Here is a 144,179-nt window from a genome sequence, read left to right as displayed (position 1 = left end):
CAAAGCAGCGCTTCCGCTGGCGTTGCAAGCGCCTGCGTTGCCGAAGGCCGCCTGTCGTGGCTCTGAGACGCATGTGCTGTCTATTTGTACTACTGCTAGAGATGTGATGTTTAACAGCTCTTTTCGTTACGGCATTAGGCAATGAAAGAACACACATTACCTAAATATCAACACGCGCACTTGTTTACATACATACATACATACATACATACATGCATGCATACATGCATGCATGCATGCGTGCATGCATGCATGCATGCAAACATACATACATACATACATGCATGCATGCATACATACATACATACATACATACATACATACATACATACATACATACATACATGCATGCATACATGCATGCATACATGCATGCATACATACATGCATGCATACATGAATACATACATACATACATACATACATACATCGTGCATGCATAATACATACATACATCATGCATGCATAATACATGCATAATACATGGATGCATGCACACATGCATAACACATACATACATGGCTGCATATACACACACACGTAAAAGTACAAAGCATTTAGAAAGAACATCAAATGCCAAGTTATGTTGTAGTATACCTGGGCAATGCGTTCATACATCCTTTATACTCAAGCGGCAGCGCAAATGATGCTATGGTAGCGCACGACAACCCTAGGTTAGCGATCAAACGATTGCACTATATAGTCGGCTTTTTGTCGAGGACGCGATGGTGCGCTGCCTAATCCTTACAAGACACGAATTCCACGTGCGTGAATGCATTTTTCGGATGTGCGTGTAGCTAGAACTGTACAACTCAACTTGGCATACGTGATAGAAGTAGCTGCTTTAGGATATTTTTGGCGCATATAGTAAATCGATAACTTTATAACGGAGCCGCCATCACTCCGCATGCACTAAACCAGGTTCCCAGTTGTAATCCCGTACCATGACAAATTTTTCTTCAACTGCGAGTGTTTCTTTCTCAGAAACCCGTATCTTTTTCCTTTGTAACTTCGTGATACGATTCGGGTGATCGACAATCTTATTTTATCCTTTTCTTCCCCGCAGTTTCCTTCACGTTGCGAGTTTCCGCAGAATCGATTTGCCGTATTCAGTGTCCCAGTGTCTCTGGTTGTCAAATAATTCGCGCTCGCTCTGCGTACTCCTAGCCTCTTTGGTTAGCTCAGATGGTAGAGCTATACCACCACGGAAAGATGTTGGACCCGGTTTGCGAAACCGGACCACGACAAAGGTTTCTTGAACTGCGAGGCTTCTTTTTTTTTTTTCTTAGAGTTGCCTTTGTGGCTTCGTGCTACCATTCGGGTGGACAGTGATTCTTTTGTCCCCTTTTATGCAAGAAAATCTGCTACGGTAGGCGAAGCGATGCGTCAACTATACGGCCGCAGTGCGCTTCGCGAGCGGCTCCTCCCGGATCACTTGTCGTATCGCTCGTTTAGATAATTGTCTGAGGAACCGGCGGTTTGGACACTCGACTATAGTTCTCCGAGTGCTTCCCCTAGAGTCAGTGGTCGGCATCTGCAATACAGGGTGAACACGGGTCAGTTGTAACATGCACTTCATTTCGTTTAATCTAGCCCTTATGATCGAAAGAGCATTACATACTGATAGAGCTACAAGAGGGCACTGCAGAGGATGCACCGACGGCACAGAAGATCTACGTTAGGGATAAACGAATTTCGTTGAATTACGACGCATTTACTGGGAGAAAGAAAGAAACGCAGTGAAATAGTTCTACATCACCGCACTAGCACTTCGTACAGATGGTCAACCAGCGAAGCTGAAATGTGCGGGCCCGGTGTTTATCGCTGTGTTAATCACGACGGTTAATTAAACGACAGCTTGGTAGGCTGCCGGGTCCTAGGTACGCAGTTGCTGCTTCCGCTCGGCTGCAGGAGCCTGTTCTTGTGCCGGGGCTGCAGCATGGGCACCTGCGTAGACGAACTCGTTCCCCGTTCTGCTCGCGGCGTTGCTGATCGAAAGATGCCTGCTCCTCAGGAGTACGCATGACGCGTGACCCTACTCATTTCGAAGCCGGATAGAAACTGCAGCGCACGCGCTCAGCTGCGACGGAGAGCAACGACGTCCCTACTGGCGCAGCTAATCCAACGCCGCCTATATAACACAAGGCCTGTTTATTCCGATCCATGATGTCATGCTACCTGGGCCGATTGACATAGAATCTAATGGGGATGCTCCCGAGTAGGCAACAGGGATTTTGACGTCACCGCTTTCAGCACGCCAGCCTTGTCGATGGAAATTTCGGGCTAGGTAGCGTGACGTCACGGATCGTAGTAAACAGGCCCTTCGCTATCAAGGTGGTGTTGGCAAATCGCGCGCCTCTGCTTCTCTCTCTTTCGTTTTCGCGCATTCGCATGGGGCTGCGCCGGAGGAGTTTTCGGCGTACAGGCGGCCGATAGACAGACGGACTGACGGACGGAATGGCAGACGGACGGATGGGCGGACGAATCGGCTAGCTATATACAGCTTCGCTGTAAAAGAATGCGGAATAACCGGAAGGGTAGTAGGGCAATGGTAACATTTCCTCCTAAAAGGTAACTTACAGCAAGTTTTTTCCCAATGATTCCCAATTGAAGAGACACGCATTATGTTTGGCTGGAAGGGCTTGACTATTGCCTTCGGTAGCCCCTGAAGACACTAAATGTAGCTGAATGGGTGCCTTTTTGGAGCGTGTGGGCGTTGCATTCTTGTTGGAACAGATATTTTAACTAACCATGTTAAGGTAGAAGGCGTTACTGTTACGGATGCAGCAATCTTTGTCTCAAATTGCGCGTTTCCTTTTGAACAGACGCACTGTTATGTTCGTAACTATGTTACGGTATATGGGTGACAACAATCGTTGCAACTCACGACGCCATCATTATTTAGCGATGACAATGATGACGACGGTTTGTCTTACTTGTGAATTTTCAGCGCCTATAGATCTCGAGGTTCGCGGCGTTAATTGTTTTTATGTCTTCGTGCCTTGAAGTCTTGCAACGTTTATGGCGGGCGAGCTGTTCCCGTTGCTTTAGCGCCACCATGTCAGTGCGCTGTGTACAGTGCGGTTTATCGCACCTGAAAAACAGCAAAATTTACCGAGACCGCGGTTAATCGTTTAGTTAAAGCGTCGCGGTGATTACGCTTTTTTTCCTCGTGACAGCACCTTCGAAAAGCGATTACGAACATCTCCACATTTTTTTAGCTTCTTTTTTTTGGGGCGAGGCTTAACTTCTCCAAAGCGATGCCTCCCTACGTTCTCGGCGTTAGATAAATGCAATCGTTATTACCCTCATCTTTCTCTTTTGGAATTTATGAACTTTCATAGGAAAGCATGGAAAACAAGGGGTAAAAAAGAAGGGGAGGGGGGAAGGGTTGCGTTTAAAAAGAACTCGAACAGTCCCATTAACGTCGATTGCTGCTTATCGGGTCCATTGAGGTGAATGCGAGACAATGCTTTGTTAAATGCTGAAAGAAGTTGGAAGACGGGTCTCTCTTTGTCTTTTTAATGGCTAAGTTCGAGCGGAGATTACACAAGCGAAGGTACGTGCTTGCCTGGAGGATGGCATTCAAGGAACTCTCCCTTGCCGTAGGCTTTTCGTGGAACTTTTGCTTTCCTTTAATGGCATACTTTCTTTACATGGGCTTATGTCTTTTCTTTTTTTCATAAGGGAGGGAGAGGAGGTGACGCGGTAATATACAAATAAATATAAACACGTAATCTGTAGTATGCATTTTTGCCGCGAGAAGGGACCGGAAAACCGTACAGAACATCGATCACTACAGAACAACTCACGAAGCTCCTTTCCTTTCTTAATAGTGGGTTGTCCAGAGCCGGAGATGATGAGAGGGCGGCAGAAGTTCGGTTAAAGCAAACACGCCGTGCAAACACTCGCAGGCACACAATCACGCACGCGCGCACTTGCAACTCACCGGTGCAGCAGTAATGGACACAAACAAAGAACAAGCAAATCTCTAGCAAAACAATAGCGTTACAAACACACCCTGCAGCGTTGGCAGACACCACCATGCAAGCAAAAACCAGAGAGCAGAAGTAGCAGGCGATAGTTTAATGCAGACTACATAGCTGGAAGGAAGCAGACGAAAATAAAGGAGATATAGAACCAAGCAAGCAGACGATAGTTTCATAGCTTCCGTAGCACAGGGCGCTCATTATTTCCACGTTGACCATGTACGCCTTTGGCGTTCAGGGTTGACTTCCTGGAGCAGCGGCTAGGTGCTTGTCTTGCTCTTGTCTCTGCTTTCTCTGTCTCCTTCTTGGGCTTGTTATGGACCGCAGATGACGCTTGCCCCCCTCCCCCTTCTAGACGCCCTCCTGCCCTCGCTTGCTCCAGGGCGCACGTATTCTGGGTACGAAGCGATGGCAAGGCTTATTTCCGCTAACGCAGCCGGCACCGTGCCATATCTTTCTCTGCTTCTTACGCTGGCCGAGTGTCAACGGAAGAAGGGTCCGTTTGTCAAAGCGTGCTTATACTGCGCTATTAGGACCGAGTAGCGAGATGGCTTCTTTTCCGACCAGCATTTTCATTCTTCTACGAAGAGCTCTGTACCCTCAAGCAAACAGAGGCATGCCAAAACGAGCGCTGTAACAAACACAAAAAGAACGCACTTGCACGCGCTGAGGCAAAGACTCGCCCAACACAAAATAAAACACGTAGGCAAACGTACTTACAAGCAAACGCACATACACGCAAACACACATACAGTTAAGGAAGCACATATACGTTAACGCTAGCGCTAGTAAAAAGCGCGCGTACAAGCAAATACACGTGTATAAAAGCAAATAGGCATGCACGGAAACCCGCGTAGAAATACACACAGAATCAAACACATAGTACATGCAGACGTACAATCAAACGCACATACAATTAAGCAAACGCATATATATGGAAGCAAGCACGTATAGAACACGTGTATAGAAACAAACACGCACGCTCGGAAACACTCTTACGAATAGACACATGTCGAAGCAAACACACATTCAAGCAACTAAAAAGACACGCGGACATATATAAATACAAGCCAACGCACAAACGAGCACATGCGCGCAAACGTGCGCACACGCGGAAACACATACAGGCGCACATATAAACACGCATGCACGCACGCACAGAGACGCACACGACTATCAGTCTTGACACGGCTGGAGTGCAGGAAACGCAACGCAGTCACGGCGCCAACATGGCGTCACGCATACTGCGTATCCTTCCGCACGTGGTTTTGTTCGGCTGCGCACATCTTGGATAAGACCAATATCCCTCTCTGAGGACTCTGAGGAACACGCTCCGTGTCTTGCTGTGCGAGACCGACTTATTGTCGTGGAACGTCGCATGTGTGGGAATCAGTCGCGGAAGCTGGATCCCGCCACCACTGGGGCGAACACAATGGAAGCTTTGTCCCCATCGCGTGTTCTGCACTTATACGACAATCGCTTCCGATCGGTGGATGTACACTTAGGCGTGCACGCATACAGTATAGGGAGATACTTCTGCGTTTTAACGTAGTTGTGATGATTTGCGTTCTCAGTTCAAAGCGCGTTCACAGTCTTCGTTATTCGTGAGAGGTCTATAGGAAACTAGGGAACTTGCCTTAAGAACGAGTAGATATGTAATTGACGCCCGTATCAGTCACATTTTTTGGGGGCGTCGGATCAGACCGCCACAACACGAAATTACACTTCCCCATCAACAAAGTCTGCCGCTTATAGAAAATAAGTATGGCGTACACAAAGAAATGTGTGCTCAAAATGTCGAAAACAAAAATTATTTGATTACGAGAAACAGTCGTTCACGGCGATTAATTTCCTGCCGGTTTTCCCTGAGAACACTTTCAACCGAAGATAATGTTCAGAGTAGAATGCGAAGCTTCAATGTGAGAGCAAGATCAAGAAGATAACCACCTAAACATAACACTAAAGACAAGACCCCTTCTCGAAACGTTCGTTCAACAGACGGCCCTTGTTCGAATACTACTGCTGATTTAAAGTTTTTATCTTCCGTACTTCTGTCTGGTTCATATTTCATTAAGGTATTTGCTTTTTCGAAGGGGGCATATTCCTGTGATTTCCTGAGTATGAGCAATGCTTCCGCAGACTAACATGTGAGTAACATGCTGCTATGCCTCAGTCGTGGACCGTATTTCTTCTGAAGCCTTGCTGTCTATATCAAATGGCCGAAATAAGTGAAAAAGAACGGAAATTTAGGCAAGTTGCTGTGGAATAAATTTTAGAAAAAAGGGCTCCATCAGAGGAGAAACGTATACCAACAAACATGAGCGCTACTTTTATCTGTTAACGGAGCATTTAATGGAGAAAATTGTGCATATTTAGCCAAAAAGTCGTAACCAATGCGGCGACGCTATAACACAAAAAAATGGGATATATAAAGTGTGCAGAATCTATGACAACTAATCACGGGTGATTGTAGCTTTTTCACGTCGCTTGTCTGTCGGCGTTTCGTTCTAAAGATTAGTGGTTTAAGAGGTAGCTTTAGCTCGGGTGCTCCTATCTAAGTACACGTAAAAGGAGAATTCGTTTTTTTCGGCAACCACTGCCCCAAATTTGACGAGGTTTGTTGCATTTAAAAGAAAAACTTCGAATCTAGTGATTGTTGGTATCGAATTTTTGAGTTACGTCGTCGATATTGTAATAAAAATTGGCAAAATTGAAAATTTTAAGAAAACAAAACTATCAAGTCTGTAACTCAACAACGAAAAATGATATAATCCTGTGACTTTCATCTAATCGTACATCTAAAGCGGACAAAATTGATGCGTTACACATGAAGATAAAAAGAACTTGTAATATGGAAATACAGCTTTTGCAGAACTCTTGTAAGCAACGTAACAAATTCACGTAAGATGTAAAATGACATATGGTATTTGTCCGCTTTGAATGATCTAATGGATACCGCTTACATAACCACGATATCTGTGCTTGATGCAAGAGCTATCAATTTGTAAACTTCGTGCTTTTATTTTTTTAAACGGCCGACTATTAGAAAATCTTAACAAAATTTAAGCCCTAAATCGAAATTCGGCTTCCAACAGTCACTAGATTTTAGCCTTTTCTTTGAAATGCAATAAATTTCATTAAAATCGGTCAAGGTGTTATCTCAGAAAACGTTTTTGCGTTTTACATGTATTTGAATAGGCCGCGTTGGAGTTGGGCTCCAGCTAAAGCTTCCTCTTAAGTCGTTTCATCTGACAGAAGGCTTGTAATCAGTTATCCGGCGTGAAGACGAATCCTTTGTTTGACGCTTACTCCGTTTTCTTTATTCACCGTCACCATAGAGAAATGCCGTCACCGTCATCGTCATCATCATCACCATCAGCAGGAGCAGCTTATGTTTATGTCTGCTGCAGGACAAGGACCTCTGCCTGCGATCTCCAATTACCCACCTCTTGAATTGGCTGATTACAATTTATGCAAGCAAATTTTCTCTTTTCACCACAGCACCTAACTTTCTGTCGTCCTCGACTGCGCTTTCTGTCGTCCTCGACTGCCTTCCATTGGCACCTAATCTGGGACTCTAATGGTCCACCGGTTATCTTCCCTGCGCATTACCTGGCCTGCCGAGCTGCATTTCTTGCTCTTAAGGTCAACAAGAATATTGACTATCCCCGTTTGCTCGCAGATCCATATCGCAAACTTCCTGTCGCCTAATCTTACGCCTAGTATTTTGCGTTCCATGTCTCGTAGCGCGGCCCTTAGCTTGTTCTTAAAATTTTCTGTCAGCCTACAAGTTTCTGCCAAGATAAACGTCCTTTTGCACAGATTCCAGGGGCTGTCTGTGATCATGAATTCTTGTTTCCTTGCCAGGCTAATGAACATAATCGTTATCCTCTGCATACTGATCTTCAGCCCCACTCTTACACTTTCTCGGTTAAGGTCCGATATCCTTTTTTTGAATTCATCCCCATTGTTTCTGAACATGACAATGTCATTTAGAAACGGACGGTTGTGGAGACATTCGCCGTTAATCCTCCCTCCTTAGCCTTCCCTGTCTAATAGCTTGAATTATTCTCCTAAGCATATATAGAATACCGTCTCTTAGCCAGACCCCTTCCTTGATAGTTATTTTTTCACTTTTTTGTGCAGATTTAAGCTAGCCTTAGTTTCTTTGTAAATATTTGCCAAGATATCCAGATATCCTCCCTGTACTTCTTGATGGAGTAATGCCTCCATGATTGCTGGTATCTCTACAGAATGAAACGCAATTTCGTAATTAATGAAACTCCAATACAGACGTTACTTGTATTGCGCAAATTTCTCAGATTATTTGACGGATTACATGGACGTGACTCAATGTAGGAAATTCCGTCCTGAAGCCAGCATGTTCTCTTGGTTGAGTGAAGTCAAGTATTGTCATGACTTTTCTGAAAATTACCTGTGTGAATACTTTATAAAATGCTGAGAGCAAGCTCCTAGTGGGCCTACATTTCTTCAATTCTTAAATAGCTCCCTTTTTACGGATTGGTATACCTATTCAAATACATGTTAAATGCAGAAATGCTCTCAATCAATATCTAATGGACTAATTTCAATGAAAATTGCTGCATTTGGTAGGGAAATATTGATTTTAGCAACTCTAGGAAGCAAGATTCGCGATTAGGACCTTACAGTTTTTAAAAGAACTGCCAAAAAACGAATGGTAAGTTTGATTATGAACACTTCGGAATCTCAATCTGAAGCCCACAGTAGCATTCTTTACTCGCTGAAGCGAAGTTCTTCGTTGGGGATAGCACAGCCAACCAATTACTAAATAATTGCTATGCTAGTCGTTCTTGCCTGAAATTAAATTTCATTCAAGATTATTTTTACCTTAGTTTGCTGGCACGATGACAAATACCGAACATAGTTCTGTCTTGTCGGCAAATTGCACAACACGGAACTGAAATTAAGGGAACCAACGACAGGGGCATTTGGCGCTGTTTGCCATAGAACAGTTCATTGTTTTTCTGTAAATGTACCTACCTTGGCACTAAATGAAGTTGAAGAATTATTTTTTCATTTATATTGGTGTTACGGCTCCGGCTGCTTCGTTATGCTCTCATGCATTCTTGCGCAGGCGTGCGTCTACTGGGCCGGTCTAAAGTAAACTATTGCAATAACTTTTTTATATAGTGAGCTCTTAGGTGCCGGTTCCTGCGGCGAGGATCAGTGTCGGTTTCCGCGTCCCTCGTAAACGAGCCAACGCGCAAAGCGAAGGATGAAAGAGCGAACGTGGAGCGCAGAGGGGGATGAAAGACAGCGATAACGAAGAGAGCGCGAGGAGGAAAGCCGAGGAGGAGGTTATGGCGAAAGCGTGAGAAGAAAAGCGTAGTGCCGCGCATGACGGGCTCGGCAGCGACGATGGCTACGAGATGGAGCCAGAGTAGCGCGCGTCATCCGTTGACCGATGACGCCACCGACACCATATATGGAAACAAAGTGCTGCGTGAGTGGAGGTCTGTCTGCGGCGGCTGGTGCGAATCGCGCACGCCCGTCACCCGCGAACTACCTCTCGTAATCTCCCGATTAACGAGGCAGTCGCGCCCACTTCGCTCTGTTTGCAACGTGTCGCACGAGACGGACTGTCCGCACCAGCCAGTATATCGCGAAGTGAAAACAAGTATAGAGCTGCGCAGAAATTTCGCATTAGGGAGCATCGTAATCGTCTGTGATTCGTTTTATCCCCAATCCACCAAAAGCCCTCTTTGAAGAACCAAATGGCTCGGGCCTCGCCCACGTGGACGTGATCCTGGCCCATGTGGGAGGGGTCCGAGCAATTTTGACCTATCACAGGGGGCTCAAGGCTGATTTGGAAAAAAAAACTGGTTTGTAATTGGTTTACATTATAGAAGCCCTGGGCTTCGCGTTTCCTTCGCAAATACATCAAAGCACTTTGGTTTCCGTTTCTACGCCATCGTTTTCAATGAGCCAGTGGTCATAATTTCGTTTTACTCTTTCTTATTCGCCCGATCGTGACAAGCGAACTATCCGGCAAGTTCATACACCAGCGTTTCTATATTCCTGCTTGCGAAACCAGCCCCAGAAAATCACAATGCGGCGCATAACTCAGTTCGCAATCAGTTGCGAAGCCCGAAAGCGTCCAGGGAGGTCAGTCGGTAAGGATTGCAACCGACGGCTCGCAGCTGTCGTTTGGCTTCACCACACAGCCCTGTAAGCCTAGGTCCTCATCAAAATGGGATTTCTCTCGTAAAACAAAACATTAATAATTAAGCCGTTTTAATTAGACTCTCTACGTGGTTCGGTCGCTCGCCTGCGCTTCAATTTCGGTGTCAGCATTGAGCGCTGCCAATGGGAAAGAGAGGAAGGAGTCATTAGGGAAAGGCCGGGTGGTTGACCAGGCTGAACCCAGTAAGCTATCCTGCACTCGGCAAGGGGAGAAAGCGGACTGAAAGAGGAGAAAGAAGAGAAAAGTTCACAAGGAAATTCCACCCGAAGCAAGGCACCTAATCTAAATGAGAGTACATTTTGTTTAATGAAAGCGCCGTGCAGCTGTAACGTTATTGGCTCCCGTCGTATAGTAAATACCATTATTGTATAGTTAATCTTCAGTGATGACCTGTAATGCATCGTTATGCCACAAAATTTAAAGAAACAACGTCTGTCACCACAGAGTATCGGACTCACAAGAATCAATGTCACAATTTTTGATACACTTTACGTCAATAAGGCAACATACAACAAAAAAGCAAGCGCAAGAAAAGTTCATGAGCCATTCCACTCTGAAGGTGGATGACCAGCCAAGCTGCTTAGCCCACGACACTGAGGTGACTCAGATCACTGAACAAAGGTACTAACATATTTATTCTCCTAATCTGTGGTCATCGTGGCAATATAGGTACGCACATACGCTCGTGTATCACCTCTCTCAATAATTGTGTCTTTCGCGTAAGGCAATAAATGGCTCGTACCTCCTTAAGCAATCGCTCACACTCCCGTAAACGCGGCCTCCTTATTACGACGACAGAAGTGAAATTCCCCGTTGGAATGATGAGCGGCAACGGAGCCATCTGTGGAAGATGACGCTCGATCCATTGCTGATGATGATATTTTTTGCATAACGGAGCCCTCTGTGGAACAAGACGACGCTCGAGCCATTGCTGATGATGATAGCTTTAGCATAACGGAGCCATCTGTGGAACAAGACGCTCGAGCTATTGCTGATGATTATAGTTTTTGCATAACGGAGCCATCTGTGGAACAAGACGCTCGAGCTATTGCTGATGATGATATTTTTTGCATAACGGAGCCCTCTGTGGAACAAGACGCTCGAGCTATTGCTGATGATGATAGTTTTTGCATAACGGAGCCATCTGTGGAACAAGACGCTCGAGCTATTGCTGATGATGATAGTTTTTGCATAACGGAGCCCTCTATGGAACAAGATGACGCTCGAGTCATTGCTGATGATGATAGTTTTTGTATAACGGAGCCAGCTGTGGAAGAAGACGACGCTCGAGCCATTGCTGATGATGATAGTTTTTGCATAACGGAGCCATCTGTGGAAGAAGACGATGACGAATATGCGAGCAGCGGCACTAGCTCGTTTGCGTGGTTGGTGCCGAGAATTTTTCAAGTCCTTTTTGAAAAAGTTGTAGAAAACATTTTTTTTTCAGACATCTCTTCATACCCTTGTGCCTGGGACCTCTCTGGTTCCCACGTGTGAGAAGGGTAGTTAAAAGGCACGTTACAGGGCCCCGAGCCCACAGGGATATCTGCGCTGAGCTTGGACCCTTTGTGCACAGTCACCAGGATCGACCCACATGAATTTGCCAACATCTCGGTCACATTCTTTTTTTTCAGATCCTAGCGATAGACATCTTCGCTGTAATGGTGACAGTCGCATAGTAAAATGCACCCTATCACACTAATAAATTTACAAAAGGGGTGTTCGAATGGAGTATGCATTCTCGAACACGATTCGAATACGAATATTAAAAAAACTACGTTTAATCCAATAGAACATTAGATTTTTTTTTCATCTTTAGGCATGAAATACAAAGATTAGACACCCATAGTCTGTTCAACAAATAAATAAGAAATAATTATTATAACTGATGTACACATTATTTGGTCCATGTGTGTAAAACCATTACAAGATAAATGTCTGGGGATCTGAGAAGCCTATAAATGATAAACTACAGTTTCTAGTTATCTCTGGCGCTACTACAACGCCAGCTATGAAAGAAAGTAGCAGCTCATGACCAGGTGTGCATAGACAGTGTTGCGTTTCTTGAAGATGGAAAGTGTGATACTAGACCGCCACGCGCTGTTTCAATGAGACGGGTGTAACAATAAATCAACACAGAGTTTTATGTAGGCTGCCTAAAAGCCAGTCATTCTTATTGAATTCCAATCGACTATGTTAGTGAGCAGCCGTTGTCTGGCCCGTGAGTCCGTTTATCCCGCCACTGTGACGTAACCGCTTCTTACAAGCAGCAGCATCATTCGGAATAGACTTGACTTGCATGTAGTTCTCGGTCCCTTGAGGCTCGAATAAGTGTCATTTGTTATCCCTTACATGTATTGTAAAGAAACAAATGTTCGACAACTTTGAGCAAGGGAATTCTCCAATCGAAGGCCAATCCAGTAGCAGAAAAGCAGGCATTATTGAATACATTTTTGAAGTTTTTTTTTTAATATTCGCGCACCCCGAAATTACAAGCTCATTTACAAAAGTTGCCCATTATCTTTTTAACCGTACATTGTCTTATAGCGAGGCTTGTGAACTTCTCCGCCTGAGGGAATGTACTTTCTTGCACACCCTCGTACAATGTGAAAAGGGAGCACCGGCTTTGGTTCCAAAGGCGGTAATTTTCCTATTGTGTGCTCGTAATGAGGAAACGTTCCAGGAACAGAATTCTTCAACAGAAGAAGAAGATAAGAAATAGCAGTGGGTAAGGTTCTATCTTTTTGATCGTTTGCAGAAACAGCGGTTCAAGCACCGACCATGTGTCAATTTTCATATTGGACGAAGCTGTGCAATCGCTACCTGTGAGTAATTTTTTCCCTTCTCTTCTTTTATCTTGTAGCCTGATCATGCGCAGACAATAAAATTTGATGCTGGCTGTAGCTGATATTTTCCATGAAGTTTTCTTGTGAACAATTTCTCTATTCTGAATAAATGAGCATATGTAATATATGTAAGACCTTCCTCCAGAGGGTCCTTAAGGGTATCTTGAATAAATAAATAAATAAATAAATAAATAAATAAATAAATACTAGTTCAACGCCCATATCGTCTATCTCACTGCGGTCCTGAAGCCGACGCTCTTTCTGGGGAATAACCGCATTTAACACTATAAATGTAACCCTGTAGAAACACATACGTTAGCAAAAGTGCAGCCACTGGGCAGCATATGTAAGAGCGCTGTGGATTTCAAAAGATCGCAAAGAGAAACTTTACTCAAGACTTATTTGCAATGATGTTCTTCGCCGCGTGTATAGCGTTCTGTTTCGTTTCGTTCTTAGTGTAGCGACTCCTTACATATCATGACAAGTTACTTCATGTATGTTGTATCAGAACGTATATTAGTTACGATAACGACAGTCATGTGTGCTGAGGCTGCGCGTTTGCGTGGTACCAATAGGAAGAGCTCTTGGACTCTGAATATACTCGTGATACCTTACCCACCATGGTATAACGCAGTGGGCATAGAGTAGTGCTGCTGATCTCGAGATTGAGATGTTCGATTCCCACTTTTCTTTGGAACGTCCAAGCCCACGAATCTATAAATTATTTATGTGACGTGGAAATCATCCGCCAATGTCTTTTATTTTGGCTTTGTTCCTTTTTTTTACTTTGTTAGACGCAACTGGGCTTCATTGTTTCTATTCATGCGATAGCCGCGGTCCTTCTGTGACCTATTTTTCAAACATCTTATCACTTATTAAACAAAGACTTAGTGCACGCCCACTTGAGTAGCAGAGAAGCCCTCTTGCATATCAAACAGGGCAGTGAAAACTCGCTTCATTTTTTATTAGCTAAACGCATAGGCAAAAAAGTTCATGTCAGTTATGTCCCCCTAAGTGGCTTATTTATAATGCGCGCACCAGCGCGTTCAAAATAAATTGAGCCCTTTGTGCTTCAATAAAATGCGACGGTCCTGCCTGTCCCAGTCGTACGTATATAGTTTAAATAATAACGTGCAAATAATATGAAACACTGAGCAGCGTCGGAAAGCACGAGCGGAACCACGCGTTTTTATTCCGGTTTCGAGTGACCGCCTTTGAAGGCGGTCTATTACAGCATGCCAATCAGCAGAACTGTGGTCCCTGGAGACGAGGCATTTCGGTATGCATTGCATGTAGAATAGGACAGGGCGGAAAGATAATGAAAGATGGCTTAGAATAAGACATGTGCCAAACTCCCAACTAATTATTTATTTATCGCCACCGACATGTGCTTGAGTACGTACGCACATGTGCACACACACACATACGCACACGCACACGCACACACACATTCGTTCATACATAAAGGCAATATATACGTGCTTACTTACACACTCATGTATGCAAAACGTGCACAATACAACTTTGTGCTCTGAACAAAGGTAGGCGCGCTTGCCTAAACGTATATTTGCTTTGTAAAGTCCGCTTTAAAGAACACATTTATTTCCACGTTTCTGCCCGGGGAGCGGCCTTTGTAAAGAGTATCAAGAATGGTTTTAGAGGCGCATGACAGTTCTCTTAATACAATTCAGGTCGATCGCGACAGCAACGTTGCGCAATACCCACTACTATAGAACTCTTTTTCGCGATATATATTGTAAATGAAAAAGAAAATTGGCATCCCTCTATGTTGCAGCACGAAGTTACGCGCTACAAGACGGGATGATGTCCCTTTTTTCCGCTTATGAACGTGCCTCCGCCTCCCGGGCTTGTGCAGAAATGAAGCTAAACTCACAAAGCTTTTCTTCCGTGATTGCTATTTGTGACTGGCTTGCAGATTTCACTAATGATGTGTCCAGCATCACAAGTGGCTGAAATTTTCTCGTTGGAACAATCTTAGCATAAGATGTTCTTTCCGGCCCAAAGTTTGCCAGGGGCTTGCGAATAACGATTCGAATATTGTCCTATTTGATTCAGTCCCCGAATAGAATAGGGACAATTCTATTTGGTCCTCCAATCGAAGAATCACTATTCGAGAACTGAAATGTCTTTTTAATCGTTTATTCGGCGGCTATAAACGCCCACGAACAAAATTAATGCAAGAATGTGCTAACTTTACCGCATCCACAGCCGACAGAATGCACTAGAGCACACTTCGTTCCTCAGATGGGCAGTCATTTTGGACTGAACACAATCACTCACAATCAAATGTTGTTTAGACATGGCATTCGGCAGAGGTTACAGTTTAGTAGTATACGTAGATATGGCAGCAGAGTGCATGTGTTTCTGATCTCGTCGTGGAGTTCTGCAGAGATAAGAATTGTATGCCAACAAGGCAGCCTTTCTAAGGTTTATATAATAAATCATGACCGCGTAATCTCTGAAGAGCCCCAAAGTAGGCAACAAACCAAACTGCTTTGTTGCTCTGAATGCTCCCTTTGGTTCTTTTTGAAGATGGTTCTGTATTGTGTAATGAAATTATAGAAATTTTCTAATTTTGATAACAGCAAGATGCTAAAAGTTTATTTTTATTTATTTATTTATTCGATTCGGTGTGGGCTTTGGGCTAAAATAAAACTACAATTCGTACACTATATTAGTGCACAATTACGTATCTCTCATAGAATCGAGGATGTAATCGCGGAAGGACACCAGTACACTTCACATCGGCGATGATGCTTAGTGTTACGAAACAGAAGGCGAATCGAGTTCAGTGCTACAAAACTGAATCGAAGTAACAATACATTATGCAATACTTCAACTGACATCCAACTAATTCTTGCTGGCTATTCACCGAAGCAGGGAAAATTGGCCACCGACGCAGGTAAAAACGTCAGGTCGTACTTATTAACGTTCGCAAACTGCAACTGTTCCTCTTTGCTTACGAGTGCTAAAATCAATTCTTTTCTTTTTTCTCCGCCGCGAGGCCAAAGCCTGCCCATACAACCGTTCAAAAATGTTCGACGCTCGCTCAACACACAAAAAACAAAGCGAGACAACCGAGATAAGCACAGCAATAAAAGGGAAACGTATATATCTCCCGGTTGAAATCAATTTCGACTGGCCGTGCGGTAATAAGGGCGGCCTGCCCCCTCGGACTCGGACGTACCGGATATTAAAAGCCATTTAGGACCGCACATTCGTCGGCGACACAGGAAGTGGTTGCAAGTGCCCGCCGGCGAAACGAGCTAGGCTATCAATGATTCTCCCCAAATTTATGTTGTTTTTTGCCTGTTCTCATGTTATGTGCCATTGCCGAGTTGCTCCCGGTATAATTTACGGCGCGATTTCATCGTACGTGCAGCGATCACGGAAGGGTCCTCTATGGAAATACGCTCCCATTATGAGACGAGAGCTGCACGCAGGCTCGACGTTTCATTGCGATCGAAGACAATGCGCGCGACGTCGGCGCGCATGCGCCATTCCCAGAATGCAGCCCAATCGCATTCGCTATTACATGTCTGCGTACTTATTTCAAAACTCTCATTGCTGGCGTGTGATGAGCGTTATTTTTCTTGCGTACGTCATCGGAAAATAAGCGCGTTTCTTGACTGTCGGCACGCTATACCCGGTCTTTCTGCGAGGACTTTAAACAACCTTTGAGAAACACACGTGGAAGAGAGCACCATTGTAATCCTTGAGTTGTCTTACTCGAACAGGCTGACATTATTTGAACGACAATCTCAAGGTAATAATGAATAAAAAACGACTACTCCCTGAATAAATTTTTTAGCTAATTGTTACGCCACATACCATAGCCAGCGGGATCCACTTGAACGAATTCTCACGGTGACACCGGTTTCGAGATGGTAATTCCCGAACTTCGCGAAGAAATACATGGGCGATCGAGTGACCTTTGTGCTTCAATAATTACAACGGTGTTTTCTTTAAAAGAAATCAGTGAAACGGCAGAGCATACACTCTAAAAACGGTTGCACCCTTTGGGGTGTATATTTGCCACGGAACAACGATCATCATCTGTCTTGCTTGCGTTTCATTTCTTGAAAACGCTGCGGTGGTTACTTTCCTGTCGAGAATGTTATGTCATGCTGATAACGCGCAGGCCGTTCGTTACTGGGAAGTACCGAGCTCGCAGCGTTAAAGAAAGGATATTCGGGCAAGACATATGACGATTATTGTTCCGTGGCAAATATACTCCCCAAAGCGTGCAGCTGTATTTAGAGTGTATTTCTAGCGCAAGTTTTATAGGGCGAATCTCGAAAATGGTGTCACCCGCAGAACTCTTTTCAGGTGGATATTCCTTGCAGTCTCACCGGCTACAATTCTCCGATTGCAATTTGAACAATAGACTTGGTAATTAGTTAGAGACCTCATTAGTGAATTTTTAATAATTAGACGAGTGCGCATTTTTGTTTCTGCAGCAGGTAATGTCCTACTCTTCTAGTGGAGCTCCCCAAAGGCTATAATTGTTCTATCTGCCACATGTGTTTATGCAAAATTGTTTGAAAGCTTCGCAGAAGCACCTGGTATATAAGAGAAATCTTAGAAACAGAACGACATCCATTCTTAGTGGTGTAATAGGTCTCGAAATACTGTGAAGTAAGACCAAGACTGGAAAGGGCGCCACTCGCAATTAAGTTTATTCAGAGCAGGCACTCACGCTCTTCTTTGTTCTGCTCTAGATTCACGATATTTCGCATGCCATTACACTCCGTAGTGAGTATGAACTATCTAGCCCAACAGAAAGTAATGACGTTAATTCTCGCTAAGTATGCCCATTGATGCAGAGCTAGATAGCGTAGTTGATACACACTGCTCTAAGCGTCCACTTCGGCTCGAGTAAGTCTCTTCACTGCGTGCTTCGGTTGCACAAATCAACTATAAACTAACGATGATTTGACTGCTCCGAGTTCCACATTTTTATCACGTGTCAAGATGCGTAGCTACCGTCATGCAGAAACTTATTTGGTAAAGAGGGACCATTCGAGCCGCTTCGCGGCGCGGCTAGTCGCAGTCCTACCGGTGGCAAGGTGGCGCAAAAATGTCCGCCTCCTTCCCCACTTCGAGGGTAGCCCTCTTTCCAACTATCTACGTAATCATTATCGCCATTCTCTGTCGCAAGCCATCCATATCCTTATTTAGCCGCCGGACTTCAGTCCATGAGTTGTTCCCGCTCCCGCTATGCCGTCTGTGACAACGCCACTCACACTGACGCAGTTTATATTTAAGGTAAGTTTTATTGCGTTGCTTAAACGCAAAAATTCTTATGCCATTTCGTTATGCCATTCGCGCTGTGCGCGAGGAACGGAGTGTCTGTGTTCCTGAGCGATCGTTTTGTTCGCGCATAGAACATTCTATAGGTGTCGGCACGCTTTGTACTTTGAATACTGATTACGCGTTCGGTTTAGGGATCCGTCAACTGCGAAGCAGCGTTATTCATTACTTGCGATGCCTAAATCTGTAAAATTTGCTCAGAGCAGGTATACTTTCTAGAACGGAGTTTGTAATCTTTGCTCAGTGGCTATGGGGTTGGGCTGATGAGCACGAGGTTGCGGGATCGAATCCCGGCCATGGCAGCCGCATTTCTATGGGGACCAAATGCGGAAACGCCCGTTTACTTAGGTTTAGGTGCACGTCTAAGAACCCCAGGTGGTCGAAATTTCTGGAGTCCTCCATTACGGCGTGCCTCATAATCAGAAAGTGGCTTTGGCACGTGAAACCCCATAATTTTAATTTAGAGTTTGCGATGTGCTGTTCCCTTGCTTTGTAACCTCACATGCGCACTTTTTTTTTTGAAGCACGGTCTTGTGCAATCAGCATTGTTGATAAAAGCTGGTTTCTCTTAGTGCACGTGGCGCATGCAGCTGCCGCGGTTGCATGAATCCCATTCTGACATCACGTGCTCGGCGCTTGTTAAAATGTTGATGCTGTTGTTTCCGTGCTTGCTAAGACGACAAAGATGTAGCACTGACCAGCTAAATCAATGTTTTTTGTGGGTCGCTGCTTTTACGGAAGCACGGCAACAGTCATGAACCTACACCAATTTTTTTGCTCTTTGTTTTGTCCAACAATCAGCACAAGAATACGCCTGATCTTGTTTAGCGGATGTCTCCAGGTAGGTGCAGAATATCCGGAAAATTAAAATGGTAATATCTGTACCACAGATCCTTCAACTACAAGGTTGAAATGCAATTAAAATACGTGGCTGCATGTTTAAGGGCGCATTTTCGTAATGTGTTACTCGTTGCCCAAGATTAACCATAATGAGTAAGGACGTATTGACGTGGCAATAATTTTGCATAGCTACAGCAAGGGCTTCTGCTTTGGCTGTAGCAATTCGGGTGTTTTAGAATATGCCAGAAGCAGAACAATTCCGGTTAGAATACATTCATGTTAAGATAAATTCCGACATTCTTCTTTGTTTCGGCCTTAGCGCGCCTGACAAAGCGGATCATTTCAAATTTCGTGACATACCGAAGTACGTTATCAAACGTCTACAAGCGAAGGTGTCGAAGTTGAGGAATGCAATCTCAACACTGCGGACGAAGGAGTACAATACGTCAGCACAATTTCATGTACAACGCGGGACGCGAAAGAATGTAAATGTTATTCGGTACAATCACCACATCCGATTGTGTCCCATCTGAGAAAACGAGAAGAAAGGGGGTTGACCGAGGGGCCCGATTTTTATTAGTCATATCATAAGAAGCCAACAAACACTGACACCAAGGACAACATAGGGGAAATTACTTGGGTGACGATGAGCAAAACGTGAACAAACAAGGTGAAAGCAGGAGCCAGCGTTTCGACAAGTGGACTTGTCTTCTTCAAGGCCACGTGTGCTTTCCTCGCCACAGAATATATAGGTGGGCTTCATCTAAAGGGGAGAGGGTGTAAGGCGGGAGGGTGCGGCAACGAGGGAAGGTGTGTTAGCGTGTCGAATTGAGAGTAAAGGAATGCTGTGCAAAAGGCCAAAGCCAGGGTCACCCCCCCCCCCCCCCCCGGTCTGTCAATGCACGCGTGTTAGCCGGCGTGTCAAAGGCGTCTTACACGCCGGCTAGCAAACGCTGTAAGAAAAAAGACAAAAAAAGCACAACCTATGTTGTCCTTGGTGTCAGTGTTTGTTGGCTTCTTACCGTCTGAGAAAAGCAACACAACAACGCTCAGAAATGACAGCAAGAACAGCTCACACCAATAGTTTTCCCCTACTATGCTTGAACTGTCCAGCTTTGCCTGAATAAGTACCTTGAATAGCTTGGCGTGCATATTTAAAAAAATGTTGGTTTTCATGAGTTTAGTGCATATGGGAAGGCAGCACGCAGAAATTAAGTAAAACATCAGAGAGCTTTACACTAGGAAATGTAGGTGAAATGACGTCGTATATATAAGTCCACTACGTTAACCTAGAAGCGAAAGGTTAACTATCGAAACCAAAACAAGAGCAAAGATTATTGAACCTCCTACGACCTCGGAAAACATGATCAACAGTGTGTCCAGTCACTGCGGGTCGTGGTGGCAGCGCGACACCTTGGCCGGAAGGTCCCCAACAGACCCTCTCGAGAAGCCTCCAGAGCCGCCTTCTCCCTTCCCCTCAGCTGCTATCCCGCTACTGTGGCACCTCACCTACACGCTCCCTATATCTGCGGCGACCTCCTCGCCACACTCTCCCGCATTCTTTTTGGCCGCGCTGCTGATCCTCCTCTGCGGTGACAGCCCGCCATCTCAACCTCGGAGGACTGGGAGGTCATGCTATCATCTACGGACCCGGCATCGCAGCTTCCTGCGGTGGCTCCGGCTGCCGACGTCATGAACAAAAGGAACATGACCGCCTCGAAGTAGCGTGGAACCGCGTGGTGGTGCAGGGACCCGGGGTGACCCAAACTCACTTGATATCACTGAAGTCTGTCTGTCTGTCTGTCTGTCTGTCTGTCTGTCTGTCTGTCTGTCTGTCTGTCTGTCTGTCTGTCTGTCTGTCTGTCTGTCTGTCTGTCTGTCTGTCTGTCTGTCTGTCTGTCTGTCTGTCTGTCTGTCTGTCTGTCTGTCTGTCTGTCTGTCTGTCTGTCTGTCTGTCTGTCTGTCTGTCTGTCTGTCTGTCTGTCTGTCTGTCTGTCTGTCTGTCTGTCTGTCTGTCTGTCTGTCTGTCTGTCTGTCTGTCTGTCTGTCTGTCTGTCTGTCTGTCTGTCTGTCTGTCTGTCTGTCTGTCTGTCTGTCTGTCTGTCTGTCTGTCTGTCTGTCTGTCTGTCTGTCTGTCTGTCTGTCTGTCTGTCTGTCTGTCTGTCTGTCTGTCTGTCTGTCTGTCTGTCTGTCTGTCTGTCTGTCTGTCTGTCTGTCTGTCTGTCTGTCTGTCTGTCTGTCTGTCTGTCTGTCTGTCTGTCTGTCTGTCTGTCTGTCTGTCTGTCTGTCTGTCTGTCTGTCTGTCTGTCTGTCTGTCTGTCTGTCTGTCTGTCTGTCTGTCTGTCTGTCTGTCTGTCTGTCTGTCTGTCTGTCTGTCTGTCTGTCTGTCTGTCTGTCTGTCTGTCTGTCTGTCTGTCTGTCTGTCTGTCTGTCTGTCTGTCTGTCTGTCTGTCTGTCTGTCTGTCTGTCTGTCTGTCTGTCTGTCTGTCTGTCTGTCTGTCTGTCTGTCTGTCTGTCTGTCTGTCTGTCTGTCTGTCTGTCTGTCTGTCTGTCTGTCTGTCTGTCTGTCTGTCTGTCTGTCTGTCTGTCTGTCTGTCTGTCTGTCTGTCTGTCTGTCTGTCTGTCTGTCTGTCTGTCTGTCTGTCTGTCTGTCTGTCTGTCTGTCTGTCTGTCTGTCTGTCTGTCTGTCTGTCTGTCTGTCTGTCTGTCTGTCTGTCTGTCTGTCTGTCTGTCTGTCTGTCTGTCTGTCTGTCTGTCTGTCTGTCTGTCTGTCTGTCTGTCTGTCTGTCTGTCTGTCTGTCTGTCTGTCTGTCTGTCTGTCTGTCTGTCTGTCTGTCTGTCTGTCTGTCTGTCTGTCTGTCTGTCTGTCTGTCTGTCTGTCTGTCTGTCTGTCTGTCTGTCTGTCTGTCTGTCTGTCTGTCTGTCTGTCTGTCTGTCTGTCTGTCTGTCTGTCTGTCTGTCTGTCTGTCTGTCTGTCTGTCTGTCTGTCTGTCTGTCTGTCTGTCTGTCTGTCTGTCTGTCTGTCTGTCTGTCTGTCTGTCTGTCTGTCTGTCTGTCTGTCTGTCTGTCTGTCTGTCTGTCTGTCTGTCTGTCTGTCTGTCTGTCTGTCTGTCTGTCTGTCTGCAGTGAATGCGTTTGGAAAGCGCGTCACATTAACCCGCCAGGCAGGATTTGATTGAGACGACTAAGTCGACTTTAGCAGTGCATGTAAACGCGATCGCATCGCATTGCGAATGGGATTTACTGCGGATCTGCTGCGCCCGCCGAGCTCCCACGCGGTGTGGTGCCGGAAGCGTCTCGAAGCGCTGCTTTGCTTCCATTGTGCGACACCATGGAGGAAGGAAAAAGATAGGAGGGAGCATACCGCAACGCGATTGAAGCCATACCTGTCGGCCCAACACAGCACCACACGTCAAATTGCGCGGTTGGTTTAGTGTTCCCGCGCTGCAGGCAGAGCCACCGCAAGGCAGCTGAAGAAGAGCGCACCGAATGATAACTACAGGTCTAGCTACTGGGAACCAAACACCTCAGCAAATCTCCATTCTCGCTCCGTGATCTCGACGCATGAGGTCACGCGCTGGGCCACCACTGCTGCTTCACGGAGCGTTCGCTTGCAAGGCTAGCTGCGTAACGAAATGTTCCTACCTATATGCTTCCTTCTTTTCCGTGCGACACCTTATGCTACTACCACTGCACAAGCCATGATGCGCAACATGTTAAAGCTGGCGCACTGCATTACCCGTGATGCGATACGGTAGCATTCATGTCAACGAGCCTGCTTAGAAAAAGTTTGTCAACCTGAAACGATACGAACACTGTACATCTGAGACCCCGAAAAGCCACCATGCTTGCTCTGGTTAGTCGGGAAGCGTTGTCTGTATATCCAAAAAGTATTATGAGAAACTGCAGCACAAATATCTGTCGAGAAAAGTATTTTATCTTGCTTCATTTTCTATAAGCAAACATTTCCCAGTCTAGAAAAATATTCCTGAAATTATGTTGTTACAACCTTTGCCGTTAATTGATAGCGAGAAATGTTTTCGAGGTTTAGAGGTTGGCATTCCTTTTTATGAAGAAAGAAAGAAATGTGTACGATACACCGACGGTGATCCTCAACCTAAACAAATTTCCACACGCTTCTATAAGGGTATTCGTGTTTATAAGCGAATCACTGAATAAATGAATGATCCAGCTTAACTACTACAACGCCGATTAATTGTCGCTAAGACTGCATACTCGATGATCTATAAGGAACATATGAGTACAAAAAATTATATATATATATATATATATATATATATATATATATATATATATATATATATATATAATCATAAGAAACCAACAAACAACGACACCAAGGACAACACAGTCTAAATTACTTCTACTGACTGATTGAAATATCGAAATTATACATTAATGAAATTGAACGTTCATGATAAAACAACTTGCCGCAGGTGGGGAACGGTCCCACATACCTTCGCATTACCCGTGCGATGCTCTACCAATTGAGCTACCGCGGAGCCATCTTCCCATCCACTTTCTGGGATATTTAGGTGTTACTACAACTAACTCTCTATATCGATAACTCACTATTTCCATTCATTTATAATTTCTTTAATTCAATTAGTACACTCAATTGCCCCCCCTGTCTTGTCCTTTTTGTCTTTGTTTGTCGGCTTCTTATGCTATGACTATGTATATATATATATATATATATATATATATATATATATATATATATATATAGGAGGGAGGGTCGGTGCAGTTGAAGAATGAGTCGCCAACCACAAAACCTGTTTACAGCTGCCCTTCACCTCTGAAAGAGGGCCGAGCTGAGTGAGTCTGCTCTGCTGACGTAAATGCTGGGATAACAAGAAAACAAAAGCTTGTTGTTTCTGATAATGTAATAACTTTGGCTCAGCAGTCATATCACGCAGGTTCACTCATAAAGTTTTCCCTGGATGTTTAAGATTAATCCTGAAACCGTTGTCACAAAGGCTGATCTGTACGAGCGAGAGAGAGAGAGAGAGAGAAAGAAAACTGTTCCTTTAAACTCCCAAAGCCGTTTGACATCAGGGAAATAAGCGAGCCTAACGTTGTTGTATGCAACTGCGAGTGGACCACAGCTGGCTCAGCGGCCTCTCAGAGCAAGGAAGGGCAACTTGCTGGAGCTTGTTTGTAATTCTTAGGTTTTAACGAAGGACGTTTGAAACTACTTTGTGGTCACCGAGTGTGGGCTCCCCAAAACGCGCGCCGCCACGCCAGCTGTGCGCGCTTGCGCTCTGCATCGGCGTCTTTGTTGCAATCTCCCACTAGCGACTATACGGACCGTCGGTCGCCAGCGACCGACCGATCACGGAAACGGGTGAAAGAGCCAAGGAAAGCCATTAGCTTGAAAATATACGCCGTGCCCCGCCACTTAGAGACGCCGTACGGCCCGAGCTTGCAGTGGGGTTTACGCGCCTGGAAGAACAAACAGTGGGCGAACCTACGGTGGCGGAACGACCAAATTAAGGAACTTTAGGCAAACCCAGCGATAGGCGCTATAATTCTTCGCGTGGTCCCAGGTGTACGTAGCCACGAAAGGCGTGCTGGAGTCGGGAGCGTAATTTACCGCGAGCCGTAAAGACGGGAGGAGGAAGAATACGAGCGCTGCTAGCTACAGGCGGACCTATCGCCTTGCATAGGCGCACCCATAGCCGCCAATTCCTCTGCCCGAACGCCGCTTGGTAAATATACTAAGACGTATGAGTTCTCCGGGAAAGCATCGGGCAGCTTTGGTCAGCCACTGAGGGCTATACCTTCGAACTCACTGCGTCGTGCTTGTTTCAAGTATAAGTATGAGGGATTAGCGAACAGTAATGTTTAAAACCGAATATAATACGAATAGAACTCTGCCACATGTGAATTGAATCGAAGATCGAATGTTATTCCTATAGTTTTCTAATGATGATCCGGACTGAGCGACCGACTGATATCTCCAGTGGATTTTCTCTCTTTTTTTTAAGTCTTTCCGTCCCCCTTTCCCTTTCCCCAGTGTAGGGTAGCCAACCGGGCTCAGTCCTGGTTAACCTCCCTACCTTTCATTTATCATTTTCTCTCTCTCTTTCTGATGATGAAGAGCTGTCTTTGCCAATATTATAAAACAGTCTTCACATTTTGGTATTATTACCGCTACAATTTTTTTTCAAGTGCGCGTTATTGCGTACCCTTGCTCATTAAAAGAGCAGATGGAGCATTAAAAAAGCCTTTCCCTTCACATAAGCAGATCTATTAGGAGAGTACGAATGTTCGCGGTTCGGCCGATAAAATTTGGCGTCCTGAATGACGTAACCTGCTCTAGTACTTCTTATATTCTGGCCGTACTGTGGTCGCGCGCATGAAATTTGTCATTCTGTTGCTCAAATTTCATGTTTGAGTTAAGAGTTTAGAATTCTCGAAATACTTGAAAACCTTTTGAAGAATATTTGTACCCGCGACTACATCATACTTGGTTCGAATATTGAATCGCATAGGGCAGTATTCGACTCCTCATTCCAAAGTTTCAAATATCCACAACCTCTAGTAATTGATTGCATAAGCGCAAGCACATCCTCTTGCGTTCGGTTACCAGGTCGTTGCTCAATAAAGTACTTCCAATCTAGCGGGAACGCTGCAGATTAGATGACAGTCGGTCAAACGCGAGCGCAATGGTAAGGCGAAGCAAAACTGTGTAAGCACTGGCAGCCTGGCTGTGGTTGTCGACGATGTATCTGCCTCGACGAACGCCTGCTTGGCTTGACAGACAGTCGCACGTCCTTGCCGCGACCTCTTATGGTGGCATGGAACTCCTTTGGACCTCAGTTGACAAGTGTCAATGGCAAGAAACTCGAGGCTACCGATTGAACCATATCGGAAGCACCATAGTTACTCGCTTAGCACGCTCATATGGGATTTTGCGCTGCTGTCACGATTGGTTGACTACGAGTGATTGCACGGTAGAACAACTGCAAGATTTCATTACCCTTTCATATCCTTCAGCAGTCCTTTATCATCTTTCTCTTGAGGATCAATTCAATGTCACCTGCTCACTACTTCGTGCTCGGTAAAATTGCTGCTTTGGGCAGTTTTTTTTTTTCTTTTCTTAAAGTTTAATTTGCTTGCAATGTTATAATAGTGTTCTCACCCTTTGTGTTGTATATCTATCAGTGGATCTTATTCCTCCTAATTGAGCCGCAAGATTTGCACTCTGGTGAAAATTAAGCATTAATTATTAATTTCAATGATTGATCATTACATAATAATTAGATATTTAAGGCATAGTGAAGTTTTGAAACGGTAATTATACTTCGCAAATCGCAATACTTATCGGCAGTTGCTTCTTCTCTGTTCCTAAATAAAGTCAGTGTACGTTTGCTTTACCTTGAGTGTGTTACGTGCAGTTTATTGTAAAATATTGAAATAAAACGGAATTTACCTACCTCGCTAACTCAAACAGGTTAGATTCAAAAGTAGTGTAGTATATGCATTTTCATAAAGAAAACGCTTTTAATGCAACTGGCATTGCGTGATGCATCCTAACGTCTGCATTTACTCACCACGTTGACAATGTTTAAATCCATATCACGTACTACAATGCTCTCCTGGCCCTTTGCGATTACCGTATTTGGGTCCAGCAAGCAGTCTTTCGAACACGTCCAAAAGTGGAACATTCAAAGCGGTTCTGGACTTGGAGGAATATTTTTGGCGTTCTTAGTCCTGAAGAGACAGCATGTTTCTCGTGTATCGCCATATGGTTGTACATTAGGCGTATGGAAGAATGCATTGTTCTGACGCACAGGAACTCGAGTAGCAGTTGCTGAAGCCCGAGTACTTACGATATTACCCCAGGAATACCGGAATACGTGACCCAGACTTTGACGCAAGTGGCCAGAGCATGAAATACACAGGCGCCTTATCGATGGCAAGGAATCTACGACTTCGGCGCATTGAATTCACTCTTGGATTACCGATTCCTGTGAGAAGTATCGCGCCCTCTTAAGACGAACGCGTCATTGGCAATTGAGTAAGCTTAAGTGCCAGTTTTCTTCAAGTTCATCAGAAAGAATGGCTGATATCAAGTACTAGGAAGATAAGTGTTTCTACGCGTGTACAAATAATGTGCGGATTTTCACATGTAACAGCTGCAGTCGATAGTGACATACAAACTTGAGGTTATACTTATTCCTTCAGTTGGATAATCATCTGACTGAAAAGAATTACCCGGGTCCCGTGCATTGGAAGCACGTCGAATATCCTCTGGTAGTCAAAATTAGTCCGAAGTCCTCCACTACGGCGTGCCTCATAATCAAATCGTGATTTTGGCATGTCGAAACCGAGAATTAAATTCACTGAGATAAACTGCTCAGGAAATTGTATGTTCGGCTTCTGGATTTTGGGTTCATGTGATCAAATTTCTCTGTCTTTTTGTATCAAGATTGCCAACAACATTGTCGTTCCTGTTCGGCAGTATTATAACACCCAAAGGCACTCATTCAAACTGTGCGGGCCTAAACCCGGAACCGGGACTGTTTCTTTACTCAGCGACGTATGTGAGCCTCTCCCGAAGATAGCGTAGTCTAAAAAGAAAGAAAGTAAAGTATTCCTCCAGAGTAGAAATTTGGCGTTGCCCTTCATGTTATACAGTGTGACTGATGCTTTTTTGGGTGTCACGTGTCACCTGCCACTGCTCGCTGACCTTGTGCAGCTGCACTGGTTGAGCCAAAGGGTCATCTGTCAAAGTGACAAAGTGCCAAAGAGCCAAAGTGTCAAAGTGTCAAATGACGGCAAAGCATCGCACTTCAAGAACGTTTATTTGAAACTCAAAACAGTCACCTTTTCATTCAACTTATCCATGTTGTGATCTTATCCAGAGGATATTCCTAAAAAAAAAACCAATACTATTAACGCATTTCAAAACAAAATTCATAAGTTTTACAGGCTTGCACTGACTTTAGAGGCAGGTGCATTTTCTCCGGGTTTGCAGCGTGACGTTGGTTTGAAAGGCGGCAACAAAAAATAAGATTGACCAGGATGGAAATTTGGGCTAATGAGCTGTACATTGTGGATTGTAAATATGTTCTAAAGACAAGTACGAGTGGATGACGTAAGGTATACATAGCAGCTGTGTCTGTCTGACGTATTCCATTGGCCCATGTCTTTTATGCTGCCTTATGCATTCCATAGTTGAGAAGCCACCACTGAAACTGGGTGCATGTTTCTCTTTTTGTGTGCGTGTGTTTAATGCCTATCGCCATCTCACAGAGATTTCTCGAGATCACGTGACGTCCTTGTTATCTGTAGATAGTTGTGCCTAAAAGCGCTGTAATATCACTTGATTTATTTTTTTATCGACTTCAAGTTCGTTGAGATTGGCATGTGCGTAGATTTGGTGCTCGACTGGCTACACTTCTGGCAGTCAAGGTTTTCATCAGGCGTCACGAGTGGTTAGAAGTACTGACAAAGATTGCACATCAAGGCAGGAATGCAAAAAAGATATTCCATTGTAATATTTCTCTAGAAAGAAAGCATCCATTTATTATAACCGCATGCTAAAAGCTGTCTGTGCTGGTTACTCGAAAAGAATCCTTTGCAGTTATGCGACAGCGCTCTGAAAATTGAGCCCAGAATGGCAACCTGACTGGAGGCGATTGTCCTACCAATTGGGCTTAAGAGCAAAGTACCGGTAACAGAGCTGGAGCTGATTAAACTTCAACACTAAGCGCCGCGAGCAGAAACCTTAGATTAGTTGCAACTATAGACCGCCTATAACTAGGGCCAAAGATAAAAAATGCTATATATGTGATTGCAAGTAGCACTAAAATAAGGAGGATGACGAATTACCGTTTGGTGAGCGATACTCGTGTATCAATTTTTTTTTTACAGTAAATAACGCGGGATGGTTGAATTAAGTTAAAAGCGACTTAGGTTCTTCCCATAACCCATGTATTGCTTAAATTAAAATCATGAGCCACCGAGTAAATCAGCTTGTAGATTGCGCTGAAATACCAAGCATTACAAAAATTAAAAAAGTAGCGGCCTTAACAAGTGAGGCACAATCTCAATCTTGGTATTAGTTGTCGACTTTCTTATATCCAAGAACAAACGCTTTCCTCCACCGACAGCGCGCAAACATAGCTTATATTGCAGCACAGCTCTCTTTGAACTGTTGTAGCTTGCGCATCAAGCAGAGATTGATTTCGCTCAGTGGGGTCAACGATGTAACGGCAAATATCGTTTAGTTAAAGACCTACCAGTCTTTGAGTCGTTTCGAGGTGAAACAGGATTTGGGCAAGTGGATGGTCGCGAGGCAGTGCAAAATGCCACTGCGCATGGCTCCAGTGACTTTAACTTCGTCAGCTCTCAAGCTACCTCATCTTCACAGATCTTCCTTCTAATCCACCACGGAAGTGGCGACCGCGGCATATACAGTCGAACCTCGCTATAACGAATTCGCACCGGACACCAAAATAACTTCGTTATAGTCATTGTTCGTTATGAGCGCACTTCTGCGAGGCGTTTATATTGACGAGAAATGTTTAGATTTGGTTCTCTATATCCGACATTCACTATTGCGTGTATTTTATACACGCTGATATCGGCGAGTATGATTACAGCCTTGCTTTGCTATGTCGAACAATCAGTTCTATCCATGCGCACGATATGCAGGTTCGACTGCAGCCTCACCGGAAATGAGGGAAAGCTGGGAGAGGGAAAGGTAGGAGGGGTGATGGAGGGAGGAAAGTCAGCAACACGATTTCCCTCCATTCCCCCACAAAACGCACTGGTCGAACCGCGCATTGTCCAGCGAGTGACCATTGTCCATTCCTCCCCGGCTTCATGGAATCCATTCGGCGTCGCTGAAGGCAAATCCATGGCAGTCCCATTTTCTGCGGCGGAGTTTCCTCAGGTGAAGCACAACGCGCCGCCATTTTCGATTGCTGCGCAGCAGGGCAATGTCTTTAGGCGACTTCAGTAACGGTCATTCACAGGCCAGCTTGCTGTCGAAGCTGGACAGGGCGATCGCGAACGCCTGCAGAGCGCACAGTGGGTAGCAGTAGTCCATACTGAAGCACTCTTCGGTCACTCTGCCAAACTGCATCACGATGTAGTCGGCTGCGAAAGACAGAAGGAATGCGATAGATGAGTTTCTGAACAATCCGATCCTCCACTCTTGTCCGAATCGCAGAAGCTCGTGAAAGGAAGCGCTATGTGAGTTTTGAAACGAGAAATGTGTTTGGTTGAACTGGATCACAGAAGTGCGCATTAAACGATGGTTCCTACGTATGATTGACATGCCACTTTATTGGAAAGCAAACACGCAACAAGGCATGATTTATGTGGATAAGTCACCAAAAATCACTTAAAGCAGAAATTTAAAACTTGTTGCCTACAACTGTTATTTTCGTTTTTTTTTTTTGCACGCAGTACCAGGTCCATGTTTCGAGGAGAATTTTTGTGGTATCCAACAATATAGGGTTCGCAATTTTTACAATTTACTACGGGAGGATACTATAGAAAGTATTCCCTGCCTCCCTAGATGATTCATCCACACGATATGTAGACCTGCAAACTTCACTTGTCTAAGGAGGCGATTATGACTTCAGATAATATCATATCTAGCGTAAATCCCTGGGAACAGTTCTACAGAAATTGTTATATAGAGAAATCACGCCTAGATTTCCAAGCGTCAACGAAGTGCCCACTATACAGCTATCTTTTAGGTTTTCAATTAGACTACATACCATTCAGTTGCTTTAAAAATTTTGGCCTATCCTGATTACCTGCACAACTTTGAATGCACTGATCACGCAGTTTTGTCTTACGACAAAGCTTTTGATATCATCCTTCTCAGAGTAGCCAATACTGTTCTCGGCAGCTTAGGCTATCTTGCTAATGGCTACTCTTGACTACGCTCACAGCACACTGATAATTAATTGCCTACGTTGCTTGTGTTTAAAAAGTGAATCAAAGCGGTCTCGGCAGTAGTCTGTCGAGGTCAATAGTTAATCACTTTCAGCGCCAAGCTTACCATCGTTTTCGTGGACTATTTGGAAATTCTTGACAGACGCTTGCGTCACCCGGCCGTGGAAGTTCAGGACGTAGGACTGTGTGTCTGAAACAGCGAATCCATAGTACAAAATTAATTTGACATATTTCGTCTTTCTCTGATATTCAGCATTTTCCACACAGCAAAGTACAAGGAGGCTCTATTAAAGTGCCAGAGAGTTTGAAGAACTACTACATTAGATTATGAAGTTTTACGAGCCAAAACCACAATCTGTTTATGAGGCACGCCGAAGTGGGGGACTCCGGAGTAATTTTGACCAGCTGGGGTTTTTTTAGCGTGTGCCGAAATGTTATGTGCACTTAAATGGTACGCAGGTGGTTTTGCATTTCGCCCCGATCGAAATGCGACCGCCGTCGCCAAGATTTGATCCCACGACCTCGTGCTTAGCAGCGGCCGCGTGCTTCCCAGAAAGCACTACACAATTCCTGTCGCACATACAATCTCGTTTCACAACACATAGAATCACCGACAACATTCGAGTTAGTTCTAAATCATGCAGATGTTTCTTGCGCTGAGCGATAACATAAAGTTGCTCGCGGGCGAAATGCAGTCCCCAGAAAAGGATAAATAAGCACACCTATATATATATATTATATATAATGTGTGTGGGTGGGTGTGTGTTGGCGCGGAATAACTCCCAATCATTCTGCGCCGTCCTTGATTTAAATATTGCGCTTCATGCTTACGACTTTACCTCATGCCGTCTGATCCGAAACAGTGACGCCCACTGAAACAGCAATATCTCTGTCATTGTTAATAGCATTATCACCTTCGCCACGAACTCCACCCGATAATATTTTCGAATGTGTCTTCGCAGTAGGCAACTAGGGCATCATCTACGTGGGGTCTCCTATTCCTGGCGCTGAGAACGAAACAGCAGGGACAGCTAAACTTCAAGGTCCCGCCGATCCCATTGCTCTCTGGCTCTCCGCAAGGATTCATCACTTGCCTAGTGGATTCCTCATGATGAAAACACCGTTGCAACTTGCAACATTTTCCACAAGTTCCTTACGGATTCGGCTTTCTTTGCTCCAAATAGCATCATAATTTTACACGTATCTCGCATTTTTCATGTGCCATGCGCCGATGATCTGGGTTGTAGTTTCGGTCGAAGTTCCATTTAACTAGAGTTCACAAAGACGATAGGTTCCGTTGAGCTGGGGTTTAACGCTGCGCCTATCACTAGGCAATAAAACGTGACACCATCGACCCGTTAATCCGGCATTATCCTTGAAATTACTTCTGTTTACACAGAGTCTACGGTAGTTATAACAGCGTAGTGATGTAGCACTTGCATGTTTATTTTGTGATAGAGCAAGTACAAAAAGGGCAGTTATTGTTAGTTGCACGCAAAACTAGTCGAAGCAAGTTCAGATATATTGCTCAGTTCGAGCGTCGCTACTTTTCGTATGACCTTTGGTTAGTTATATACTTGTGCAGTGGTGACGCTGGGGGAAATGAGCATTTAAACGCCGAGGCTGGCTTCTATTTATCTATTGTTGTTTATTCAGCATTTTTTTGTTTGCGTGTACGCCGAGTTTGTCCAAAGTTTATCTCATGCAGCCTGCACCATCACATCATGCAGCCTGCACCAGTATTTGTTTTTTGTTGTTTCTGTTTCTGTTTCTATGATCGTTCAAATCTAGTCGCTGCTATGCAATGAATTCAAACTACCTGATGGTGTCTGAAACGTTGTTGCTATTGATTACTGACAAAAAAAAACAAGAAAAGAGCGCGAGATAAACAGGATGAGAAATGGAAGAGCGCTCGTCCTGTCCCGTTTCTTCTCAAGATTTTTTTTTCGCGCACTTTCTTTTTTCGTGTATCTGATGCCATACAGCCCATGCTATGTCACTGTCACCGCTAAACAACCGTGAAGGTGGCAGCGAACACTTTACTTAGCAGCACGTGGACAAACACAGGCTAGTGATTTTCGGGACCCTTTGACAACAGTGGGGATGGAATCTGAGCCACTAACGCACTGCTGTTATACTTACGTCAGTCAGGTCCTATAGACAGATTTTTTTGGGGTACTTATCTGGGCCTAATTCGTTTATTTATTCATAGGTCATTGTTCTTTATCTTCGCTTTTATTGTGCTCTTGCATTCTCACGGTTCTGTGTTCGTTTCCGCTTCATGTCACCTCCAACACCCCATCTGAAGCAACAAGCCTTGCGTATGGAGCAGTTGACATCTTCAGCTTCCATTAAACTCCTTCTCTCTCGCACCCTCGCACATCGTCGCTTAAAATGGGTATTTCTTTTCAAAATTTTGCGAAATTGCAGGGATGTTTTCTCAAAAGAAGGTCCACCCCAAGGGGAATTTCTCTCATTCCAAATATTCAGGTCCGGTAAAGAACGTCTGCACATTGTGCTTGCTCTTTTTCCTTTCGTGTCACTATACTTTCGTTCGAGGTATCTCAATGAAAGATGCCACACCATTCTGTACCATATATAGGAAAAATATGCCCCATGTTTTGCACAGAACAGAGCCCGCGGTAGTTTTCCACACGACCTTCTCAGCACCAGCTAGCAGGCTTGTCGATTGGTCGAGTGAATTTTAGGATGCAGCTCAGGAGAGACGGAGAGGCGAGAGCGAAGTGCCCGTTGATTGTATTCTTTAAGTTATTGCGTCCGCTTCTGCCCATCGCTGCAGCCCATCAAACCGCTGCCTCGGTTAGAGGGTGGGTACTCACCATCGTTCCAGACTGGCGTTTTGTTGCGAAGTTCGAGGAGATTTTCCATATTCCGACTCTTCCATCGCTCCAACAGTCCCCCGTGTTCCTTTGTAAGCAGACGACAAAGAAAGAAAAAGAAAAAAGTGAAAGCATTAGGAATCAACTATACTGGGACATACGAACTTTGCGTTTATTTCTAACCCGTGTCTGTCAAGCCCCATGTAAATCGTGTAACAAATGCACATCATATTTCCTAACGCAATGTACAAATTCCTCAGACGCTGTTTCCTTACGCCTTTACGTCTTTACGGCTGTTTCTTTACAGGATGAAAAGGAAACATTCCCTTTATACGCACATCGCTGCTCGAAAAGTGTAAACTGGAATGTTTCTATTCGAGGAAAGGATAAAAAACTGTTTCTAGAATTTCGCGATACAGTCCCGCCGTTAGGTATTAAATATTTTTGCGCAGAAATGAGTTTCTTTCGCAGTGACATGGCATTTCGGCAATGCGATTCTGATGTTCGCTCTTTACGAATAAAGAAATTTGATATTTTCTTAGACACCCCGTTTCCTGTCATGGCCTCACGTCTTCTCGCAAGAAGAGTTGTCCAATCATAACATAAATCGCTACCGTAGCAGCAACAGGTGACGCTTGAGAGAGAAATCTAAGTTATTTTTGTGTAATTTTTTTGTATTTCTTTAACTGCAGTTTTGTGAAAACACATCTGTTTTTCGTGATCTCCACAGCATCGATGTGGGACCGCGCCATGAACACTGCTGCACGATCGTGCATCTAGCGTGCCTCTACGTTGTGATCATCATCATCTTCTTCAGCCGTCTTTCCTTCCCCTTCTGTTCTCATTGTGCACGGTAACCGTCTAGAGCACGCTAGCTCAGCCCTACCTCTCTGCCTTCCCTCAAAAAAATCTCTCTCGCTTTCACTTTCTTTCGATTTTTTTTTTCGCTAGCTATAGAGCGGCCGGCCAATCTCACGAATTTCACGCAGCCTCGGTTTGTTTACCTCGTTTTCTATGTTTCCTCCTCACCCCAACCCACCATATTTATTTAAGCCAATGAGGGAAGAATTATCTAACGCGGAGGCTATGGGGATAATTCATTGCTTTGCAGTGCTGGGTGCTCACGCAGCCGGGAGCACTCAATGATGTAGCTGTTCTGGCAACGTTTAATGGGAGAGAGCAAGTTCTGTGGTCGCGGAGGCATAATATGACATGGTTTCTAGCGTAACAAGACAGGGACTAAGGAAAGAACATGACGGCACCATGCTGTTCTTTCCTTAGTCCCTGTCTTGTTACGGTAGTAATCATGTCTTACTATGCTCGTTAAGAACTAGCCCAACTTTCTGCCTTAACTGTGTCACTTTCCTATACAATGGGCCCTGACCTTCCACCTACTCTCAATGCTAAACTAGCATGGTCCCGTGTCCTTTCCTTAGTCCCTGTCTTGTTACGCTAGCAATCATGTGTTATTATGATAATTAAGCCAGCGTGATCCTAAGCCGGAGAAAAATTATCCTGCGACCTTCCCGGCGTTTTCACCCGGGCGAAACTTCAGATTACTCTGGCACTGCGTCGCAAAGACGAAGCAAACCGCAATGCCCTAACGAGTACAAAATTAAGGCAGGAACTACACGTACACGTAATACGATCGATCTAGGCACGCCAAGAACGAAACAGCCCAACAGCTCGCGGAGTGGTGCATGACGTCATCATCGAAGGCCACCACCCTAGACCCGAGTTCGTTTGGCTGCAGTGTGCGAACGAGAGCCACTGGTCCCGGCCCAGGCTTGTCCTCCAGAAGGGCACCGATCCCGCAACTTCCTAGATTAGATATTTCGGTCAAAGCTAGGCCCGCTTTGACAGCTGGGCTTTCCGGGAACGTGCGCCAGAAATCGGGCCTCATTGATTGGTCAGTCGCTCTCTGAGCAGCCGGAGAGAGCCGCACCGTCTGCTACGTCTGCCAGCCTTAACTTCTACTATTCCTGCTACTACTACTCCTACTACTAATGCCACTTTTACTAGTGCTACGGGGGACTACTACTATTACTGCTTTTTCGCAGTGTGCGAGGCTCCTTTTTTTTTTCCTTGTAGTGACTGTTTTCGTAACGCGAGCTGTCACCGAACGTCAGCATACTGACGATACAGCGCGCTTTTATTGTGCATATTGTATATGCGGCAGGGTATAATTGAGTGAAGTACTGTTATGTTCCTCTGCTATTTTTACTTTGTGTGTTTGCTTCATTTTTCTTTTGGTTTTCTTATAGTTTTTCTTTTTCCTAAATTTCTCAGTCGTTATAGGCTTATTCTTGAAGATCCGCATACCGGACCTTTGGATGACCTATGTTTTCAGGATCTGTTTATTTAGTAAACAACGACAAATGCGATTACTACCACCACTGCTAGTATTACTACTACTACTACTACTACTACTACTACTACTACTACTACTACTACTACTACTACTACTACTACTACTACTACTACTACTACTACTACTACTACTACTACTACTACTACTACTACTACTACTACTACTACTACTACTACTACTACTAACAACAACAGCAGCGACGACGACGAAGATGATAATTATGATCATGCAGTTGCGTCCGTGTTCCTATTACAAGCAAATGAAACGCCAACTCACGAACGATGGCTTCAGCTCAATCCTCTTGTTGTCTTTACTCATGGCTGGCAATATGACAGTCATCTTCCTAGGTCCTTTGAAGCCAAGGACGTTTGTCTCCTGCGAGCGGTCAGATTTGTCCATGTAAGTAGTTATAACAGAGGCTGTTATGCTGGAAGCTGTAAGACTCTGCCACAATGTCGAATCTACCGCCTATTCATTTGTCACTGGCTCGAAACACGAACACAGCGGAATTCGACAACATGGCGGAATTCGAGTAAGTTCAGAATCGCAGCCAAGTGGACGTAACGTTTTTTTTCCCCGACTCTTAAGAATTAGATCATTGCCACTGCGCTTGCGCGAGCCGCCTAAATGAACGACACGGTTTGATTTTTTGTTTCGCGACGGGCACGCTATTATTCGCATTCCAATCGTATTGTAGGGCGCAATGTTTCAAACTTGCCCCAAAAGCATTGCGTCGAAAAACATGGCGGCAGCCCTGGAAGCTCTCATCGCAGCCTGGCCCGGTTTTCTGAGCATCTCGCAACTTTCGCAAGTGACGAACGATGACGCCGTCCATCGATGTTTCACATCTAACAAAAATGACCAAGTTTGAACGACGAATCGCCGCTCTTGTCCGATGCCCGGTTGTCGGTTTGGTAGCAATTATAGGGCTGCATCAGTAAGATTTTGCTGCAGTACCCTGCAGTACGCTGTGCATGTTCCTCTAGTTTCAGCTGTCCATAAAGGAGTGACGCAATAAAATGTCAGTTGAGAGTAGCGCCTTGTCCTGGGGTCGTCTTTCTTGTGTCTGTTGTTTTGCGCTAAACAAAGTATTCATGCAGTACCCTAATTGTAGACTTTCTACATTGCCTTAGCTGATGATAGCAATCAAGCCAGTCAGAATTAAACGCAATAACGCAATATATTTTCTGCTCTTATGTTATCCGAAATTCAAAATTTATGTACGCTGAAAGTAGTTGCTTTATCTTCTGTAATTGAATTATTTATCGCCACTTAGCTTTCTAGCCGTGGTGGTGCTCTAAACGCAAGCCGCATAGCCTGAGAGACAAACTCTATCCTAATACCTGTTCCCCCTGCGCACCCAAAAGTGGGCGTGTTCGACGTTTTTAGGCGCACACGAACATTGGAGGCATCTATTCTAGTGGAGACTTGTGAAGGCACGGAGAAAGAGAAAGAAAAGCGAGATGGAATGGCTTCACGCAGAGTCCGCTTACGAAGACTAGCTACGTGACATCGCGATTCCTCGCTACAGGCCCGACTGCCCTTGGTGCGGCGGCATACCAACACTTCAACACATTACATGGGATTATTAATCGCACCCGTTTGATAAAACACACCACAAACTAGAGCAATGGGAGGCACAGCTAACCAGCTCAGTCCTGGCGGGACCACAGTCCTTCATCAGACAGGTCAAGCGGGCGACCGAGGCCAGTGGGGCCTTGGACTAAAGGGGCTCAGGCCACTGCACGTGAATTGTTTAGGTCAATAAAAGTTTCTCTCTTAGTATATTCCATACCTGCTGTCCGCCTCCGTCTTGACGTCACGAAAATTAGCGAACCTAATTCGTTAGCGCACGTATTCTGTCTTTGAGTTGAATAGTGGCGTTTTTTGAGACTGCCCTGTGTTACGTTACCACGACTATAGACTAAATTCGGTGTTGCGCACTAGTGTACCTTTAACATCCCACGCTGTCAAATAAAAGCGAGAAGAAGCGATACAATATTTACGATTTGTCATTTTGTCGCACTAAATGAATTCCAAGTCACCTTAACCCTAGAAAAATACTAGCAAACGTTAGAGCGCCAGAAGTTATTTACTAATTTACTGGCATAATTAACTAGTTTCTGGGGGCCCCTTTTAGTTTCTGTATCCAACGCGTAAATGGGTCGCGATGTCATGATACATTGGTTTGCTCTATTCCCTACGAAGTACCTCGCGAAGCACCTCGAGCGGCCAGTCGCGCGGCAAATTTCCGCGCATGTGCGGCCTTCTTTCACGCTCGGAAAAACGGTTTAAGCTAGCACGTGTTGAGCGACAGAAAGCTGTATCGGGAGTTTTGCCTGTCACTCTTCAATTTTCTCGTTGACACTTTTCATCTAATTCTAATATTTGGCAAGCTGGTTAGTTAATTAAGACTAATTATCTAATGAGGCAGAACGAAAATATAGTTTCAGTATCTTCGAGCGACGGTAAACAACGTTACCTTTGTTCTGTCCAGTTACGTGGCACTTGCATATTTTTCAAACTCTGGCTAAAGTTAGCTCGGACACCCTTTATATTTTATGACCAACGCCATCTTACCAGGCCTCATTTCTAGATGACGTCAGCCAATATTTCATTTTTATCATGGCGTAAGGATAATAACGATGACACCAGGGTGGAACTTCGAGACGAATTTCAGTGTAAGATTAAGATACTGAAAAGCGCGCGCGTCCACAAATCCAATGTTTCGCTATTTCACGTCGATCAATTTGTCACTGTTAGCTGCGTCGCTCGGCGCAAGGCATGCATAGTGAGGCCGAAATTCTTCAATATTGTCTCAGATTCTGGGGATTTTGACGACGGAAGACTGGTGCTTGCCGCCATGCTTGTGCTTCGAGTGTTACTAGTCTTTTTGTTTCTCGTTTTTTTTTTTTTTTGGGGGGGGGGGGCACACTTTTGCGTCTAATAAGAGTTACAGCTTCGTTATTCACAATTTGGGCGCCGTCAGGTTCTTCACCGTCACTGCAACGTGGCAATACCCTAGAAGTGTTTCCCCAACCTTCGTACTTGATATGTGTGACTCTTTTACGGGCCGAAAACTTGAATTAGAGTCTTTTGCGACTTTTAAACAGTGGGTCGCCACTCTTCCAAGGTGTTCATTGACGTCTCGTTGGTACACTCTAGAACAAAATTACACCTTTTGGGGTGTATCTCTGCCACACAACAATAATCGTCATCTGCCTCGTCCGCATTACCTTTCTTTAACGCGGCGAGACCGGTACTTTCCAGTAACGAACGGCATGCGCGTTATCAGCACGATATAGCATTGCCGACAGGAAAGTAGCGGGCGCGGCGTTTTCAAGGAAGGAAACGCAAGCAAGGCAGATGACGATTATCGTTGTGTGGTAGAGACACGCCCCAAAGGGTGTACCTCTGTCTGAGAGTGTACACTCCTAGACAAAGTTACACCCATTGGGGTGTATCTCTGCCACACAACGATAATCGTCGCCTGCTTTGCTTGCGTTTCCTTCCTCGAAAACGCCGCGCCCGCTACTTTCCTGTCGGCAGCGCTATGTCGTGCTGATTACGCGCGTGCCGTTCGTTACTGGAAAGTACCGGGCTCGCCGCGTTAAAGGAAGGTAATGCGGACAAGACAGATGACGATAATCGTTGTGCGGCAAAAAGGGAGTGCCTTTGCCCAAGAGTCTATAGGGCCAGGTCGGCACACTCACGTAGACCACGGCTCCGATCTCGGAGCGGACCGATCGCTTCTCCGTGTTCTGCCGGGGCCCCTCGGCACAGTCGTAGATGGTGAAGGCGGTGCCGAGCAGGTTGGAACGCAGCTTGCCCACGAAGGACTCGCCGCCTCGGGAGAGGTCGGTCGGGTCCACGGAGATCAGGTAGTTGGACGTCGCGCTCTTCTTGCGCTTACGGGCGGCCAGCAGAAACACCTGCACGGACGGGCAGACGCGCCGGGGTTGTCAGACACGAAGTGTGGCTGAGTGTTTTTCACGCCTTCCCCGCCTCCTCCTTCACCAAGTTTAGGTACATGTTTACTTGGGAAACACAGCGCGAAACCTAGCAGAAAAAGAAAACATTGGGGACATGTAGCACGAATAACTGCGTCACTTCGGATCAGTCTTCGTGATCACAAAAACATAATGGAGTACCTATGTTGACCTGTCGTAGGTCGTGGCCTATGTCGTAAAAGAAAAGCTCTAATATTTAGACGTAGATGTCCTGGTTGTTACTGATGTAATGGCTTTCTGGTGCAAGTAAGAAAACATATTCATGAAAAAGCGAGATGATCAATACAAATAATTATTCAATAAAACAAAAATAAGCATGATTATGTGAAGAAAAATAAAGCACCAGCACTTAAAAGAAAACGAATCAACACCGCTGATATGGAGCAGCTCTTCGAACTTCTTGTCAGATTGGTATGGTAGTTCTTAAGTTGGCTTTGATCTGTGATACGTTCGATATTGAAGTGGCTTTTGCCTTTGTTTATGGCTAGACGATGGCTATGTTTGCATTCAATGCCATGTCTAGTATTTTTTTGTTTTGTAGTAAGTACTCGTAACATTCATATCTACCTATAAAAATCACACATGACTAGGTAAAGTGTTCCAGTGTTCTCCTAGGTGTTCCCCTTTTACTATACAATTTTTTTTAGAAATCGCTTGTGGGAAATCGCCCAATTCAATTCCTCGAGCTGCTTTAGCCAACGAGACAGGCATTACTTGCACGAAAACGCGAAACGCATATTCCACTAATCGACAAAATTTCACTTCTCATATGTTCTTAAGTAGTAACGTTACGGAACATTGAAATTCACAAGGCATATCCATTTGGATCTAATAGTGACGTTGCTGCCAGTTTTGAGGTGTTAACGCCCAACGCGTGCGACGCAATATATTTGCGTTCCAGTTCTATATGGGCTTTATTGCTTAAAACAGCCCATTGACAAAAAAGTCAGTGCATTTTTATGCGTACGCATTCTAGGGCTGCTTCCCTCAGAAATCTGTCCATCCGTCCGTCCATCTATATGTAACATGTGACACAATGCTCTCTATAGAAATACATGAGTTCCTATGAGGGCATATATGAGAATACATTACGCCTACGTATGACTGCTGAGATTTATGATTATGACTATATATATAGTTAGTCCTGAAGAAGCATTAAGAGTAATTAGGGTCAATAAAAGAATGATGTTGAAATAATTCATCCTAAATAACGCTCCTTATAATTAATGAATGGTAACAATGCTTAATGAAGATTAATTGTGGGAAATTATTTAGGCGCAATTACAATTGACTGGGCGTGATTAGGAACAGTGAAGCTAACTAAAATTAATTTAGGTTACAGTAATTGGCCTAATCAAGAATAATTCAGGTTGACTCGATTAAGCCTAATCAAAAATAGGTAAAGGAACTTAAGGTTATATAGCCTGATTTCAATTTAATAACATTAACTTCATTTGGTTGGAACAGTATTAAATATTGTGATTAGGATATTTTAAACTTAATTAGTATTAATGACGATTACATCACTTAAACCGAACAATAAATTAATGAGGGCAATGAAGCATAATTTACATGACATTGCTTAATCATAATTCACATTAATTGCAATTACATTTATTTCGCGCGATTTAAATAATTTCGACTGATTGGGTTCACCAATTAGTCAACTGCAACAAGTCATTGCAATACTTACAGCATATTGCGTCACTATCTGTACAGTGAGCACCGGTGTGCGTAACTCGTCCGCTCAATCAATCAATCGCTGAATGAATGCAAGATGAGGAACTGGAAATAATGCTTACCCACTATAGGGAGGTTCTGCCGTAAGCCTCTATACCGCAAGTTTTACGGGGCACATCGTCAAAGCGACACCATCGTCAGAAATCCTTCCAAATATAGATGCCTTCTGAACTCACCGACAACAACTTATAAACTGCAATACGTTCTACAAATAAATTAAAAGCTTAATAAGTGAAAGTTATAAGTCAACTGTGCATTATTTTTTTTCAATTAATCTCCGCGCCTTCAAGCAATCCAGTTCAAAAACTAGAATTATATTATCTGACCCAGAAACGCTCCAAAACACCCGAAGCGCGTGCTTGACCCCCAACCGGCTTCCTCGACACCGAAACCTTTGAGTTTCAGCACCCCTCTCCAAACCTACCCCCCTCCCTCTTCCAATCCCTCCACCGCCACCAGTGCTTGCACGCCAGGAGGAAGGTGGAACTATGCCTATTTCCTGCTTTCCCGACATCCGTGGGAAAAAACCTCATCGCTCCAAGCACCTGTTCCTGCTTTCTTTGCGGATTCAAATAAACCGCACCGAGACACCTTTCACACTATGAACCCACGAAAGAAACATCTCATTTCGCGAACATATAGAAGTCGCCGTTGTGCAAGTCTACCTTCTTGTCGCACCCCTCCCAGGCCTCAGGTTGCTGCGTTGCACGCCAAAGCCCCCCTCCCCTTTTACAGACAGCAGCCCAGTTCTCAACTCTGGATTGCGGAGGTTCCAAAGCATTCGCGAAGTCGCTTTCTGCAGAAGAGCTCTTTCTCTGGTTTCCGTTCTGTGAACCTCACGAATTCCATGCAGCAAAGCCAAAGCTACGGGTCCCCTCAGCCAAGCCGCAAAAGAGAAACAAGACCTGCGTTCACGTAAAGCTGGTATACGCTAGAATACTTCGTAAGAACAAATTCCAGCTAACCATGGTGCTATCAGCGAAGGCGTACGACCAATGGCTAGGCGCATTTACGAACCAACAGCTTTGGGAATGCGGGCCTTCGAGAAGGGGCTCTCCACTGTCCCGCCTCCGATTATGCTCCACACGCTACTTCAGCTGAATGCACAATTACGCTATTTACACCCTTCAGTATGTATAAGGGTGCGAAACTACCTAAAGTTCACACCCTTACGTCATTTTTTATGCAAGCGTGCGACCTATGGACCGAATTACGCCCTTATTCTTTATAAGAGTGTACAATTTCTTTACGCTGTTGAAGGATTCGACGAAGCATTAGCCGTAAACAATCGGCTTGCCTTCCACCGCAGTTCTCAATAAACATGCACACGGCTCCCTTTCCTGAGTGGCTGACGCAAGCCCCAGTCTTGAGTGTACTGCACGGAATCAGCGAGGCATAGTTTTTTCAAGGAAGGCGGTTGGAGCCTGCCCCTGAGAGTCTCTCAAACATACGTCGTCCATTCGCGGACGTATTGAAACAAAGTTCGGGAACTCTGTACAAAGCACGGCCTCTCAGCCTTGCCGCTCGTGCCACCCGTGGTATATATGCGATGGTAGATGGTCGCGTTGCGAAGCTACAAATCTCGCCTCTCGTAGATTTATGAACTACGTGTGTAAGACGTTATATGAGGTTGGTACGCAGCGATCGAGTTGCGCACAGCTCTCGTGCAGCCGTGGGATATCGGCCACCTTGTTCATGGTTAGCGCGCCTACATTCGCCCTACGATTTCATAACATCCCTGTTGAGAGCTTCCCAAAGCACCTTCGTCGGGATTCCTTGGAAGATTAAGGAGCTTAAAGTAAATGCGGCAAGGTGGCTTTTGTTCACAGAGAACTTCCTTTACCCCGAGCACGTGGCTGAACTGGAAAGTGGCGGGAGTCTAGCGTTTTCAAGCTGGTTCGTTCAAAACGTAAACGGGCCCTCGTTTTGGTGCGTTGCGATCCCTTCCACGGCAGATACGGAAACGCCGTTTCTTGAAGTGTACACCCTGTTATTTTGCGACCCGTCGGTGCGCCTGGAGGACCAGGTGCTGAATTTCCCCGGCCACTTCCGCGAGTGCCTGAAACACAGGTACGAGCCGAAGGCCTTTGTATCGATTGCCGCCAAGGAGACCTTTTATCACTGCCTATACGAAATTTTGCGGTGGCGTACCCTAATCTGAGCTATTTTCGAAACTGCAGTTTGATCCACTCCACTAAGAAGATTTTGAAGAATAAGAAAAGGACGGCCATTCTGGAACACAAAGGTGTGGATCGGGGAGGGAGAGAGGAGGAATGTGCTTTGGCTGGTCATTCTTTAAATCCAGGTTTCACTGCTGGTAAATCCGAAGCGCCCTGCATTCACAATATCACCGTATAGTGAAGAAAAAGAAAGAAGGCACCGGAAATGTTTGTCTCTCATCTCATTCGTGAGTCATACCTTTCAAAATACAACGTTCATACCCTGTTATACCATCCGATTTGATCGCTGTATTCCCGCCGGCATGGCAAAATTATTTAACTCTAGCGTAGGCCTAATCAACTGCACTTTGTTTCATGCATAAATGCAGTTTATTTTAAGGCAGAGAACGCTAAAGAAATTGTTTTAAATAGCGGAGCTTCCCGCTCCTAATTGGATGCGATGAATTTCCAGTGTTGTCGGTCTTGCGGCCCAAGAAACATGTCACCTAGTTCTTGAATGGCGTCACAGTGTTAAACTAAGACGGATATGTAAACTGTCCCTAATGACGTTTGATCATATACCATGAATCTCAAAGCAATTGTGCGGGTGATCAACAGCAGCCATACAGAAGCACGCTTCGGTAGGAAAAAAAGAAATCTTGTAGAAACGGCATCGTAGGACGTTAATAACGGATGTAAAAGCTTATATATATATACATATATATATATAAATATATATATATATATATATATATATATATATATATATATATATATATATATATATATATATATATATATATATATATAGACGCACGCTCTTTTGCTGTTGCTGTGTATGTTACGTAGTAGGGCCGTTGTTGACATTGTTGCTTTGATATCGTTCTATTGCTTTCACCATTACGTGGGAATGTCGTTGTGTCTGCTTTAACTTGTTTTCTACTCGTCCTTCTATGAGAGCCATGTGCGTTAAAGGCAGGAAACTATATATTTAACGGTACCACCTGTTAATAAAACAAGGAGTAGCTAGCGCGGTATTTCTGGGCCAATGCCTTCTTCAATCATGTTTGAAGAAAAGGAAGACTCGGCAGCTGCCAACGTTTCGGGGAGTCAAGCACTTGTGAAACAACCCGTGGTGGAGAAGAGGAATCCCATTAGAAGATGCCAGCCGTAATGTTACACAGTCTCCAAGGCAGTCACCGGTGAATTCACGCCTTCTTGGTTACTGTCATCAGTGTAACAAAGCAATGAATTACTACTGCACGCTGCTGCTGCCCTGCTAACGTCACTAGCACTGCTACTACTGCCACTGTTGCAGCTATTACTGCTACCTGCGACTACTACTACTACTACTAACAACTAAGTACTACGCCTACTACTACTATTGTTGCAACTACTGCTTACTTCTACTGATAGCCCTTGTTTTGCTGCTACAGCTACTACTACTACTACTACTACTACTACTAGTACTACTACTACTACTACTAATTAAATCTGGTTAACCCCTCTGCCTTTCTAACAACCGTTTTCTCTCTACTACTACTACTACTACTACTACTACTACTACTACTGCTACTGCTGTTGCCAATGCTACTACTACTGACTGCTACTACTTCCAGTACCGCTACTGCTCCCACTAATACTGCAACTTCAACTAAGACTAACTACTCGCCTTTCGGCTGTCCTCCTTCTCGAGGTGCAGGTAGTAGGTCGGGTACAGTCCCTTGTCGACGCCCTTCTTGTCTCGCGTGATGCGGCACCGGATGGTGGTGCCCTGCGGACAGGGTGCCATGGAGAACTCCTCCATCTGGCCCTGGTCCAGCAGGTCGGCCAGGGGGCCCAAGTCCATCACGGGCACTGACATGGCCGGCTGCGCCTTTTTCCCTTCGCCGCCACTCACGTCTTCCACCTGCAACATTCACGGGACATATTCTAGGACGCTCAGTTTCGGAGATATCGCTTTCATTGCGCGTATATTGGCTGGTTGCCCAAAATCGGATGAGCTGAATGGCTGGTCGGGCACTACGTCGCACGAACGGGATAGCGTCGCCGAGAGTGATCGTCCGAGAATACGACCCCGTATGGGCGCGCCCTTCCAGCGTGAGATCTGGGCAGCAAACACTCGTGGCTGATGAGCTGCGACATGCCGAGTACGATTGAACGATTTTCTTCGTCGCGAACCTCCCCTGTATATTTAGGCTGCTGCTTTTGCTTTGTTTTTAATCTAGATGCAAATTTGCTATACAGAGACTATCAGTTTAGCGAACGTAACGGCATGCTAACTTGGCATGGCTGACGCATGATAAGTTAAATCGAATAACAGAGCAACAGACAGGATGTTTCCTTCTATCTGTCTTGCCTCTGGTGCTGTTATTCGAATTGGTGAATTGGTCTTCTGAAAAAAAAAAATAAGTAAAATCTATCCACTACTTTGCAAGCGTTTCACCGTACTCGAAGCGATTCCTTCGCTATAGCCGAGACAGTTCAAACCATCCGCTGTATCCAAGTTTAGTTTTTCTGTAGTCTCCGCTATGTCGAATACGGGCATCATATTTTGATAGCAATCGAGCCCAACTGGGGTAAAATTTCTCAATAGTGATTGACTTATACGCGTAAGATACTGGAGGGAGCTTATCGCGCTAAAGAATTTCGATCCAGATCGGACTCGATCGCAATCGAAAGTAGCTACACGGCACGGATACAACGCATGTCCATGTATGTTGCGCCGGCTCTAGCACGCCAGCTGAGCCATTGCAATGGCGCTGCACTGTAGAAGGCAGAGAGACACGTGAGTGTATTTTCCTTTAATAAATGTTTTTCCTCCTCCTCCTCCTGTACTATGCGCGCAGAGCTGCCCCCTGGATGGATAAATGGTACGAGCATCCCCTTTGTAACGGGGTGGTTCGTTGCCCACCATTTCTTTTGTCAATATATATATATATATATATATATATATATATATATATATATATATATATATATATATATATATATATATATATATATTCACAGCATCAAGCTTTCTGAACTTCTGAACCAGTGTTAGGAACTTTGTTTTTGTATGCTTCCGTTGCTTGTGGTTACGCGTTTCTATCACCAAACCTCCAATCGTCTTTTACTTATTTCTGTTGCCTACAGGCATGCTTTACCTCGTGCTATCCCGGAACTCCAGGGCTTTAAGGGGGCAGCGGAACCTAAACCAATCGCTAGGTGGATCTCTTCACGTTCTAATAAAACACGTTCCGTTCTTGCCCTAGCTTTACCGCAGCAAACACATGCGTCTTCTTCCTTGCTGTGCCTTGCATTATAACTACGAGTTATATGGCATCCTGATCTGGCTTCGAAAAGTGAAAAGCTTCCCTTTGAGTTACCGCAAAACGTTTCTTTCCTGATTTAGTCTTTAACTTCGAGGTAGTTACTCGTACTCGCTTTCTTTTCCTTTGCCGCCACCCGATAGATTGTCTCAGTGTCTCTGACTTTGCGCTTAACTTTCTTTGTTGCCATTCTGCTTACTGTACCGGCCGCATACTTGCTGTTAAGCTTCGTAGCTCGTTTCCTCCACTGTGAGTCAATATTTTGTCTGCGCAAATACTTCAACGCTCTCGCAATCCATTTACTTTCTTTCGTATTCCTCAGTCGTTCTTCGAAACCAATTTTGCTCTGAGCTTCCGTCCCTTCAAAACTACATAGGTTATTACTGCGCTTTCTCGAAAACAACAGCGCGACCACACATTGCCGCGGCAGCCATCGCACGAAAACAGTTGCGGAACTTTTCTATACACGTTTGTAGTAATCGAAGTTGAAACAAGGGTCAGGACCTGGGCGATGGTGTCGGTACAGTCTGTTGGAGTGTCCGGGACTCGCGCAGAAACGGCTCGATTCGAGACCGACTCTGACGTCACAGGTGTGCTCTCCAGGTCCTCGTCCCCGTTGATACTCGTCAGGTCATCGCTGAGGTCCATCTGCCTGAGTTTCCTCTGCACATCTGCGTGTCACGCGGGACAAACAGTTAGTTACGTGCAACGTTACACAGCTTACCTACAGGACCCGTCTTAAAGGTGTTCACATACCTCGCATTTGAACGCAGCTGCACTACATTGTACATTAGTAGTTGTGTTCCTTCCGGTTTTCGGTTGTGTTTGCGAGGTATCTGCTGAAAGCCGGTTTGCCAATTCAATTACCGGCTATAGCGGACCAATGGCGTTGGGGTTGAAATGTGTAAGAGCGCTCGTATATTTAGATTTAGGTGTACATTAAGGAGCCCCAAGTTTGCAAAATGAATCCAGGGTCCTCCACTACAGCATCCCTCAGAACCCGCGGCACAGTTTCTGTGTGTTATAAGCTACAACTGAATGACAAGAACATCGCTCAATGTAGAATTACTTGACCTTAGGGGAACAGTATACCGGTTGTTGCATTTTAGAAGGTCAAAATTTTTTAAACATTGCCTGTGGTAGATAGCACAATTCTAACTCTTGATCTAAATTACTCGATGAGGTGGCCATATCGTCTATGATAAATTAAAATGCCTAAATAAATAAATATGGTTTTGTAATCAAACTTTTCATTAAAGTATCTTACGGCGCATATTTAAATGTTGAATTATAAGCCGGTGAGCTCACAAGGCGTATCCACTTGGAATGATTTCTCTGGACTGCACCAGTTTCGAGATAATAAATTTAAGGAAGAAAGGCATTGATGATCCAGTTACTTCGGCGATTGGATGCATGAAACAGCGTTTTCTTAAAAGAAGTTACAGGAATGGCAATGCATTCAGTCGGACAAATTGAAAATTATCATATCGAAACTGGTGCAGTCCAGACAGTTCCTTCCAAGTGGACACGCCTTGAGAACTCGCCGCCTACAATTCGCAGATTTAAATATGTGCCATAACGTAAGTAATTTAAAGGGTAATAAGCGCAATTGCGCCATTTATTCAATTGAGCGTTCTGATTTCTCGTAGGAGCAATGGCAGCCTCATCCAGTAATTTAGATCAAGGGTTATAATTGCGCTATCTGCCCCAGGCAATTCTTAGAAATTTCTTACTTAAAAAAAAGAGAAACACAGTATAGATGGTTACGCAACTGTGGCTGGTCTGTGCACTTGCAGTGTGACGCGGGAAACTGCAGGTGCAGTCGGCCACGAAAGATTGAGGGGCATGGTTGCACGATAAAAAATGGAATTTCTGTTCAGTGAAGCCACGGCGCTTCTAACCTAATGGATAACAAGACGTCCCGAGAAGCATTACATATTGAATCTTTAAATTCAAGAGTATGAGCCCATAGAACGCTGGAATTCATTTTTTTAACGCAAATACTGTGTTGTGTTAACGTTGGTCTCCGGCTGTAGTTACTGCTTCCTTCTATTTATGTACTTATTTTTTTTTACCCTCAAGGCACACAATCATTATAGAGAGGAGGGGTCAATCATTCAACATAAATACAGTTATTTGCACATACACAATTAAGAATTTCAAAAATGGGAACGAATGTAATTTCTAGTAACAACGAAAATTCACACTGTCATGCACAGCTTGTGCAATAATTACGGCAAGAAAATACTATTGCAGCCGATTAACACACTAAATGATGAAGTTTCCAATCGATATAGGGAACGTCTGTCGAGTTTGTTCCGATTGATGCTGCCTTTTGTGTTGGTGATTCTAGCAGCTTTAACTGAGGACGGCGGGGGGGGGGGGGGGGGGGGGGCTGCCAAATAGAACTATACAACAGTAACTGCCGAGATACCGTATAGACCCATGTAAGGGCCGCACCCCCAACTTGGCAGCCCAAAATGTGGGTAAAAACACTTTCAACACAGAAGCAATCACGTTTGATGCCCGGAAGCCGTGCGCCTGCATCTGTGAATTTTCGCGCGCTGCGTAGTTCTGTGCACCGCTAATAGATGGCGACAGCTGCGCTTGGCCTCTGACGCAATGGTCCATCCCAGCATCCGGGTTCTGCAGGAGTCAAGGCTGTGCGGGCACCATTTTGACCAAAAAGTACGGTCCCATGTTGCGGCCCCACCTCGTCAAAACTTGGGCAAAATGTGCGGCCCTTACACGAGTCTAAACGGTGCTACTTGGAGCTATGAAGAAAGAACTGTGAAAGTTTCTCTGCGATAGAAGTGTACGCCCATAAACTCTGTAGCTCAAGCAGGCACAAAGAGCTTGTCTGCCTCAAGTCATGGTATCATGATTCCAGCTTTTACCCGATGAAAAAACAAGAGCATGTAAATTAAGGTTCGGAAAAATGTTATATGATTAAAAAGTACAAATGTACCAGAAAGAATTTCGCTTATCATCCTACTTCAAGCTTTTATTAAAATAAACGCAGTATTCTATGTAAGATTACCGTAAAAAAAACAGGGTTCCCTTTTGCCCCAGCCTAATGAGACACAATCTACCTCTCGTTAGCTTTAACTTTGTATTTTATCAAAAGTTTGTAATTACAGGAGCTGAGCAGACAGCGGAAAAGGGGGGCAGGTATTCAAACATCGGTGCTTCCCTAAAGGCAGCATCTTCGCTAAAGAAATACTTTTCGTATTCACTGGACGATTACGAAAGTCGTATCAAGGAACCTACTCCGCTCTCATTACTGCATACGAGCTCTATTCAAACAAAAGAAAACAAACGGTGCCATTCCATCTCCAACGGCGAGGTTTTGTTCGGATCACGCAGTGAGTAGCGAACAGCTTACTTGTTGAATATTTCAAGCTAGAGCAAATGTTGTAGTCCGAAAACATTCAGCATTCCTTCTTAGGTTCCTTCTAGCCTTGAATTGATAGGAACGTCGTCGGTCAATATATTCTTCATTCGACATAATGCTGCACCAAATAACGCGAAATTATTGCGAAGTGGGGAAGACCACAATGGTGATTTATCTTTTTTCTCATTGAATCGCTGGAGAGCGAGCAATATTTCGTGGACATGCATTCGCAGTGTTGGCTGAATTATAATTAAACAGCATTATAAGTTTCCTCCAAATCTCTCGCCATATATATACATATATGAATGAGAAGGGGAAGTGAGAGGGTAAAATTTTTGTTAGGCACGACCATATTGACACGTGTACTTATCTTTATCGGGCGACCACGTTTCGCCGCTTAACAACTGTAATCGCACAGCGACGGACGCGCCTGCATGTATCCGACGTTTCTGGAAAGTTATCGATGCTTCTACCCGGCTGTCTGTTGTCGCCGAACCTTGTGTTATCTGATTTCATCGCGTAACGCGAATGGTGTAGAACTTTGTGGAAGGCTCGCGGGTCCAAACGATTAGTCTGGAACATTCGACGACTGCTCTATAAAAGCCGACGCGCTTGACCCGCTGATCAGATTTCCGACGATCGCCGACTGTGTTCGCCGCTTTCGTTGTGCTATAAGTGTAGCCTGTTTTGTGGGCACAAGTTCGCCCAATAAAGTTAGTTTTCTCGTTCACAGTATTGCTACTGTGTTCTTCTACGTCACCACCACGTGACAATATAAAGTCAACAGCCAATAAAGTCTAGGCCGTGATATATACATGTACATATATTTACATGCGTACTCCATCTCCGTACCTGCCGCTTTATATATATATATATATATATATATATATATATATATATATAATGCGTCTCTGCTGACATTTTCATTTTATTTTATTGCAGCATTCTTTTTTTACAGAAGAAAAAGAACGCTAGGGCAAGAACAAAAAGCTGCAAAAGAGCAGCATGACTGGGTTCTTGTCCCTTTTCTTCGTAACAGGCACAGGTTCGCACACACATTCACAGTACATATAGTATACATATACACACACGCATACCAGAAAACTTCCTGTTGGTTTGTCAACGAAAGACAGAGAGAAAAATAAAGAAAAAAAGAAATGCGCGCATATTGCGTACCAGGGGACGGCGGAATCGGGCTGCTGTTGAGGGCAATGGCCACGGGATTCTCTCCGTCGACGTCGTCCTGCACAACGGTGTCCTTCACGCTGTCGCCCACCGGTGCGTCCAGGTTATCGGTGCTCGAGAAGAGCATGGGGCCGTCATAGCCTGAAAGCAGGAATACAAAAAAAAAAAAAAAAAACGCACGCCGAAGCTTCTCAACACGCGCGAATCTTCCCGCCACCAGGAGGATTCGGGAACTATATAAAGAAGTCGACATGTTGGCAATGCTTCTGTGAAAAAAAAAATCACGCGGGGTCGCTTCGAATGCTATAACCTTTTTTTTTTTTTTCAGTTGAGGCAGCGCAAACGGCACGTATAAACACGGAAAGGCGTACAACTTGGTCAGGCGTTGACCAACCCCACCCAACTGTACGCTTGTTACCACGAGTCGAGATTGCTCGCTTGTGGTCCGGCCGTTCCACAAACCACATAATTTTACAAAACAACGACTGTTACGGCTAACAGCACTCACTTCCGCCAGGCAATCCTATTATATGAAAGACCACGCACACACATATTCTGCATATACAACAACCCCACATTAGTTTTTAAAGTAAATATGGGTTTCTAATGTGATCACATATGTTCATATGAGATTATTGAATACGGTTGTTATCAGTCTTACGCATTCTTTTTGTTAATGTTGGCAGCAATTGAAAGCGCTTTTCAACAACGTGTCGCCTTTGGAAGGTATGTAGGAACAAGATGAAATACCTCTACCAAGTAGAATTCTTTTGCTTTAACCAACGTAGATCCTCGTGGCTTACTTGACTTACTCGGTTTTTTTTTTTACTGTTTGCGTGACACGCAACAAAGCTTCGCGAGCAAAAAGAATAAACATATATATATATATATATATATATATATAAGGTAGTATAAAGGCTGGCAACTATTACCACCAGCTTTCCCGATTAAGTTCTTCAGTGAAGAAAGAACGCTAACAGATGGAGATATGAGAGCGTAGTGACAATAGGGTTGTTTTTCATAAACGTGTGTTAACAGAAAAGCATGCAAAAAAGGAACAGCACCATAAAAGGCGATTTTTATAGTTTTGAGATTATTCGCATCTCAGTGAACTGCACTGAAATGAACAGTGTCAATTAAAGGAACAGTAGCTTTGTCTTTCGCATAATAATATGCTATGTTTACATGAATTTCAAATGAAAAAAAAATTAACCAAGTCAGGAACATTACAAAAATCCTGTTACATAATACAACCAGCCCACTCACATAAGCTCTACAAGTAAGCTGAACACAAAGACAATATATATTGCAACTGAAAAAACTATGCGTAGAAGAGTTTCAACATAATTGCACTTTATGATGTAGGAATGAAATTGCACCAAGTGATCAATACCAAATAGTTACGTGTCATGAAAAAAAAATCACGTCTGTTTGCAGTATTTTACTCGATATTACTGCGCAGCATATATACTCACAGCTGACGACGTCTTGAACAGGCCTGTCTATGCTGAGACCAGCCATCAGGGGGCGCGACTCGTCTTTTCGGAGTCGGTTTCGCAGCGCCGTGTTGGATTGCGGGCGCCGAGCATCGGATGCCTGCAGTAGTCCCTGACTCTGCCGCTTGTGGCGCTGCTTCTCCTCCAGCAGCTGGCGCTGCGCAGTAGATAAACGGGGCACAACTCAGCCGGAGAATAGTATCGGCTTGGCGGAGATCAGTCAATAGAAATTGGCAGGCTTCAGCGACAAGAAAACGAAGGAGAGTTTTGCAGATAGTCGACCAAATTCGAATTTTATTTTTTTCACATATGTTCGTTTTTAGTTTCTGGTAAATATGAGATATAGCAGCAGGTCCCATGGCTTATGCGTGATTTAAGACATCCCGTCTGCGTAAAATGTGGAAAGGAACGACTAAAGAGCAGCAAGCGTAAAAATTATGCCCTACATATAGGGTTTTGTTAGCAAGAGAGGTTTAAAAGGAAATATTAATGTCGACCCAAACTACATAACAAAGAAGTGAGTGAAACGTCTAGTACCAATAAAAGCAACCACAGGTAACTTAAATAAGCGTCTTCCTGCATAAACATATGTCTGCATACACTGTTCAAGAAGCATTTGCATATTTCGGGTAAAATGTATGGTGCAGAATCGAGCTGATCTCTGTACTAAGTTGTATGATCAGCGGCAATTCCGTACCAATTAATGAAATTCAGACGAGGATGGTATAGTTAAAATGTTATGTTCTACGTGACATCGGAGTTGGATGCTTATTTACAATCTATATGCGGGTGATACATCAATCTGTTCTGGCGAAAACCAGCAGTGTCAGTATTTCACATCCATCAGACGAGATTTGCTGTAATCTTCTTTGTGGCTACCTTTGAACCGACCAAACTCAGCGCTTTGCTGCGAGGAGACTTCGTATGACACGATGTTTTCGTATTTATGGACAAAGGTACTTACCTAAGTTTTCTCTGCAGATGCTCACTAATATCTCAATATCAACCTATACAAATTAACTTATAAAGTCTGTGGAATACATATAGAACGTGTCACTACCTGTACTTTGGTTAGTGGGCTCATAGTTGCTTGATGGTTCATACCTCTTACTGACGCTTTTTTCCTGTCCTGTGATGTTTACACATGAATTCGCGTCTTGAACACCACAAAAATAATATAGACTCCGCGTCAACTGCTGTACTTCTTTTCAGGACTTGTGCCTGAACCATACAAAGTCCATGTACTGGGACATATAGAAAATCACAAGTCAGTTTCGTACGGTCCATCGGTGAGCGAATAAACTTGCAAATGTGTCTTTCAGTCTCAGTACAGTAATACACAAAATGTACAAGACATTTAGGCAGCTAGCAAGCTGTCTAAATATGTGTAGTTGCAAAATATGTCTAGTTTCAAAATATGTGTAGACACTGTATATACTGTCTTATATATATTTTCTAAGTCATCCGCAAAAAAAAAAAATCTGCATCACGACTCAACTCCACAGGCTCGATGATTTCGTGACAGCATTATCTGAATACACCGAAGGGTCTGGCATTTGCTTCCGTCCAATCTCGGGCCCTGCTCGCAGGACGTAATTGAAATCAATGCAAGTCGCTGCAACAGAAATTCTGAACCGAACGCGCCTTGCGGGTTTCTTCGAAATGCCTCTGGGAACGAAGTGATTGAAAATGCTTTGACCTTCGCGTGCGGGAACCCGATACCATGCTGAACGGAAAGACAGGCTTTAATTGAAAACGGCCGCCGATTCCAAGTTCCTTTCGCGCATCACGACTGAATGCGCTTGCTGTCAGCTCGAGCTCTTTGTGGCGGATTATTGAGCCGCATTTCGGAAGCAATCTGAGAAAAGTACGCGTCCTAATGAAATGCCGTTAACCTGAGCATCGCGGGGGAGTCGCCATTGTCGCACTGATACGGGGCGGGCAGAAAATGCAGACACGCACAGCCGGTACTTTGCACGCGTCCTTCTTCTCACTCACGAACAGAACACAGAAAATGTGACAATAGGATTTCACGAAATTCATTTTATTTACTGTGCGCATTTCCTTAGCGAGACATGTTTTTTTTTTTTTTTTTTTCACAAAGGGCAGATCGGTTGAGGTAGATTATCCGAAGTGGCGGTGTTGCTCGCGAGACAAATATTTATGTCTAGGTATAAGTAATGGAAAGCCTCGGTAATTACACTTTTTTACCCGTACACCTTAAGAGACACGTAGAAATGGTAAAACTAAAGCTGTCCAGTAGAGAGGACATGCCAGCGTCGAAAAATCTTGAGCCAAAGTCCCCATTCAAGAAATGAGCCCTTCACGTGTGCTACGCAATAGACTGCCGTTTCAGTTTACACTTCCCTGAAAAACATTTATTTTTCTCCCAGAGTTCGAGACAATCGTACTGGCAATTTGCAGAAACGCATTTTCTTAACAGGTTATGGGCGCTCGTGCTTCGCAGGTAGTGCAAGTTTGAAGATTTCTGTTAAGCAGACTTGACTTCACAAGTGCTCATCTGAAATTTCGCCGTTGAAATATCTGCCTTAGCGTCAATAATTGTAAATTTGGTTACTGAACACCTTAATTACTTACCTGCACATAGCCATTTTCCGTGCGGGTAATTTCCACGCCTTCAAGAAATTCACCCCAACAAGTTGAAAAACGGACCATCGCACTTAGGAGACTTGAAATAAACCTAATCCACATGAAGAAAAGTCAATGAAACGGCTAATGTGCATTATACTGCACCTTAAAAATTCAAATGAACCATGTTGTGCAGTTTATTCGGCTGTGATTTGTTATTGTGTATCCAGCTTCACTAATCTGTGTTGATTGTGGTGCTTTCATATGCAAACATTCCATTAAACCTGAAAAAAAAATTCTTATCGAATGGCCAACAGTGTCGTTGCATAAAAGAGTGCTTCTTCCCTTAACAATATCCGTAGAAAGTATCGATATCGTTAGTTTATAGCCCACAGCCGTGGGTCCACTAATGCCTAAGTCTAAACACCACAGATAATTTATGCATCATGAACGTGTACATATGTTTCATGCTATTATGTTATGTCATATGTTAGGTAATAATGTGTGTGGTTGCGTACGCCAACAATAGGCAAATGTGCGAGGTGTGTGCTTGATTGTTCGATCATTTTGAGTACTTTCGCCTCTTTACGCAAGTCCACAAGATGATAAACATTAGTGCATGTCTGTGGCTGCTGCTGCGCTATCTACAATGGCTTCCTTTATTCGTATGCTGAAATTTGTATGTATTTGTAGTCTCTGATAGTGTTCACTATTTATTCATTATCTTTGTAATTTCATTTTGTGAAAAGCAGTTGCGGAGGCAATGTGACGAACGTTTCCAGAAACTATAACACACTTTATTACGCAATGGCTTGCTTGCGATTTGTTTTTCCTTTGATTGAAAATGTTTTATCAATGTTTGAGGCAAATACACATCCTTCCAAGGCCTGAACACTGCTCTGAGACATTATCTAGTTTCAAGTCAATTATTATTACCAACTAGTACATTACGAACGCAATGGCCCCACGCCTCCCCTTTCTCTCTCTCTTTTCTTTTCCATTTCTTTCTGAAGATGGCGACGTGCTGAAAGTAATCGTATTTTTCACGTTTAAACCTTCTTTGTATTTTGCATGACGAGAAACACAAAGATGTATCCTCGTGCGATGGATTGCCATGTTGACGCTGCGCATCGGATTTTCACGCCATTTCGTGGTACTCGAAATGCACTTAGGAGCGCTTTTCATCGTCATCAATGACCCAACGTTCTTGATCGTATTAATGTCAGTGTTTTTCAAAGGTGACGTTAAAGAACATAATAAAGCCAATTTCGTTCAGCTCCACATGCAATCTTACTCCTTCTCTGGGAGGAACTGTTTGCGCGAGCGTTTCCGAGTTAGTAATGAAAAGGATGGAAGACAACGTACATTATAATCTGTGAAGTCGTGTGAGGAGGATTTGTTTTAATACATGAATTCTTTTTTTTATCTTGTTTGTATGCCTTGTACTTACTGCTTTCAATATTGAATTACTAGTAACCTCGCTGAAAACCTCTTGGCCTCTTATTGGACTTGCCTCGATAAATTAGTGCTACCCTGATACGTAGAGGCAAAATTTGCATCTGGTTACTTCAGCCATGCTTTGGAGTTGGTAGTTTCGAATTACTTCATGTTTTCCTATTAGCAGCTCTAGAAGCTCAAGTAACCAGTTAAACAAAATGATAATGGATTAGTGTGTTCTGATGTCAATGCGATACAATCGATGAGTTATCCCATTCGCCTGATCGTGGAGGAAATGATTGAATGATGACTGTGAGTACTTGACTCCCATTCGTTAATTTTGTAGCGTGACCTTCCACTCCGAAGCGGTAGCCTTCAAGCTATATTTCCTTTTCTGGAATTCTAAACAACAAAAAAAGAAAACTGTAAATGCCCATCTAATGCTTTTTCAACCCTATAATACCAAACACAGTTCCACAATACGGAAAATTAGAACAATGTGCACACCTATATTTCCCACCATGGAGAACATATATGTACATATAGACCATAATATGGTTATTTGAGGGAGTAGATAATTATCAAGTAATTAGTCGCCTGTTTTGGGAGCTATTCACAATGAAAAATTGCCTCAGCTTACCAGAAACATTACCGTACGCTGTGCGTATAATTTTTTGCTCTTGAATGAGGTTTTCGAAGTTTCAGAGAATGGGTAGCAATACGGACGCATTGGGAATTAAAGGTATGAAATATAAACAAGAAATTAAAAAGTGGGGCTTTTACGTGACAAAAGCGCGATAAGATTATGAGGCATGCAGTCATGGCGAAACACTGGATTAATTTTGACCACCTGAGGTTCTTTACCATGTACACAAAAGGGGTATCCTCGCGTTTTTTTTTTTTTTTTGCATTTCACCCTCATCAAAATACATCCACCGTGGCCAGGATTTGATGCTAGACCCTCAGGCTTAGCGGCCCACCAGAAATAAAATAACAGATTTGATTATTCTTTTTCTTAAAGCTCAAGCGTCTCTCTATCTGGTGTGGTTACGGGAATTCCACTATCGCTTTTCTAACAACACGTAGAAGTAATTCTATGAATGTTGTACACTTGTATTCACAAGAAAAGAGAACAACATACCATTAAAAAGGGGGAGAGTGTAGGGGCAGACTTGTAGATGGCGTTATTTTATTAATATTATGATTATTATTTTTTTCTGTTTCAATCTAGGACATTTTAAACTTTACCGAAGGGACCTTCGTTACCTTTAATCGACAATAGCTCGTAAATTCTAACAGATGCATGAACATCAATAGTATGCGTTTCTTTTTACAAAATTATCAATTAAAAATAATTATTTCTCTAAAGTTGAAATGGCTCTCGGCCTGACGTACTGACGGCATTTCCACTATCGCACTCCTTATTAAGGGATCTGCTAGCAATAATACATATAAGACCCCCTGAAAAGCTTGTACACTTAAATTCTCACCAGAAATGAAGACAGCTCAGTAAAGAAAAATGGCGAAGGGGAGGGGGGGCGTAAGTTTAGGCCACACCATCTTCTTAATTTTATTGCATTTCTTTATTTAATATTACCTCATTATAACGAGAACGTCCTAAATTGTACCGTGCGGACCTTCGTACGGCTTTAATTACTCCGCGAACACTCAGGGTGAGACTCACTGGCTTTCCTTTTCATCGAAACGCCAACTGTACGCTTGTCTGACACGCGCCACCCAGCACAGTAAAGAAAAATAGAAACTAAGGAAAACAACTGAGCACCAGAAGCACAGCTGAGACGTGGACCGGGCAAAAAGAAAAAAAAAAGAACGACTCGTCCATTAAGGAAGAGTCGGTTCTAATGAGCCATAATTACATCCGATTAAACTAGCCCTGCGAGATGTGTCCGTGTTTCGCTCGACGCAGGCTCTCCGCACAGCCTATAGCCGCCCAAGCAAACAGTGATAAAAGCGGTCGCGGGCCCGCTGGGCTTATCTCGCTTTCGGCACGGGGAAGAGCGGGCCACGTAGAACACGAAGGCTCCGAGTATGACCTGGTGTCTAAACGAGTGCCTGGCCTACGCATCAAGGGGTAAGCATGCGGAGAGGCCAGTGCGATATTTTTTTCCACAAACCAGGAGCGCGTCATCATTCCGTCGGTGTTGAGGATGAGCTGGATGCCCGACAAAGTATCAAAGCGAGAGACGGGCACTCGGGGATAAAGAAGAAAAATTGCGAGGTCACTACTGCATCTCTGACAAGTCCCCGTTTGCCGACAGGCTCTCTAAGGCACACTGCGCCTGCTGTAGATAACGTTCTAAGCTCGTGAAACTGGATATGTGGAGGGCAATAAAGTGTTGCGAGGAAACGGCGTTCTTGTAGGCGAGTCGGCGCTGCGGCCGTAGATCAAGGTAAACGGAGAGAAAAATCGCTGCAACGTGTTTAGGTGTGTTGTACACGAGAACTATATACTGCAGGCCATAATGACTCGCCGTTTTGACTCAGGGGCTTGCGGCGATGCGGTGCTGAGCGCGAGGTCCTGGGTTCAATTGCCGAAGCTTATCTCACTGCCAGCGCGGGAAGTTTGCGTGTGCGAGCGTTGCAAGCTTGACCTGGTCTAAAGCTAGAGTATCAAGAGGTAAACATGCGGAAGGCAGCGCGATATTTTTCTCTAAACCAGCCATGCATCACGCCTTCGTTGGTGTTGAGGATGCGCTGGTGGCTAAATAAAGTTCAAAGATAAAAACATAAAGAAAGGCAAACGTGCGGAATTGCTAGTGAATCTGTGGAGTTTCCTCATTTACGTACAGGCTCGCTAATGTACACCCTGACACTGTAATAGATAACGTTTTAAGCTTATGAAACTGAATATACGGAGCGTAATAGAAAATTCCGTGCAAACAGCGCACTTGTAAGCAAGCGAAGGTCAGCCGTAGATAAAGGTATAAACGAGCAGAAAACGCCGCAGCGCGTTTATGGAGGCCTGTTTACAAGAGCACTCTGCTACCAGGAGCAACTGTGGTGCCTTAGTAACCATGGCGTTGTCGTTCTTAGCGCACAGTTTTGAGATCGACTCCCGGGAGCGTCTGCCATAACGTGGTGGGGTTTGAATGCCGAGAGCTCTCGTTTGCCGAGAGATGGTCTCGAGGTAAAAGAACCAGGGCCATGGGCCAACTCTTATTCTTCCGTGTTCTGGTGGTACTTTCCTGGTGGTACAACGGAAGGTCTTTGTTCGCGAAATGCAATCTGACAATGCATCTGAAAACGATACTCCGCCCGCAGTGTTCCACTGGAATTTGAGGTCAGATTGATGAACCACTTGGACAATCGTCCACTGTCAAAACTAAATGATTTAGGTTAGTGTTTCCGGAGGACCGCGCTTTTAAGATTACTGCGCTCTACGGGCTCGGATACTTGGATAGATGACTGCGCCCTTTAGCGTCGCATTTCATCTTGTAACGATCAATTAATTCTTCAGAAGAACCTAAGAATTATAGGAGACTGCTGTGCTGTGTGGCTAACGCAGCTGAATGTTTCCAAGGGCAAGATCATGCAAGTACCAATCAAGCGCGCTAACGACACCCACTATTAAACTTTGAGCTCATTTTCAGGAGAAAGCCTTAAGTGGCTCATACCCCCAATGGCCTTGAAGGAAACACGTCGTCTGCTCCAATAGTACAAAGCCATCATCCTCAGAAATGGCCCATAGCCCCTAAGCAAGGAGAAGATGCAATGGCTCATCCCTCTCGTAACGCGGAGGCTACAAGCACACAGGCAAGTGAAGCGTACAGTGCATACATTCATTAGTAGCCCGCCAACGTGTTTAAACTAAGTTGACCAACACAGTGTCACGCGCGCACAGGTAAGCATGAACCCACATTGCTCGATGACAGCCGAAAGTGTCTGCGAAAACGCTGGAGTTAGGAATTGCGGCAGCAGCCTCGAGTCAATTGACCTTCGTGCATCTGTCGCCTAAACGCGTACGAAACGTCGAATGCGTAGCGCATACGAAGCTACCGGCACTATGCACAATCTACAAACATCGCAGATCGCTTTGAGTATGAGGCCCGCGCGGGCGCGCACTTCAGCCACGTCGCAGACCGCTTTCAAGACACACGAGTGCTGGCACCATCCCTACGGCGTCCGCCATAAGCCCAAACCACACGTACGCTTGCGGACGCGCGCAAGCTCGCGTTCACGCGCAAGCGCATGCGCAGACGGTGCGGCATGGCTCGTACGCGTCAAAACGCGGCGTGAGCTCGGGGAACAGCTTCTCTCTCTTATCGCGCGCTTGGGTTGCCTCGCGTCGGCGCGCCTGGCTACGCAGCTACGGCGCGGAACATTGAACTTTGATTGAAGCATATTTATATCATGCGCTGTCAATAACAAAGTACGAAGCGTCGTCTGCCAATGCGTCTGTGAGTAAGCCCAGTGAGCGCACGCTATCGCGTGTCTTTGTGGATGCAAACCGCCAATACTTGTAAAGCGCGGCAGGCGCTTGGTGCGCGGACGCGAGCTATCGCGCGTTCGCAAGCGTACGTGTGGTCTCGGCTAAAGGCCTCTACAACGGCGTCCGCTATTCGCGTGGCCAATGCTGTAGTAGACGCCGCGGTTGTCTCCACTCTGTACGGAGTGGCGGGCGAGGAGGACATCGAGGCACCCTAGCAGCCGCCGAAGAAAAATGCCCCTCCTCCCTCGCCAGACCCCCCTGCCTCGCACGCCAGAGGAGAAGGCACCCATTCGGGCCGCCTTCCTTGCTCGTGTTCTTGTCGCCCTTCTCCCTTGCTAGGCTCCACCCACCTTTGCAGCGTCGCTATGCTGCGCGATGCTTCTCGCGATGCTCCGCGATGATTCTCTGCTTTCACTCTCTCTCGACTGTCTTTCCCACAGCTCGGCGAAGCTTACTGTAAACACGCACGCACACACGCACGCACACACGCACGCACACACGCACGCACACACGCACGCACGCACGCACGCGCACGCACACACGCACGCACACACGCACGCACACACACACGCACGCACGCACACACACACACACACACACACACACACACACGCGCGCGCGCGCGCACGCACGCACGCACGCACGCACACACACGACCTTCTCAATGGCTCACACCCCCGTAAGCAAGCAAAAAATGCCATGGCTCATACCCCCATTATGCAAAGGCTAGAAGCGTTCAGCAAGGTGATGCCGACCGTGCATACACTCATTGAAATCGCCCATACAACACACAGAACAACATGCGTTTCAATCCCCTGCGGAGAGGATGCAACGTAAGGAGAAACCACGTTGGCGCGAGTTTGACCCCGCTATACGAGAGTGCGCGAAGCCGCAGCTACGCGTCGAAAACGAGCCGAAGAAGCCGAACTGCGAAAACAGCAGCGCGACCATGCGAGGCGGCGCATTACCAAGTCTGCAGCAGGCTTTCGCCTATGCGTGTTACAGGAGTGTAACATGCTGCGAAACGTTTTCTTTTTTTTCAGCAGGCCCCATCCTACAGGTTCCCTGTGTTACTATCTCAAGTACATTAAACTATTTTGATGGTATTTTACAGCTTATAGCTGACGCTTCTAAATCGCTTGGATTTGTCACGACCCCTATATCAGTTCCTGCCCTCCGTTCGTAAACTTGTGTAGGAAACTTCCGTACGTGCTAAACGAGATTCTGTCTTGACAAACTGTAGGTTTAAGCGCTTCGTCTGCGCCTGTCTACGCTGTCCCTGTGTCTTCCGTACCATAAAGGCTAAAACAGATTGTGCCGCTTCAACATGGAAACTTTACCAAAAATACTTAACTGAATCCTTGAAACAGTTGAAGATGACGGGGCTGGGTTCATTGTGTTTAAGCGCGACTGTCCCTATAGCGTAAGGGAAGTATACATGTTGATATGGGATTATCGGACATGGGGTTTGTGGTTCTAGATATTTTTTTATCGACGTAGTGCATTCTAACTTGGTCTTTCGCTGCCCAAATTTAAAATTAAACAGCGATGTTTGAGGTCCGAATGCCATACACGCCTTAGTGAGGGGCTACGGATGAATATCGAGCACCTCTGCGTTCTTCGACGTTAGCGCATAAATCTGAACACACCATAGCGTTTCGGGCACTCCGCTCTTATCATAACGCGGGATCCAACCCACGGCCTCGAGCTCCGCACAGCAACGTCATGCCACAGGTTCATTGAGACACCGCAGCTGGGTGGCGCACCAGTTCAACAATCTGACTCAGTCGGCTCACAAAGTGTTCGATGTATTCTCTTACTGTAATCGCGTGACCACGTAGACAGCGGATAAATTCGCATGGCGTACGTAGACCCGTCATCAGGATTATACGGACCACAGGGTCACCGGAAAAACTTAATTTCTTCGTCAGTGACGTGCGTGAACTGAAATTGAATAGCATACTGGAAATTTCGCAATGCCAAGTTTGATAGCAGTCTTTAATTGCAAGTTAAAGTTGCATTCAAATGCAGAGGCGAAAGAAATCAACTTTACCGCACAATCCCCGGTCCGTATACTTTTGCTCGCGGGTGTACTACACCAACAGTGTGCCCACTATACCCACTATCGAAGAACACGGCAAGAGAGCCAGTATAGAGTCACAAGAGGAACGGAAATAAAGGAAAAGCAAAGATAACGAACAGAGCGGAAAATCTCTTTTGCTACCCCACACTACGTAACGGGAGAAGGTGAGTAAGAAGCGGAAACAGAAAGCATGTAGAGGAAGAAGGAGCACGGAGCACGCGATCCCAGCCGGTCACGATCGCAGCGCGCTATCACTACGTAGGATAATGTGCATTACAGTGAACACCAGTGAATGGTGGAGCCGTTTCCGCTGGTTTCTTGTCCTCAAGAATCGCAGCCGTACCAAAACTTCGCCCACTAATACCGCTAAGTGCGCCGCGCACTCACGTATTTGAACACAACTGGCTAGCCTACGCCTCCGTTATCGGGCTTCACGGAGGTCCACTCGATACGTGCATGACTTATTCATGCTGCGCAGACGATGTAGCTGCAATGGACGGGTGCACAAGAGTGGCACAAGAGCAGTGCACGTATAAAACTACAGCAGCACACAAAAAAAACGCTTGCGTACATTTGTACGTAAGCGTTTGCGCTTGTCCCTGTTTACGTCACACTTACGTGTCTTCTTCGAGGCTGCAGTTCCGAAGGACTGGCACAAAAGGGAGAAAACTAAGCCCACCCGCCACACACACGCACACGCGTACAACTACATTTACTCAGAGATAAACGGCAGAGCACAGATATACATAAAGCGCAAGAATGCTTTTGGGGATTTCTACATTAGCGCTTGCGTTTGCCCGGCCTTACGTCAGTCTTGCGCGTCTCCTCTGGTGCTGCGGTTCCGAAGAGCTATAGCGGTAGAAAGACGAGACCAACACAAACACACTAAACTGGTCTTCCACAGACACACACACACGGAAGGGTAACACAAACGCCAAGCGCCGCAATGTCCATGCAACTTCGTATACCGCATCGTTTGTGTATCATTTCCTTTGCGTCCTGCTTCTTTGCCTGTCCTTCGCGGGCCTAACAGCAGAACGTTATGAATAAGTCATCCCGGCCCCTCTTTGCGTTTCTGTGTGTTCCCTTAGACGTGAAACCCCCAAGTGTCTGTACAGTGGACTTCGGCACACTCGGACACACATGCAGAGGGCGAGTTTCGAACGTCGGTTTTGTTATCTGCTAGTGCCTAAGAAAGGAGGTTGTATTGTTGGCTTGTACACGTTAATATGCAGGGTTAAGCCTTGTAATCCTGTATATTGGCTGAAAAGGACGACAATAACGTTGCCTTGAATCGTAACGTTCTGTGCCGCAAGGACACCGAGGCTCAAGGGGCGATGATAGAGTGCTAACATTATTTTGGACGAGAGGCCGAAGATCTGCTTTCGAGCCTAAAAGCCAACCGTGTCCTGGGATCATGTCGTTATTTTTATACGCTTGTGGTTCCGTTGAATATCACAGCATATTGTAACGTTTTAGTGAAGGGGAAGGATGGAAAGAAAATACGGAAAGCGTGGGTTAAGAAGTTAACTCCTTAATGGGGGTGAGCCTGTGCGTGCCCAGGAAATCAAGCAACACTCAAAGCACAGCGAAACTTTCTAGCTGGGTGTAAAGTCGTGGAAATCAGAACTTGTGGATCAGGTCCGTCTGCTCTTCATACATGTATGATCACCCGTACATTCCAGAGCAATCGCTGACGTTCGCGTACGTTAGAGAATCTACAGCGATGTTCTCGTCACACGCGCAATCTGATTAGAGAATAACTCTTTAGATACAGAATCATTCGCAACATCATGTGTTCTTCAAGTACCGTATAACCGGGTCTTGCGCCGATCGATAAATGGATAACAGTGCTAATCTGAGAAGCGTTAGTAAAACAGTGTGCGTATCATACTACGACCTGGTCGTATACTCTAGTAAGTTATTAAATTCATTCATTCATTCATTCAGTTCTGTGGTTTTACGTGCTAAAACAACGATATCATTGTGCGGCATGCCAAATTGGCGGTCTGCGGATTAATTTTGACCCCCTGGGCCTTTCTTGTTTTCTTTGTTTTGTTTTCACGTGCATCTTAATCACAGAACACGAGCTTTGCCGCAAGTTGCCAGCAGCGCTTCATGTTTCCTTGGATAGTGCTTGCATGTAAGTTCGCGGCAATCGCGGTGTCATTCCCACCAGAGAACTTGACAACCATCCCGCCGCGGTCAATGAACCAAACTCGCAACCTCGAAACGCACCGTGGCACGTCGTAGCGCTCTCGATAACTGCGGCAGAAGGTGAGGGCTATACTTAAACGCACACACCAGTGCACCCGTGTAGATTGGCGCAGCTGCAAAGTGGCCCATTATAATGGGCCACGTTGAAGCTGTACTAGTCTAGACGCAGCTCCGAGTGAGCCTTGCCGGTGTGCGACAAGCTGGTCTTTTCCCTATACACCACAGAATCTCCTATAGACCTTTTCTACAAGAGCACCGTGGGCATCGCCTTGTTGCTCTCTGGGCTGTGGTGACTGCGCGCGAATCCCCTCCCCCCCCCCCCCCTGCGAAAAAGCAGTGTCTAAGCCGCTACGCATGCCTTTGTTCACCCGTGCCACAATCGAGAGAACAGGTTGTCACTCTGCCCGGTGAAAACATACTAGCAAAGACAGAAAAAACCAGGTCCAACGCAAATGTTCGATCTATATGTGAGGCGAAGCCTTAGCACACTCTTTTTTTTATAGCCGAGTGCTATAAAAGAAGTGCTCCCAATTAGTCTCCAATGACACCCTGCGCAACGTTTATTTTGACGCAGTGTTTATGTTCACGCACCGACACGGGCCACAACTCATGATGTCGCGCAACGTTCGTGTTCATGTACTACGCCTTTCACAGACTGTGCCGAAGTGGAATCAGCATTTTCCTGCATACGCACTCAGCGAGACGAGGACGCAGCGATGCCGGCCGATGTTTCTCGATGCCTTAAATGAAACTGGCGCGGTTGCGTGTGTTCTTGCGTGGACGTGCTCCGCGACTTGACGCACCAGCTGTTCGTCTCAAAGAGCTACTGGACGTCGGCGCGAGAGATGTGTTCGAGCCATTGCGGCACCTGGTGGCTGGAGCATCGAAACTGCTGGGCCGGGAGACCGAGCTTCGACCCTTCATTGGTAATCTGGCACACATTAAAAGCGAAACTTCCTTCCCGAACGCTCCCTGAATTTGCTGACCGTGGCCCGCTCCTCGGCGCTGCCGTTTCTGCTGCTGTTCAGCGCAACAGACCGCGCACGAAGCAACCCTCACATAACCACTGCGGCTATACGTATATCCAGCTGCACTACATCCGCAGGCTTGCCGCAGACCGTCTGTGTTCTCTGCGGAATTACACAATGAAACAACAAATTCTAGCAAAATATCCTCGATACAACAAACCCAACCCTTCAAGCACACGTTTCTTTGTTATTATTATTATTATTATTATTATTATTATTATTATTATTATTATTATTATTATTATTATTATTATTATTATTATTATCATCATCATCATCATCATCACTGGAGAGGAGCTTTCTGTGTGCCTACTTCAACGGGTTCGGCGTGCCTTCTCTGTGGGTGTCTCCCCGACTAAGTAGCAGTGACCTCGGAAGCTGTTCCAAATGTAAACTGGGCCGCTCTCGGAGACAGCGTAATCCGCCCTAATGTTCGGGTAGCGTTCTTCTCTCCGTGTCTTGCCGGACAGGCACATAATCGCGACCCTGACAAACGCGGTACAGAAGTAGAAGAGCTCTATACTATTCGGTTACCTGTTTAACGTAAGGTTGGCTTCACACATTTTCTAACATTTGCGTTGAGTCTGCGTAATTATTTTTTCTACGTTAATAAAGTTTTCGCTCAGTTAAAAGCACAGGCCGTTTTTCCCGTGCCACTTTGCTTCATTCGCTCTTCGAATCGCATACTTCTTACGCATAAATGTATGTTTATATATATATATATATAGCACGTTGACACCACCGGTTCCGCGGACTCGCTTCAAGTGAAGTGATCGCGATAGTCACAGCCACTGGTCTTTCGAAGTAGCACGATCGATTCCCAACGGCCAGCATTGCATGTCTGCACCGAAGGGAGCAGCAGTAGCAACAACGACGTCGAAAAGCACAGCGATGCACAAGCTGCGTGATCACTTATTTACTCGGCGTCGAACACGCGAGAGCACTTAAGCCTGCCTTGTCCTCGTGATCGCCCAAACACCGTGGGCAGCATGACTACACACTCTGAGAGACGCTCCTCCTTCCCCCTCCCCAATGCCGTCTCCCTTGTAAGGAAAAAAGAGGGTGTGGTTCCAAACCGAAGAAGTAGCTTAGTCACGCTCAGGCACCATTGTTGTTTCCGGTGAAGCAATAGCAAATTCGTTCCCTACTACTTCATACAAGAAAAAAAAAGCACAAGAAAAAAATTAACAGACGGTTATGATAGTTCATAATGCAGAATTTTAGTGGAGCTCTGTTGGTGTTTTGAATTCTACCAGTTGCGTCGCTTATTGTTTACAGAGAAAACGCGAACACCGAAACGCGATGGCTCGTGCGAAGCGCACTCTCTAGCGGTGGCGGTGAATGCAAAGTAGCGCATGCGCAGTGAGCCCGAAGCCCACGCCAGCGCTTTGTTTCCATATATGGTACCGGTAGACGCGCTCGCCGCATGGCTTAATAATGACGTCATCGGCGACTGTGTGATGGCGCACGCTACTGTGGCGCCGCCTCGTAGCGACTCCTCGCTGTGAAGCCCGTATCATGCGGCATCTCGCTTTCCTACTCCCCTTTCGCCATACTCTCTTCCTCCGCTTTCCTCCTCGCGCTCTCTTCGCTATCGCTATCTTTAATACTCCGCTGCGCACGGCTCATTCGTTCTGTTGGTTACGCCGACGCCGAGGCCTACGCTCAACTCAGGAACGGGCTCCTAAGAGCTGTGCTCTAAACAGAATTGTGAGGACGCGTGAACGTTTCTCAGATACTGGCTTGCTGTTGTCATGATGCAGTGTCGATTGGAGACCTGACGTGATGAAGTCGTAAGTACCGCTGAAAGTGCCAGATGATGGTGCCGAGAATCCGTTACATTACCATTGGGGCTCGCAGATTGCGACTGTATAAATGTAGCATTAACGTGACTTAAAACAAATTATACCCGACAACGTAACGTGCTAAGGATAAGATTGCGTTAGCGGAGATGTTACCGTATAAGGAATGGCGAGAACCATATCAGATGATGAGCCTGTTTAATGGCAGCTATTTTGATGTAGGCCAGTACACATCAATATTTGAGGGACGAAAATGGGTAGGTTCAACCGAACTGCTAAGCCTTGACAGCAATGTTTAGCGGTGAACACCATTGCGCGGTGTTCTAATACCACTCTGGGCCAAATGTTCGTGAGATGCCGAACCCGAGGTAATTGCTGCTTCACAGCAACGACTGTCCTGGCCACTACTAGTCGTCTGGAATCCCTGACGCGATGAAGCGCGCCCGCCAACGGTCTTGGAGGCGACGCACTTAAATGGCGTACGAGGCGCATCTGACGTAAAACCACCAAAGGACAGCTTAATCCAAAAGCCAAAAGGCTTCTTAATCTCCCAGATAAGTTCACATGTGTTCATCCCACTAAATAGAACACAGTTGCAAAAATGTCCCGCTTACTCAAGGGAATTTAGGTGGAATGAGATTAACCCCAGATATATGTATAAGAGATGAGAAAGGCAGGGAGGTTAACCGGAAGACAAACATCGAGTTTGCTACCCTGCACTGGAGAACTGGTAAAGGGAGACAGAAATATCTTTAAAAAAGAAAAATGGTGCACACACAAGAAAGGAGTGGGAGAGAAGGAAGAAACGAATGACACACTACAGTATTATCAAAGGATTCTACAGACTATGGGATCCTATAGGAATCTATAAAGAATCCTACAGCACCGCCATTAGGCTGAAGTAGACGCCGCGCTTCTCGAAAAACTCTCCTGGGCTGCCCGGGAAACGCATTGAGCATTTCTGTGTTGAGTTGTGCTGCCGTCGACTTTCTCTTGTCACCCGCCCCGTTTCAAAGGACATGGCAATAAATCATCATCAACCTCACCACATCATCATCACCACCACCACCACCATCATCGAGTCGAGGTGCAGTTTTCAGTAGGGTCCAGAATACGGGGGTAAGAGTGTAGCGCGTAGCTATACATACAGCGATGACCCCTAAAATGGCTTGGTCCCGATTCGACGACAATCCTAAGTCTTTGTTCTTCACACGTGGTTTCTCGGCACGTAAAATTCGTGGAATAATTTGATTCATTGCTTAGAAAACTGTCGCACACGTTCCTGCGTTTCGACACGTACGCCTTCAGGGATTTGTTGGTCCGTGCTATACTGCTGGGTACCTAAGCGCACGAGCTTCGAAGAATACAACACCAAGAAAGACGTGTAAAAAAGAGAGAGAGAGGTCAAGACACACACGATGATCGCAGGTTCCTAGGTGACAGGAACAGTGTCCGCCCTCGGATCAGTGCAGCCTGTGAACTAAATAAATAAACGACAGGATGGGACAGAGTTGCACCCAACTCGCAATCAGCTCATCGCTAGCGCGACAATCTCTAAATTGAATTACCGTAACTCCTGCGAACGGCTCCACACCCGCGGGCGCTTTTGCTCATTGCCCGTCATCATTTAGTTGAGAGCTAGCGCTGTGCGAGTCGTAGGCGGCTCTTCTCTCGAGCAGCCATCTGCGTCGGTGAGGATCTCTTCGCCTTTAAGGCCACCGTCGTCTCGCACAATGATGTTAGCATCATACTCGTCTGGGAGAGGCCAATTAGGCTCTTTCGTAAGAGCAGCAAGAAAAAAAAGGATTGAGACTCGCTTCTAATGAACTAAATGGCGAGGGTGGTAGCAAATGGCAGGATCGTTTATATAATAACAAGTGAAGAACTAGCTGTCATAAAGTCGAAGCGCAAGAACGTTTGCTTCATGTAGTCTGTGTCCGAAGTTTATGGAGCAGTGGTTCCGCGACAACGTCGATGTGTCGAGCAGTTTGTGAACGTAGCCAAGCAAGTGATAGGCAGCCTTTGTTGTTCACGCTTGCTTGTACAGGTAGTATATGGAGACTGCCAGAACGAGCTGAAGAAATATTTGCATTACGCTCGGATGATGCACCCGGCAAGCTTTCGAAACGGCTTCAGAGCGGAATAGCACTCGCTCGCATATATTCATGCACTCACACACCCTTTGTTTACATATAACGGCGCATCCATGCTTTCGCGTCGCACCTTTTCTTAATTGTGAGCCGGTGTCTCGAGCTTCCGATGGGGCGCCACCCACAACTGATAGAAAGTGTGTTCTGCAGTCTCTTTTATATACTTCCAGTGACGTCAATTCGTCTATCTGATTGGTTAGCTGTATAGGATACCTTTTACAGCGAAGATGCTAGCCTCTAGCAAGTCGGGGTTTTTCGTGGCGCGCTCACCGAAAAACCGGCAGCTGGAACGGGGTTCGTGTTTGGGTTTCCACGTAACGGCATTATATTTTCTCGTACATTCGAATTACAATGCGGTGCTATCACGTCTGTTAGTTGTGTTTAGGTCGTATTTTTCGAATTATGTGACACAGTTTACTTTGAGAAATTTAATTACTTCCATAACGCACTTGCGCCAGGCGGAAGGCCTACAAGAATGAGCCTAAAATGAGCTACAGGATGTACAGTCAACAGCAAAAGCTTACGGGATGCCGTTTCCCCTTCATATGTGAATTCCTGCACTGTTAAGGAATGACACTTCGTATTTACGGAATCACTGTGTAGGGGGCGAAGGCTACTACATGCTGCAATATTTAATTCGAGGCTGTGTGACCACGCTTCGCGAGGATTCAGCTTCTTGGCAGATCCTGCGTCCCGTAAACTTTTGCGGTTGACTGTACCTCAAATAGCGGCTTGAAAACGGCTTTGTCCTTCAGTTTCCGCGTAAAAAAATTACACAATTATGTAAAGTGAATCTGCGTCATCATCGTACATGACCATTGTGTACACTCTATATATTAACATCATTTTATATAATGTGACAATTAGTTTATGTGTAACAGTGTGTTTGTGTGGGTCTGTGTGGTTATGTGTCAGTGAGTGAGAACTCGGACACTTTGAAAACAAACCGTGTATACAATGCTTCCTACTTTGTATACGTTATCGTCCTGGTGTAATTGTGGCGTAATTCTTACTCAACATTCGTATCGTCTCTCGATGAAATAAACTTTTTTCTGAACACCAAAACAATTATATTTTCTCGTATGCTCGTATTAGAATACGAAGCTATCCCGTCTGTAGCTTGAGAGTAAGCCGTACTTTACACATTTGCTGACGCAATTTGCTTTTCAGCATTAACTTAGTACATTAAGTCACATGCGGTTAGCGGACGGCCTAGCATAATGAGAACGTATGCTGCACTAGCACATACGTGTGTGCGCGCATAATTTACGTCGCTTGTGGTGGTGATGCTTGAGTAACGTCGTCTAGGGTCCGCACCAGCTTTGTAGTGAATCCACTTTCAGAGGGTGGAATTGAGGCAGGTGTTTCTTTCTAGTTATTTCCGAAACGCCAGATGATATTGACACTGCTGAAAGACTCCATACCGACCATTCCCTCGCATTTATATTGCTTGCTACTATGCGCATGCGTCTAAGATCACGTGCGTGGACTAAGGACGCATACAGCGCACACCCTTTTATCGAAACTCCAATGTCGACCGCAGTTCATTAGATAAACATTAGAGTTAAGGTTGCGGAAAGGGTGCTTCGGATTAGCCAATATATGTAAGCCGACGCAAAAAAAAAAAATTCTCTCTGCTCAGTTTCTGTGAATTGAGGGAGCGCGGAGTTTTAACGTGATTGTACACTTGTTCAGACTAGTAGCGGTTAGATCTTTACTTACGAAGTTGAGGAAGAGGCTAAGAAAGCTTCACTCTTAGTGTCTTACGTGAACCTTGTGACATACGGTTCGACCCTCCGTGCGAGTGATTTTGTCTTGCGGAATCAAGAACTTCGGCAGCTAGGTTATATGCCACTACGCATAGCCTAGATAGGGCCGACTCGTTGCTGTCTTGTCTAGCTCGGAGTACGAAAGGTAAAACAATGAGGGTCACCATTTATGGGTCCGAATAGACAACTGGAGCCTCTGGCTATACGTAAATTTGCGTGGCCCTCTGGCTGTGTGTGCCTATTCTTGGCTGATCCCCCAGAAAGATTGTGTGCCACTGTATACTTACTTGATTTACATGTTTCTCGCGCTTCTCTGTACATAAAGGTTCTCATCGACATTCCTCCCTCGACAAGCATCGTACATCGCGTCGGTTCTCGCGACACAACCGGCTAACAGCCACGGTCGATGAGACTGTGCTGTAGTTTCATTCGCTACTGTCCCTACTTGAAAACAACTTTCGCGTCAGATTCTAACATGGCTTTGGATTCCTCCGTTTTTTTTTTGTTTGTTTTTTATTTCTGTGATTGACGTGATGCACGGATAACTGAAGTCAGCCCTGGTTAAACATTCACAATCTTATCTGTTGATCTGGCGCCTACTTGCGAACGCCATTACACGCATTTAGCACATAATGTAAATAAGTGGCATGTTTCTTTTTTTTTTATGCGAGCACCTTAAGAGTGTCGAAGCGAAAAAAAAAAAAAGGTGTAAGCTTGTAATCTATTGGAAGCAGGTCACGTGGTAGAGGTAAATATGTTACATATAGTGCAACTGACAGTGGTCTGCTCCGTAACGCCATCAGTTGGAGTTCGGTGCTCGAAGATGTCTGTCGCATGAACTCCAGAACAACACATTGCAATGTAGTGAACGCGGTTTGAATCACGTATCCCGGAGCTAAAAAAGGTGCTACGTAATGCTAACACACTTCTCTCCCATTTACTGCTAAATCGCCAGAGAACTCTTTTTTTTGCATATAGACTTCATTGAAACTTCACGTATAACTTTCTTTAGAAATGATAGCGCGTGCGAAATTTTCTTCCACAGTCAACGGTCGTTTCTCTCGCATGTTTGCACTCCATTCCAATTGGAACTTTCTCTATTTGAATACATCTGCATATTTTCTTCTCTACAATATGGCTCTTTTGTCATCTCAGTCCAAACACGATAAAATTATGAGGTAGGTGCAGCAGATTGTTGTTGTTCAAAAAGAAGGACGAAGAATGAGCTAAGATAAGGGTAATACATATGAACCAAAAAATTTTTTCGGAGCACTTCTGACGATGTTGGGCAACTCAAGCCAATGTAAATTGACATCTCCTTGCTTTATGTTATATCGCGAGATAATTCACTAGATTTCTCACTAAATTGATTTATTCATTCAGTCCGCATGGCTTCCATTGGAATAGAAAAAATTATATTCCTCTGTAAGAATGGAGGGGACTGTTGCACTTGAAACAAGATCAGGCCCATTGCTTTAGCATCAAATTTGGTAGAGTTAAGAGAAAAGGTTTCACATGTTCGCGTTATGTCGTTCCTAATGCGGGAATAATCCTGTGCCTTAATCAAGTTGGTCGCCGACCGACATGCTGAATATGGCAGGTACATATTGACCTAGAGAGTACATTTGTACAAGAAGTATTCAAACGTAATTTGATGTATGCATTGATTACTTAGGTAGTTTAATTCTTTACTAATTGGCTTTCAGCACTGTCAACCGAAAACACATTCCGATCTATCCAAAATACCTTAAATGGCCTGTGGCTAAACCAGAATTTCGGGTTATCGAAGCACTGTAGCATACATGACACATTGAGCTCTCGATGGTTGACATTTCCCTCGAATGCATTTCACGTCGTGATTAACATATGGTCAGCTGTTGAACAGAACACGTGCTTAACATTCTGTATTTGATAATTGCTAAGGTATCACGTGGCGCCCCACAAACTATTTCATGTATAAGTATACCTAAACCCATTGATGAAAAGTATCCCAACCACGAGCTGCGCGAAAAATCTCAATTTCCTCGTCGCACTGGCACGTTACCTGGAACTGGAGACTGGAAATCAGATTAGGCATTTCAAACACAGCGATGCATTACCCAGCTTCAGGTTTGCCAGAGTTGGCAAGAAATTAGGCTTTTCCTCCAGATACACTGGCACGCTTGCTTATAGTTACGTATGCACGTCCAACGCATCCGGTCAATCACACGTTTTCGATTATATTAAAGAGACGTGCAGATTACGTTTGCTTTATTACTGGTTATAGGGGCTTCCTTTCAAAGGGTACCGTACTGCAATCATGAGCAAAAAATAAATAAAGCAATATCGACAGTTGACACGGTAACTGCAATAAGATACGGCACTACGCAGACGCTGTGGTAATGTGTAGGCTTCACGGGAAATTGCAATATAAATTAACTCACAACGGCAAAAAAGAGGAACAACGACAACTACGACGATCACGATGACGACGAGAACTGAAGTTACCATAGCCATTCTGCATTTATAAACACGTGCCAAGAAATCGGTAACGCTAGCGTACGCTCCGCAATCTTCCAACATCCGTGCATACCTCGCCATCTGAACACAACGCCTGCCTTCGGCAAAGAGAAAAATAAATACGCCGGCGGAAAGTTTGCATCGCGAGCGCCTGGGGCCACAGAGGATTCCGTTTCCACGACTGATACCGGTCTTTTTGGACGAGGCGTGCTCCGCACACAATAAGCCGACGTCACATTCAGTGAGAGTCGCGCGCGTGGTTCCCGGATTCCGAATAGAGGGCGCTGTGGTACGCACACGCCCGTATATGATCAGACGCACCCAAACACACACATACCCGCGCACAAAAATAACGGCCGTACGTAGGCTTACACCGAATACGCGTCGCGTCGGCGACGCCCGCTTCTCGGGCAACAACAGAAGACGAACGCCCGCCAACAATAACGGCCGAGTGTGCATCTCTCGGTATTCGAGTACGAATAACGCCAGAAGGGAAACAAACCCGACACGCTGCGTCGCTCGCTGTAATAGCGGATCCTCGGCGCGCTTTGACAAACGGACCCTCTTTCCGTTGACACTCGGCTACCGGAAGAAAAAGTGAAATATATAGGGGGCGCCGCTGGTGCGTTAGCGGAAATAGGCCTCGCAGTCGCTTCGTCCCGGGAATACGCAGGGAAACTGCAAAGGCGGGCAGAAAGGAAGCAGGGACTTGTGAGGGCGCGAGGGGTGAGGCCAAGCGTCATCTGCGGTTCATAGCAAGCCCATAAGAAATGGGCCGAACAAAAAGAGAACAGAAGTTGGGGAACCTAGCAAGACAATGCACCTAGCCAAGACAAGCCTGAACAGTAGCAGCAGCTACAACGGCGACGAGGTATGCTACACGGCCAACGTGGAAATAATGAGCGTCGTCTGCTGCGATGGGAAACTATGAAACTATCGTCTGCTGCGCGTTTTTTGGCTCTCTGTTCGTTTTTCGTCGGCTCCGCCCTGCCCCTTCCTCTATGTGGCGCAGCCGAGTTTGCCGAAGTTGCGCTTGCCCTCTTTTGCTCTGAATCATTGCTTCTTTGTCAGTTACCAAATGTGTGCGAGATGTGCCTACGTGCGTGTATTTTATCGAACCGTGTTTACTTTTAACAGCCTTTGTCACGCCCTCTCGCCCTAAGCTTCCACCCCCTTCACCACCAAAGGAAAAAGAAAAACAAGCTATTCTCTGGTTGTTTCGTTCCGATTGACGTTTTGTATTACTTTCGTGTCTTCCAGAGCGGAAGTAAGCGTTTCTCATTTCCGTGTCCGTCTTCCATGCTGACATTTCTATTTATTCCTTCCCTCTTTCTCTTTCTTCTTCTTTCTTTCTTCAATTCGTCTCCGACTCTCGCGAAAGAAAAGCTAATTTAAACTCCACCGCGAGCCGGTTTCCCTTCTGCAGACTGGTCGGAACTTATCTGTCTATATATATCTCCCCTATTTGACTCATTAAAGAGACAAAGCGGCCGGCAGGGCTTCTGTTATTGTTGTCTATCGCAGCTCTTTTGTCAGATCCGCCGCCTCACTGGGCCTCGGCCGATAAGAAGCCATTAACCTCTATCCTTTCATTACACCCACTCTGTGCCACAGCTGTTGCTTACCATTTATTTTTCTTTTTTTTCTTTAGTTTTGTTGCTTTATTAAGGACTACACCAAGACTTCGGGCCAAAACCTGGCCTCGGAGATAAATTGTGAACTTAATCGCTTTTCTTCGAAGGCCATACCACAATAAAGGGGTCTTTATTTTAGACAGTTTAAGCCCGTTAACTCTACGGTGATATTTTTTCGACCGGTGCGCGGGAAACTGCTCTTCAAAAAGCCAATGGCGTTGTGCTTTAATTGAACATTTCACGGCGTGTAATGTGAGTCGCGTATTTTTGTTTTTCTCGTTTGGCTCTTAGGATGCCCAGTCATTACTGCCATTGATACATTACGTAGTAGTTACCTTGAGACCGCAAGTCTCGTCGTCCAAAGTACTTTTATTGTTTCCTATTGCTCAATGTTGAGATTTCGTCGATGGATCAGTGAGCAAATTGAGCTGGTGTGTTCTCTGCTACATGAATATTGCCTGCGCTTTCCTATCACACATTCTTTTTCTTTTTTTTTATTTACCCAAGGTACGTGGCAAAAGAAAAGCGTACAATCAGATAGTCGTCTAGTAGAAATCACCATATTTACACATTCATGGCAAAGTAAAGGAAGTACTTCTTTCGCAATTAAAAATATCGCGAGCTTCCTCTGATTTAATATCAATAATCTTTTATACAGTTTAACGTCCTACCGCCACACTTTGGATATGAGACGATTACAAAAGTCCGGGTGATGCTTTGTTTTTCGAATCACTGTGATTATATAGTTTGCATCCCTAAGTGCTTCAACTTGGTCAGTAAGCAATGTGGCATTGAAAAAACTTTGGTAAGGTGAGGAACAGGAGTACTTGCTGTTCATTCACTTTAAACTGCGCTTAATGACACCAATCACTATAAATGACACAGACACGTCTTTCGACTGTGTTGTGCGTCTGTTTGTGTCATTTACCGTGGTTACAGCTGTACTTATCTCATAATGACTGTTGAGGTAATGCGATTAGCATTCGAGAAATGTAGTGAAACACCATACTTCTGGAGTCAAGTTTGTTTAACACCTGTAGTTGCAATTTAGAGACTTCTGTTGCTGTGGTTATATAGGGAGTCCCAGCTAACTTTAGCCAAGCCGTTCAACGAAAAATAAGATTGGAAAAAGACGATGCGAGGAACTATCTTAAGACCTACTGTGTTGGGCCGGCACATCGATCACCGAGCTCTGTAGGCTTTTTAATTCTAACTTGCACCATGTTTCTTTCTTAAATAATGTATTTCATCGGATGGCTTCGCTAACGTTAGCTGGGACACATGGCATGATGCATGATCCGGTATCCTTCCATGTTGCTATATTACTCTCTTGCCATAGTAGCGTTCGAGCATGGCGCCATGAGAACAACAGTTGACGCCGACGCACTAACGAATGCGGAATCACAAATAAAAAATGACGTTGATGGAACGTCAAAGGCAGTATGATGACAACGGAGTGATGACAAGGAGATTACCCTTCTTAAATGATGACGTTGGTGTAACGGCGACAGTGCGATGACACCCACGTGAGGATGATTGGATGATGACGTGTGTATGCCGACGGTTATGTGACGAACACAGTATGACGACAACCAGATAATGAAGCTGAAGTGACGGCGATGGCACAATGAGGACGGCGTGGCGATGACGGCACGACGACGGTGTATGATAGCGACTGTCTGAAGATGACGTGGCAGCATACGATAAGGGCAAACTTACAATGGACCGACGAACGCAGTATGACGACGACGATTCACTATGACGACGATGACAGGACTACAATGGGATAAAGTTGCTGAAGTAACGACAATGGTAAAATCACAGGTTGACGATGACCGCAGGATCATAATAGTATCATGACGACTGTAGGACAATGATGCCATGACGAGAGCTGGATGACGAACTCGGAATGACGATGATAGAATGGCCGCGACGGCATCGCCCGCACGGTATGTGACCAGGGCATCACGACGACTGTATGACGGCGGCACAATGACGAAAATGGCATGACAACGGTATGAGGAAATGGGATGAACGACAAGCGTACGAGGACAATGGCGTAACAATGACTAACTCACGAAGCCTGTATGACGACGACCACCTGACGACGATGAGGTGTGCACGATGGCATGACGAAGCTGTGATGATGTTGCGACGACCATCGCAGCATCTCCACCACCAGCATGTATCTAGTGTCCCAAACTATTAGATAATTTGGCCCACTGGGTTGGCGTAGGAGGTGTGACGTCGACGACATGACGAGAGGTAAGTGACAAAGCTGAAATGATAAAGATAAAACGACCATGACGGCATCATAACCCCGAGCACATACCTAACGGAAGAAGGCAAGACAACTTGTCCCACACATCTGCGTAGGAAGGCGTGACTTTGACGGCATGACGAGACTCAGCTGACAAAGCTGCAATGACAGCGATGGAACGACTATGTCGGCATCATGATCATGAGCATATACCCAAACAGGCCTAAGCTAGTAGACAAGTTGGGCGACTGGGTTGGCGTAAGAGACTAGATAGATAAAATAGATAGATAGGCTCAAAACGCTTCGAGCAGCAAAGTACGCTAATCGCATTAAAAGCTGTTGGAAGCTAGCACTGTGTCTTTTCTCATGCACCTCCAATAACGGGCAGGCCATTCCGCGCACAAACTGCTGCTGTCCCTATTCCAGCGGGTCTTGATGTATAGAACACGTATTTTTCCTCTCTAACACAGCTATCGACAGCCGCCTCTGTGATGCATAACAATGGCGGAAAAAAAAACATTGAAGCACAAACTTTCTGAAATGCACAGTCGTAGATCGAATACTCTCCTACCAATAGAAAACGGACATGTTCTTTCACAGTTATTCGTAATAAAGCGATGTAGGAGTGAAGCAGCCAGTCGCAACGGTGCCTTTTCCACCGACAGTATGGTTTTGACTTCCGGTAGAAGGCGGTCAGGTCGAGTATTCGTGGTAACTGCCGCACTTAATGCAGAAAAAGCATGGTGGTGTCGATCAGCATGAAAAACACTGATACGTACAAATGATCTTATGCCGTTACTGCTGCAGATGTTAATACTGCAGTTTGATTTCTCTGTGAGATTTGGCCAGCCATCCAGCGTTAGGGCGCGGCTCGGTTGCTGCTTTTGTTCCGCTGGCGGCAATAGTAAAATTGTTCTTTATTTCATGCAGCCAGTTGCGATGAATGGCCAGACATTCACAGTTTCCACCAGTGTCCAAACTGTGTCATCCTGAGTTCTACCAACAAACACTTGCGCATTGTTAGCGTTTTATGAACGTAACCCCCCTCCCCTCGACCTACTCCACTCATTTAGTATATCGTTTCTTGATAGGGGGAGGAGAAGGGATAAAGATCATTTCAGCATTGCATGTTTGATTTAGAACGCTTTATCAAGGAAAGGCAATTGACTGTTTTAGCCTAGCGCTTGCCTTTTTCCGAGTAGCATCTTTTCCAATGCAGCCTGCCAGTGTCAGGAGAACGTGGTGACCAAGTCAGTTTTTGAGTCGTTTAGAGCTTCCTACAAAAATCACTATAGGCTCCTAGAGGACGCTAGTGTCTGCCGAAGCATGATGGTTCAGCCAGCATTGCAATTAAGGGCAACAGGTGTCTCAAGACATGGCCCAGATACACGAGCGGTATTGGGCACAGTCGAGTTAATGGAAAGTGCTCCCACAAAAACGAAAGTGGGGTAAAAAGCAAAGAGTCAATACTGAAGCATTAGACAACTGAAGCGCACCTCAATTTTTCTGGGAGCCTGTCATACACATGGAAAAACAATAAAAGACGCCATTGTTGGTTCCCTAGCAGCGTAAACTGCTAAAGAGTCCGAACTCTTTAGTGAACCTATGCCCTAGCAGTCACATTAAACCCGTGACTTTTGCTTAACTGACAGGCACCAAATGACAATATGTTTGGCGGTTTAAGTGCTAAACCCAGATTGTCAGTAGGAAATATGGGAAACATTCTGAGGATGTACGGGTGGCAAGAAAGAAAGAAGTGGTTTATAGTTCACGGTTGGTTACAAAACAGAAGAGGTCCGTTATAGATGAACCAGATCTATGAAACTAAATATTTCGGTGCGGAACTCTACAACGGACTCTTGGTAACGTCACCCAGCATTGTCATAAAAGACATTTGCTCGCGCTGCAGTAAAATTTTGCAAGTCGAAAATGATCATAAGAAAGCAGGCATTATTGATTACACTTTAGAAATAAAAGGTGTTTAAATCGAGCTACTGTTATAAAAGAAAATGAGGGAGAACATTTAAAACTGGCCCCGTTAGTGACTACGATGCGAGCGAGTCAGCGGTTTCATTTAAAGAGATTCCAGCGTTTCCGGGAACCCCGACAAAGCAGTCTTGAGACAAACGGTCCGAAGCAAGTATAAACACATATTGAGCAGGTGCGACCGATTGTTAGAAGTGAAATGTGGACGGACAAGCGCGTCTGCGAAAATTCTTGCTTTAAATTTTTGAGGACCTAATTTTCTGATGGTGACGATAGGGCCAGTATCTCTGCAAAGAACATTGGGGGTGTAATCAGGCAGAAGGAGAGCAAGAAGGCCAGTTAAGCTGATTGGAAAAAATACCAGCTCTGGCCTTCTCTAAACTTTGAAGGGCTTCCACAGAAATAACGAAGTGTAAAGGAAATTGACCAATACGATCATGAAGGCGACCTTCAAGTATAGGCTTCTAGTTTTGGGTGCTTATCGAAAATCAATTTAACCTTCAACAAATGTGCTCTCGGAGAAAGCAGACTTGGTAGACTAGAAGTTTTGATAACAGCGTCTGAACAAAAATAACCCGAGGCTGACGGTAACGCCTCCAACGTGTTCTGAAAAATTAATCGGGAAAAGTGACGAAAAGAGTTTGCGAACAGGATAGAGGTTTATCGTAAAGTTTCAGGAAAGTTAAGACGGTAATTTGATGGAAGCGACTCCGAAGGCAAATATCAAGTCAAGCTAAAATGATAGATTAATGTTCTAGAACACCTAAGGCGTCATTATTATCGCGAACAAAGCTTCAGTAACCGCGAAATTCAGGTAAATGCATCACACGATTTGTGGCTTGCCCGACTCATTGAAGTACTAGCCCGATGGCGTAGGAATTCCTCATCTAATTCGGTCACTAGTACTCAATTTCTCGTGATAGAAGTATTATTTCATTGCATTAAAAGAAGGTAGAATATGATACTTGTCCAGTTTTGTTCGATGTTGAGATATTAAGAACTCATCGACGTTACCTTTGACAACGACGCGGGCGCTCGAAAGGCTTCCTTTTCACTCGATCTGGCGCCGCTCGAGCTTTCGTGTTTCAGTAGTTTCGCTATCGCGTGGAGCTGCTCTAGTTTTGCTGACTAACTAAACTCGCACAAACTGCAAGAGGCAGAGAACTGCACGTCAGTGTGATGTCGTGGTGTGATGTTCCCGAACGGCCCACGCCACTAGACCAACAGCAGCACCAGCAGCAGCGGCGAATCCAATGCGCTGTCCTGGCTCACTTACGGCCCAACACCCCGCAACCCCCCGGGAAGGGGGAAGGACTGCGGCAGAGGCGATGGAGCAGACGGAGGAGGCGAGAACGACAAAGTAGCGATAAAGATCGACAGGGATAGACTGGTCACGTACCACGACACACTACACGAAACAAAGAGATCATACTCACAACCCCACAAACAACTAGACAGGTCCCAAGAAACGGATTGGAGAAGGTTGCAAACCAGAACGTTCCGAAACCCAGTACATTTAAGCAGAGTAAATTCAACACAATACCCAGACGCGAGCTGCAAGCTCTGCTATCGCGCACGCGGCGACATGGCACATGTCTTATGGAAGTGCACAAAGAAAAGATCGATATATGTAGGGGACAATACAGAACCGGACCTTTTCGAGGAGCGATGGCTAAGCGCTCTGACAAGCTCGGAAATACACGACCAACTATGGGCTATGCCTCACCGCACATAAGGCCCGGGTGGCCTGAGCCCGGGCTGGCAACCTCGCAGGCTCTTTGCTCTTAAAGTTTTTTTCCGTCCGTCCGTCCGTCAGTTTCTACACAGCCGCGCGTTTGAGTTTCGCGCACAAACCGTTGGCGCCCTCCGTCGGGCGCCATTTTACTCACCGACGATAGTAAAGGGCGATGATGGCTCATGCAACGTCACCACTCCCTCCCCTTGGGGCCGGGTGACTTGAATTGTGTTAGAGGTAGGCGGACCCTTCAACCGCGGTTTCCTCTTAAACTAAGTCTTGGAACGAAACGAGCACCTAAAGGTTTCTGGAAAGGTGTTTTGGTAGTCCACGTGGACTTAATGTTTTCCTTTAGTGTCCCTTTGGACCTGGAATCACGCGGAATAATTCGTGCCTCCTGAGAAAGCCCATTATTAGCCACAAATCTTGGCAGACCAAAACACAGACGCAGAGCTTGCCTTTCCACTAGTCTTGGACGTTGCAGCCTGTACGCTGCACATACCGAAAAAAAAACGCTCACAGCCAAATTTAAAAAGGGAAATCCTATGAATCATCAGTAACTTCGCACTACGCGCACCTATATTTTAGTGCTGAACCGGTGCTACAACCCAATTGCGTGTTCTCTTTTGCTAGCATTTGGTTCTATCTGCTGCTGGTAGTATTCCTGACCGTCATATGTCAGTTTTAGGCATCGGGTTGCAGTCATTGAGGAATCCTCCGTGCGACGTGGGCTCGCTTTCGTTTGCGTCGGATAAATTTGAAGAATTTTTTGTAATTGTAGAATGGCACATTCCCAGTCACATATACTTAGTTTCGCAAGTTAGTGTTGTAATAAAACTGTACTTAGTAGCCTCACAACACAGACTCCATTTTGTTTATCGCACTTCTTCTTTATTCTCCTTTCTCCCCCTGCCTCTTGTCTAGTTTCAACTTCTTCTATTTGCAGGCCGTCATAGGACTGATTCATTCCCCCCAGCATTGTTTGCAACCCTCCTGGGATGATACTTCAATATATTCCCCATAGCAGCGGATTCCATGGTGTCATTGGGACCAATGTACCATATGGTCTCTAAGTGTCCTTGTTGACTTGCTGTATTGATCACACGAAATGGTCCGTTATAGGCCGCATTCTGGCTTGGCCTTCTTTTTACCAGTACGAAGTCGCCGACGTCGAGTGTTGGTAACGTTCTATTTTGCCTCTTGTCGATATTTCTCTTCATTCTTTCATGATACCTTGATCTACTATCTTCAGTTCTTGCTGCTTCTGTGAGCTTTATATTCTTGTCAATGCCGAGGCTTATATCCGCAGGCAGATAAGGTCTACCAGTTGCAGCGAATAGAGGAGTGCATCTCAGGCCAGTGGTATACGAGCGGCTGTAGTGAGCTAATACCGCTTCCAGACAACATTTCCAACCATCTGGGAATGCTGTATACATGCTAATCTATTGTTTGATGTCCCTGATAGCCCTTTCAGCTAGCCCATTGACTGCGGGATGATAGGGCGCAGTGAACCGTAACTTGATGTTACGCGTCTCAGTCCATTCCTGTAGCCGACGACTTCGGAAAGCAGGTCCATTGTCAGAGACAATTATTTTACATTGTCAAACATTTTCCTGTTCAAAAATGAAATTGCGCTGTTAGCATCTTCTTTATCCTGTCGTCTGCGCCAAAATATGTAATAAAACTGTACTTAGTATCCTCACAACACAGACTCCATTTTGTTTATCGCACTTATTCTTTATTCTCCTTTCTCCCCCTGCCCCTTGTGTCGTTTCAACTTCTTCTATTTGCAGGCCGTCATAGGATTGCTTCTAGAATCACGCGGAATAATTCGTGCCTCCTGATAAAGCGCATTATTAGCCACAAATCTTGGCAGACCAAAACACAGACGAAGAGCTTGCCTTTCCCACTTATTCTATTTGAAGGCCTTCATAGGATTGCTTCCAGAATCACGCGTAATAATTCGTTCATTAAAGAGCGCCACAGACCTCTGGAACATACCCACTGACGCAAGGTGGCATCAAAGAGGTTCATTGAAGACCAACGCAGACCGAGTGGCACATACAAAGTGCTGTAAGTCGGCATCAAAGTGTTTTATAAAACAGCGGTACACACACACACGCACACGCACACGCGCACGCACGCACGCACGCACGCACACACACACACACACACACGCACGCGCGCGCACACACACACACACACACACACACACACGCGCACACAAACACGCACACGCGCACACAAACACAAACAGAAACACACGCACGCACACAAACACACGCACGCACACAAACACACGCACGCACACAAACACACGCACACACGCACGCACACGCACACAAACACAAACACAAACACATGCACACACGCACGCACACAAACACAAACACACGCACACAAACACACGCACGCACACGCACACAAACACACGCACGCACACGCACACAAACACACGCACGCACACGCACACAAACACAAACACACGCACACAAACACAAACACACGCACGCACACGCACACAAACACACGCACACAAACACAAACACACGCACACAAACACAAACACACACGTAAGCCACGGAACGTGTGTAAAATACAAGTACAATATGGCATGTGGTGAATCCACAAACGTGGCCACGTGCCAGAGTCAACAACTCAACAGCTCTTTTGTTGATTGGACTCTGCACAGCTCAGAACTTCAGCATGCTCATTTTGTTTCGTTTAGTTCTCCGAGTTCCCATGGCGTATATCCCACAGTGGGTATGTTCCATGAGTAAAGGAAAACAAAAGGATACGAGAGTGTCGAGGTTGCAGCTACACTTGACGTCTCTCTCACCAAATTACGTTGCCGCTTTCCCTCCTTGAATTTCTACTTACGCGGGTCGGGCTTGGTTCCCTCTCCCTCTGTTCGTTTCGTAATCAGGAGGAGACGATACATCACTTTCTTCTATCTTGTCTCCGCTTTACTGCCGCAAGAAAAAGATTGTTGGAAATACCTTTTCGAAGAATTGGCCTGGACTTGACAGAACCTGCTATTCTTTCGTTTGGGGCGTCCACTTTGGGATTCAGCCACAGGGGTGCTTGCTTCGCTGTCCAAACATTGCTTACAGAATCCAAACGAATGCCCTGCTAAATTCTATTGGTTTGTACTTTTAAATTAATTATTACTCATTCGACATGACTTCCCTGATTTCATTTTAACAGGTTTTAACTACGCTATTTAATGCTAATTACCTAGATTTCGGAAATTTATGCTCCGTATCAGTTTGGAGTAATCCACCCACTTCTTGGCCAATCCCCCATCATGGGTAGGAGCCACACACGTGATAGGCAACAACAGCAACAACCACAACAGCTGTGCCAAGGCATAACAACATGAGTAGCGCATTAAGTGTGACCTCACAAGATAGCATTCCTCGTCATCACTGCATCGATCCTGCTGAGCATCGGGTTGTTAGCGCAGCAAGAAGAGACGCAAATCGTGCCGTCACAAGTGACGAGCCGCGTGACGCAAGTTCTGCTCACACCAGATCGATTTTCTCCATGACCAAGAGTGCCGCGAGGGGTGGCACGTCGGAGGCTGGGCGGTCCGTCAACTCCGCGGAAAACCTCTGGACACTCTCTTCTTCGTCCACTCGGTACCACAGACCTGTCAGCATTGGGCCCACTTGGATGGATGGATAGAACTTTCTTGTACGTAAGGTTTAACGCGACCCGGGCTCAGGTCTCCCATGGGGGAACGTCAAGGCCCTGTTTCAACGCCGCCTCGCGGGCTTGCTGGACCGCCCACGTCTGGATTCCGAGGTCTGAGCTACGCGCCACTTTTTTCCGAAGATGCGGCCAGCACCTTCTTCAAGTGGACGGCCGTCTTTGTTGGTGAGCAGGATAACCCCCTGGTGGAACTCTGGACCAAGTTTGAGGCATAGGTCACGGGAGACGTGGGGGAGCTTTCGTATAACGACTCGATTTTTTCCACGGCCCACAAGTTTGTTCGCGGCATGCGCTGGACAACCAAGTATTTTCCCAACGCACGCACAATAGTCAAGATGGACGCCGCAGCCAGGGTGCAGTGGTTCGAGCTTCGGAAACATCTGACAGTGAATCTGTCAACGAAAAGTAGCTCCATACACTGCTTTGCATGCAGGGGGACTAAGGTAAGGCGTAATCAAACCGGCAAGGACTAGCTCACCCGAGACCGTTTCCCAGCGTACTGTTCGGCTCGTCCCTTGCTCGTGATGATGTACACGATGCGAAAACTGTTAAGGCTTCAACTATTAAGGCATACACCATTGACAACACCTAAAAAACCGGACACTTCGCCTTTTTCGACAACATTGGACACGTGCAGCTCAGGTCCAGGGTGGAGTGGAGGCTCGTGGATAAGACGGAATCCATGATGACTGGAAGAGTGCTGTTCACGCACGACCCCTCTGACTTCGAAAACTCCGTTAGCCGCGGATCGCAGTGGGGATTGATGCTCGAGATGCATTTGATGGAGGCTAGGACAGACAAGGTTTAAACTGCTCTTACCGACTTGCTGACAAGTTGTATACGAACGCAATTTTCGCAGGACACGCCACGCCTTATCGGAAGGGTGGTACTTGCCACCATCGCGTGGTGTGTGATTCTCGTAGCGGCTGTGCTGATGGTAGCCAGGCCTTGAGCTTTCTGTGAGGGAGTTTGTGAGTGTAGTGATGAATCCGTACCGCAAAACATGTAAAGAACGGCACCGTCCTGGAGCATCATTCCGAAACAATGTGGTTCTGCGATTACAAAATTTTAACCTTTCTGGCGATCGATGGCCCTATATAACCACACTGTTTAAAAAAGTTTTTTTTTTTTTACACAGCAAATATCTTTCGTGTGGTTTGTCCCATGGCTAATACACTTTAATAGTTTTTAAACCGACCTAAAGCGAGTTCAAATTAGACTGGCACTGAAAGAAGCCATAGTTGAAATCTGTACTGCATTTAGTCGTATAATGCTTCCACTTTTCTCGCGTAAAATTGTTGCGGGGCTTGGGGGATGCATTAATTACGCCATAAACTTTTTCTGATGGAATGTTCGAGCTGCTGAAGAGAAAAAATAAAAAACAAGTAAAATAGCTGTAAACTGAGCTTGTAAAGTAAGATAATTTACAGTATCTTACGTGTTCATGTGTTCCAACATAATGTAACTTACAAACGCCCATTACATTTGTAACGAGAGCAAAGGCTCTCCGCAAGCCGGAAATTCAAATGTTGATGAAATTCAAACGCTAGCTAAACGTACGGTAGCTGAACAAATGGATAACGTGTTATCAGTCAATGGCGTAGTTAGCATCGTTTGCGCAGACGCAAAGCTTTTGTGACGGCCGCCCCAGGGAGACGGACCAATCACTCGCGAGAAAACACTGGCGCTTCGCCGTTGCAGACTTCGTATCGGCCGCTATGCTCTCGTTTGGGAGCAAGATTAAGCCGCCGTTGAACGGCATGCAAAGCACGTCGTCCTCCGTAGTACCTAGGCAAAGACACATGTAGAAACAGGAATCTCCAGCAAAATGTTCCCCAGATTTCCCCACTCTGGCGAATTTTCGGGCTCGCCAAAGGCGAGCAAGAAGTTGTCGTCACTCGCAGTGGCCCGGTCACGTGTTCAGCGTGCCGCACATGCGCAATTGTCACGTGACGTGTATATACTATACTACTTTCTGAATGAGAATCTCACTTACGAGTGAAGCATTTGTCCTGGCACGTTCTCGTCTGAACCATCCTGCCTCTGTTGGCACGCTTCAAACAACATTCGGCGTGATTTCTCTCGCACCTTAGTGGAACAGCGTTCCACATAAAATTCGGAAGTGTGGAATGTTTGTCTACGTATTTTGAAATTACGTGTGCAGCTCTGTTTCCACATGGTTAGGCGGGAAATAAATACAAGCATGTTCCGCCCATACCTGAACCTCTATATATATATAAACACCGCAAGCACATCCTTAGAAAAGTGCTATATGTAGGCGCTGATGCAAGCTTGGTGCCTGGTCTCTCAAGCACTGGAAAACTAAGAAACATACAACAAAGCTTGTACATAGCAAGCTTCTTCTGTCAGCGTTTTCTTTTCTCTCTCTCTTTTAACGCAGGCCCATACGGCGCCGTACCCAGCCGTTCGGGTTCGTTAGTGGCGTGGATGTGAAGAATGGGCGTCATTATTTACACGAACGCTGGGAAAAGCGCAGATCCTCTCCAGAGCTCAGCGGCGGGTCATTAAACGCGGAAACTAACGAACACGTCCAAGGGAAAAAAAAGTATTACGGCGAAAACTGCAGAACGCGGAGGTTGCGCGGTGAAGGAAACGATGGGACGAAGATAATGCTTTTGGGATGGCAGGGCGGACTGCCAGAGTTAGATAACTTTCCCGTTAGCAACTTTTCTTTTGTACGTGCGTGTTTATTTCATTTTCCCCGCTCTTCAAAGAAAAGGGTGTCGACTGGAATAAACGTGGAGCGCGTGTCTAGCATTCCAGGGTGAGCTTGGTCGATTAAGTGTTGTTTACGCGAGAGCAAAAACACTTGGTGCCTTGGTTGAGGAAGACATCCGCCGCTGAACTGTGCTGAAGAATACAACTTTAGCTCAGTGACGAAAGATGGTTAAAGGGAAGTGCTTTACCCGTTTGACAAACTGCACTAAATTTTCTTAACTTTAGAGCAGTCTTCGCAGTTGCGAACTTCGTGCCGTTTTAAGCCCATGCTCATCGACCTTACCTGCTGGGACAACTTCGATATGCCACTTCGGTGCTTCCGAAATTGGGTTTTTTCCCCCATACCTTTCTTGAGGAATATATAAAGTTTCGGCGTAGAAACTGCGCCGACGCAATTCAGGGTGTAGCACGAAAAGCAATCGCCAAAGTGCGCGCGCAACGGGATCGTGTATGCAAATCAGGCACAGTTAGGCGGCCTTTACCGGCTTTAGTAATGTTGTAGGGCTTATTGCTGCACTAGCTCGTGAATTCTCACATCGGCGATAAGCACGAGGTCATGGGTGGAACGAACACGAAACAAATGCATTGTCGGTCCTTCCTTACGCGCACGTGCATGTTTTGTGCGTTTGTGTGTGTGAGAGAGAGAGAGAGAGTGGATGGAAGAGAGGGAGGGAGGGAGGGAGGGAGGGAGGGAGGGAGGGAGGGAGGGAGGGAGGTAGTCGGCATGTGGGGGGGAGGGGGGATTAGGGTGTGAGTGTTTTCGTGTGCACTTGTGCGAGTGATCGCGATCGACTGAGCGTTGAAAATTTAGAATACGGGTGAATACGTTCATTCAGTTCATTGTCGAACGAGGGTGCTTCGGCTGGAAAGATCAATATTGGAAACCGTGCCGAACCTGCAGCATTTAACTTTATCTGAAGTCGTTCTCCGACATATTTCGCTGGGCGAAGTACAAAACATGAAATGAAACCTGTGCCCTTCCCGCTTTCCCTCAAAAACATTGTAGCGTGCACAGAAAAAAACAATGCACTGGGGTCAGTGGAAATACAGGAAACAAGCTTTTAATTAACGAATAGCGCTCCGTGTAACAATGCTTAGATACCAGTCACGTTACCAGATAAGAGAGATGCAAATGAGAGGAAGGCAGGGAGGTTAACCAGACTTAGAACGTCCGGTTTGCTACCCTGCACTAGGGGAAGGGAAAGGGGAAGTAAAGACGGAAAGAAGAGCGTGACAAACATTTTCTCACGCTTACCAGATAAAATTAATAGACAAGTTGCCGCCTGAAGAGCACTTGAGAGAACGGTCGAGAACAGCACGGTGATAACGAAGCAAACGCTTCTTGAGGGTTGTTTACTGCACAAAATACAAAAATTCATGCGAAGAACAGTAATGTGTACATCATTCGAGAAAAGAACAAAAGACTTGAAAGGACACGTAATTCCTGCGAAAAAAAAAGTGTAATTCTAATAGAGAAATGCCTATAGCAATCAAAACGCTAATGTCATCGTTTCATGCGGGTCATCCTCGGTGTCTTCAAGGCTAAATTAGGCAGGTGCGGGCCGCAGCCCTCAGTTTAATTTCTTCTACTCTTTTTTTGCTTTTTGCCTTTTGCTTTTCTTGGCTGGAAGGAGCAGCGAAAGAATTGTGGCCGCCATCCTCACATTAATTGCTTCTGGGAATGCAATCGTTCGGAGTTACATGCCGAGCGACCGTTAAAACTGCAACCGCCACTGCGACCGGCGTATCGCAATGCCTGGAGGCGTCATTTTACGCCCCAAGGCCGCGTTCTCACTACGCTTGAAAACGCGTCTCGCTTGCCCCGTAACGCCGGCATCGCTGTCGGTTTTATTGAAGTCCCCTCCGGCATTGATAAAACTTGCATCTCTTGTTCCGGTATCACGCTTTGCCGTCATGCAGCGGACGGTATGCGTTGGCCACCGAAAAAAAAAATAACCCATCCCGGGCAATAGCGATATGTATATTTTTTTTTATTCTGCGTATGATAAATACTGGCTTGGTAGAGACAGAGAAAAAAAAAGACCGCAATAGCTGCCTGCTTGCCATTCCCGGATTCGTGGAGCAGAAATTTCATCTTAACAAGCCTCGTTCAAACGAACGTTGGATCCGTTCGTTTATGCGAGGCTTGGAAAATTGGCGTTTAAAATCCGCTGAAATGACTCACCCAATTAATATTTTTCTGACGCTACATAGTAATCTAGACTTTGACCGTACGCTGGGAAAGCATACCACGCTGATTTGTAGACAGTACAGTCGTGGAAAATAGTTTATCACAAAAAGATCTGGGGTAAGGGGAGGGGGGGGGGGGAGGCCTTCTTACGAGAAATGCACCAGCGATATTTAATGTCGAACACTCCCGTTTCGGGTGACGGGGGTGCTGAGGAAGTTCGGTGTCACACATGCTTTAGCTGTAGCGCGGAATGTACACCCTAAAAAGAGTTTACACCTTCGTGAGTGTATAATGGGTGTTTGGTTGTTCCACGGCTAACGCCCTCTCGCTTAACGGGTAATATGAAATCGTTGGCGAGGACCAATGAGGTTTTCTTCTATGACTACTTTTTGTGGCAAGTTTATGACAGCTCCGACAGGCGACAGGAAAAGTGCATTAGATAAGCTTTCAGAGCTGTCGCTCTCAAATTCTCTCGCCAGAAATTTCTATTCACCCGAGCAGGTCAGAATTATTACGCAGCTTTCAACTGTGTGTTTTCTCACGGCCCGCTTGGCTATAGAGCTCGCTGTCAAGAGCAATAAAAAAAATCATAGCCCAAAAGTCAGGGGCTTCGCGTATGCGTGAAGGAAAAACCCTTAAGAGTAACTTTTTTTTTTTAGAATTTATAGTCGATGAGCTCGACAACTCGCAGATTTTGCAAGATGCTTTGTTGGGCTAGTTGGTGTGTTGATACGTTGTGGAGGAGCGTTGAAAGTGTGGGAAAAATGAGGACGGGGGGACAGAGCGTTCCAGTAGTAGCATAGAAAGAAGTCGAAGGTAGTGGTAGTAGGAGGAAGAGTATATTAGTAGAAAGTGGACTTGGTGCTACAAGCAGTGGTAGCACTCTGTCCATTCACACTCCTTTCTTTCCATTTCTTTTTCGTTACCTTTTCATCATGTCAACATGCAGATTACACAGTCGCCGCAACAGGGCTGTTCTTCTCTTTCTCTCTTTCTTTCTTTCTTTCTTTCTCTCTTTTTTTGAGATCCAGTGTTTCAATGAGTGGCACAGTACAGAGCGGCTAGTCATCGTTCCTAAAGAGATGAATTCTTCTCTGCAGTGATATCAGGCCTAGAAACAGTACTGCGCTAATTTTACGAGAAGTAGCAACTGACGCAAGAAACAATAATGCAGTCCATCTTCACGCAACATGTGCGTAAGGAACGTCATGGGGAACGGCAAATACGGCGAGTCGACATTCCCGCAGCATTTTTCACACCGCGAAGGACGAAGAATAAGATGTCCCAAAACCAGAAAAAACAAAAAGAAAACGGCCGTGGCTTAGCTTGGTTAAGCCTGGTGATTGCGAAGCAGTAGTGTGTTATTCTCGGATCAGCTGGTAGTATGGCTGGTGGTAGTCTTGGGTTATGCTAGTGTTACGGCTTACAGTGAATCATCTAAGAGGAAGTCATCCGTCGAATCCGTGTATGTCGACAAACATTTCCCTCACCAGCGTGCCCATTACAAAATCTTCCAGTATCGATTGGCCGATGGTGCGGTAACACTCCATTTTCTCCGCGTCGTAAGATATGCCCACTCGGTGAACGTCACTCTGACCGTAGCGCCCCTGGTGAGAGGAGTGGGAGTTAGGCCGCCGTTGGTGGCTACCGCCTCGCCTCGCGACGGCGTGAGATGGGGCCCCGTTTTTACACAGCTGGTGTGACGTCACTCTAGGTCACGTGATGTGACGTCACGCAGCGAGGTCACGCTAAAGGTCAACGGTGCCTACCACCGCCTCGCCACAGAACGGGCTGAAGTGCGACCTAAAGTAGTATTGCTTCGCAATAAAAAAGATTTTGCGACCACGTATAAGTGCGTATCAGGTAACGTGAGCGCGCATGCAGTGAAGCGCGCCGCAGGGGTGTCGCTACGGCAGGGAATGCTGTCGACGAGTTCCACGAAACACAGATTGAGATGTAATCGAGAAAAAGCACGCGCTGAGTTTATTTGCCTGCCCGATGTTTTTAAGCGTGCGTATAAACCTAAGTGCGGCAGCTTTTCCTTTGTCCTTCTCTCTCTCTTTTTTTTGCGTTCTGCTAACGTCAGAAAGCGGGCAACGTGGCCGATGATCAAACCTATGACCTCGGTCTCAACGGTAAGATTGCCATACCACTAGTCTACCAACCGCGGATGCTTTCATGGTGTTGCCGCGTAAACAACTGTTTAAATTAAGTGAAACATTCGGCTAATTCACCCGAAGGGCACAACATTGAAAACGGTGTAGCGAGGTTTAAGCGTTCCGCTTAAACTTCTCGGACGGCATTCTAACTGTATACGCGGGGTGCCACGTAACCGGACGCAGCACGCGAGGCAACTCCTGCTGCGGAGAAGGAACATCACCCTGCCAGATACCAGGTGTCTCACACTGCCGGCGCGGTGCGCGAGGAGCTCCGCCAGTGGTGTTTCTGCAGCAGCACATCGACGGTGCGCGGGATGAGACCGACGGGAAAGCGCCTGCGTCGGTCAGCGTCAAGTGAAAAAACATCTATGAGCACTTTGCTGAGCTAAACTGCGATAGGCGAAAGCCTGTCTGTGACTGCCTTTGTTGCTGTTGACGGAACTGTTCTGCGAACGGACGCCGCCGGGGCCGCGAGCATGGAATGCAATCACAGCCATATGGCCGCAAGGTTTGTCGCCGATGTGCGCGCACCCCCACGCGCATGTCCGCGCTCTCCCACGCGCCCGCTCGCACAGCGCTACTGGCATGGCGCCTCCTCTCCTTGCTCCCCTCGCCGGTGATCGCCGCGTTTTTGCGTCCACCATGGACTGCACCCGGACACTCATGAGCCACTAAAGGCTTACGGCTTAATATTAAGTAACGTTAACTTCGCGTTCACTGTCCGTTCCGCCCTCAGGGGAACGGACACACACAGCCTCTCAGTAGGAACGCTAGCCTGCTTTGGTGCATGCGCAGAGAGCTCGCGCCAGCAGCAGAAGGCCGAACGCTGCCCTGGCAACGCTACGCAGGCCATTGAGCGGAACGTTGACGCTGCGTCCACCTTGCCTTCTCGCTTTTGCCGCCAAATACACTCCGCATCTCTCGGAGACCCTCTAATACCCCGCACAGGAGAAGCACATGCTTCTTCTATAACTGGACAGCGCGATGGCCGCGGCGCTAACGGCGGCAGGATTAACGCACCTCGAGCGGCCACATAATTTCTATCGCAAAAATAGTTTTGGACTCCAGGAAGTACATTCCACGAGCGCGGATCGGAATCTGGTGATTGGATAAGGCGCAGACGGGCCTACAATCGGGTCCTCGAACCGCAAGACGATACGCACCCGTGAAAATGGTGGTACGGTTCGCGAGAGGCTTCGCCACAACTCCATTGCCCGATGGTGCGCGGTAACTTCTGCAGTAGCTGTTTACTCAAGGTCCGGTTTCATAAATCAACACTGTCGACAAGCGCGCGGATGGAGACGCACTGTTTGCCGAGCGGGTCGTTCCCCGCCCGGCAAACAGGGGCGTCACCGCAAGGGAAGCAATCTCTGTCATCACTTTCCTCATTTATCACTTTTTACTTCTCGCTGTCGAACGGAGAGAAATGACGCAGCGGAAACGTTATCAGCGCATACGTTTCTCCGCAGCAGCCACTCTACGTAATATTATGACATAAGAGAAGCGAAACTGATTACATTTTTTCATTTGGTTCGCGCTGCGCCCCAGTCCGTGTTATACCACGGCGCTGCAATCGAGTTTGCCGTGATACGGCCAAGTAGCGGCGACATGCATCCGCATTTGTGTGTCGAGCGGCCACTCTAATTTTCTGAGTGATGATACAAGCCGACTTGCAATTTCGAACAGGCGTTTTACCTTCCCCTGCTTCATTAAGTTAGCTGGATGGATCAATTACCAATTATCTTACGGTGAACTCTCATTAGAGAAAACTTCAAGGGGACCCAATGAAACAGTTCACTAAACTGAATATTCACTAGAATATGGAACAGCACAGAGCACGGCAGACATCGAGTCAACAGTTCGATATTCAATTTATGGAGTTCTGTAAATCAGTATATACGTAGTGCGTAGGAGTTACGTTGCTGCCTGTCTCAGTTTGAAAAAAAATAGTATAATTTTCAGTTGCACTGGTGCTCTTAAAGCGCAAGAAGTAACAAAGCTGTCCTGAGAGTCTGTTTTTGTGCGCTTTCTCTGGCTTACCTTGTTGCTGAGACATGAAGTCTCGCAACTTTCCACGGCATCCTACAGCGTCGGCTAGCGTTACAGGATTTGAATCTGCCTCTGCCATGACGTCCTCCTCTTCGCCCATTTCTTCTTTGGGACGAACACTGGCTAGCAGTTTCGAGATCTTATAGTTCAGCACAGGTACCAAACTCACTGTCATACAATACAAAGTCTTCAAAGGAAGCGTTGCTGTCGACATCAAGCTGGTGATAGACCTATGTCCACATGCCGGTACCGATCACCTCATTGCGATGTTCCTCTTGCTCACTTTCACCACACATATGAAAAGACAGGATTTATATCCAGCAGTTTCTCATTGTAGCCGCTATTACGCAGATGGAGGGGCGATATCGGGAAGGCGAGCATTGGCTACGCCAGTGTTGCAGAGCGCTAAACCTCGTTCAACTGATTTCAAAGATGAACCCGGGTCCACATATCAAGTTCATTAAACTGAAATATTCGCTATACAGAAATTCGTTTAGCTGAAAGATTTTTTGCATAGGCTACATAGGGAAACCGCCAGACATTTCCTGAAATTTTGTTATTCTGAAATGTTGAATCAACTGGCGTTCGTACAACTGAGAGTTTACTCTACTGTGTATTGCTATTTCCAGCCTAAATACGTGACAGACGGACCAGACGAACGAATCAGACACAAGAGAGCCCGAGATATGGCAAAGGTAAGAGAAATTATCCTGGTCTTGGTGACATATTCCTCATTATGGTTTCCATTTCGCTATGAAAAAGAGGAACTGGGCACTCTCTTTCGCGGTCACGTACGTATCACTTATTCTGTAAAATTCGATGCCTAATAATAATAATAATAATATTTGGGGTTTTACGTGCCAAAACCACTTTCTGATTATGAGGCACGCCGTAGTGGAGGACTCCGGAAATTTTGACCACCTGGGGTTCTTTAACGTGCACCTAAATCTCTAAGCACACGGGTGTTTTCGCATTTCGCCCCCATCGAAATGCGGCCGCCGTGACCGGGATTCGAACCCGCGAACTCGTGCTCAGCAGCCCAACAAATTCGATGCCTCCGGGGGGCGCTTACCAACGTCATTGTCCAGCGGTCTCCATTGGGGCGCAAATATTCTGCAGACAGCGTTTTTTTTTTTTTGTATGTATCGTCTATCGGGTCGTGTCTTTGCTTTGGAAAAGACGCCGACACCTACAAACTAGAGAAACAGTTGATTACGGAGTCAATCGACTGCAGCCATGCTTTGGCGCATATTGTGCTTGCATGCACAACATAAAGTGTTTCACAAGTTGAAGCGAAGCCATTTTCTGATGCAATGGCCTCGAGAAATTCCAGCGGCTGCAATAAATAAAACTTAAACCACCAGCAAGGTGTAAGAATCGGCGCTTACGACATAAAGACATTAGACTTCCTTTAGTTTGTACTGCCTGACTTGTAGTTGGCTCCATATAAGCGCTGGTAGTAATGACTGAATAGACGGAACACGAAGACGATGCACATCAGTTTCGTCTGTTTGTTTCATTTGTTTGTGTGTGTGTGTGTGTTTGTTTGTTTGTTTGTTTGCTTGTTTGTTTCTTCATAACGGCTACTCCGACTCCTGTTCTGGCAGTCACGGTGAAAACCGGAAATGCAAATAAGACCACGGGGATGGCTCGCGATAGCAGATCCTCATTTAAAAAGTGAAACCGAAAGAAAACAGAAGCGACGCAAGAGACGCGACTGCACCAGCCGATGCGCAGACATCGCCATAAGCCGCACGCACCACGAAACGCAGTGATTTTCCGAACACGTATTCCGGTCTACAAAGTGCTGTTTCCGGGGTAGGATGGGGCGGTCTCGCTTTCCGGGTGATACTGTACGTGATCGAGAAATAAATACCAGCCCCCGCTGCCGACCGGTATACGATAATGCCGCTCGGTTCACGTCTTTTTTTCTCGACGACAGATGGAGCGAAGCACGGATTACGTTAGAAAACTTTCTCCTTTCGTTTTTTTGTAATCTTTTTGTTTTTCAACTCTTATCTTTTCGGGTTTCGCACCAGCTTTGATATCGTCGTCGCCCCATATGGTGCGCTCACTTTGCCCTTCGGAACAACGCACTTTCGGGTATAGTCGCGAAGCATCAGAAACTCCCCCTCCTCCTCCTCTCTCCCCCCCCCCCCCGCCCCATCCGACCGTTTCTCGAGGCGTCGGGTTTCGATGCTGATTCTCGAAACGCATCAAGCCCCAAAGTGGTTCCGTTTGAGCCGTTGAAGAAGTTTAAATGGGGGTTGCCAGGGAAGGGGTGGTGCTGGATGTCGAGAGGTTTGAATATCTTAACTTTGTTTCCGCACTACTGGGAACTGCACCGACCGAGGCTGCACCTGCCGGCGGCCGTATATCGCTAAACTAGCGACCGTAGCTTTAAGGCGAGAAGTGCTTGCGGGAGAGGAAGTTGACTTCAACTTTCCAGAGTCTTGTGACTTCGTTCCTTTCTTTTTTTTTTTTGCTTACCTTGTTCCTTCGGCATCGCATTTGGGACGCCTGTAATCTTCGACCACAAATGTGTTCGCCGCCTTTATCCGAAACTTACTAGGAGCCGCTTCCGAGTGCGCATCTCAACTTAGAGCGGATTCTAGTGGATTTGTACGGCTGTTTCGGTCTTTGCGACAAAATGAAAGGTATAAGAAAGGGTGTCAGCACGGCACTTGTTTTATTTACATCTGGTTATCTTCTTTCCACGGAGAATTATTCGCGCGGTGCCCGTTGTGGTAGATCACTCGCTAAATGGCGTTGCGCAATGTCAGCACCTCCTCTTCTCCCTAATTTATGCATCGTCCGCCACCCTCCCCCGCCATTTACATATTATTACCTCTCCGTACATATCTGTAACCCTAATTCGGTGCGTTCTTTTGTTGTTGTTCAAAGTGTTGACTTGGCGCCTTTTTCTTTGTCCTACCCGCATTAGAAAGTTAGAAGCCTTAAATTGTCTCATTTACGAGACAAAGGGAGGTTAGGTACCCAGACCGCACGAACACCAAATCGATCATTACTTGCCAAAAGTGACCTTGGCTCCAAAGCTGGGCGGGGCCATCTGCTGCGTACTGACCATGACGAAAGTAGTTGCCGCACACGTTCGTGCATGAATTTCACTGCGCGCCTGTCATCGCAGTGTGGTTATGTGGCGCAATTCTACACGGTCACGCGCGTAGTGTCACGGGATTTCAAATTGTATTTATGCTGCACAGCAGTGTAGCTTTCTCTGTAAAGTCCACAAAAAGTTGCTGAGTAACGCGTTAGGCACTGAAATCTGGAGCACGTCTGCTGTTATACTACGGAAGCTATTGCTTGCAAAGATATCAACGAAAGGCTAGGTCTGCCGGGACATGCACACTTCAAAGCTCAAGGGCTTGCACACTTCTTGCATAACGTTTCGCTGTATCACAGATACGTTTATTTTGATTTTGTTGTGCTTCTTGCGCTAATAATTTTGTTTCACTTATTGGTAGCCTGACGCTGTGTCTCTGTGGGCATGTGCTTACACCACTGTCGAATGCCATGTTAAAACTTTAGTCTAAGCACTTATCTATCGCAATAAACATCTGTCTCACTGTCTGTCTGTCTGTCTGTCTGTCTGTCTGTCTGTCTGTCTGTTTGCTTGTTTATTTGTTTGTTTGTTTGTTTGTTTGTTTCTTTGTTTGTTTGTTGATGTCCTGCTCTGGTGCTAGGAGTGAGGAAATGCAACGTGTCAATGGTATTCCGAGAACCTATCTAAAATGAGTATTTTACATTTGAGCTAGAAGTAATTATCGCACGTATCTTTTTCTTGGCCATCGGAGAAAAACTAAACAAATATAACAAAATTATTCGGACCTTTTGCCACGTTATTACAGCAGTATAAATTCATGAGAAGACACAGCGGGAGAGTTGGCTATTAGAACGCACATCATTCCGCATGATATCAGCCGCAAGAACAAGACGCGGAATATTATGGATTCTCAGCCGACTCGTAGCCCCGCATCGAATCTGCATAAGTTACGAGCGGTGTCAAGGAAACAAGAATGCGGTCGTGTAAGACAGCACTGCTTTTGACTTGCGGCTTTTCTGCGAGCTTCATTTTCGCCGACCCTTGCACAAAAATTACTTCCGGTCGAGTAGGGATTGACCTCAATACTTTGAGAAGACTATACATATCTATATGGAAACATAATGAATGAACAGAGACGGCCTCATGCACGAAGGCGCCATGCTCTGCGGCTTGGTGGGAATTTGGGAACTCATTGCTATTCGATGAGGTTAAATTGGCGTTACATTCAGACGCCCACACTGGCTGTAGTCGGTTTTATACTGAGCAGGCAGCGACGCTGAGGCTATAGAAACTCTTTACAGTCCCTGCTTTTGCGGCCGAAGTAGTGTGTCCTATATGGAAGCAAGAAATAGGAATGTGCTACGTAATTTTGCTCAAGTTTGTTCGTGAGAGACAGTCGCAATTTAAATATGCGTCATTGTCGCACAGAAGACAGAGCAGATCTGAACCTATTAGCTGGGCAACAGCTAGCGTAGCGACGCGTTTGCAGATTTCCACGACTGCGCTGATTGTGCTGCTGCCGCGACGAACCGCCAGCATTTGGGACTCAAACGTCGTCGATCACACATTCGAAGCTCGACGCATGGGAACAATACGTTATATGACGTAACGAAACTCCATATGGTGTAGTTTTCTGACATACTGTCAAGACAGTTTCATTCGTTTTCTCCATGCAGTTTTGTTATCCCGTTGCTGCCTGCCTCGGCGCCGTCACAGTCACGTGACATTTTGGAGAATTTATTCTCTGTAAGCCGCTGCAAAGCGAAGGAAAGTTTACAAAGGAATGGGCGAAGTAACACGTTTCTGCTACCGGACTACTTGCGTAACTATCGCAGTGTTGCCTCGTACGTGTGAAATGCAGTGCACTATTAAATGACGTCACGCCTATACAGAACATAATCAGTCATGCTTGATTGGAAGGTAGATTGCACTTCCGGAATTACAATCAGTGCAATCATACTACAATCAACGGTTCTGTATGGTACAACAAAGCAAAATGCGGTTAATGGCCGGCACATCAAAACTTCCCAACCGGATGCCCCTGGCGTGACGACTTTCGTCACCGACTTCTCGGAGCCAAAAAAATTTATTTGTCCATGAGTCTAGACGACGTCGCACTAGAACGTAAGCTCGACAACCTTAATTTTGTAATTTCTGAACACTTGGGAAGATTTCCTGCATGAAAACGGCCAAAAAGCATACACGCGAAATTACCCAATAGACTGTGACGTCCCATAGACATGGTCGGCATTGCAGGTTCGAAGGCTGGTCTTCAATTTCTTCAACAATCATCAATATACGTGCAGCAACAAAAATAATGCATCTTCAAGACTGAAGCAATTATGTACCAATCAAGACTTAATGCACGCGGCTCTCTGCCTCCTTTGCCGCTTATACTTCAGAAAACATTGTTGCGTTGATCTTGCTTCTGTGTACCATCTTTAATCTTCAGTCCTTTGTAATATCTCAAACTGCTTTACATACTCATTCCCTCAAGGACCGAACCTGTTATGGAAAAGGTTCGGTGTATGCAAATGTCCGGCTTTGAGGGCACAGTTGGCCGCACCACGCCCCTGAGTGGTTCTCATGAATAAGTGTGCAGAATGCTCCAGCGGTGCATCGAAGAGAAGCTAATGACATGAAGCGCTGTAATTTAATACCAAAGTTCGTCCAATGACTGAAGCATGAAAGCACGGCGTAGCACGGGTCTCCGAGAGCCCAGAAAATTAAGATACCTGCAAAAATGTTACAGACTCAAATACGCCGTCAATGATTCGCCTGCATTTTCTCAAAATTGGAGTTCATATCGGAAGCAACGCCCGTCATTTGATAATTCCGTTTGTTTGCTCTACTTGTTTTTGCACAACGTCGTAATCTGAACACAAGTGCTAACGTAAGCAGAAAGTTGTGTAATTGGGCATCGTTGGTTCTCGTCTGGACGGTGGAAGCTCTCGCTGAAGCAAGGGCCATGAAAGGCCAAACGCAGAACCTGTCCTTAAAGTACTGGCATCCCCTCACGGCTCACTTAATACGGAAGCTTTAATAAGAAATTAATAACAAAATCCTTTATCGACATGAGGAAAGCAAGAGGTTCCTGGTTGGGGAGGGTAAGCTAGGTTAGGGTAAATGGGCCCCCACGACATCACCTGCGCCAGGCCACTGGCTATACCTAAGTGGCTTAACGTAACGAGGCGTTCTTGGTTAGCCAGAAGGTCCTGTTTCGACACTCGCGTGGTAAACAACAAAATAAATAAACAAAAAGCATGCACACAACTACGAAACAGGAACCTGACAGGAAGATGAAGACTTCAAGTTGTCAACAGCCCGTGAACCAGAGAAGCCTCAGCCCCGACCCAAAATTTCGACTGGCGAACTTGCCCTCATCAAAACCCCGACAATTACAAGTATTCCAACGTTTATGCCATCTTGACTTTGTCAGAGACCTGGCGAGTCTTTTAAATTCAAGTCAACTTGCCTTCGTCAAGACTCTTGTGAAGAGAATGCGTTTAACTGGTATGTCAAATCGTGTTAGTGGCAACCCTGATGAGGAAAATTCCCCCAACTTGTACGCTAACTTGACTTTGTCAAGGCCTTGACAAAAACACGTCTTGAAAGTGTTATGTCAACTAGAATTTGTCAGGACCCTGACAAACGCATGTCTTCTAACTTGTATATAAACTTGAGTTTGGGGTCCTGACAAATGCAAGCATAGAGTAAGCATACTAACTTGAGAGGATAAGCTGGGAGAAAAAATTAACGAACGCTAAGGCGCTACCATGTTGCTCCCTCTCATTTTTGTAGCGCCAAGATATTCAAAATATTGTGCTAAAGCAAGTATTTCCGCGTAGCACGTGCTCATAGACAATGTACAGTAAAGTTCATTCCGTATATGTTTCAGAAAGATCCGATAGCTATTTGTTAAGCTTTCATGTAAATTTTACGGTGCGTGAAAGAAGTACTTGCACGCACGTAAACTAGTTGGCGCCACCATACTAAGGGAGGCCCAATATCTTGTTAGCTCGTCTCGGCTTAATCGCACCTCGCCCTTTGCGCCTGCGAGCCTTGCAGAGTGACAACATGGCGGCGCCCTTGTGATTACCGACTTCAATGCATGGAAAGCTTCTCATCTAGAGGTATTCTATTTCCAAGTCATCGGAAATGTTTGCCAACTTGTCTTCGTCATAACCCAGGACATTATTCCAACATGTAAGGCAACGTGTCAGGGCGCTCACAAAGGCAAGCCGCAATGTCGAAACATTGGCTTCAGGCTGAGGCTTCACATGTTTGGTTGCTGTTGATCACACATAATCGCGATCATTTGGTGGTGGAGCGCTTGATTTAATGATGTAATCATAACCAACACGTGGTTCCGTCCCACTGCGTATCTTTGGGAATAAATCCTCCGACGCCATATGTAGATCGTCGCGGCATACTTTGTACGATATAAGGTTTTTTGGTGTCTCGTCTAGCTCTTTCGCGCACGGGCTTCATGAAATTATTTTTGTTGTGCAAGAAAAAAGCTGCGGTCCGCGGCCAACGAGCCTTTTTGTGAACAGAAGATAGCCTAATTTGCCTAATTTCGAACGAGAGATAATGTTTGTGGGTGCCCTTATATCATGGGTAGGGGCAGCAGCCTTATTATGGTGCCACCTAACAGCATTCTGCCACTGTCCCTTTGCTATTTCATTTTCATGGGAAATTGTAAACCTGATTTTATTTGATGTGTTTTTATAGTTCACTTTATTAACCTCAGTGCTTAAAATCTTTATGGCTAGTGCTGCACGACCCTTAATGAATGCCTGCATCCGAGTAATTACGCGCCTCCACAGCAACGCGCTCCACGCGTCGTACTTATTTTTGTAGAAAAAGCTGACTACGTTTGGAGTTTGTAGCGCATGATTTCTTGACAGTTTAGGAAACTCTTTTTTAGTTTTTCTTTCTTGTATTCTTCTCTATCTAGGCTGACATTCAATCACCTCCTTTGTTCTTATTGCTGCGCTTTTTGTCATCATTTTCTTTTTTTCAGTATTTGCGATCTGTCGTAATGTTCTTTCCTTCTTTTTTTTTCTTAACTGTATGTAAGGAGTTGTTGGTGCCTGTTGGACGGCGCCGGCTACTGCGCTCCTCTTAATTCATAGATGAGCTAAAAACAGTCAACCAAGCAATCGAGAAAAGACAACTCTAACATTTCTAATGTTCGCATGTTAACAACAAAAGCAGGTGTATCCGATCACTTCACAATCATTCGAGAGTTCATGCTCACGTACGCGCGGTGGTCCTCGGTGGTGGATAATACAGTAAACACATACACAGGGAAGAACCACCGGGACACGATAACATGGGCGGATACACCAAGCACGTATATATGAATATTATTGGAAGTTTAATCTTCTTCTTTCCTTGCTTTTTACTACCCTTCATCCTATTTTCATTTTTTGTTTTTAGCCTCGTCTTCCAAAACAGTAATCAGTCGTTGTGCCCCTTTCAGTGGCCGTTGGCAGCCCGCTTCTTGTGTCCATCTTTGTCCATTGTTTTTATGTCCTCAAATCGAACAATAAGATTAAGTGAAGCAATCCTAGCTCTGATTGTTGCAATCGACCTCAAGCTGTACGAACGCATCAGACCTCGCCTTGGGCTGTTTGCGCTAACAGGGTTTCCCCAAGGCTTATAATGACATAGGCCACCTTCCCGGCGAATTTATCCCTGGAAAAAAATGAAACCGTGTCCTGGGTCAGCGGGCACCTGCACCATTTTTATCCGTGCTTTCCAAACTGTAGCGACTTTCGAACCAACTAGCTCCCGCGGGAGCGTCAAGCACTCAATGTCTCGTGTGCCACTACGATCTACAGAAGAAAAAAATCACGAGCCATTCCACTCTGTGAAGGTGGAGGACCAGCGAAGCTGTTTAGCACACGACACAGAGGTGAGACAAAATTTTGAACAAGGTTATGGACTCATTATAGTGATATTTATGAACATTCGCGGGGCCGAAGGTACCGCCGGCCCGAGGACCCCGAGGATACCAGACACGCGTGATGTTTCGACGGGACCGCCACCACATGAGAGTGGAAGGAAAGTAAATACGCAAGCGCTTGGAATGGCGACAAAGAGAGGGCGGTGCCTACGTAAACATGGCCGACGCGGGTCAATATGTATGTGTTATAAGCTTGATATGTCATACTGGTTCTATTTTGACCCACGATATCACAACGGCGCTGTATACGGCTAGCCGATTCATCCGTCAGGTATGTCGCCTGTACGCCAAAAACTTTTCTGGTGCAACCCCATGCCCATGCGCGAAAAAAAAAGAGGAAGGCGCACAATTGGCTGCGACAGTAGTGAAGTCGTTGCTCTCTGTCACAGTTGGGAGCGCGCGCAGTAGTTTCTCTCCGGCTTCTAGATGGCTACGCCACACGTCATACGTATTCCTGAGGGGAAGGCAGCTCTCGATCAGCAACGCCACGAGCAGAACCGACAATGAGCTCGTCTACGCCGTGCCGATGCTGCAGCCTAGGCACAAGGACAGGCTCGTGCAGCCGACCGTAAGCAGTAACTTCGTACCGAGGACTACCGACGATCCGGCAGCCTACCAAGCCGTAATTTAATCAACCGTCGAGATTAGCCCAGTGATAAACACCGGGCCGCACGTTTCAGCTTCACGGGTTAACCATCTCTACGGAGCACTCGGGCGGTGATATTTAAACTTATTTTTGCAAGTGGGTGGAGTGCTTGAACCCTGCTTCACCTCTGCTTCGGATCGGTCATGCATTGCACCCTCATCGGGATCGGCCCACGGATTTTGCATGCGCAGAACAAAGAATGCACAGAACCCTAGCTATAAACAGCTTCGCTGCAAAAAACACGGCAGCCCTGTAATATCGCGCGATCGTTGCATTGACGGCGACGCTTCCCTACGGCTCAGCAAGACATGATATGCGCTTACGCATGACGCCATTCTACATGCAACCTCGCGCCAACCGCAGTGCCATCGTTTCCAGTGGCGAACCTGAAGCCTTCATTTACAAGCCTGTGATACAAACCATGCGATCAACCAAATACAGGCTGAAAAATTGCAGCCACCTCTCTTAAGACAACTCTGGTGAAGTGAAAGTTCCCTATATGAAAAATATTGTGTCAACATACACTTGGTTTTAAAGGGTTCCATTCCAAATAAAATATGCCTGACAGGAAACCCTGTTAAAGGACAGGTATTAACAGGGCCGAGAAAGGACACAGCAATATAATAAAAGGACAGATCCCTGAATGTGAAATGTGGGCAGCGATCTGTACTGTGGTTTTCTTGCTGTGTCCCATGTCGCTCCGATGCCATTGATTTGACCATCTCGTCATCAAGCACATTTCGCTCGATTCCTCTATGGCCAGGAACCCAGCATAATACTACATGTCTATATGATAAGTAGATGCTACATAAGTGTGTGTAGAGTTCATTGAAGACAGGATTTGTATGCTTTTGTAAAGAAATGAGTGCTTTTACAAGGCTTAACGAGTCTGTGAATATGATTACTCTGTCAAGTTTTAGTTCCTTTATGTGTTTTAGCGCAGACAGTACTGCACACGCTTCTGCAGTGAAGATACTTGTTTGGGGGTTTAACACGTCACATTCAGAAAAAGAGGGACCACGAGCAGCGTAAGATACGCCACCATTTGATTTTGACGCGTCTGTGTAGAATTCGCAGCCGGAGTACTTTAATTGGAGTTCACGAAAGTGCATAGCGATTTCGAGGTCAGGAGCATGCTTTGTGACCTCTACAAAGGATATGTCGCAGTCTATCACCTGCCACTCCGGGGTGGTAATAGCTTAGCTGGAGGCATTAGACGATGTTCGAGAATCGGGACATCCATTTCCGTGATCAGTTCTCTTGCACGCAGTGAGAAAGGAAGTCTCATAGAGGGTCTATTCCGAAAAAGTGTTTCACACGTAAGGTCGTTAACGGTTGTGAAACACGGATGTTCCTTATTAGAGCAAACCTTGAGAAAATACGTTAAGCTGATGCATGTTCTCTGAAAATGGAGGACTTTCTGGAGGACTGGAGGACTGAGGACTGAAAATGGACTTTCGACAGGGTTTGTTCTAAATGCGCCAGTGGCCAGGCGGATACCGAGATGGTGAACGGGGTCTAACATCTTTAGCGCACTCGGGGCGGCAGATCAAGTGATATACAACAGCACCATAATCTAATCTTGATCGAACTAGCCTCCTGTAAAGATTCAGTAAACACTTCCTGTCGCTACCCCATGTTGTGTGGGATAGGATTTTAAGTAAATTCATAGATTTTAGACATATTGCTTTAAGACATTTTATATGCGAGATGAAAGTAAGCCTCGAGTCAAGTATTACACCTAGGAATTTGTGTTCATTGCTCACAGGTATTTGTTGTCCGCCCAGTTCTACGCAAGGATCTGGGACGAGACCTCTCTTTCTTGTAAAGGGAACGCAAGAACTTTTCTGGGGGTTGATTTTAAATCCATTTTGGTCTGCCCACTCGGACATCTTGTTTAAGTCCTGCTGTACCTGTCTTTCACACACTGTAAGGTTGCAGGATTTGAAACCTATCTGTATATCGCCTACGTAGACGGAATGAAAAATGGCTGGTGGCAGTGAAGAACGAAGTGTATTCATCTTAACGATAAAGAGAGTGCAACTGAGTACTCCTCCCTGGGGTACTCCTGTTTCTTGTATAAAAGGCCGCGATATTACGTTGCCAATTTTCACGCGGAAAATACGATTTGAGAAATAGCTTTCAATTATGTTCAGCAGATTTCCACGTATGCCCATTTCCGACAGGTCTCGCAAGATCCCGTAACGCCATGCCGTGTCATACGCTTTCTCCATGTCGAGGAATATCGATAGGAAGAACTGCTTATGTATAAATGCATCGCGGATATTTCCTTCAATGCGCACAATATGATCGGTTATCGACCGCCCTTCTCTGAAGTCACACTGATGTCTATTTTCACTAGTCAGTAGAGGTGTGGTGCCTTATTACGCATAAATAGATATTGCTGCGCTAAACATATGAGTGTGCGTTCGACTATTCGTTGTGCGATTCGATTTGCGATACTTACTATTTGTATTCAAGAAAAGAAACATGACATTTGCCGACCTTTAATAACATAAACGTAAACAAAAGACGAAGATTACGTGCGCAGGGCTGGCAAACAAGGATTACTCCATTTCCCAATTAGCTAAGGATACATAACGCAGTAACTTCTATCACGCATATTCAATGCCCTTGTTTATTTTACATCTGCTTTACTTTTGCACCTGAGTTTCATTTATTATCCTTTGTCGTCGTCATTTCGGTGCGCGAGAAGTATACTATGCTTTAATGTCTTGTAGATTACTTCTCTTCAAGCACACTTCTCCTCAGATTGTACACTGTATGACAATGCCTTTTGACTTGCCGTACGAGGGGTTTGCTGTGGTTTTTGTGGGTAGGACACGACTCCCCAATCTTGCGAAACATGAAGGTGTGTACAGTGCTGACCTCGAAGTAATGGGCCGCATTTCCACCGCGGCTAAATGCAAAACCGCTAATGGTATCTTGACGTAGGTGGAGATTAAAGAACCCCATGTAGCAAGACATAATCCCCGAGCTTCTCGCTACGACGGGCCTGACAGTCATACCGGAGTTGAGGAACGTAAAACCCCAGACACAAACAATCTTCGTTTAATGAATGGGTGTACAGATTTGACTATGCTTCGGCGGGAATTCTTCTCCTTTTCTTCCGTCAAAAAAAAAAAAAAACGTAGTAACATTTCGCAGAAACTCAGGTTCACTTGACCTCCGCTAAAAAAAAAATGTCTACACATTTTTCACGCATAATTACTTAAGCTGGGGCAAAATTTCGCTCGCTTGGTAACTGCCTGAGCGCAGACGTGGTACTTTCCTTTTCTTTCAGACATCTTCAAGAATGTTTCGACAGAACGGTGGTCAAGCAGCCATGACATTCTTTGCATGCAATAATTTTGTTCCGCGTAATAAGGATGATAGGCGCATTAATGTGGCAGTCATCTTCTCAACCTTTCTCTGCGTCGCCAGACAGACGAAGAAATATAAGTTTTCTGTTGACTTTTTCACCATCCTACTTTTTATATTGACATTAGTTTTCTGCACCATGTCTGAACATATGGGATGCCTCATTTAGTTTATTCAGGGATACCAAGAAGCTACCGTGCTAATGTTATTATCAATTCCTCTTTCATCATTTTTTGAGCAACAATATAGTTATCAACTATAGTTTATTTCTTAAAATTCATAATAACGCGTCAAGAGCATCAAGCTCCTTCCTAATGATTATTTCACAATGTTCTAATAACGTCTTTAATTTCTATTCTGTCATCTCGCACAAACCTTTTTAATTATGTTTCTACTGCCGCCCGATTCATGGCCGAACCCCCCCCCCCCCCCCAATGGGCTGTGCCATTTCTCGAAGACACACCCACCCACTCAACCAATCAAGCAACTTTATGTTTATGGTATATATCTACTATGCATATCTATTACTCTGCATAGTTGAGAACCCTGAAGCCAAATATGACTTCCGAGAGGGGCCAGTGGGGGTTAGCACTCTTGGTTATTCGTGATTCGGCATACCGCTGAGAAACACAGTATAAGCGCGTAATGAATGGCTGATGCACATTAGAGTAGACGACCTTTGTAGCGCGCTTAGTGACTTAAAACAGGCGAGACTGGGCGTTTTGACGGGGGAACAGGAGAACAAACGAATCTTTTCTTACGTCTTGAAACACCGATTTCAAAGTCCAAACGCAAGCTACGTGATTTGCGTTGAATGTTCGTGAGCAGGGTTGCGACTGTATTCGTTCCTCCTTTATTAGGTGCTTCAATTTTACGAACAACGGTTGTCGTTGCCGTTTTTGTTTTCTTATACGAAGAGTCCAAAGGCCTAGGAAAAAAAAAAACATTCTGTTTTAAACGCAGAAAGACATTGCGCGCATGGGGGTACGTGACGAGACAAGTCATTCCACGATTTGCAGTTTTGTGAGCGCATAAAAACATCCCTTATTTATCTTTCCTAGTCGTGCTTTCAGTAAAGTTTGAGCCATCGATCGGAGCAAATGTGGTTTTATTTGCGTTATTATTTTACTGTCGAGGAAGGAACTAGGTTTTGTCAGATTTTATAAAACGTGGCCAGCTCTTGATATGGAATATAAAGCTTGCACCCTTTCAGTCCAATCGAAAATATCCAATTCGAGGTCAACAGCCAAGGTCAAGGTGCACCGCTAAACGGTCAAATATTCTTTTTTTTCGGCGAGCCCAAAACAATATAATGGCAGTAATGAAACCTAGACATGGAAGAAGCGCTGCCTTTCCATAAGGAGAATACAACTAACATGATGACCATATTAAAACCAAAAACATGCCCCTGCGATGACACTGTGAGAGCGCAAAATTAAAAGGACAACTCCGCGAGCAACGGTGCGTCCGTTTAGAGTGACAAAGTGTTTTTTCAAAGCACCGTTCTCGTCTGGTTGGTTATTTCTACAGAACATGAAGGCTAAAGTACCAGTTCATTTTCTCTTTTTTTTTTGCTTCAAATATCGCGCCGGAATTCCGGTATCAGTACGCAAATGTGACGTACAGACTTTCAAAGTTCCTACATGGGCCGCCATGACTCGGTAAAAGCTCCTGCAGCTCTAAGTAAGTTCGTGTCTGACCCCTTAAAACATATAGCGTAGTATACTGCTTTTCTTACTGATAAAAAAAAAATTTTAAGCCAACCGTGAGCCGTAAAAGTCTATAATGTTACCAGTACGTGAGTACTGGTAAGACGCAGCTGTTATACACTTTTCTCTTGAGGGATAATGGCAACCTGCTGTTCATGATCTAAGAATGCCTGCCAAACGCACCCCAGCACATTCTCATTCTTCTGATTATTTCAGTCTCATGACCCGGAACCGCGGTCACTACCTGTCCTAAGTAGATGTATTCCTTTACCACTTCCAGTGCCTCGCTACCAATCGTAAACTGCTGCTCTCTTCCGAGACTGTTAAATATTACTTTAGTTTTCTGCAGATTAATTTTTAGGCCCACCCTTCTGCTTTGCCTCTCCAGGTCAGTAAGCATGCATTGCAATTGGTCCCCTGAGTTACTAAGCAAGGCAATATCATCAGCGAATCGCAAGTTACTTAGGTATTCTCCATTAACTCTTATCCCAAATTCTTCCCAATCCAGGTCTCCGAATACCTCCTGTAAACACGCTGTGAATAGCATAGGAGAGATCGTATCTCCCTGCCTGACGCCTTTCTTTATTGGGATTTTGTTGCTTTCTTTATGGAGGACTACGGTGGCTGTGGAGCCGCTATAGATATGTTTCAGTATTTTTACATACGGCTCGTCTACACCCTGATTCCGTAATGCCTCCATGACTGCTGAGGTTTCTACTGAATCAAACGCTTTCTCGTAATCAATGAAAGCTATATATAGGGGTTGGTTAAACTCCGCACATTTCTCTATCACCTGAGTGATAATGTGAATATGGTCTATTGTTGAGTAGCCTTTACGGAATCCAGCCTGGTCCTTTGGTTGGCAGAAGTCTAAGGTGTTCCTGGTTCTATTTGCGATTACCTCATTAACCTCATGTGGTTCAAAACCAATCCGGAGACCCCCTCCCCCCCCCCCCCCCCCTTAACGAGACCACCATAGCGCGTCAGTTTCGTTCCAGTTTTTCGTTCCACTTTTTACCTTTAATACCGGGAGTCCCGTTAATGAAGCGCACTGCGTCAGGCTGCTGCAAACACATACCCAAGCTCTTGCTAATGTCCTAAACTTAAGGTTAAAAACAAAAATCAGGTTATATCGATAGGTAGCTGGAATCTTGCGATTTAACATTGAGTACATGTTTTATACAACTTTCAGGAGTTTTACTTTAAGTACTTATATAAACTTCTTTATACAAATTATGCCTTTCCCGTATCCTAAGTAAAAGAAACTCGCGTCCCTCACAGCACATTAGTTTCGGGACGCTAAACCTCTTAGAATTTCAAAAGTAAGGCACGTAAGTTGAGAAATACAAAGGCGGCCAAATGAAAAAAGAAACACACATTGTCCGTGGAGTAGGTCACACCTGTGTGGAAAGACGTCCACCACACCGTTTTTCTTTTCTTCTTTTTTCTTCTCCACTACCGACATAAGGGGGCCGTGACCGTGTCACCGCAGTGAATGGTTGCTGTAGTCACGTGACGTGCTCCCGACGAACAAATGCAAATGCGCCGTCCCGTTGCCACTTCTGGATAGACAGCTCGGTTTTAATGCACTCGAAATTCCCGGGTCTTCATTCTTTCCTCGTCGAGCCTAAAGAGCGATCCTGTGCTAATGCGTTCTTCGCAAAAAGCATTTCGCGCAGGAAGCAAGATCTGCAATCTCCTTTGCTGAAGGATGGACAGCATTTGCGAGAGCGTCGAGATTAATGAGAGCACAAGTTCTTTTGTTCGGTTTCCGACAGCGCGATTCGAAACTAACAAAAAAACGTAAAAGACCAGGGAATTCAACGTGAAGCAATTATTCGGAGAGGCATCGCTTAGTACTCTCAGACAGTCCTGGAGCTGCAGACAGTGCACTGCAGATTTATAAAGTAATGTTCTTTTTTAAACACGATATTTTATTCTTATTTTCAGAAAATTAACAAAATATACTGTAATGTGTGCACGCCCGCTCTGTGGCACCAAAGCTAAAGAGAAGTAGGGCAGCCATTTACAAAATATACCATTGGCTGTAATCTATGTTGATAACATATGATTTATGCGCATATTCAAGCAGCAAAAAAAGAAAACGACACTCAAAAACAAGTGCCCGAAAACCTACATCATACAGTGACGTAGAGCAGTTCATTATTAAAAAAAACACGCTCACAATTCGGACTTAATTGCGAAGAAAAATAAACCTCGAACTCAAATCTATCTGTTATAAAGCGAGAAAAAAGACACAGTAATAATTTATTCGCAGGTAGACTGAATGCTGTGAATCATAAAATATAATCGGAAACCATAATTGTTACCTGAATTGGCGATAGACGACATACTCCAAAGCAGCTTTTTGAACGTTTCGGGAGTGCTTGTTGTTTAAGGAAAAATATTCTTAGCCAAGAATTGCGTACCGGTGATTGTTACCACTACTACAACAACACCTACTACTACGACTGCTACTACTACTACTACTACCACTACTACTGCTGTTGCTGCTGCTGCTGCTACCACTACTACTGGTAACGACCGGACACAACTCAAGTAAAATAACAACCGATTACGTAAATTTTCAAGAAAGGCAAAAGAGGTGAAAAAATGTTAAATATGAAAAATAAACACCAACAAATGCTCATAAGTGTCTCAGATATTGTAGGTCACGAGAAAAACTATCTTCGCGAGAAGTCCACTTACTTAGATGTGAAAAAAGACACATGAAAAAGCATATTGTGCTGTTTCATTATGCATGACTCGCTTGAAGATGAGACACAGTCGCAACATCTACAAAAACTAACCAAAAGCTGTCACAAAGGGCACTAATTATCCTTAAGCGTGCACAACATTTTTTTTTTATGTGTGTGATTTGAGAACCTCTATCTTGCCTCTACATTGTAAGCAGTGCTTAAAGACTTATCGTCAACCAGTTACTGTTCTTTGCCCAGAAACGGAAGATGTCACTTCCCGTCTAGCTTATAAAATCTTTCACTGCGCGAAATTAGGACAACGTGAAATTCTAACCTTCACCTGTGCGAAGAATCTGCGTAAAGATATACCTCTAACGTGTTTTCAGGTGCAACTTAAATGAAGTGAACTTTTTATTTAGAAAGTCTTTACGGGCCTCGTATAACAAATCGGGTAAATGCGGCGTCAAAGCACGTAACATGAGAAAACAGAGCAATATTCGCTTATGCAACAATTATTTAAAAAAAGACATTAGACGTTGCGCAATAAAAAAGAGAACTAAGGCCGATGTAGTAGACAAAAAAGGGAAAAATGTACAGTCTGCTATTTTTCAAGACTGAACAGAACTCGCAAGAGAGAAAAACAGATTACGTATACCTTCAATAAAGTCAATAGCACGCGGACAAAAACTTAAACTCGCAGAAATATACCCCAAGAAATGTTCTCCTACCTTTTAAATAACTGACACTACATTAAGAAGTGCTGACTTCTTTTTGTCTTTTGACATGCCGCGGCATTTATCAAAAAACTACATGTTCGGTGAGTCACCGGTCTCAAAGGGCTAATTTAGTTCTCTGTGTTGTGTGTATTTGTTCTGCTAAACACAGGTTTCCGTAGAGATAACAAATTAACGAGTACCTAGCCTGCTTCATTTCTTTACATATGTATTGTGTCTCGTATTTCGTGCGCGTCTCGTTTTATTTAAAATTGCGTTGAACTAGACGCCTGACGCTAGGTAATCGTCTCCAGCTTTCATCAACGAACCCATATATCTCCCTCTTATGAAATAATTATAGCCTGATATAACATTCCAACACAGAATAGAATTCTCGAAGAAGAGTTCACACCACTTCTACAAGGCCAACTTTCTCCTTATGCTTCATATTACCTTAAGTTTAATTGCATGCCTACGTCACTCGTTTAAGTACTCTATCGCGTCGTTTGTTCAGTACTTATTCAGGACATTTGGAAAACTCGTGCCTGAAGTTATGTTTAGGATGGTAATTATTAAATAAGAATGACATAATGATTGTCATAAATGGCTTATTGCTATTTCGGGATACTGCAGACGGGTAAGTGACGTTAGCGTCGTCTGCTTCGTTTTACTTGTATCATTCACACCACTCACATCACTGAAACGCGGGTGTCAGGAGTGAATGTGAGCTGACATAAAGAAAATTTGTTCAAGGTGTATCCGTGCGCTAGCAATAGAAATAAACTATGTAAAAGGATCCCGTCGACCATCAGCAACACAGCCACGTGCCACGTTTCTACCGAGCAGACGTGAGCCTTCTGCGGAAAACGTCAAGTTGAGGCTTACCATTACGAAAAACATCAGGGGAACCATCACGCTCAGTGTTTTGGCGCTCGCACGCAGTCACTCGACAAACATTCGAAGGAGAGTCTGTCCCTCAACCACACACGTTCAAAACACGCTTTCCGAAGCTTTTGGGCCCGGCGTGACGTAACCACGAGAGTCCATGCCCGCCGAGAACGTGCTCCCGATAGAAGCGTCGTCTGCTCAATGGAACCCATCGTACCCGAGCCAGCGGCGTGCTCGGCCCTTCTAGCGCATGCGCGACCGTCTGTCAGTCACTCGCGCCATCTGGTGCCAGGCGGAGAAGTCGATCAAAACTTTGGGGGTTTCCTTCGTCCCGCTCCTCGGCCTACCTTTGCACACTATTCCACCGCTACGCTGTTTCTCTAGCTACTCTTCCTTTCTGTCTCACCTTCTTTCTTTCTTTCTTTATTTTATGACCCCTTTTGACGGTGCTCTGCTTAGAGAGAAAATACCGAAGACAAAATCAGAAAACAGGCACGAGATGAGAATTTCCACTCCGGCATCTACCGGCGCGTTTCTTTGAAAGTCGAGTTCGTCCGGGACAGGCAACGTGTAAGAAACTGCGGCACCACTCGCGCTTTATAGCGGGCGAACGCAGAGAAGAAGGAAAAGTAGAAAGAAAACTGTCGAGATCAATTTAAGGCAAAAGGGCCGCGGCAGCGGTCAATAATCCACCTCATTTGGGGCGGGCGTCGTGCAAAATTTATGAACGGCCCCACACCAGCCCCGCCAACAAAGTCGCCTATACGACGTATAACAAAAGTTTCGAGACTTCATTTAACGGGAGTGCCATTCTTTCTTTCCATCTTTTTCCTTCCGTTTTTCTTTCTTCCTCCCTCCCTCTCTCTCTCTCTCTCTCTCTCTCTCTCTCTCTCTCTCTTATTTTTTATCACGCGACACTCCGTTAGTAGCCGTCGCTTGCGAAAATCTTTTATTTTTTCCTCCCTTACTTCTGGAATCATTGGGTGGCGTTTCAGAAGAAAAGTTGGGTCTTCCGACTCTCCGACCGGATCACTGACGACAGGATTGCGAGCGGCGAACGCGAAACAATAGAAAGAGACATGCCTGATCACAGGCCGCATAGACTGGCCTTCGGATCCGTACAGAGGAGAGACAGATGCTAGTTCTCCACGCACGCTTGGTTTGCCGGTCAACGACGCGTGCCAGTGTGCGGGCTTTGTTTTTTGAGCTTGGCGGCGGGAGGGCGCTCCGGTGCCTTTTCGTTTTCATTTGCCTTTGAAATGCTCGCTGTCGCGGCTGTCTTGGCTCGCGCACTTCCATAACGACAGAACCAACCGGTCTAGAACGAATCAGAACATCACAAGAAGAATACACCGGTGAAGTAAAATAAATTAAATTCCTTCCTAGTACGGAGCGTAGCCACTGCATTTTTCTGTAGCAGCGTAGAAATTAAATTTTGTTTAAAGAACTCTGAAAGCTAGAGAATGCAGGGCTTTTGATTCGATAGTTTCTGTATCTCGATAGCACAGATGCTTTGTTGAGATACGTACAACCAGAATTGAGGCTATCGCTCGACAGCTAACGAACCGCGTCTGAGCTGGAATGCTTTTCTCTGTTGTTTCAACGTCAGTTATGTGACACTAATGTTTTAATCTTTCTTTATCGGCAACATAAATGCAACATTAGCGGTAGTGAAAAGCAACCTCAATGCAACATTAACGCTGATTCGTTTCGTAGATACCTGCCAGTTTGCTCTCAGTGAAAAAAAGAACGCATTCAAGAACAAGTAATGCCCTCCCGCGGAAATGGCAATCTTGTCGTTAAGTTCAGAGTCAGATCCTCGAGTTCAGCGAAAGCTTTACCTCGAGGCCGACACCCATGCCGCCTATTTGAATACACATAAGACGCAAAAATGCTCTTATGCTTCGCAAAATGCTTCGCATTTAGAGCCCCTCCACCAATTTGACTAAACCTTGTTGCATTTCACAGAAAATTTTCGATTCTAATAATTCTATTGAGCATATCTTATATGGAGCGTGTAATTGTTTCAGAAAACATTGCCGAAAATTGGTAATCCAATAAGTAGAGGGGTGCAATGTTTATAAATCTGTAACAAAAACCGATATCGCCTTTCTGTAAACTGCGTCCGTCATAGCATAAAATGCACGAACTTAATGTTAATTTACGGGCTACGTGAATTGGGTACAATATTTACATGAGTATTGCAAGAGTGCTACCTACATAACAACGGCATATTTCAAAGTGGTTTATTATACATCACTATTGTCTTCATTAGGTGTATGACTAGGTGCAGTTTACACAGTTGTCATATCATTCTTCATTGACATCTTAGAGAGTTATAAACGGAATAGTTCTGTTTCTTAAAATTTAGCAAATTTCAAAATCTTAAGATATATATTGCCAGCCTAAGCAAATTCAAATTAGGGGGTTTTACATGCCAAAACCACTTTCTGATTATGAGGCACGCCGTAGTGGAGGACTCCGGAAATTTCGACCACCTGGGGCTCTTCAACGTGCACCTAAATCTAAGTACACTGTTGTTTTTGCATTTCGCCTCCATCGAATCCCGGCCGCCGCGGCCGGGATTCGGTCCCGCGACCTCGTGCTCAGCAGCCCAACACCATAGCCACTGAGCGACCACGGTGGGTTGCTGGCCTAAGAAGGATTTTGATTCCTACAGTCACTATATTCTAACTTGCTTCCTTATGTGTAAGAAATCCATCGAATTCGGCGCAATGGTTGCCGAGAAAAATGATTCCTCCTTTCTAATGTATTTGGATATGAGCCACCGAGCTAAAGGCGTGTTGGCGAATGGTGCCCCGTAATCGTATCCTGGCAAGTAGCAACCCAACATTAAGGAAAAAGAACAAGAATGACTTGGGGCCACGAGGTAGCATACAGCAGCTAATCGGCTGAACCTTCTCTTTTATTCAAGTTTTACGTGACGCCTGCAGTTGAAACAATTTCCCACAACCGCCGCCAGGGTGGTTAGTGGCGCTGGCTGACAGACACAGGGAAATGCGGTTGTTTGCTTTAAATAAGGGGTACAATTAGGACTCGATGGGAACCAAAGGTCAGCTAGTGGGACGCTTCGCATTGGGCGCTCACGGGAAGACTACAAATGAAGCTGTGCTGAGTAACTCTGGGTAGCTGCTGGGTAGCTCACAGTAAAATTGTTTATGAAGAACGACTGAGGAATATGGAAGAAAGTAAATAGGCTGGGAGAGTGTTGAGGTATCTGTACAGGAAAAACATTGATTCACAGTGGAGCAAGAGAACTAGGAAGCTTACCAGCAAGTATGCGGTCTGTAGGGTGGGCAACACAGCAACAAAGAACGTCAAGCGAAAAGTCAGAAAGGCTGAAATAATCTCATGGGTGGCGGCAATGGAAAAGAAACCTGCCATCAGTAACTACTTAAGAGAGGAAAACGAAATCAGCAAAGAAGCAATTTATGATAACTCAAAGGGAAGCTCATTACTTTTCGAAGCGAGATCGGTATGCCTTAGAACACACACCTATAAAGCGAGATATAAGAAGGAAGGAGAAGGATGTGCTTGCTGCGGTAAAGCTAGGGAAACCATGGAGCATGTTTTATTAGAATGTGAAGACGTCTGCCCAGCGGTCAATTTAGGCACATCTGGCCTCTTGAAGCCCTTGGGTTCAGCGAGAGCAGTGGAAAAGTAAACATGTCCGCAGTAGAGACTAGTAAGAGGCGACTGGAAGGTTTGTGGAAGAAAAGTAGGGAAACGACAAAAATCGGCGACGTACAAAAGCAAAGTTTGCAATTGGGGATCAGAAAATTTGGTTGTGGGAGTTCACAGTGTTTTTTTTTAACCTAGGTAGGACATTAGCGAGTATAATAGCAAGAGCTTGGTGGCGCAACCCACCACCCCGTTCCAAAGGGGACGCTCATAACATCCAACCATCCACACAACCAGGGGAGAGATTGACACGACCGGATCCATTACAGGCAAAGGTACTGGTGCACGGTAGCTAGAGAAGCTCTGGGGAAGAAAAAATAAAGATTGAGGAGATGTGTACAAAAGCGCTAGAATAAAAATCATGTATACCATACACGACTAACTGAAGCAGGCCAGGTGACTATATGGCACCACCCCCTTTCAAAAGCGATGCAAATAAATCATAATCACCATCAGCGCCACCACCACCACCATCAATATCCTCATCATCACCATCAGGGCTCCATGTAGCACACATACACAAATGCACAAGAAAGTTAACGGGTATGCGGCCTCCTCGCTAGCTTAGTGGTGACTTAGAACCCGCCGCTTTTGCTTAGTGGCTATTGTGTTAGGCTGCTGAGCACGAGGTCGCGGTATCAAATGCCGACCACGGCGGCCGCATTTCGATGGTCGCGAAATGCGAAAGCACCCACGTACTTAGATTTAGGTGAGCCTCAAAGAACCCCAAGTGGTCCGAATTATTCCGGAGTCCCCCAATACGGCGCGCCTTATTATCAGATCGTGGTTCTGGCCCGTAAAATCCCACAATATAATGGGGTATTAGAAGGGTGGACGATTGTAGAAGAGAGAGAGAAATAATGCAGAGAAAGGCAGGGAGGTTAACGAGACGTAGTTCCGGTTGGCTACCCTGCGCAGGGAGAAGGGTTAAGGGGGATAAAAAGAGAAACAGAGTGGAAGGGGGAGATAGAAACAAAGGGAGACAAGCACGAACAAAGCGCGTACGCAACAGAGCGGTAGGGGGTGGCATTCTTAGAGTCTGTCGTGAAGCCCCGTAGACCGCAAGAACATTAATAGCGCGAGTAAGGCCTTCAACGCGGATGTTCTTTCGGAGCATTGGCCTAAAGCTTTTAGTTCTGAAAGTGGACGATTGTCCAACTGGTCCAGTACTCTGCACATCACTTGTCTCTCAGCACTGTATCGCGGGCAGACACAGATAATGTGTGCGAGCGTCTCGTCGATGTTACATGTGTCGCACGTGGGGCTGTCGGCCATTCCTATGAGGAAAGCATATGAGTTTGTAAAGGCAACGCCTAGCCACAGACGGTAGAGCATGGTCTGTTCACGTCGTGGTAATCCTGGCGGGAGGTGCATTCGTATGTCCGGAGACAACGAACGCAACCGACACATGGTGAAAACATTTGAGTCCCACAGGGGCAAAGTACACTCACGGGACATCAATCGCAGCTCAACCGCAGCGTCTGTTCGCGAAAGCGGAATGAAAACTCGTTGGCCAATTTCATGTGCAGATCGGGCGGCTTCGTCGGCGTGGTCATTCCTGCTGATGTTACAATGTCCTGGAAGCCACTGAAAGATTATGTTGTGTGCCTTGTCATGGCTTTGATGATATCTGTGCCGAATTTCTGAGGCCAGTTGTTCATTGGGTCCGTGGTGCATTGGGCTTCGTCTGCACTGAAGGGCTGCCTTGGAGTCACTAAAGACTGTCCATTGTTGCGCTGGCTTCTGCTTAATGAAATCAAGTGCAGCACGGAGCGCCTCGAGTTGCGCACCCATCGATGTGGTCACACATGAAGCTCTTAATTTGATTTCCTCAGATTCTGCCGGGATGATGACTGCAGCGGCGGAGCTGTTGAGTTTTACTGAACCATCTGTGTATACATGTTGCCGGAATCTGTGCACGTTGTGAATGTGCTCCAAAGTTGCTTGTTTCAAAGCTTGCAATGACGCTCCAGCTTTCTTTCTGATTCCTGGAATTGTCAGTTGCACTTGCGGTCGGTGCAGACACCACAATGAATCTGACAATCATGTAGCGGGCGTAAATTCTGATGGCAAGTAGGACTAACGTCTTACAATAGTTTTAGCAAAAGTTTAAAGTGGCCTTTTTGCTGGCAAACAAGCAAGATTGTGTGAGAGAATCCCAGTCACGTATCGGATGTGTGCTCTCAGGACATCTGTATCAATGTACACTGTCAAAGGAGCGTCTCTGTCTATGGCCACTGTCGGAATCGATGACGTAGTTTTGGGAAGACCGAGACAAGTCCTGAGTGCTTGGGCTTGCACGCTCTGGAGTTTGCGAATATTCGTAGTGCAAATATTTTCTAGTACAGGTAAGCTGTACCGCAGAAAGCCCAAAAACAGTGCTTTATATATTTGCAACATTGACGGTACTGTTGCGCCCCAGGACTTCCCGCCGAGAAACGCAAGAAGGTCCACAATGGCGGCCAGACGCTTTGTCATGTACGAGATGTGAGCGCTCCAAGACAAGTCTCTATCAATGATGACACCCAGAAATCGGCGCGTTCGTCTATATCGTATAATTTGGTCATTAATCCGCAAAGCATCGCTTTGCGAGTAAAAGCAACGAGTGCACATTTCTCAGCGGAAAGCTCCAGGCCTTGTCTTCTTAGGTATGTTGACACAGCCGTTGAGGCTTTCTGAAGTCGTGCGCGGACTTGTACACGTGTCACGCCTGAAGCCCATATGTAAATGTCGTCTGCATATACGGAGAGCTGAACGGTTTGCGGTAACGAATCAGCGAGGCCAACGAGCACCAGGTTGAAAAGGGTAGGGCTGAGTACTCCGCCTTGCGGTACACCACGATTGGTATAGCTAGATGGCGTTGGTCCGTCTTCAGTCAAAATAAAGAAAGATCTTCCATTCAAATAGTTGCATATCCAGCGAAAGGTGCGTCCACCAATTCCTACAGCTTCTAAGGCGTCCAGAATTGCATGATGATCTACATTGTCGTACGCACCTTTAACATCAAGGAATAGAGCCGCAGTGATTCGTTTCAGATGTTTTTGGTGTTGTACGTATGTTACCAGGTCGATAACGCTATCTATTGACGAGCGTCCACGTCGAAAACCAGCCATTACCTCTGGATAGACGTTGTAAAATTCCAAGTACCATTCTAACCGTGTAAGGATCATTCTCTCCATTACCTTGCCGACACAGCTGGCCAGTGTGGTAAGACGACAATTCCAACGGCGATTTGCCAGCCTTGAGGAGTGGAACAAGCCGACTGGATTTCCACGTTGTAGGGACCAGGCCGTCACGCCATGATGCGTTGTATAGGCCAAGAAGGGCATCTCTAGTCTCTTGAACAATGTTTGCAAGCGCAGAGTATGTGATGCCATCGTGTCCTGGTGACGAAGATCGCCTGCACGCAGCAAGTGCGGCCTTCAGTTCTTCCGTGGAGAAAGCAGCGTCCCTACGAAGATCCCGGGAGCAAGAAGGCACAATGGGAATAGGTGCGCAAGGTGAATACGTGAGCGCCGGACCCGCGATCCTTGCGCAGTAATCTTCGGCTACCTCGACTTCTCGGCGTCCTTGATGTAGGGCTAGAAGTTAAATGGACGAAGCTGTTGAGGAGCTCTTCGAAGTCTAAGGATTGTTCTCCAGATAACCAACAGAGATTTACGCGGGTCGAGAGACTCACAAAACAATTTCCAGCGTTGATTTTGCAGTACAGCAAGGCGACGCTGAATTTTCTTTTGAATGCGTCTGGCCTCTCTAAGGTCGTAGAATGATTTAGTCCGTCTGTACCGTCGCTCCGCTCGCCGGCGGATTGCACGAAAGCTCTGCATTTCCGAATCAAAATCTCTGTATTTTTCTAATGGCCGAAATGAGCGCATAGCATCCTGCATAGCCTTGGCGATCTCAGCTTCTAGTGTGGAAGAAATGCCTTCGTGGCATGCGTCTTCCATAAGTGATTTAAACACGGGCCAATCTATTATTTGTTTAAAATTTGATGAAACGGATTTGGTGAGGCCTTTTATCTTCAGGTAGGTAGGAATGTGGTTGCTTCCGTGGGTTTCTATATCTGTGAACCAATGGACGCAGCGAGTGAGGCATCGCGAAACAAATGCTAAGTCTAAACAACTACTGTACGTCCGGCCGCGCAGAAACGTGGGACTGCCATCATTTAGACATCAAAGTTAATGGTCACAAGCAAAGGACACGAGCTTTCTTCCTTTGGAATTTATCTTATTGCTTCCCCAAAGTGAATGATGCGCGTTGAAGTCCCCAACAACAATCCATGGACTAGGTGTCGCATCTATAATGTCACTCAGTCTCTGCCTATCGAAACGACTTGATGGAGAAAGGTAAGCGCCCACTAAAATTAACGCAAGTTTGTTTTTTCACGGTCAAACACACTGATTAATGTCATGTGGCCACACTGGATGAACAACGTAGGTCAGTTCCCACCGTATGTAGATGATCACTTTGCTAATATCAGAACAAGTCGATGACACATGAGGTTCATAGCCTGAGATCCGGACGGGTTTCTGTAGCTTCGGTTCACAGACGACAACAATGGGGAATCGATTGGTGAAAACGTAATGGTGAAAATCACTGCGGGATTTCAGGCCACGGGCATTCCATTGCATAATAGATGCTCCTCGAGTTGTCTGAACAACGGCTGACGTGGTAGAGCTATTTTGCTTGCTACTCGAGGCTCGCAAGAACCAGATCCAGGCCGTCCAGCACTTGTAGTGCACCTCGAGCAGATGGCGTCTGCATGTCATTTATCAACACGCGAATTACTTTCATTAGAGATTTTATTATGGCGATTACTTGCTTGTCTTGACCTCGCACGTGACCTGGGCCCTCATTGGTTCATCGGTAGTCCACCGTCGACCTTTGTTGGGCTGGAGGACTTAATGTCGGAAGTGCAGGCCAGTCGTTTGAAGTAGAGGTATTCACTGGGTCATCAGACACCGTGTTGTTAGTGTGGGTGAGCGCCTTGGGAGCACCAGTCTCAGGAAGTAGCGTCTGTCTTGCGACGGTATCAGTATTTCTAGTAGACGAGGATCGTCTACGGTGACGGCGGACACTACGCCGTCGCACTTTGGCAGCGGCCTCTCTGTGAGTTGAGTTGTCTCTCACCATTTGTTTTAGGACTTTCCGCTCTGTCTTGTGTCTCGGGCAGTCTTTCGACGATGCTTCATGGGGACTGGAGCAATTGGCACACTTGAAGTGAGTCGCACGGCAAGCATCAGCGCTGTGCTGCTCAGAACATCTTGCGCACACGGTAGAATTTTTGCATATGCCGCTGACATGCCCGATCTTAAAACAACGGCACTGAAGTGGTCTTGGAACGTACGGTCGCACTGAATGACGAAAAAATCCAACTTTCACGTGGGACGGCAAGCTACCTCCCTTGAAAGTTATCCTCACACAGCGTGAATCTCCTAGGCGACGGATTTCAATAATAGTTACATCTGCTGTGGCGGGTTTGACCAAAATAGGCAGATCATTGTCATCGATTGACTCATCGACATCATAAATCACACCTGATATAGTATTGCTATCCTGTGGTATTATGGTGCGAACATTTATCTTGCGCAGCATTTTCACTGTACTCAAGATATCCAATGCAGCTCTATTCTTGACATCAACCACGAGAATGTTCTTAGGAGTGTTAATTCTCATATCCGTCATCTCATTTGGAACAAGTCCCTCTAGTGTTACAGATATGGCTTGCCTGTTTAGCCGATTCAGGTTGTCGGTCGGCGTCTCGGGCAAGAAGAGGATGGTATGAGCCGTGTCATGGGCCTTTGCTGCCGCCGTCGTCCTTGTTGAAGACGAAGAGGCAGTGACGATTCTCCTCTTTCCTTTTTGCCTCACAACTGTCAAGTAGTCGCCGTCATCCGACAGACCTTCTTCTGAAGCAGAGTAGTACAGCAAGGTGTCCTCGCTGCCTGTGTCGCTCATCAGGTGATTGCGCTTCCTCGGAGCGCTCGACGCTGTGACGTCGGTCTCCTCCGGACGTCTAGCTGACTCCGCTTCCATCGCCGAAGGTCTCGGAAGTGCGCCTCCCGAAAACACGCAAAAATACTCGCAAAGTGAGAGCAGTAGAAAACGGGGTTCCACACAACAGCCACTTCTTCGTCTTCTCCCGGCGATTGTACAAGTTGGTAATATAATGATGGGGTACCGAACGCGTGATGCGCCATATATGAGACTTCCGTCCGCACTTGCAACAAGTAATATATTCATCCACTTTCGTTTCCCTCAACCTTATTACTTCTACAGTTCAATTAACTTCCCCTATGCTTTCCCTCTCATTCTGAACTGTTCTCTTCATCGTTCTGTGTCTAAAAAAATAAGTCTAGCGTATGGGTTTTTATTACTGTGTTTACCCGCATGATGTTAGCAAATTCTTTGCGTAGAAAATGGATTCGAAATTGAGGGTGCGATCCCTACGCGGCGAAAATTTACTGTAGGAATGTTGAATGTGCTAAATAGAAAAATTAAACATAAAGTGCCTGTAATTTATGGTTGCTAAGCCAGTCACTCTAAACTCAAACAAAAAACGCTTGATCTGTCGTTTCATACTCTCCCTCCCAAGTCTTTATTTTTCCTTTTTGGCGCAACAATGTATTCATTAGTTCCCAACCAACTCGCCCAGCAGCAAGTTCTATTCAAACAAAACATTACTCTCAAACAGCACCTACTTTTCTTTTTTGAGCGCTGGTTCCACGTAAGTAGGAACTACAATGTTCCTTTATTTGTACGCACTATAGCTAAACATAAATGCATTAAACGAATAAATAAAATGGCTCTAGCCCAACCAATCGCGAGCCGCTTTTAATGCTTACGTAAGAACAAGCGGTTGACTGTCGCTGCAGCAGTTTTCGAGGCTGCGATGATTGCTCAAAAGAGAAAAAAAGTCACTAATTTTCTGATAGTTAAAGAGGGCGTACGAGCATTCTGCAAGTAAATACGGTATTATCTTTCATTCCGAATGTTCAGTCGCATCTCAAAAATAAGTCTATTGAAGGCAAGAAAATACAAGAGAAAGACAACCGTGTTATAACAGCGACTTTCGTAAGCGCCTTACTGCCTGACATAGCTACGCAAACTAAAATGTTGTTACGCAGCGAAGTCTGCCTGTTATTCGAAAAATGCTCGACTGACTCTTGCTCCGCCTTGTTTGCTCAACGACCTCCAGTATCCTTTGCTTTCCAACTAGTTATTTTCATGGGATGCTGCAGTAGTTTCGGGAATATATAAGGTAGCTCGCGGTGCTCCTACACAATCTACACGTTCATTGCTCCCAGAGGAGTTATACATACTGCGAATCCAATCATAAGACGAGAGCAAGTGATGCGTGCATTCGTTTCTTTTAACATTAGCTTTTGCCACCGGCATCATTATGAAACTTCTGCTAAGGTACTCGGAAACTAGACACCGCAGCAGCAACAAGAACAAGAACAAACAAAAAAAGAAGAACCTGGCATTCGACGAAGCCGTAGCAAGTTCAACGGTAAGCTTGTATGCTCAGACCTCGTAACCTAAGATGCCGCGGCAAACACCATAACGCACAAAGATATTGAGCTAAGGAATAAAAGGTTTACTGCTAGCCTTTTGTTTTACGAAGGATCGCGCGGCCGTAAGGGGAAATATGGCCGGAGGCGCCCAAAGATTGCCACACGCACCCGTAAAGCTGCCCCGCCTTACCCCCTTTACAACCCCCTCTCCCCTCCTTTGTGCTCACTGCATACAAACCCTCGGTGCGTGAGAAGCCTATATACGCTTAATATCGAGCTGATGTTACCTCATAGATAGAGCACCGTGGTCTCGGAGTGACTAGGCAAGCGAGAAGAATGTAAATGAAGGGAAAAAAAGAACAATTCTTCAAACTTCAGCCTACCCAGGTCGCCACACTCTACCCGATGTCTGAGGGCTTTTGTCGACTCTGCAGTTTCCGCGGAGTGGTCGTAAAAAATGTTTTCCCGCGGGGTCCATTTAATCATGCCTGTCCTTATTTTAGTCGAGTGCACTCCAACGTTCGAGTAAAACGTTTTTTCTTGTTCTTGTTGCGTCACTCGAGCACCGTCGCTGCAAAGTCAAGCTTTACCCCCCCCCCCCCCCCCCCCACGTTTGTTGTTGCGCGAGAAAGTAAAAAAAAGAAAGGTCTTTGTTCGCCACGAGTGCGTGGCGGTGTCGGCCTGTCCTTTCAGTTGAACGTTTTCACTCGCTTATCGCCAGCTGACCGCCCGTCAGATTTGAAATCTTGGTGCGTCGAAAGACACAAAAGTTTCTTGGGTTGACATATCTGTGTCGGGCGTTCTGTACAGTGTTTGGCAGCGATCGTTTGTGGAGGACCTCAAGAAAAACAAAATTTTCAAGCTGCAGTCAGCTGTGTGCGCTTCTGCGCTCCGTTGAACGAAAGTGGTTTGTCGGAGGGGAAACCCAAAAGGAGAGAAGTTCACACAGATCAACGCTTTATGCGATTAGGAGTAGTCGAACGAGAAATACCGTTGGAGCCAATGTTTCAACACGAAGACTAGTCTTCTTCAGGGCAGCGAGTGCTCTTCTTAGAGCATTTATGCATGTGCAGCGACCCCTCCCTCACCCTCAATGGGTAAGGAGGACAAGCACGATCAGTCAGGCTGGTGCTGGCGACTCTCGTCTTTCAAACCATACTCGTCACTCGCCTTACCCCATCTTACGCACGAGTTACACTAACATAAACGATGACCTGGAAAGCAGTTACTTCCCTAACGAAGACAATGGCAGTAACTGCCTTTGTGGAACCGTCGGCTTCAGCGACATTCCTTGTTCGACATTGGGAATCACTTCTTCGAGAGCTGTTGCGTCTTTAAGGGCAGTTTGAAAAAAAGGAGCGAGAGAGATAACTTTAATGACAGCCTAAAGAGCTTAGCCTAGCCAAATGGGTGGCGCCGTACTCAGAGGATTAGAACAAAAGACGACATTTAAAAACTAATAATAATAATAATAATAATAATAATAATAAATGTAAGGTAAGGTAGGTAAGAAAAAAAACTTTAAAAGTAGCGCCCAAACACTGATTCATAAAGGATAGCAGACAATATACGCTGTAAAATAAAAAAGACACCCGAAAGACGGGAAGAACATGTAAAGAAAACAAATAAAAATCAATAACGCCCAAAGGTCGAACACCTCGCCATCAGATTTGGCAGAGTGTCACCTGCTTTAAATGCGAGCATTAGCCAGGCGTCAGAGTTTTCATTGTTACTGTCCCCCTCTCAGTTCTTACAAAGGCCCCTGGGGAACACGTTCTCTTTGTTAGGATCCATCTTTTGTACTCTCTTGCAAAACAGCGAGTGATTAGCGAAAGGTTCATTTCTCATTCCTCTCTTCACATGCTTTACTTCTCTTTCTCTTTCTTTCCAAAGTGACTCTCCTGCGCCATGGGCCCTGTGGACACATACCCAGAGCTCCCTAACACCATTCGCGGCATTGTCTGCTAAAATTGGTCTTGCGTAAGGAGAATGCCAGCTGATCCTATCATGTCTATGTGGTGCTTTGAGGCCTTCGTGGCGCAAACGCACCTCCTGGCGGCCGAACATGTTTCTGCCATACCCTAATTCAAAGCGTTGCTGTTTGTTCCTCATACGAACAACTAATTTTCGTATTGGCATGCTGTTTTGCACCAGTCGTATCTGCGCTCGTCCTTCTTTATTTCTTGGGGGGGAGGGGTGGAACAAGAAGCAGTTGTGCTGAGCGCGCTCAACACCTCCATTCCCTTTCCTGCTTCCTTCTCTTCCCCCTTAACCCCTACCCCGGTGCAAGATAGAAAAATGGGTGCAACCGGCTCCACCTGCTTAGCGTTCTTTACCTTGCTCTCTCAAGAATATTTCACGGAACTCAATTTATTCCAGCTTCGGGGCGCTATAAATAACGAAAACAACGTTTCCGCTTAACGATGCGGGGCCCTTGTACGTCTCACTTTACTTAAGAAGCATCGCTTCCAGAAACACCATCAGTTATTACGTATTGCCAAGCGTGCATTGTTTCGCCTTATGCCAATGACCGTTATTACTGGATCATATAACTTTATTTCTAGGACCGCCGTGTAATGGAGGACGTAACAAATATAAGCGATGATTCGCTTTACTGATTTCCCACCTTCGTGTAAGAAATAATAATAATAATAATAATCATATTAATAATAATAAGAAGAAGAAGGAGGATGAGAAGAGGGAAATAGAAAGGGGGCACTATGAGTGCACCTACTTCTAGTACAGCAAACGCTGTCCTGTCTAATGTCGCCACCACGCAAATGTTGCGAGAGAAAAGGGGATGCGAAAAAAAATTATTTGCAGTCTGTGCAGTCAAGCTCAAATAAAGTGGCACATTCTAGACGCGCGTGTTCGATAAATGCACTGCACTGAGGCAATTCCACACTGCAAAGCTGCGCTAAAGGAGATTTCAATGTTTTTGTTGCTGTTTTTATGATATCGTGGTCTCCAAAATTTTCATCGTGATAGTACGAATAGCCACTTGACTTTAGCCGGAAAGTGAGGTTTCCGACAACCACCCAATGGGCTCGCTGCTGTCATTGTTAAGTGTAGCGCTGGCTTGCTTTGTGGGCGTAAGTTCGCCCAGTAAGGAAAGTACGATTCTTTATTCACCTTAGCAATTAGCTGCCTCTTCGCAGCCGCAACAACGTGACAATACAGCTTGATATGCTTTCCAAAACGCTTTGCCCGTGTCACCCTAACTGCAGTGAATAAAACGTTCCTTCTACTCGCAAAAGCAGCAGCGTGGCCAGTTACGTTCATTCTAGTGGAAAATTCGAAGCTAATTCTAAATGGAGGTCGAAATGGTCCGCGCTCACCGAAACCATGTCGCTCACTGTTTTTTTCCGATGTCCTCCCGACAAAGTTTCGTCAACAAATACACGAAAGTACAAACGACACAGGAACTCCTGTTACTCGCAGCATTATTTCGTATCAGTTGGAAAGACATGTTAGCACACTACCGAAGAAGCCCCTTATGCGGCCACTTGGCTTCTAAGTGCCTCTGGACAGGACGTATATTGAATACCCACTGCCCTGGGACAAAACAAACCAATTTCGCCAGTTCTTTCAAATCCCTCAACGAAAGGACCCGTCTTTCGGCAAGCGCAATATTTGTTTGGTCTTCACCTTGTGAGGATCTCAGTGTTGCTATAGGGTCTTGGAGCCTAAGTCTGAACAAGAAATAAGCATTAAGAGAAAGCCTTGAAAGACACTCTTGTAAGGTCAGCTTGGTCGTCTCACTTGGACAGCTTCTGCAAGGTATATTTTGTCCTCTTCAAATGTAAAAGGAGCCCCCCATGCTCTCATTGTTTGGTCGCTGGAGAAGCCTTAAAAGCTTTATGACATTCGCGAACGACTTGGACGTAATTAAGTGAAGACCGGTCATTCACGATGACATGGTGATGGCTGCATTCAATAAGCTAAGAAAGCGTGACCTTTCTTCTCTTCGCTAACATTTAATGTTAGAAGAAGACCCGACCTGGTACCACGCATTCCGAAAAGAATGACAAGGTCCTTTCCTTTCTGAATCCATGGTACCAGGTCGGGTCTTCTTCTAACATTAAGAGTTTAATAATTCCTTTGACAGAGAACAACAGAGAGCTGGCGAGACCGTGATCCTCTCGAACCATATTTACACTACGTGGTGAACACAGCGCAAGACTGAGGTGCATGCGAATGCGCATCATCACAATAATAATAGGTGCCAATTAATATAATCCCAATTTTTGTAATTTTTTTCGAAATTTCTGAACAGTAGCAATCCTATAATAACTAATACTTCGGAATATAGCACTTCGCAGAAAGCCCGTGTCCGTGTCCTCCTTTGCGATCGTTTTCTTTGAAATATCAAGTTTTTCGTGGTATATAAGTAGTCCTAAATCTACATCAATTTTCTAAATTAGCCTTAGGCCGCTGCTTATTTTGTTATATTTTTACTATGTCTGCAGCAATGTATCGTGAATTATTTGGTTTTCATAACTTGATAAAAAGGGCAGAGGGTTTTTTTTTTTTTTTTTTGACCGGTAGGTTCTAAATTTTGCGGGAATCCTAGCCCTGGAGCCTAGCATTAAAGAGTTCTTGCTGTGAATTTGTTTTGGCTGTCATACGCAGTCGTAGCCAGCACCGATTTCTTGCACTAACGCGGGCAGGCGAGCGGGTAGACGTCCTCCATCCTGAAGAAGGAATTGATTTCTGAATTTTACGCGCCGAAAGCACTATTTGAATTGGAGGCACGCCGTAGTAGGACATTCCGGAATAATGTTAACCACAGGGTACCTTTAAAGTGCACTCAATGCCCGGGAAACGGGCGCTTTTTTTTCGTTTGCATTTGGTCCCCACCGATAGTCGGCCGCCGCGGCCAGGATTTGATCCCGCGGCCTCGTGCTAAGCAGCGCAACACCATAGCCGCTAAGCCACCATGGCGGGTGAGAATGCAATTGGCATGTCTCGATGAATGAAAGTGTTACTCCACTTTTATGAATGATAGGAATCATCGTGTCGACATTTACTCTGCTGGGACATTACCTGCAGAAATCTACCCTCAGAAGTTGCAGAAGCCTGACATCACGAAAGAGGTGCAGCTGCCGCTACACCACGGAGGGTTTTTTTTTTTACACAACCGCCCCTTTGCGATTAATTTCTCGTCGTTTACATTTTTACAGTCAGAAATGTACAGTTGCCAATTCCTCTCGTCCAAGAATTTTTTTTTTTTGATGCGAAAGCATCAAATGGCCCATTGAGCTGTTGGTAAGTTCCCTTGGCTGCGACGCCACTTAACGAGCGCGCCTCCGTGGAGCAGAGAGGGCGAAAGGGAACACCTTCTGCCGCGAAAGCCTGCCAGGTGTTGCGTGAGGGGAGAGGGCATCGCCGCGACGCCACGTCACCTCCGCTCTCGCTCGAAAGCCTGTGTTTTCTGCGCGTTCCTGGTCCGCGCAAGCTCTCACCTGCGTTCTAGCGGCCCCTCGGTAAGGCAAAATCAACACTCGCCAAGCGTCTCAACCCGCTCGCTTGCCCGCGAGGAGTTCAAAACTCGAAGGACCGCTCAGCGACGTTCAATCGGACATTAATGCTTTCGCATTCACAACTCGTCAGAAGTGCTGAGGTGTCCTCGGCTTGTTTGTTCTTTTTTTCCTTCTCTTGAGCAACTCGGGATACAGCCGAAGTTCTCGTCTTCACATTTCGACAAAGTTCTGACCGGTGTTCGAGGGATCAGGAGGCGCTGTTTTCGTTGCTGGGTGCTTTTTTCATCGCGATGATAGATTAGAGTTTTTACAAGTACTGCTCCAGGAGTACGCATGTAACCGGTAAACAGAAGCCTCAGGAGAGCTCCTGAGATTATATTAAAGCAGGTGGCGCAGGATCTCCAGGGCACACAAGGGGCAGCGCGAGGATCAAAGCTGGAAGCAGGGTGGTCCGTGGGAGTTGCTGCGATATTGTCGCATGCAAGAATAGCCCAGGTAGCGCTGCTTCAACGTCTAACAATGCGTCTTATTGTTATATGCAGTCTATCGCAAACTAGGCGGTGCCACTGAAGCATGAACAACTCGAGTACTGCGAGCCTTGCAGGAAAGACCGAAAGCAGGTCGAAACGCCGTGCTGAACCAGCGGAGTAGAAAAACAAATCAGAAGTCGCGTAAGCTTCTCCGGCCAGCTCTTCGCTCGGAAGTCATTTGACTGCAACAATAAGAACCCTTAACCTCGGCTCATCACTGGAACAAAGTTTTCGGTGGCCAACACGCTGCTCATTTACATCACGTGACAAAAATTATTCAAAAGGCCCTCAGCTCGACATGTCTCGCAAGTGCATCGCGCATCTCAGCAACCTTCTTTGGTCGAACTCGTAAGTACTAGTTACCTACGGGGACCCTAATACCGGTTTCCTCCGTCTGAGCACTGATCTCTGGAAAGGAGCTTATCACGACGCAAACTAATTCCGCATCGGCCACGCTACTGCCTGTAAAGGGTGCACCGCCGCAATATGACCCATTATGCGGCAAAGTACATAAATTGGACAGGAGGTAGTCGGAGCGTTAAATGTTCGCTCGTAAATTTCTTATGTACCAGGCTTATAATATGTAGGGTGGCCAACGTAAGTTGAGTGAAACTTTAAAAATATGCAAATGCCTCGTAGCTGGAGAGAACGAAGGTAATGTTGTTTGCCGTGGCTTGATGATACTCAGATAATTTCTTCCATTGCCTAATTACATAGTCAGTCACAATCAATTAATCAACTTCTGAAATATTACAATTAGACAGAAAGTCCAAATGAGAAAATTATAGAGCTACATGAAAAGCTCCCGATACAGCTTTCTCTTGCCTAATACGGGCTAGATAAAAGTATTTCCCAAGCATGAGAGAAACGAACGAATACACGCAAAGTGCCTCGAGCGGCAAGTCGCTCGACAATTTTTCAACAGAAACCGACAAGCTTACAACACTCGTCTGGTTCAACCTGCTGACTATCACACACTCTTTTGTAAGCAGCGTTATGGTGCCATCAACCGCAGTTGCGATTGCATACTTTAGCTTTATCCTATAGCTTAAAGTTTCGACGTGTTTCTGGAAAGCGTGAGTATGAATGTGTATCTGCACTATTGCTTTAAATGAAATGGAAATGTATACGCATTGCAACACTTCTTCCTTCTGGTGCCGTCTCTTTGTCATCATGTTATCCAACAAAACTAATCTCATTTTGTAACAATATGGCCGTTGCATTCAATCGGCATTTTTATTCGCTGTCCTTTGGAAGGAAGGAAACCATGAAAACAGCTATTGTGCAAATCTTAGTGCGTAAACTTGCCGCCTGGTTCTTCTGCTTCTAAACAGAATCGGTGGAAGAAGTTGAGCTACGATAGTTTACATGAGAAAGAATGCTAATCAGTGCAATTTCTCTTGCGCCTCATACTGAGTGGCTTAAAAAGTAAACACCTTCGACAGAGACCTGCCTGGCTGAGTGGGAAATATTACAGGCGAAAATTCCTGCTGGCAAACTTAGAAAAGACTTTTTTTTTCCTTTGGCTGAATCATCACTTGCCTCTAGTATGCAGAGTACCTGTGCCAGTAAGATCAAGACGCAATTGTTTTATTTTTCAATTTCCATTTCAGAGGCTCTTTCGAAATGCCATCCTCTAAAAATTTTTCACAACTTCACAAACTCCGTGATGCAGTTAACTTCCTAAACGCAAGCCCTGCACACAGCTGATTGAATCTCCGAAGTTAGCATGACTTGCAAACTTTATAATTAGAAGTCTCCTTTTTTTAATAATGAAACCAACAAGGCACAGGGCTAACTGCTTCAGACATTCCCAAAAATAAAACTATAACCACGTCCTCAATTTTCTTCCTTTTCCACTTACACAGTGTATCTCGAAAAGTGAATCTAAGCAAGAATATTAGAGCCACGATGCTGCACGTTTCAGCCATTTGGCCACGTTCCCGCGTGACTGCATTTCAAAAGTCGACTGGGAATAAAGGCTGCAGTTTACTACGGACTGTTTACTACGCCATTGTTCAGCGTGTCCCCGTACAATTCCTTTCTAGCAACATTTCGCGATTTCCTTTTTTTTTTTCTTTTCTTTCCGAACGCGACAGCGCCTCCCGTCACAACGCCTATTTGCATATTTAGTGAACCCGCTCCACCGTTCTCGGGCTGCTGCTATTGCAGTACTTTCTTTTTCTCCGATTTCAAGTGGGTATGGGCGCATGGTACCTCTTCTCGGGCTCCTAAGGCAGGGCGCGCTATGTCAGGCTGCGATTGCAGCTGGACCTGACGCATAACGAGCATAGTGTCAAGATCTCGCTGAACGAGCAGAAAGTGAAACATATTTAAATATACAAAAGCTGTTTTGTTAAAAAGTGCGACGAAGCGTGAAAAGTTGAGCAAGTACAACTGAGCCCAGAATGCACTGGCTTCCTCAGCTTGGAAAGCTTCACAGCGAGCCGGAATAACACTCGTCTAAATGAAGCCGCGCATTTTCACTGGTATGTTGCTCGCCTCGTACGGGAAATCACGGTGTTTCAAAAAACAAGAACAAAATCTTCAGCGAATGAAGAAAATGACGACAGCAGAACTACGAACCTCGTATCCAAGTTAAACGCGCGACAGTTCTCGAGTCGCACAAAACGTCACGCAAAAAACTGGCTCGTCTTCTGCGAAAGAAATTCGAAGAGCAACGACTTTTCCATTAGGTCGAAAAAAAAAAAGTGCACCCAGAAACACAGCAGCATGGCTGTGCGTAAATTTAAACTCAAATATTTTCCTTCTTGCTGTAGGCTTGAATGCACTAAACTAAAGTATGACGAAAAGTGTGCACTCCGTGTCCACAAAGATGCTTTTTTTCCTTTTGTATACCTCTGAGATCTTGGCGTGAAGGAAGTTCGGAGTGGCCTTAAATTGTGAAGTCGTGTTTTGTTTTTTCTTATTTTGAGAAAGTTTACAAGCTCAGAGGAAACATGCTCTCTCTGGGGAGTTTCTTTCCATGAAGAATTCTCACTCATGAGTTGCGGCGCCAGAACGTTTAGACGGTTCCGTTATAAATGAAGATTGTAGGAGGAAAAATCACCACCGCAGCTTTCCGCAACGTTAATTCAGAAAGATATGCATACTACGTCTCGTTTATTCGATACGCGGATGTCAGCCATTTCTTCAATCTACATTTTCATTTTGTCTGAAAACAAAGCGTCTTATAGTCTTTAGAGCGACTACTCCTTTTTTTTTTAATCATAGAAACAAAAAGAGGTTCGAGCATTTCACAGTGCAGCATGCACCTCAATTATAAAACATTAGTATGTACAGCAAATATGACATATCTTGAATTCGCTCTGTTTTCTTCATTCATTCAAATCCTCCCAAGTCTGACCGCATGGCTTCTGCCAAAAAGATGCGAAATTTGTGATCGATGCAAATATCTGTTTCGTTTCAAATGGTCAAGCTTTCTGTGCCATCCCGAAAAATAATCGCTGATCCAAGCCATTGTAGGGGTGTTGTACGTGAGGGAGAAATTGACATGCAGGCAGCTTGTAGCACAATTCTACACAGGCAATCCATGGGGGTTGCTCAGAAATAAAGCTTCGCAGTTGAAGAAACAATTCCTCCTGGTCCGGGATTCAAAGCCGTGGTCAACGCATTTCCGGAGTGGTCGCTCTACCGTATGAGTTAACCAGGAGACTAGTATATCTCAGAGCGAGGGCGAATTATGGACTACTCGAAGCACCGGGTCTGTGAATATGGCATGTCGATTCTGCGATAGCCCGCAAGCATAATTTAACTGGCGGGCTTGCGGCGCATTGATTTGCCAATGGGGAACGTTTGCCCACGTTGGTGTGGAGCATTTGCCCTTACGACGCATGTTAGTAAATGTCTATTGAATAGTTATTACGTACTTAATAATCTTATATGTTGTAAGATATATCAGAACGGCAAGGCTTGATGTAGTCAATAAGTGTTACTTTAAGATATTCTTATATTATTTTATTTAGTACATACCGAGGACCAATTAGGTTCGAAGTAGGAGAGGTAGTACAAGACCGTTAACCTATATAGACAAATTCATTTCAAAAATGTCAAATGAATAAAAAGAAATCTACAATAACTCAAAGTGGGATTCAAACTCAGTGTAACACAGTTCACTCAGGAGGCATAAGAAAATGATAACTTCTTGGTAATGCATACCACTCGAGGATTGTCTTTGGAACAAAGGGGTATTCACATGCATTGATGCGAGCGAAAATCGGTTTAATATTGTACATACGCTTGTGGTGGGATGATTTTGTTCTATCGTTGTCGAAGACACCTCAGGTTGAATTTTCAGCTGAAGCAATTATATTGAATGAAGCATCTTGAGCCTGGCGACGTTGCTCCTTTCTGACAGTGATTAAAGATTTCCAGTTAACAAAACGTAGCTGTTGGAGAGTCATGACGTTTATAACGGTTGTTTATGAATCTAGCGGATAGTCGTTGCATGTTTTTAACTTTATTTTGCGTGCGTGCGTGTGTGCGTGCGTGCGTGCGTGCGTGCGCGTGCGTGCGCGTGTGTGTGTGTGTTTGTGTGCGTGTGTGCGTATGTGTTCCTTGTTGCCACTTGATGAAGTGTTCTCTAATGTTGCATGTAAAAGTTAGCTTGTTAATCGTATTAGGGAACAGTTTTATGGAAGTTTATAGACATTTCCAAATTTTCGCAATATGATGGCAATAGTGGCACATTATCATTAAGCATGATTTAATCCAAGAAACGAGTAACAAGCTTATAAATTACGCAGTCGTCTGCGAGCTGTTTCATTGATACAGTGGCTTCCACTGTACACGATCGTTAATGCGAATATTAAATAACACTGCTCTAAAATCGAAACTCTGGGAAACACCTGAAAAAACATCAAGATAAGTGCACTACGCATCAGCAAATATTACGCACTTGCTGCATATTTCTTTATGCTGATTCCGGCACTTATATGGTAAGATACGCCGTTCGACAATTAAACAATAAGCGCTGCATTCAGAAGGGTGAGTTCCATCCTATGAAGGCCAAAAAGTAGGAGAAGGAGCCGTGGATCTCCAAATTGTCAAGTTTCCTTGCGACTACGTGCGCAATAACACCTTGTGTGCGTGCTGTCGGTATTACGTGCGAATTTACGAGGCGGAGCCCCAATAGCTTGTTTGTGAAACCAGCGATCCATTTGTTGCATTGGCTCGAAATATCAGTGTCACCGGTAACAGCCATCGGCATGTTTTTTTATTTCTGGCAGTGTCAAAGAGAGAAAGCCCTGCGTCTCGACATATTTTTGCATATATTTTCCAGTTACCTAAATGAAGTCCTCTCCCAGATAGAACCGTAGTATATGCATACTCGTATATGAAACGAGGTTCCGTGTGTTTGAAATTTCTTTCCGCTATTTAAATACCCATTATAATAAATATGTAGAATTGTGTTTGAGAGGAATAGCCAGTTATCTACAGCAGTGTTTACAAGGATGGCTCCGGAATTTCTTTCCACTATTTAAATACACATAATAATAAAAATGTAGAATCGTGTTTCAGAGGAAGATCAATAGTTATCTACAACAGTGTTCCACGTGCCGCAACTCTTATACGGAACTTTTATCCGGTACCAGGTTCAAGTTAAGTATGTGAAACGCAGTTACTAATAAGAGCAGTGGAGCGCACTTCCACATTGCCACTTATTTTTGTGTGTATTTAAACAGTAAAGCGTCCAATATGTCAAACGGCGTTATGTATATTTTTTAGTCCTTATGTGGAATGCCGTTTCATTTGAGTAAGTAGTAAAATATGTTTGATAAATTTATTTTCTTTCTTGTTGTAGTTCGCACATAGGTTGAGCCAGCATACCAGTGTGCTGAATGGTCTTTGAGGTATTTCGTCATCCTAGAACGATGTCTGTGCGAAAGCTTTGGCTTTCCAGGCGTGCCCTAAACTGCTTCGCTGACCGTGTTTTCCGCTGCAGTCTTTCCCAACCACCCAAGCACGGGTCAGCCCTCGTATAATAATTCCGCTTATACTCAGCCCACCTGCACTGTTAGCGCAGACGTGCAGCTAACCGGCAGTGATCTCCGCAGGGATTTGCGCAGCAAAACAACAAACGATACATAAATGCCCTCAGTAAAGCAACTATACGCTTCCGAGCGTATAATCGTTCTGTTAAAGCGAAGCTTCCTACGGCTTCGTTCTCGGGCTACGTCACGTCTGCTTGATGGGCTTCTTCCCGAGTATGCTAGGTTGGCCGTGGACATGGTGCAAATAGCGCACCGGGCTTATCCCGTAGGTGCCACGTTGAAATGTGGGCCTCTCCTGGAGACGGTGTAATCCGAGGCCCCGTATATGGCGCGGGTCACTGCGACAGCGGTTTCTGTGCGTTTCTGCTTGTCGGGGCACGCGCGTAGTGAGGTCGTCCCTAAGCGGCAAGGTGCGTTGTAGAAGATTAACGCTATTTCTTTCTTCTTTTCTTTTTTTTTTGAATACACGTTTTGCGTCCTAACAACAGCAGTATAGCGGCGTGCCAATATCCGTCGTTTCGAATATGCAAATGGAATCGTCTTTGCTATTGGTTTCGTGTTCGGTTGGAGAATTGACTATTCGAAGCGGTCGAATATTCGTTTCTGTTCGAATTCGAGGGATAACAGCACTTATAGGAGTCTCGAGAGATCGATATCGATGCCAGTGAGGGCTGTGCCGAATGGTTCAGCTGCGGGGTGCCGGGATTGTCGCGAAGGCGCGCCTCTTACTTAGGCAACGCACGGCACTGATAAATTCTGCTTAATATATGTAATTTAGAGGTGATGAGAATGCCTGGCTACTAGACCACGTGCATGAAAATTTCCATGTTGTCCGTATTTAGGCAAAACAAACACTCTCAACGTATTTTCATTGAATTAAAAACAATGCGTCGAAGGGAGGGTCTGTAGTTTCAGATTTATCTCTCTCCCACAACTGTCGTTGCCAACGTGTTGCCAATAGTTGAAAGTAGTCGCGTCTTATTGAGTTCCTCAGTTGAGCTGTCTTTCAGTTGTGAACCGGCATTACACGCATGTATCAAATAGTGCGCGCAAGCCCTTATAATGTTTTATTAAATCGACTCCACAAGAACCATTTACATTACACTCAGTTTAGAAATTCAAAATGTGTTATATTCGAGCGTTATTCTTATCGTATATTCGTGTTCGCTTGAGTTCATAAATTTCCATATTCGAATATTCTTTTATATTAGCATTTAACGACCGCTTCACGATAGCTTCGCGTCACATAAATAGATTACAACATGCGTGTCGGTTGTGCATTTGTTCTCCTTTTTTTGCCTCAGGAGAGTTTAGGGAGCCTTTTATGAAAATTCACTGCAGCCAACTTTACCCTTCGCGTAGTGTGCGACACGGAAAAATTGCTGACGCAAAAGCATCTGACGTCAGGAAGCACTAACGCCCAGCGCTCTGCAAACAGAATTTTCGCGCTCCCCTGCGTCGATATATTATGGGCTACGTGGTTGTATATCACTTGGAACGCACGCGAATCTTGAAGAGGCACTCAGCCATTGGTTACTTCTCTTTCGCCAGTAGGCGCTGGCCAGGAAGCGACTATGAAATTCGGCGTGAAATGGCATAGCGCTGAGAAACGGGTGCGAGGGTGTGCGTGGTGTTTCACACGTGTTCGCCGAGGCGAGATTAACTGCACAAAGAAATACATTGGCTGCGTTTAGAATAACGTTGTTAACGAAATATTCACGCGCCTTGTGGTATTTCTCTGATGTGCTTCTTTAGCGTCTGTGAACCAAATTCGCGTGCATAATGTTGGCAGACGACAACACCAAGACGGTTGGGGCTTTCGTTATGAAAGTTTGTCAAGTGGAAAACTGGCTCCTCTTTTCCGAGCTGTTAAATATATGAAATCTTCAGTGGGACGTAGTCAGAGTTGTGCTTTGGTAGCCCTAAGGGATTGCCTTGTACACGATCTAATTAATTTGCTTTGATTGGTAGATATTTGCCAACCCCACTTGCATTCTCTGCTTGCTTTCAAGCCTACTGCAGCAATGTGACGTTCCTACAGGTGCGTATAACATTGTTTTTATTGCACAGGGGGCATGAACCTCTACTAATAGCGCCAGTGAATTAAAGACGCTTCTTCTTCTTATCCATTTTTTGTGCTATTCATACTTTTTTGTAGACTATGTGTGCTGCTATGCCTGCGGAGTGGGCATACCTGCTTTATGGGAAAAGAATTAGCTTAAGTTTAATCGAGAGTTCTAGCTTGCCCGGTATTCGGTAACGACAAGATTACGCCACTGCCGAAAAATGTACTCCAGCCGTGACGTAGAATACGCTTAGTTAGTGCGCCGCCAGCTGGAAGCACCGTGCAGACCGCTCACGTTTACGCGACCACCCCTCCGGTAAAACGCCCAGTCCGCCTGCTTTTACCTGAATAACGGGCACGCTAAGACGCTCCATTAACTGTGCCATTCGGATAGCCGGCTTTGCTGTAGCCTAACTGCAAGTTCTTAGAAAGATATTAAGTACCTAATAATAGCAATGCAGAATTATATATATGTACCTCATCAGTGACGCCAAGAATATTGCAATACCCCAAGTCCCTAGAGACACGACTGGGAAAGAAAAAACATAATGCAAAAAAAAATACGCTTTTCTAAGTTGTTGTTTTTCTCAAGCACCTGTAAAATTGGCCAATAATTCAAGCCGGCGGAGACAGCAGTGACACCACTTACCAGGAGTATTCTGCCCGCGCAGAATCCATAAACTAGTTTTAGTTCGCGCTCACCTCAACGCAGCGACCAAGAAGTACCCAAGCAAAAGCAGTGAAACCGGCACACACTAGGTAGCGCGCTAGCTGTTTTTGTTTTACGTGTTTGTGTGTCGAACATTTACGCCGTGTTTGTAGAAAATATTGCGTTTTTATGTCAGTTTTACTGTGGTGGATAGGCTAAATATCCTATTTGCAGCCACGAAAATGAAGTACTCTGACAATCTTTTTATGCGTTTTCACTGCATATCCAACAGAAACGCGCTGATACAAACATTTGTAGTGTATGCAGTACAAAATCTGGTGTATTTCCACTTTCTTTCGAAAAAGAAAAGACGAAAGGAAAACGCTCTTTATGCAGCTCAAAATTTTCGGAAGTTTTCAATCTCTACGAGTGACCAAAGGGGGAGCAGAACTCAGCCATACCCGACGGGGACACATCAAGCGCCTCACGCGTGGAAAACTCTGGCGAACACTTTATAGCAGAGCGGGCCAGGCATGAGACGCGATAACACGCACTCGCTCCACCTGTCACCAACTTCTCAGTGGAAACTAAATGCGACCGAAAGATATACGGACGGAAACCTGGCGTTCCCTCGGGGCTTCGCGATAGCAAAAAAAAAAAAAAACTTGCTGCAAATAGCCGTCAGGGCTACAGCCCAGACAACTTGTTTCTTCAAAGCGAACGCAGAGTGGCTATGGCGCTTACATTTATGGTTATTAGATTATGGTTTGCTTCTTATTACTTACATACATGCAACGTTTACTAGGAAGCCAAGTAGTAGCGGATGACCCTCAAGCGGACTTTGAAGACATCGAGGGTCAGAGACGCCGACAGATACGCCACCGCGGTGTCAACACGTAAAGTATGCATGAGGCAGCGAAAGCAAACTTCTGAGTGCCGAGCGAATCATCAATAACTGCGGACCCTATATACCCGTTGGGGAGATTCAGAAATTAAATAGCTCCACGGTGAACAGCGCAACATCTGCAAGCCCAATTTAACTTGCGGTAAAGAACGCACAAAAAATGAAGTATCCATTTCAACATGGATGACTTGGAGAAAATTTCCGCATCACTTCAAAGCGAAATACGGGCCTAACAAACAACCTGAAATCGCTGCTGTTTACATTATAAGGTTGACGGTAAACTGCTTGGGTTATGGCCGAAAACCGTCGCGGTGGAAAGAAAGCATAATGAAGAAGGCGATTCTAAACGAGAAATGTATAAAATATATAAAAGGGGCGTGGGTTGTCCTTCGGCACGGAGATTTCTCCCAAATGAATATTTATTCCCACAGCTCCAACGGTCGGCGCGTCTTGTCCATGACATTCTAGACAACTCCGCAGTCCTTTACACGCACACACACACACACACGCACACACACACATGCACGCACATATTATAAGAAGCCAACAAACACTGACACCAAGGATAACATAGGACAAATCACTTGTGCTTAATAAATGAAATAAAGAAACAATAAATGAATGCAAATTAAAGTGGATGAAAAAAACAATTTGCCGCCGGTGGGGAACGATGCCACAACCTTCACATTTTGCGTGCGGTGCTGTACCAATTGATCTTCCGCGGCGCCGTTTCTCCGTCCACTTTCTTGGGTATTTATGTTTCCTAGTAGAACCCTGGGAGTGTTAGCCAGCGCCACCACTCACATACCCCACACGCATACACACATAGTGTGTGTTCGCATTTTCAGAACATCTATATTAGAATCCGCAACGTAGCTTATCGCCAGGAGCACACAAATATATGTACACACGAATATCGATTTACACAACTATGTGTACCCTTCGCGTAATCCCTCTGAGGGATGAACACAACGTCTGCACTCGCGGCGTAAGAAAGAGGGAAGCACGAGCTTTCCTCTGGCATTCTGTTAATCTAGGTCTATTTGGTAGGCAGGAGTATACGCAGCGTGAAAATAATGCCTGTGCTACGATGTGTCCGTCAAAAAAACCCTGTTTCGTAATTTCTCTTACCACAGGCTCCACCAATCAGAAACGAGCGTCAATGCCCCTGCCCTTGCTCACTGCCCCCCCTCCCCCGAAAAAGAAGAGAAAACGGTCATGCGAGCCAAAGCTTTCTTATCATTTGGTGCAATTTTTTTTTCTATATAAGGAGTAGCATAAACTATCTCTCTCATTGCTACTACAGAGCCCGATGGTTATTGGTTGGTTTCGAAAGTGTTTCGGTGAGGGAAAGCCTCCTTATATTCTGCACGCGCTCCACTGACTTCGACCATCACTCTTCGTACGGTGGGCTGCTTCATAACGAAGCCTGTCAGAAGTGGGGCAAGAAGCGAATTTGCACCGTTTCCGTAACCTCTAACGCACGAACTAGAAAATTATTTTCTCTGGGTATATATATACCTGGGCGTTGTGTGTTGCTTTATACTCGTGCAGTAAAGGGAAGCAAGGCTACATTATAGCAGGCTCTCCCAATACGCAGTCGAGAAATTGAAGCTACCATTTTCAGCATCTAACGCGCGCACACATTCCACAGACGAAGCCGCATGCTAAGTTTCCGAAGAAACGCAGGTATCAAGGAAGCAACCTAATCAGAAGTAGCGCCCAATGATAAGCGCAAGAAAAAATGGGCTGGGCGAACGTAGGTGGCTTTGGGAGGGATACATCCTATGACGTTTTATCGTTTCCTTTTTTTTAAGGAGGCGGGAAGGGGTCTGGACGATTTTCGCAAAGCTCACCAAATAAATTTTGTTCCGTTATCGTTGAATTTTTCTTGTATTCGTATTGATTCTCTTCAGATGCAATAACACATCATGCACGATTTCGCAGCGGATACCTGGCGGGGCGGTTTTTCGGTCTCTGGATGAAGGCCATGAGCAGAGAAACTGGTGTGTGAAAGGTGAAATTGAAATGACAGGACTGAAATATATATACATATATAT

General features: G+C 45.4%; 1 protein-coding gene across 1 annotated transcript; it reads right to left on the bottom strand.

Annotated features, from left to right (window-relative positions):
• Positions 1 to 28,050: 28,050 nt before the first annotated feature.
• ktub (Tub domain-containing protein ktub) lies at positions 28,051 to 115,702 on the bottom strand. Its single transcript, XM_050192293.3, has 10 exons — positions 115,253 to 115,702; positions 53,670 to 53,847; positions 52,186 to 52,335; positions 48,120 to 48,286; positions 45,974 to 46,210; positions 40,106 to 40,324; positions 36,669 to 36,767; positions 34,022 to 34,109; positions 31,288 to 31,371; positions 28,051 to 30,371 (listed from the first exon to the last, which is right to left on the bottom strand). The coding sequence occupies exons 1-10, from the start codon at positions 115,277 to 115,279 to the stop codon at positions 30,238 to 30,240; spliced, it is 1,383 nt and encodes a 460-aa protein (XP_050048250.1). The 5' UTR covers positions 115,280 to 115,702; the 3' UTR covers positions 28,051 to 30,237.
• Positions 115,703 to 144,179: the final 28,477 nt, after the last annotated feature.

This window comes from Dermacentor andersoni, chromosome 10 (genome assembly GCF_023375885.2).
Source record: "Dermacentor andersoni chromosome 10, qqDerAnde1_hic_scaffold, whole genome shotgun sequence".
Lineage (NCBI taxonomy): Eukaryota > Metazoa > Arthropoda > Arachnida > Ixodida > Ixodidae > Dermacentor > Dermacentor andersoni.
The sequence above is the reverse complement of the archived record's forward strand: the minus strand, read 5'-3'. Positions and strand labels throughout refer to the sequence as shown.

Coding starts and splice junctions, on each gene's coding strand:
- ktub (XM_050192293.3), bottom strand. CDS start 115,279: ATGGTTCCCCTGATGTTTTTCGTAATG. Junction 53,848..115,252: donor CCCTGATGTTTTTCGTAATG/GTAAGCCTCAAC, acceptor TCTACTGCGCAG/CGCCAGCTGCTGGAGGAGAA. Junction 40,325..45,973: donor AGAAGGAGGACAGCCGAAAG/GCGAGTAGTTAG, acceptor CCGTCCGTGCAG/GTGTTTCTGCTGGCCGCCCG.